Below are 144,179 nucleotides of genomic sequence, written 5' to 3' on the forward strand. Positions count from 1 at the left end.
TAAATAAGTATAGGATGTCGATGTAATTGTAATCTATATTTAAGACACGATATTTGTGTAGGTCGATTTTAGTGAAATCGAAATTTGTCAGAGATTCGTTGCAGGCACCGCCCAACCTCCCACAAGCAGTATGGTAGCACTTGGTTACTTGACCTCAGTGCCGCGTTTGACACGGTTTCACACTCGATTCTGCTGCGTCTGGGACAGGCTGGGGTCTCTGGTACAGCACTGGACTGGTTTCGGTCATTTTTAGCCGATCGTTCATTTAGGGTTGCAATCCCGCCCTTTGAGTCTAAATCCTATCCGCTCGAACAGGGAGTGCCTCAGGGGTCGGCACTGAGTCCCACATTGTTTAATCTGTATGTGCAGCCGCTGGCTGCCGTCGCCAAGCATTGGGACATGAATATGGTCTCTTATGCTGACGATACGCAGCTGGCGGTGACACTGAGTGGGAGGTCTGACCTTGAGGCCCCCAGGTTCCGGGACGGTCTCTTAGCAGTAGCGGGCTGGATGACAGCTAACTGTCTTCAGCTCAATGCTAAGAAGACAGAGGTCTTGATCGTGGGCAAACTGAGCAGCCTATGGGGCAAAGAGTGGTGTCCTCCAGAGTTAGGTGTTACTCCATCCTCGGTTTCGGAGGTTACAAACCTAGGTGTCTGGCTAGACTCTGCCCTTACTTCTGCAGTCACACAAAAAAAGTGGCAGCTACTTGTTTCGGAATTTTGCGAGGACTTAGGCCAATCCTGAAATTTTTCGATGCCCCTACCAGGCAGCTGATTATGCAGGCTACTATCTTATTACGGCTTGATAACGCCAGCTTGCTCCTGTTGGGGGCCAATCAGGCGGAAGTCGCTCGGTTGCAGCGTGTTCAAAACGCTGCTGCTAGAGCCTTGGTGGGTATACCGAGGTTCTGTTCCGCGAAAGAAACTATCCGGACACTACACTGGCTGCCCATGGCGCAACGGATTGATTTTAAGACCTTATGTTTATCTTTTAAGATCCTTAAATTGTCCTCCCCTCAGATCCTTGAGAACCTTCTTATTTTTTATGTCCCGTCTCGTTCCTTGAGGTCTTTGGGTCAAAACCTGGCTGTGGTCCCGTGGTTTAAGCTCTGCCGTGCCGGGGGACGCTCCTTCAGGGTTTTGGCTGCTAAGCTATGGAATTCACTTCCATCCCAAATTCGTGCATTAGATGACCTGTTTGATTTCAGGAGGGCTATTAAAACTCATCTGTTTCCTTCTGCACTTTATCATTCCTCTTTTTTGCTACCTGACTCTCTGATGTCTCTTGTGTTATGTATTTTGCCTGTCCAAAGCGCCGGGACGCCCCTTTGCTGGGGCAGCTGTGCGCTATAAAAGTGCCTATAACATAACATAACATAACATAACAAATCTCGTGTCCATTGAAGTCATGATATCAGGTCGAAACAGTCAATCTCATCCTTGGCCCTTACGATCTTTCTTGCGAACTTCGTCTGGTAGAACCACCGCATTCACAGGAGAATCAAATTTTGAAAAGAGTTCAAAAAAGTTCAGTCTGGAATAGGTCAAAAATAGTAGGTCTTTGAGAACCCCAATCACACACATACTCTCCCTCACCGACCTCAAGTCGCGATGCTGTTTCCTTCGCAGACGTAGTAAGAATGCCCGGGAGGGAAAAGACAAAGTTGCAAACCGCAGGTCGCTTCTCAAAATCCCCAGGAATGGGGAAACAGGCCGTTCCACTGCAGACGACAGCAGTATCGGTTGTAGCGATCGATTCGAAGTTCCCAGTTCGCAAGTATGTGGCCACGCACTGACCACGGGCGTCAATATGTCCTTCCGATCGGTGCCTCCATCCTCCGTCACAATGTACCTCATGGAAAACTCAGCTAGTGCCGGGCCATGCAATGATTCTGAGTCCGGTCCCACTCGTCCCGTCTCAACTGCACCAGCGATCATTTTGCAGACAATGGCGTCCACATGCGAGTGTAATGCGCCGATGGCGGCCAGTACAGTCTTCAGCGACGGCTCACACTCCATCTGTCCTGTCTCTGCACACTCAGTTTGCGGAGGGTCTCTCTGGGGAAACAAGCGAGAGCGGAGCGGACAGTTGCGGAGGGCGACTTAACGATGAAACTACAGCAATCTGTACTCCACTATTGCGAGCGAGGACCCAACCCACCGAATCCCGGGGGCGGCAAACCAGGACTCCGGGACGGGGACCCCCGCCCACAGCCTCCAACATGTCCAGTCACCACTCGTACGATGTTAACCAGACCAAATGACCGCCATCAGTATCGGACAGGATAACCTTTACTGCGGGGGACCGAACCCAAGTCGAGTCCCACGGCCGATGTTGTTCAACTGAAACCCAGCAGGGCCAGTACTGGAGGACCCGGCGCACAAGCTGGACTAGGCCGGGAATTAGACCACGATATAACTCCGTCAATCAGGCCGATAACATTCTCGAGATTGCACCTTCAAGCTCTGCAACTATTCATCCACATGGAGGTCGGGCGTAAAATCAGGATATGTGCCAGGATCATCCGGCTGAAAACGGAGGTCGGCGGAGCCCGGAGCTCACGCGGCCATCATGGTTGCAAGCGTAGCTCCTCCCCTCATTTTTCTCATTTTTAAATAGGGGATAGTGCATATGCCGTCCGGTCCTTCATCCTGACACCCTACCTCAACCCTTCAACCCTTAGCCAGAGGCGATACAACAGGGCACACAAATCCATCAGGAACATTGTGGAGCGAACATTTGGCCAGTGGAAAAGCAGGTTCCGCTGGCTCCACAAAACTGGAGGGGCACGCCAGTACACACCAGTGACCTGCTGCAAGATAATTGCAACCTGTGCAATGTTGCACACCTTGCCATGAAGAAGGGCACTGAGGTGGAATTATCAGATTATGAGGACCATGATGACGAACAAGCACTGCCTGAACCCAACACTGCATGAGTTCCAATACCAACAGATGGCAGACACAGACGGGAAGAGATCACACGCAATTACTTTTAAGTAAGTAAAGAGACACAGACAGGTGGAGTATGCACCCAACGTAGTTTAATTTTGTCACTACGCAGGTTCCAAAAGCACAATTGTGCAACTCAAACAGTATACATTCAAAGATGTTAGTCCTGGGTCACTTCCCCATTAACTGATTTCCTCATTTTCGTCCACGCCTACCAGTGCCAGATGTTTCTGGCTGGCTGTCTTCACTTGGCAGTTGGGCTGCTGCTTCACCCTGGTGCCTGCTGCTCCTCCGTGGCTCTACGACAAGGGGGCTTGCCATGCTGCTCCTACTTGTGCTCCCTTCACTCGCTGGCACATCCAGAGCAGCAGTTTGTGGTGCTTGTGCATTTATCAGCACCTCAACGGCACTGGTCAGACTAGCAATGACCCTAGTTACCTCATTGCTATTTTGCGTGAGTCCCTCCTGCATGTTAATGCACCTCCTGCATAGCAGAGAAGTGGCTGTGGCCAGGCGGTTGATTGCTTTATTTTGTTGCTGCGCGCGCTGCTTCTCCTTGCGCCTTGATGCAAATCCCCTATCTAGTTTGGTGCACAGAAACTGCACCGATTTTGACATCTCATGCATCCCTGCTGCAAGATCCTTGTTGCCATCAACTATTTCTCTAATGCCCTTCCCTATGTCTTCGATATTGTTGTTTAGGGTCCTCATTTGGCATTGGACAAACATGATGGCCTTTCCCTGCATCCTTTGGATCTTCACCATGCTCCCCTCCAGGCCACGGAACACACTGGGACCCTCCACACGTTCAGCTACACTGCTTTCTCTGAGCCTGTGGTGTCTGGAGACATTACGGGACACCTCTGCACTGGACTGCACTGCGGCAGTGCTACCTTCACCAGGCAAGGTGTGTGTGTCTTCCCCCTCCAGGTCACCTGCTGATGACTCAGTTTCCAATAGTGGGGAAACAACATGCCTCCTGCTCTGTTTTGCTGCAGGTGTTGTCACAGGTAGTGATGCTGGCATTTCTGGGGATGACAGTAACAGAGGGGATTGTGTACGTTCTGGGGACGCCTGCAACTCTGGAACAGTTTCTGTGTCTTGGGATGGTGGCTGTGTACTTGGTGCCTAAAGAAAGTGTAGGGGGCCCCCTCAGGTACAAATTGGGACCGGGGGAAATGACAAGAAAACGTGTTACAGTGTCCCCAAGTTAGAGAATGACAGTCAAAAAGGGTTCCTGCAAAATTGAGTACCCACTCAGCAAATTCATTTACTGGACACAACCACTAGAACTCACACTAGGTATTGCAAATGAGTGAGTTTACACAACATCAAACTATTATATCAATAATGGACATATTAGCATATAAAGATGATACTGATTTCATATGTGACAAGAAGCAATCCACATCAGAATCTCGTATTATAAAAAATAAACATAAGTTTATTACACATTTTTCATATATTTAAAAACAGATGTCTTATACACAGCAATACTACAAATACATAATAATTATACACAAAAAATATTCTTTTAAAAATGTTCGTAAGAACACAGGTCGACGCGGCGTTTCGGTTTAAAAAACCTTCATCAGGACAGTTTCTAAAAAGAAACACAGTATTACTACAATATAATGAGAAAAATGTGTACATTTATCAAAAACAATAATGCAGCTGTCACCTAGTTAGTCACACCATTTCGTTTCAACGGACTATAACGGTATTTTAGCTTCAAAGATTGCGAGAATTGTCATTTTATTAAACAATATTGTTGTGTAAAACAGTCCTTTTATACTAATGGTTGTACCATTGAATTTGCTTAAGTAATGTAACAAAATAGTGATATCACTGGGAGTCTCCGGTATAGGGGATCTAATTCATTTGTTGACGGGCGGGTATATAAATAAACCGGCCACTGGTATGAGGGTATCTTACCTTCAATTTATGTAATAAGTGTCTCAGTTATTCAGTAACCGACTTTTGTAGTGACAAAACGTAGATGTGTCCTGGTTTGGGTCCACATGTGCAGATAATGACGTCCCATATATTCGGGATACGATAAAGGGAACCTTTATCTATAGGGGTACAGATGAAGGCCAGAATTAAATTTGAGCCCCACTTTTGTTTGTACAAGAATTAAGAACTAAGAATAAGAGCAGTGGGTGACATAAGTACCTCGGATGTGAGTTTTGTTCAATTTTCACTGTATCGGAGGGGCCACCAGAAGATGTGTGCGCTATTAGTTATATATGCACTGCAAGTAAAAGTAACAAATTGTTTTATTATTTTTTCTCAGTTATTTTTTCTCATCTTTTAAGCTTTTTAATGGCTACCTAACATTCTCCCTATGGCGAATTCGACTTACCAATGACATTTCTTGTGTAATCGCTGCAGCCGCTTGATAAATAAGCTTCATGGGCTACTTTTGTGATAGTCGCGATTTCTATTGCATCTGTAAATTAATGAGACATACCTAAGTTTGTTGATGTTGTTTGTGCAGAAATAGTCATTTGGCATACATTATTTGCTACCTATTCTGTGCAAATATTCTCTTTGGATTTCAAAAAGGGATTCACAGAGAGATATTAATGGTAGACGCTCTGGGTTACGCTTCTTACTCTTAGTCTGTGTCCCAGCATCACGAAGAGTTTAAATCTCCCGGTGTTGCTCTATCGGACGTTAGCCTGACCCCGGATGTTGACTTAACATTATTTTATCATTCGATTTTATCACTAGTTGTTATTTAAGGGCTAACATACACAATGCCAGCGTCTTTCACTGGAACTATCAGAACCCCAAACGCTGTAGACGGAGGAGCAGGGAGGCCAGCTTCTTTTATCCGGGTAAGAAAAACTTAAATTGCTGGGGAGTTAAACTCAGGAAATTACTTTATAAAGATTAGGATGTCACCTCACAATGGTTAAATAAAAGACTCTACAATGGTTAATTAAGTCCCAAATCAATGCGTGCTACTTTAGCTCTAAAGCGATATAAACGCCATCGCACTGCACGAGTAATGGGAGCAGTGCTAGAATAGCAATGCGGAACCGATATAACTTCACGGGTTGGTCTAAGTTAAACATGGGACCTACGTTAACGAGTAAATTCCAAGCCAAAACGTAAAATGCTCGAACGATAAAATAATGTTAAGTCAACATCCGGGGTCAGGCTAACGTCCGATAGAGCAACACCGGGAGATTTAAATTTTTCGTGATGCTGGGACACAGACTAAGAGTAAGAAGCGTAACCCAGAGCGTCTACCATTAATATCTCTCTGTGAATCCCTTTTTGAAATCCAAAGAGAATATTTGCACAGAATAGGTAGCAAATAATGTATGCCAAATGACTATTTCTGCACAAACAACATCAACAAACTTAGGTATGTCTCATTAATTTACAGATGCAATAGAAATCGCGACTATCACAAAAGTAGCCCATGAAGCTTATTTATCAAGCGGCTGCAGCGATTACACAAGAAATGTCATTGGTAAGTCGAATTCGCCATAGGGAGAATGTTAGGTAGCCATTAAAAAGCTTAAAAGATGAGAAAAAATAACTGAGAAAAAAATAATAAAACAATTTGTTCCTTTTACTTGCAGTGCATATATATCTAATAGCGCACACATCTTCTGGTGGCCCCTCCGATACAGTGAAAATTGAACAAAACTCACATCCGAGGTACTTATGTCACCCACTGCTCTTATTCTTAGTTCTTAATTCTTGTACAAACAAAAGTGGGGCTCAAATTTAATTCTGGCCTTCATCTGTACCCCTATAGATAAAGGTTCCCTTTATCGTATCCCGAATATATGGGACGTCATTATCTGCACATGTGGACCCAAACCAGGACACATCTACGTTTTGTCACTACAAAAGTCGGTTACTGAATAACTGAGACACTTGTTACATAAATTGAAGGTAAGATACCCTCATACCAGTGGCCGGTTTATTTATATACCCGCCCGTCAACAAATGAATTAGATCCCCTATACCGGAGACTCCCAGTGATATCACTATTTTGTTACATTACTTAAGCAAATTCAATGGTACAACCATTAGTATAAAAGGACTGTTTTACACAACAACAATATTGTTTAATAAAATGACAATTCTCGCAATCTTTGAAGCTAAAATACCGTTATAGTCCGTTGAAACGAAATGGTGTGACTAACTAGGTGACAGCTGCATTATTGTTTTTGATAAATGTACACATTTTTCTCATTATATTGTAGTAATACTGTGTTTCTTTTTAGAAACTGTCCTGATGAAGGTTTTTTAAACCGAAACGCCGCGTCGACCTGTGTTCTTACGAACATTTTTAAAAGAATATTTTTTGTGTATAATTATTATGTATTTGTAGTATTGCTGTGTATAAGACATCTGTTTTTAAATATATGAAAAATGTGTAATAAACTTATGTTTATTTTTTATAATACGAGATTCTGATGTGGATTGCTTCTTGTCACATATGAAATCAGTATCATCTTTATATGCTAATATGTCCATTATTGATATAATAGTTTGATGTTGTGTAAAATCACTCATTTGCAATACCTAGTGTGAGTTCTAGTGGTTGTGTCCAGTAAATGAATTTGCTGAGTGGGTACTCAATTTTGCAGGAACCCTTTTTGACTGTGATTCTCTAACTTGGGGACACTGTAACACGTTTTCTTGTGTACTTGGTGCACCTGTGTCCTCTAATACATTCTGTGCACTTGGACCGGACTTCTGACTCCCATCCCTCTCTGGTGCCGTGCTTTCAGTCTCCTGGGAACGCCTGCGAGATGTCTCACCTGTGGACATATGAGCGTACATTAGCTAAGTGCTACTGCCTCACAGCCACTACAATTAAATAATTTTCACTTGAACACTTTACATGTTGCCTGCGCTTCTTTCTGTCTGGAATCATTTCCCTAACTTGCTTGTTGCTATGCTCTATGACATTGTCTTTCATTTCCTGCATACATGTCCAATAATGCATTGCTCCTGGGTAGTGCTAGCTGTACTGGACTGTGGTTCACTTAGCCACATAGGGCAAAGGGAAGGATGATGGTGGGGGGGATTGCTTTGCATGCGTCTTACCTTTTCTGCTGGCTGCTCTGGCTGAGCTGTCTACTTCTCCCAGTCCGCAGACGCTTGCAGGTTCTATGGTTGTGCTCACCATCTCCTCCAGGTCAGTTGGGGGGTTGCTGGGTTCTTCCCTCCACCAGTTTTGCTTGCCTGCTTGTGGTTTTCAGAGATTTTCTTTTTTGTCAGGCTCCTGGGGTCGTACCACCTCTTTTTAAGGTCCTCTATGTCTCTAGGAGTCACTCCAACTGCATTAACTTTCTCTTGAATGTGCAGCCAAATGTTCCTTTTTGCAGACTCAGCCACAGTGAGGGACTGCCTGCCAAAAAGTTTTCTGTACTCCTTAACCACCTCCTCAACAAGGACCTGTAGCTCCATGCTGCTGAATTTCAGTTTCCTCTTCCTCTCTGGCTGTTCTTTGTCTGTGCTGCTTGCCATTTTTCACATTTAAAACTGCACAAAACTCTTTCTGCTGCTCAGGGTCTCAGCTTAGCTCCCACTGCCTCTCCAGAAGCTTCTAATTAGTTGCAGCTGCCTGTGTAGCCACTTCCTGGTAGGGAGGGGGAGGGTGGTGGCACCTGATTGGCTGCCTGAATCAGTTTCACTTTTCTTTGGTTTCGGATTCGGCATTTACCGAATCGGTATTTCCCATTCATTCCAATGGGCCAAAAGGCCCATTGGATTGAATTGGAAATACCGAATCGGTATATTCCGATTCGGTAAATACCGATTTGGTAAATACCGAATTACCGATTCCGACTTTTACCGATTCGGTAAAAAATACCGATTTTTTACCTACATTGCATTTACAGACTCATAAATACGGATTCTGTAAAATTCTGTATTTAAGAATCAGTAAAATGCAATTACCTACATCTGGCCCATAGTTCTTATGAACACTACAGAATATGAACAGGACATACTCTCACAGCTGAATGACGAAATATGCTATGAAAAATTAGGTAACAACCAAATGTGGGCCACGATGAACAAAATCAACTACTCACTAAGGCAGTGGCATGATGCATGCCTCTTAGATGAACATGAATACATGTACCTCAAAATAAACTGCCCTAGATTTCCATGTATATATACACTTCCGAAAATACATAAGAATCTCCCTTTCCCACCGGAGAGACCAATAATATCTAACATAGAGGACCTACTGAAAGATTTTCGGAATATGTGGATATTTTTCTACAACCAATAGTGTCCAATTTACCATAACACATAGAGGATACAAAACACATCTTGAACCTATTGGCTGATATATTATGGGAACCTAACATGGCTTTGGTAACTTTAGACGTTATTTTACTATACACGAGCATTAAGCACGACCTGGAGATCCAGACTATAAAAAAGAATGTATGTTATTTACTAGATCTGCAAGCTTATTGGAACATACAGAAATGCTGGTGGAAATGACACGCCTGATCCTGACTAATAATGCGTTCCTATTTAAAAATGATTAGTACAAGCAAAGACAGGGAGTGGCCATGGGCTTGGAATTTTCCCCATCTTATGCTAATCTGTTCAAGGGCCGCGTAGAGGAGGAATGGATATGGAGACACAAAGGGTCACAATGGAACAAATTCATCCTTTACTGAGGCAGATTTATCGATGATTGCCTCATGATTTGGACTGGATCCACTGATAAATTACATGAATTCTGCCACCATTTAAACAGCAATAGGAGAAACCTTAAGTTCACGTATCAACACAGTACAGAAAGACTGGTATTTTTGGATGTAGAACTTTACATAGAGAAGGACAGGATACACAGTAAATTGTACTGCAAGCCAAGATCCTGTAATGCATTACTTCATGCTAGCAGCTGCCATCCAAAAGACCAGATCAATACCATTCCATATGGAGAGTTGGTACGTGCACGACGTAATTGCAGTCATGAGGTGGAGTTTAAGAACTGCGTAACTGATATGAAATCAAGATTCATTAATAGATGTTATAATAAGAACACACTAATGAAAGCTAAGCAAACAATATCCAAGATACAGAGAACCGATACATTGAAAGACAAAGGGAGAAAACAAGACAACACAAAGAAGATACACATGGTGACTGACTATTGCAATACCTCAAAAACACTAACACGAATCATAGGTAAACATTGGCACATCCTCCGGGCGGATAAAACTTGGTGAATGATTTATCTCAAATAAACCTGATTACACCTTTCCTAGGGGATTTTCTCTAAGAAATGTGTTGAGTGCCTGCTACCAGATTGTGTTACTTGCAAATTGGCTGCAGACAAAAAGAAGGGATTTGAAGGGATCAATAAACAGAGATTTGAGATTACATCAAACATCAACTGCAACCCAAATATGTGATATGTGCCATTTTATGAAAGTGTAATTTAAGATATGTAGGCAGTACAATAAGGGTTCTCTGGGATAGAATAAACAAACACATGAGACCTGTCATACAGAATGACATTAGATACCCCATAGCCGTACACATTGTAAATTGTGACAAACAAGGGGCACACAGATCTTTCTCCTTCTACGGTATGGAGCACATACCTAGAGACCATGGTGGAGGAAACAGGGAACTCACCCTAAGAAGAAAGGAAGCTATGTGGATATTACGCTTGAGATAAGTTCAAATGGGTCTTAACACAGATCATGAGCTTCAGTACTTTCTGGGCGAATAGGAGTGTCTAAGAAATAAATAAAACGTATGTCTGTTGCTAAAAGATTGTGATATTTAAAAAATGATGTTAAAAAATATGTGACTGAAAAATGTTAATTTTTGCTGGTATTTTGATACATGTCACTTCAACAATGTTATGTAATGAATGCGTGAGAATTGTACAGACCGATTTTCTGAACTTATACAGATGCTGGATACCTGCACATGTCTTGGCAAACATGCACCTTATTTTCAATTCACCTATAACATACAAACATATAATTGGAAAAAGAATATACTGAAATTAGCTTTGATATTGTAGGGGGCACTACGATATAGTGTCAAATAATTTGAAGAACAACTGAGTGGTTTAACATCCATTGAAATGCTTACTGTGCTTCAGTGACAGCACTTACTGGTGGCTATTCAAAGATGGCGACTATAGTTGTGGAAAAATAAATAGACATGGCCAGCGTTATGGAGACAATACAAATGTTCTCTTTTTCCGTTACCACTTTTGACTTTAAAATTATGGATTACATCATTGGTTAGACACGTATAGTCAGCAATAATAAACATAGTTTTCTGGTGTTAAAGAAAAAAGAAACTAATTTCAACACTGTTTCAAAATGGCAACCATGGAAATATAGATGTTATATGGTTAGTCCACTTTCTATTGCCATGTTCCTTCCCATAAAAAAGGATGAGTCACTGGAAGGAACAGTCAAAGCGTACTCGCTGGGATGACGCAAGGCTGCACGAGCAAACACTCGTGTAGGATATTTGAACTTTGCTTGCAGATTAGGGAGCTTAAAAGGTACATATAGGAATTAGCCCTGACAAACTCAATCTTATCAAAACTTTCAGAATGTGGTAAAAAGGATGACAACAATAATAAGGAAAAATACTGCTTTGATTGGGAGAGAAAACTAATGAAGACAAGGAACTATTTGGGGAAACCGGGATGTAATTACAACCAGTTAAAAGGTAGGGGCATGGCCCGCACAGACCGAACAATATAGTATGCTAGTAGGATTGACATAACAAATTATGGCCCGTTGACTGAAAAAACTTTTCGCTGGTCTTAATATATTTCAGATCACACTAACCATACCGACGAAACAGGTATACTATATGATTTTAGAGGGGTCACAAGTCAACAAATATTGGGTTGTATGAAAGGTTGATTGATATTACTTAGACAAAACACATAGGCAAGCAATTGATCTCATCAAAGGAGCATGTTTCCAAGACGAATGTAAAATACAAAAAATAAAAAGATAAATGAAAAATAATGTATGAAGCGTATAGAAATGGATTCAAAGATGTCAAACCAAATGTTTAAACTAAGCCATGTGTTCGATAAATATGACACAGATAAAAAACTATCGGCTATAAGACCAACCAAATAACAAGAATGTTCGCAATAATTTGGATTCAAATTCTTTCTGGGGAATATAACTTTCTTTGCTTTGTATTTCCACTACTGAATGACATAACCAATGTGCATGGGTTGCCACACACAAAAGTCACCTGAATGAAAAGGAAGATTGATATAGACACATATGTCACCTATACTTCAAATTGTTAGAAATAAACGATCATGTTCTACTAGCAAATACATATGCTTGTATCTTTTAGCCCTGAGGAAGACGCGGCCACTTGCCATGGGCGACGAAACACGTGTTGGCTAAAAAGAGGCAAAAAAAAACCTAAACAAGAACATATGAGAATAAGCCTAACAAATACAAAGAATTGTTGATATCTGTTATTTATGTAAAACATATTGACACTAGCGTGTGCTGGGGAAACCGATCTTTTGTACAAACTGGGTGATTTCGGTCATCCAACTGGGGAATGGGTGAGCACCACACATAAATAAGTTCATGACAACTTTCAAGTGTACTTCTGTAGAGCGCCACAGAACCTTCTGCAAACCTCACTAGCGCTAGCGTAGCTTCAATCCAGTGGCACAGTGAGCCTGGGACACATGCCTGGGCATAAATGTAAATGTCGGAATTTGTAAAGCGCACAGCTACCTCCACCGGAGGTGTCCCGGCGCTGTCCGTATACCGCTTAGGAACCCTTCCTGGCTTTCCTGGGAAATGTTCACTCCTGGGCACCCCCCAGGTGCAGCCAGGCATCCCAGCGCTTTTGGGGCAGTTGTGGAGACCAAGCAAGCTATTGCCCAGAGTTGCAGCGTGGGACCCATGATCAGAACAGGCACTGAGGCGAGAATATCCAGTCAGGGGAATTAATGAGCCAGAGACCCGCAGAGGCGGGAATCGAACCCTGGTCCCTGGCCAGAGCTCTGCATCAAGGTCTGCCTGCTCTAACCATTGAGCCACACTTCTCCACCCGGCGCACTTAAGGCGAGAAAGCTCTGGTAGCATTTCATTTACAAGCACTGGGCATATACCACTCTACAAGGGACTTATACATAAATTAAATATGCCAATTAGGTATATGCCGATCAAAACATGTTTATGGGGGTGAACACAAGCCCTTTTTCCCTGTTAGCAGGGGTAAAGTGCACAGAGTCCTAAGGCCAACAAAATGAATTTAATCAAAAATTGGAGGTAAGTAGGCAAAAAGTTTGGGGCAAGTCCACCCTAAGGCTGTCTGGTCTAACATGTATCACCCCAGCTGAAAGTAATGAGAACTACCTAACCTTCTGGGAGTTCTCATTACTAAGGCAGAAGTACCTGGATAGACCATCAGCATTAAAGTGGCCAGACCCAGGTCAGCATTCAACCGTAAAGTCCATTGCCTGTAGAGAGATGGACCACCTCAACAATTTTGGATTCTCACCCCTCATTTGCATCAGTCACCTGAAGGACGTGTGGTCAGTCTAAACCCTGAAGTGAGTCCCAAACAAGTATAGTGACTAGAAGATGCTTCTCACACCTTTTATGATTTATGTTATTTATTACATAGGGCTGGTGAAAGTCTTTAGGCCAGACATAAAAATTGTGTGCTGCAATATTAATTTATCTTGGATTTTCAATAAGCAACTGTTACTTTCAGATTTGAATAGCCTGTAAAACCAGCTGTCTTATTCACAAAAGTAAGTTTTGTTGTGAACTTACGTTTACAGCCAGATTTTTCTTGTCTACGCATGCCAAGAATTCACAAAGGAATTCCTGGGAGGCCTAAGCCCATTTACGGGAGCGAAGATCCTTGACACAAGTGTGGAGATCCATTAGGGGGCTGAAAATGGAAGTCTCAAGGTGTTGTTATGTGCCTGAGTTAGGCCCATGTAGCAACACAATACGTTTTCGCATATTGTCCTCTTTTATGAGCAATACCATTATTTGCTGCTACCTTTGCACATATTTGTGTGTGTGATAATGTTGGATTAGTTTCTCTGAAACTATCTGTGTTTACTCATCTGGCTTCGCACATTATCACAATGCCTCGAACACCGAGCACAAGGCCTTTACGTATGATGTACAAAAGTCACTTTATCCTCCTCCTTGGGGCAACAGGGCTATCTACAGATCCACCACAATGCTAATCTGTGAGTACATCCCAAGGATGCTTTTCATTATAAATAAAGAAGCATTTCCGGGGGTTAGCAGAGGAGACACTTCAGATGACACCAAGGGTGCCTGCATGCTAAGCCTTCGCAGAACAGCTGCCGGACATCTCCTTGAGGGGTGTCCAATTCATGAGCAAGATGGGGTCCTACATTCTTTCTTGCCAGGTAATGGGGTTGGACCATCCTGTGGGGTGATTCTTGACTCTACACCTACACACACTCCAGACATACACATGGTAGGGATTGCATAGTAGGAGTATGCCTGATTACTACCTTGTTTTATATGCACGCACATCTACACTATCTTCGCACCATGGTGGAACTGTATCTGCTATTTACTCTTTTCGTGCTGCTCGTAATCACTTTTATCTGCTTTGTCTACTGATTACTGCAGAACATGTATTCTATACAGCAATAACGTTGGTACTTTAATTATATTGAAAACGTCCCATTGTGTAATTTCTGTATATATTTCTAAGAACAAGAGTGCATGAGTGTCTGAGTGAAAAGGTTCTAGATCTGTTATCACAATCCCTGAGGGATCAGGGTTGTCATGTTTAGTGGTTGCCAGAAACCATTTTCTCCTTGTTTGGGTTAGGGAGGCTTATGGTGGCAGTGTGAGCTAGCTGGTCTCTAGGACAACATATCTTACTTAGTTTATGCTGTCCACAAACGCGCAGGTCCTACAGATTAGTGGAAACTACACAACAGTGTGACTTGCCCTGAATTCTAGGGAACATCCACAAACATGGAAATTTGTTGGTATTCCCAAACCACAATCTGATCTATTCCAATCCTTGAACAGGACAGGACTGGCATAGCTCTCTTTCCAGATTGAGCACCCCACATTTGGGTGGGAGTGTATTGGAAATGCTTACTCCACGGGCAAAAATATTTTCCCTGTGGATAAAAATAAATAAATAAAAGAAAAGTGCATTTGCAGGGGGAATCCATCCCCTTTGCACAGAACAACAGGGGCAATGGAAAAAAAGTTTTGAATCACATGATTCCCAAAGGAATATGCGTGAAAACCTGTGCTAGGTGCAGAATACCATTTTGATTGGAATAAAAATTGCTGAATTCCAGAAAAATGTACATCTGCACCTGCACGTAGAAGTAAAGCTGATGGTGAAGATTTCCTGCATCTTTTGTAAATATGGCCCCTATTTTCAAGATTACCTCACAAATGTATATTGTACAAAGAAGTGTATACTCTTTCCTGTGGCTTCTTGTATTTTTTGTTCTCTTTTAATAGTTATTTGTTTACTTACATAAACATCTGTTGTTGAAAAAGGTTTTCGCCGCATTGGCCTTTCCACCTGAAGATTCAATGAATGGTCTAGCCTGCCGAGAAACACAAAACACATTTCTGAATTCCATTTGACCCTCACTTTCTCATGCATAACTGTTTAATTGTTGTTGCGCGAAGCGGCAAGAAAACAATTATTTTCCTCTATCTTAACTGGAACTGAAAGCCACAAGCTAGATTGCCTATTAAAACAGAAAATTAGCACCTACTGGGTCATTTTCTCCATCAGACAGAAGTACACCCTAGGCTTTGCATACCTATTTAAAACTCAGCATTTTAAACTAGATTTTACGAAAATTGTATGTAACTACATATAATTAAAACTTCAATAGCTTTTTGATGACCTTAAAGATTTATACATTTTTAACATTGTTTATGTAAACCAATAGTGAAGTCAGACATTGCATTTCAAAGCTGGACACATCTTACCTTTATTTCTCAAGTAAGAATGTACATTGTTGATTTTATCTTTAAGACTGCTATGTAGAACAAAGACTGCACAGATTGATTTAATCACATTAAATCCAGTAGAAACAAAGCAAGCACGGCCCATCATCCCTGCCACAGAGGCCCTTCCTGTGTAACCCCACCTAGGACAGCGACCTTTGTATGGTCAGTAGTGCAAGTCAATAACTGTAAGCCATGAACTGCCCTGTACATGCTAACTGCCTTTTTTTTATCTTATTGTTGTTTTTTTTGTCCTGCTTGTCTTTATATGCAGGTTTGAAACCGATCCCTAAAAAGATTTCATAAATACATTACACGAGATGGGTGATGCACCGTTACATCGCAATCCCACGAGATGGTGCCACAGTAACTGAATTTAGGGATCCGAGAGTGAATGAAACCACGTCAGTTCCTTCTTGGTGTCAGTCTCATTTATGCATCAAGGCAAGTCATATAGTAAAACTCTACCTTGCAGATACCACTTGTGTATTGTTTTGCCACCTCATATTGCATTTTTTACCTAATAATGGGAAATAATAAGTGGTTGTGCCCATTTTACTCTCCCTTAAGCCGGTAGTGGTAAATCAAAATTGTTTTAGTTTAGCATGTAAGTGAATACTCTTTGAGAGTGCACTTAACCAGGGTACCTGTGTATTGTGAGTTTGTTTGTGTGTGTTTGTATGCTTTCATATGGGGAATGTTCTAGTGCTCCCCAGACCAAAGAGACACTGTTACCGTCCTAGAATTGTGGGCTAGAGATGACTGGATGGTGAATGTGTGTTAGGTGAGACGAGAAAAAAGTCTTGGTGTTACAACCATGGTGGGTGCTAGGACGGAGCTGTGTTCATTCAGCAGTCCTGACCATTTGTCCAATCAAATAACTGATGTGGATGCTCATAATTTGGAGTACTACCCAGGGCACCTCTCAGGCTTATCCCTGGAGAATCACCAGACTTCCTACGACACCAGCTGTGTCAGTAGAGTTGAACCCGCAGCAAAGCCCAAAGCTGTGGTTTTGAGGCAGACACTAATGCAATGTGGACCAGACAAATCATCAGGTTACTCTCTGACATTGTTGAGAAGAATGCGGATACGTTTATGAATAATGTAGTGCTCTGTTTGCTGTAACATCATCTGTTATTGATTACCTATCAGAAGAACATAAGCTAAAACACTGATCAGAGATGAAAGTACACATTTAGTAGTTTAGTGACATCAGAATTCTATTTAAGGAACATAGGCGAGGATTATCCCTTCTTTCTTCACTTTATGAGCTCCAGCAGTTAACATTAAAAACACCACATTTCCCAACAGGCACTAGGAACACGGTAGTTTAAAATTCAGAAAATCACAGTCCATAGCTATGCACTTAATCATGTTTCTTTCACCCTTCCAACGACGGTCCGTGCAGGTAAACGTGGCGGGGGGTGGGCGGGATCGGGGGAAGTCAACAGACGGCGGAATAGGGAAAAATAATTAAATAAATAAATGCTATTCCATCTGTCGCCATTCCCCCACCCCACCACGTTTACCTACTCGGACAGCTGCAGCGCTCTTCATCTTTCTTCGCTGCTCTCACAAAAGATAAGTAGGCGTCCCCTTCTGGGTCACTCTATTTCTGTATTGTTGATTGGTGAATGAGATTTTTTAATTGGATTTTTGTACTTTTGGCCGGTGCAAACAAGCGGCTTTCCTTCTCCCACGGGTGAGACTTTATTTGGCCAGCGGCTGATCATAGTGTGCTCTGCCGACCATGAGCAGTAGCCGGTAAGCTCTCGTTCTCAGTACCATAAAGCTTTGCATTGGATGTCGCTGTTCTGAAAGTGACAGCTGTGGACAGTTTTTCACCAGGTGGAGAGCAGGGCTTGTAGAGTGTCATTGGGCATTGTGGGTTTTATGCTCCAGGGGTGCTTTTGTGGTATTTACCCTCCATAAGTTATACAAGCCTGTATTGTGAAACCCCTGAAGACCAACATAGGATCCCTGTGTAGGAACCCAGCCCAGGCCAGCTACTTTTGGAAGACTGCTCTACTCTGTTTGCAGCGTCCCTTCTTGTTGTGTATCCTCCTGGTGTCATGATACTGGGCAGCTTGTTGAGCCATTTTGTGTCCTAGTGCTTAGGCTCCATGCAGAGAAGTCATCATGAAGCCTTTCAGGAGAAGGAAGAGTTCATCCCCTGGAATTAAATCCATTGGAGGTTGTGAATGCCTCTATTCATAAACCAGAGTCCAGTTCCCTGGAGTCTTTCAAGAAGATGTTATTGGCATGGGCAGAAGCCCTACCTGAACGAACTCATCCATAAGAGAGAATGATTGATCTCAACTGCTGGAGTCAATGAACCCTATAGGCCAGAGGGTTGGAGTCATGCGAATGCCAATGTCATACACAAAGATTCCCGATGTGGCAGAGGAGGCCAAGGACTCAGGAACTCTGATTTCCCAGAGGTCCTGTCTGGGTGGGCTCAGAGAGCTGTTATTTTCATGGGGAATGCCTATTCAGGGTCCGGCAAAGGAAGAGGACACTGTTTCCACTGCTTTTCCTACCAAGGGCCTCAGAGAGTACAGGATCTTGCAGGGATCAGTGGCAGAATCATGACCAATTACTGCTTTTCTGGGGAGCTAGCAGAACCCACAGAGGCAGAATCTCCAGCAGAGGAACCTTCAATCCTTCAAATGGATAGTCAGGTAAGTCTGATACCTTCTTTCCAGGGTAAAGATTTGCCATGTTTGTATAATAATGGCAGGAACTCACCAACGGCGCTTGGATTCTCCAGACGTTCTGTGATTTTCAGATAGGAGTTTACGATTTGCTGAATTAGATTACATTCTCTGACAAACACTATTAGACCTGGCATCTTTGGCGTGGTTTTCCCTGTCTTTTTGCCTTTGCCTCCTGTATTTTTGATGCTGTGCTGGATTTCGTTTTTGCTGGTTTAGATGCTTTGGGCACTTTGCCAATGCTGATCAGTGTCAAAGTGCAAGTGCTCCCTGTGTAAATTGTTATTGTGATTGGTTATCCATGATTGGCATATTTGTATCACCAAGAAGTCCCTAGTAAAGTGCACTAAGTGTTCCAGGGCTGGTGATACAAATGCTACAAGTGGGCCTGCAGTACTGATTGTGCCACCCACATGAGTAACCCTAAATGGTATCTCAGGCCTGCCACCGCAGTGTCTGTGTGAAGTCTGCGAACTACCATGTCAATCTGGTCAGTGTCCCCACTGACCAGGCCTAAACCCTTCCCTTTCTGTACACATTGGTCACCCCTATGGAAGGCCCAATGGACCCCGTTGGGCAGGGTGCAGTGTATGAGAGAGGTAGAGCATGTACTAGTGCAGGTGACATGCTCTGGTAGTGAATTACAGCCATTTTTGTTTTTCACTATTGTAAGGCTATCTTGCCCATAGGCTATCATGGGGAATGCGGGCTACAGTGGCTACCTGCATATCTTCCCATAGGAGCAAGATAGGACATAAAAGTCTGGTATCCCTGAACTCAGAATTTAAAAACACATCTTTTAGGAAAGGTGTTTTCTAAATCCTGAGTTTGAGAACAGCACTTTTAGAAAGTGGCTGTTCTCTTGTCTGACCTTTCTGTGTGCCTTGTCCTGTTTGTGAATTGACTGTCTGGTTTGTGAGTGAAAGGGTCTGGGTGGCTCCCAGAGGCTTAGTGGGCCATCCGTGGTCTGAATAGCTCCATCTGCATCTAGAGTGGTGGGAGGGGGTAGCACCTCGGCCTGAATAGGGCTGTGCCTGTCTTCCACAATGCTGGCTCCACCTCCTGCTGGGCGGCTGACGACCATGCCCCTCTCTCTGAAAGGAAAAGGGAGGCCAGGAAAACAAAGTGCTCAAGGAACACCCAGAACTGGTTCAGACCGGGCTCGTAGCCCTCCTGCACAAAGGGAACAAAGACTTTTAGGGGTATAAGTATAGGACCCCAGACTACAGGAAATTAGATCATCCTGGAATCAAGATGGAACCTTTGCCAAGGAGAAAGCTCGAAGACTGAAGCAGGAAGACTGTCCTGCTGTGTGCTTGTGGACTGACCGGCAGTTGCTTTGCTGCCAAGGAGAAGGGAAGGACTTTACTTTGCGCTGTGTCCCCTTGCCTGAAGGAATCTCCAAGGGCTTGAGAAGTGCTGGCTCCCTGTTAAGAAGTCCCAGGAACAAAAGGACTTCACCCCCAGCTTCCCTGAACTCTACTGAGGGAGTTCTGTCCTTCCCAGAGTGCTTGGGCCAGTTGCGGTGCCTCTGGAAGTTGTACTTGTGCTTGGGAAGGTGGAAATCAAGATACTAAATACTTTCTGCAAAGTTTCACGCATCGCTCGCTTGCGGAGCGCATCCCCGTCAGTGAGAGGAATTTCCCGATGCCGCGAAGATCGAGATCGTTGCAGCACCTGTTGCCGCTGCAAGAACCGACGTATCCTTCGCTTGCGGAATGCATCGCTCCGGTGCGGGAAAAGTACCATTACAGCGAACATTGACACAGAGCCTGTCGTCACTGTGTGAGATCGTCGCACTGCCTGCTTGCGGACCGCATCACGTTGCGGCAAGAGTAGTCGCAGAGCCATCGTATTGAGGGGCAGTGAGAGAAGAAGATCGATGCTGCGCCACGCAAAGCCGCCGCACCTGAGATCGTCGCCGTCCCAAAGATCATCGCATCGTACATTTTGCGAGCTGCTTCCACCGAAACCTGCACACTGGAATCCACGCAGGGTATTGCATCCCTCCCCATATAGACTGGAGTCACTGCAACACGCCCGCTACGTCCATTGGGGTTGTCGCATCGCCTCCCCAGGGTCTCAGGAGTGACGCATCGCTTGCTTTTCAACGCTGCAGCTTTCACTTGGAACGTTTGTCGCATCTAAAGGTACTGTTGGCTAAAACGTGACGAAACTGTGGATTATTTTAACGCAACCTTAAGAACTGTTTTGAAACCATATTCTTGAACTGTGTATGTTGGATTTTTCTCGTTTTGGTCTTGTGTAGTTAATATTAAATACCTTTATTTTTCTAAACTGTTGTGGAGGCAGTTTGTGGTATTTTCACTGTGTTACTGTGAGTGTTGGTACAAATACTTTACACATTGCCTTTGATAAACCTGACTCCTCATGCCAAGCTATTAAGGGGGTGAGCAGGGGTTATCTAAAGAGTGTATCCTTCTTACCCTGACTAGAAGCAAGGGTCCCTATTAGGATAGTGGTACCTACCTCTGTCAACTAGAGACCCCCAGTTCTAACAAACACTCAAGACGTAATAGATGAGGAAGTGTTTACCTTGGAAGACAAATGGGCCATGGAAGCTACAGTGCTCCATCGCAGAGACTTTTTGAGCAACATTGTTATTCTCCAGCGGAACCAAGCTGCAGGCAGAGGAGGACGGGGGCTCCAGGAGGCCCGATACCCCTTCTGAGCGGTCCAGCTGACCAGGATTTGCTTTTGTGTAGTAGAATGTAGCCGACCAACGATGCACCTTGGGTGGAGCAGCAAGCAGGTAGGTCCTGGTTTGCTGGCAGTTCTCAGGCCACTTTACTACGTGGGGGGTCAGGACTCATTCCAGGCAGATGTCAGGTGCAGGGATCAAGGTCTCTGGAACTTTTTATATCCCTGTAGCTCAAACAGATGGACAGCCAACTAGCCCATGAAGCAAGGCAGGCCACAAGCAGGTGAGTCATGCCTCAAGGAGTTGAGCTGTCCCTTGAAGGTACAAGGCAGGCAGCAGGGTATTCCTCTGGTAGCAGCAGGGACATCCTTCTGAGGTATAAAGCAGGTCTCAAGTAGCAGGGCAGCCCTCTGAAGTTTGAGGCAATCCTTCTTGGGGCCCTCTGCAAGTCCGGGAGTCTACTGTAGAGTTGGTCTTAAGGTCCAATATTTACACCTGATATCAGTCTTTGAAGTGGGAGAAACCTTTAGACTATCCCCCCATCAGGTTCTGGAAATTTCATTCCATCCCCTGACTAGGCTCCAAGTGGTCTAGGGTGACAAAAACATGATGTCAAGTAAAATTGTGCGTGTGCCAGAGGCAGCCCATTAAAATGTTTATTGGGAAACAAACAGCTCCACCCCACCCATCCTGGCAGGCAGTCCCCCTTTATCTCACTGTCTGGGAAGAATATACAAATGTCAACTCCCAAATATTAACAGTCATGTGACCCAGGACACAGTCTACAGGCACCAAATGTTAAGGACACGAAAATGTCAACTTTCTAAAAGTGGCATTTTCATAATTGTGACATTAAAGAAGGTTTTAAAGGACAATTCTTTTGAAACCAAGCATAACATTTCTACCTGTACCCAATCAAATGTTAGCATTATTAAACATTTATTAGATAACCCAATGTTATCCTATGGTCGAAGTAGACCTCACAGTAATGAAAAACAAATTTGGGTGTTTATCACTGCCTGGACTTGTAAAACTTAAAAGCACATGTCCTGCCTTTTAACGAAAATACAACCTGCCCTATGGGATGGTTAGGGCCTATCTTAGCGATGGCTTATATGCATTTAAAATGGAGGTTTAGCCCTGGTAAAAGTTTTTTTTCCCAGGTCAAATTATGCCAGGTCAAATTGGCAGTTTTAAACTGCACATAGGCTGCAATAGCAGGCCTGTGGCATGCTTAAAAGGGATACCTACATGGGTGGAACAATGAATGCTGCAGGCCCACTATTAGCATTTAATCTACATCCATTGGATACATGAAGTATCTCTTTACTAGGGACTTATAAGTAAATTGAAAGTGTCTCTTTAGCACTGCTTAGCACTGAGTCCTAAAGCCATCAAAAAGGAAATTCAGCAAATAGAAGGGAAGAAGGCAAAACATTTGGAGGAAGACCACACCAAAGCTGTCAGATCTAACTGACCCAGTGCAGGAAACTCCAAGACTTCCTCAGTTAAAGATCACAAATATCAAGAAGGAGCATAGACATAACTTCCAGAGGTCCACATTCTTGCTATGCCAGACTATTGGCGTAGTTCTTCCAAGTGATATTTCTAGAATCAATCCATCATTGTACATTACAGCAAATGAAAGCGTCACATTTGAGGAGAGGTCTGACATACTTGGAGAAGGCGATCTTAACACTCGAAGCCAGTGAGGGAATACAACGGTGGATTTAGCACACAAAGGCATAGAACAGCAGAGCTATCTTCAGACCAACTCAGGACATCGTACTAAAGTCAGAAACCAGTACCTCAGGATAGGGGATCAGAGGCAAAAATTTGTTACCAGAATCAAATGGTCATAAATTGAACTCACAATACGTGTTGCTGAAGATTGACAACATCTCAGTGGTTTTCTACATACACTACTTGGGGAGAAGCCATTTAATGATGCTCCCAGAGCTAGCCAAAGATTTCTGGCTTTCCTACCTGAAGAATCAAGTTAAAGAAATGGCAGCCTATCTCCCAGGGTGTCAGAATGCTAAAATATATTGGCACTCAAGACAGTTCCAGGAATGTAGTGCAAGGACGTTGCACCCAGAAGTGTTCAGGCATGCATTAATAAATTAGGACTATGTATGCAGATCTGATTTTCTCCCTACTGAAACATCAACTACTGATATATTACAACTGGGGACCGGATCGATCCAGAAGCAGCCACAACAGATACTTTCCTTCAACTGTGGTAAAGGGAGGACAACTATGCATTCCAGTCCTTTGCCGTGATAGCAAGTTTGGTGGCTCAGGTAAGGAGACTGAAAGCGGAAAATGTCCTAGCATGCCAATTTGGAGATTGCAAGTGTGGTTGCCAGTTCCAATAACATTTTCATGGGATTTACCAATCTGTCTCCCCCACCATCAGAACATTGTAATTGATCAACAAGGATCTTGTTACCACCTTGTGTTGAATGGACCGCTCCTACCAATGGCATGTAGAGCTATAGAGAACACTGGGAATCCCAGGACTTTTGACATAAGATGAAGATCTCATCAGGAATGCCTGAGACTACAGCAGTATCAAGATATATAAGTCGGCTTGTGAAAGATGAACCCATTGGTGTGTGCAACGGGGTCTCACTTCCATGGGGTCACCTTGAGCATGTTCTAAATTTTAACCAGCCTTGTCATCTTGAGGAAGATCTTACAGGTCAGTAAATGCTTTTAAGTCAGCCATTTAAGCGAGCCATGCCCCTGTGTGCTAAGTATCAATTGGTGAGCCCCTGATGGTGTGTAGATTTTGAGGGGTGTCAGTTAACAGCTCCCCCAGAGCCCCAGTATTTGGGCCCGTAGGAAATAAGCCTAGTTCAAGAGCTTTCCAAAGTTATATGTGTTGAATTAAATCAAGTCATATAAGGTCATGAGGGTAGAGTTCTGATGCCTTGGGGTGTCCCAACTATTGATTGCCACTCAGAAGGTTTTTGTGGCTATCTCATCTCCTACCATAGCGAGATGGGTAAGGTGGGTCAAGCAGGAAGCAGGGATTCATTTGTCAAGATTTGGGGCTCACTCACTCAGCGGAGCTATGGCCTGAAAAAACTTTACTTTGGGTGCCTGTCTGGAGAATATTATAAAGACAGTGGACTGGTCACCTGCCTCAACCTTTACACATTTGTACTGCACACCAGTGGGAGATATGGCTTCAATGGTGGAGAGCAAGCTTTTCACTAACTTAGTCCTCAAGTCTGACATAAAATATAATATTTCCTAGCTAACATGAAGGACATTTTTAATTCTTTTAAGGACACTTAAGTGGAAATGATCTCACCCGGCACAAATATGAAAGAACACATACACTTAGTAGATGATGCTACCCCTTGACGTCTCATTGAGTATGTTAGGTTGTATATTTAGACACTAAATAATATCTATGATTATGTCGAGGTTAAAAAATTATTGCATTTCTATAAAGGCAATTAGTGCTAGAGCTCAATGGTTTCTTTTTTTGCATAAGGTATGGAGTACAAACAGGAATAACTATGGAGTTGATGGAGGTGGCTAAGGATACATGAACAAGAGGTAAAACGGGCTGAAGAAAGAGGATTGCATACATAGCGATGAAATGTGATTGTTTGGTTTTAAACTACTGTATTACTTGTGAATCTTGGGAAATACAGTGTTTTTAATGTTGGCTGCTGGACTTGTAAAAACTAGTGAAAAAAGAATTTATGAACCTTTTCATTTTACACTGAAGTCTAAATTAGTGTTTCCAATTGATCAAATAGGCGTGTCTTCCCTGTTCCAGGAGGGAATGAATGTCAATAAGGCGATACGTAGAAGCAAGCACTTGCACCATTACTGCATGCTGGCATTCAACGCAGATCCTAGTTTTTAAATGTGTCAAACATTAGCCAAATCACTTATTTGCAACAGGCGACCTGGAATTAAGGACTTTAAATGAAGGTGACATAATTGACATTGACTAATGATTATTTTTGGCATCACTGCGGCAGTTGGAATCATTCCATGTCTCTAGGGTATAACTTACTTCCTGTGTTAAAATGCATCATACTATTGTTACAGGCACAAGACAATACGCATTTCACCGAGTGACACGTGGGAAGTACGTACATACTCTAATTACTTTTAATTGCTTAACCACATCTCAGTGATTAATTTGAGCCGGTGGTTGCTAGTGGGACCCGCTGGCAGTCTTTTTTGGGGACAGGCACTTATTTTTCCTCATCTGACATTGACCGAGAACAAGATAGGGAAAAAGAAACAATTGGGAAAAGGAGGAAGAGAAATACGGAAAAATCATCCCAAAAGTAGAAAGCATGGAACCTCAAGAGTGAAATAAAGGGGCACACACTGTCCGGGAGTGGATTAAAACGGCCTGAGGTGAATTGAAGACTATGCAGCTTTGGTTTTCAGCATGTCTACATTTATTGGCACTGGCTGTGGGCTTCTGAGCATAGCTTTGGGCGCTAGCACTTATTATTTCATAAATTAGGTACTGTCACATCCTGAGTCTGTTTTCCTGTATTTCAGGCACAGATCTCATGCTTGGTAAAAGATGCCCATAGTCTCCCATTTAATAAACAGCACTAGCTAATTACTGTGCTCCTTGTAAGCTAACCCTTGCAACGATCTGTCATAACCTATACTTAAAGCCCCTTAAAATGGCATATATTTAGAAAGGTTTCTTGTCAGGATTATGTTACTTTTGTAACACAGACCTGATGCAAAATCCTGTTTGGGATTTACAAACCAATGCAAAGACGATTTGCGTTGGTTTGTAGTACAACACAACTGTGTTACTTAGCGCCACAGGGCATTCCATTGGTGAGGTATGGGCTTTCCGATGAGTCCACCCATGGATTTTGACACAAACCCATATATACAGAGACTCGTAGACATTTACGCCAAAATCATGCGCCTGGAGTAAGGGTGCCAGCATTGGCACATGACTGTACAAAGTGCGCCAGCGCATGGAAAGACCAGAACTTGACGATTTCTTCAAATTATGGCACAATTCTTTCTTTAGTTCGTGCAGCTCAATGCAGCATCTTTGCTTGCTATACCTCATTGAGTGAACTCTTAGTAAATCCGGGCCATGATATGTATTCGCACCTATGTCACTCTTTTGCTGTCTGTTTCTCGAGTGTGTTTGCTTATCTCAACCCTAAATTCATCCATACGTGGTGATCCCCTTTGAAACTACATACCTTTAAGAAATGAATAACTTTCTTAATGTTGTATGGCTACATCTCTCAGAGGGGAAATTCTGTCAGAGAGGCCAGACCAATTTTCGTTGCAATTTATACTTTTTGAAACTTTCTGAACCTCACACTTCAAGATGCAAAGATTTGACCAGTTATTTTCCAAGCCCAAAGTTGAGAGGTTAAGCAATCATTTGCAAGTGCGATTAGAGTTATAGAAAAGCATGTATGTTTACCCTTTAGAAGATTTCCTACAGGAAGCCATTTTTGGTGATCCGCTCTTTTTACAGCCAGTAGATGTATTTGTTCTCCGATCAGACCAAGACATGGCCTTTGTTATTCTGTACATCCTATCTGACATCTCACCTCCTAAAAACATAAACAGTTGTTTCACGCACACAAATCTAAAAATACATTAAACAAATAAATGTTTACATTTCTAAAGTAGTAGACGTATTCAAAAACAAAATTAAGGAAACCCTAATCAGAACACAAGACACCTTTTCATTGATCTTCATGTGAATTTGAGTTTGAATATCTGCTGCATTTTGGACAAGGAGTACATTTACTAGAGAAAACAAGCATATACAAAGCCAAGCAGTCCTGCTTTGACTGTGCTTGTTTGCTTCTCGTACTGGTGAGTCCAGTGCTTGTATGATTTTTGGCACAGCTAGCAGCAGTTGAGCATCTTCAAATAATATTTTGTATACTTCCAAGATACCCATCACATTGCACCTAGATGCTACGTGACCGCCATCTAGGAATTACACAAAATAATATTCCGAGATGGATGCCTGCATTATTAGCTGTGCTAACGCTTGCGCTGCAATTCAACAAACAATTGCAAATCCAATACTGGCAACGGCAGGTCTGGAGTACCGGGTTAGCACCAGAGGTGAAGGGAGAGAAGGGCAGGGAAAGGGGACAGAGAGCTACCAGGCAGTAGCAATGCTCAGTGTCAGCAATATATGCTGGGAGATAGGTAGATGGGTCAGTAGATGGGGTCAGAGAGAGCAATGTGAAAGCAATATGCAGACGGTAGATATTGAGGTTGACTGGCGTACTGAGGTTGAGGAGAAAGAAGAATGAGGAGGACATGCATTCCCATCTAGTGGTAAAGCTTAAATGGAACAGTAGCATGAAACAACAAAAATAGTTCCCTAAAGTCAGCAACAGAATAGAACCAAACTCCGTCAGGGACAGGAAACGGTATTAGTAGATAGGAAAACCATTAAATCAAGAGCAGAAATTTGAAATTAAAAAAAAAAGCCATCCAATCATAATAAAAGTGCAGACCCAATTTACATTCTAGCCATATGATAAGGCATTGTTTACAAATCTGTCTGCGACCGACAGCTAAAGCTTTTCGTAAGGAGAGCACAAAACCTAGGAGCCGATTCACAGAACTAATCTGAGATAAAATCCTAAACTTACTACTTTTGGTATTCACAGAAAGCATTTAGTAGTAGTAAAGTTAGGACTCCTAACTTTACTACTACTAAATGCCTTTTGTGAATATCGAAAGTCGTACTTTGTGGCCCCTGAACCAATGTTTGTGAGTTCCCATGTACTAAATAGTAGTATAAATATTCTATAAATTGTAGAAGAATAATAAATAATGTTCAAACCCTGCTGTGTGCAGTATTTTCAATTAAACTGTTTATTCCTGGTAAAAACACAGTCTGTCTGCCAATATTAATGCACACATCTCCTTTCCTTCATGTGTTAAAAAAAAAGGCACCACCATTCAATCCATTTTTAAACCATGCCAAAGTAACAGATTGCAGCTGAGACCGAGATTCCCTGTGAAGTTTTCACATGTGTGGAAATATATTTAATACTCTTCCATATCATCTTTCTTTCCCCACCCAATCTATATATACTAGTACCCCTTGTTTGTTGCCGCATTCTACTGCTTTTTCATTTCTGATGATTTGTTGCAATTGTTGTTTTATTCCTTAGAGCCATATTCTGCCAGCACCCACTGTCCTTTATATCAGTCTCTTCCCTGATCATATCATACCTGGTCCGCAGATATGCAGGTATTCTCACTTGAGATCACCACACAAGAATTGCACCGCTTGTTCGGGTGCCCTAATGTGTAGGTCCGCCCTTCATTGTTTTTCTTTTATTTGACCCACTGTATTCTCCTTCACTCACTTTTTCTGACCTTTCTTCCTCCCCTCTGTTTCAGAATTTAGATGCCAACAAAAATAAAAAGTCAACTGATTACTACTGTAAATACTGATAGATTTACAGAAGCAAAGAGTCATGTATGTGTTTGTGGATACTCAAACACGGAACGCCCTTGGCTTAGCAACAAAGTAATTGACATTTAAATGACAATTTCAAACATAATAGATCAAATCTAGTCTCTGAAGAAACAATTAGAGCTTCAACAAGATAAAATGAATATGTACGAAGGAGGAAGATTTGAAAAATCGATGTTGATAATCAGACATAGTTCAGATTAATACTGGAAGAGAATGAGAGGAACACAAGCAGGGATGGCTCCTTGGACAGCATACCTAAAAAATACAATCATTAGGAGATTTCCTGTCCTCTCCGGGGATGAATCCAAAAGTACTGATTGTATTGATATTTTATAAGTATACGTTGATGAGAGGTTTGAGACAATAGGAATGTGATAACTGAACTGAAGATGTTGTTTTCAGACTAGGAACTGAAGGGAATACACAGCACTTCAGCACGCATGATTCAAAATCTTAAGAAATTGGATATTTTAGGTTATAACCGCGAGATTACTGGGTGTAAGTAAGAAGCATTTGTATAGAAATGTAAATAATGAATAACTGAAGGGCATGGAATGAGATGAGTCGAAGTTTCTAAACCAAAACATCTCCTTTGCAATCCCTATCCCCTTTTCCTTTTTTTTCTCTCCCTTTACTATATATTCAGAGACAACGAGATACTGTGAAAGGATGCATGGACATTAAGAAAAGAACTTTTCAGGCTGCAGGCTACTGTAGTCCCAAGAAGGACTCCGTGTCCTGGAAGGAAAGCATCTTTAGAATTCCAAAAGGCTGTACAATGTAAGATCTGTATGTTTAGGTTTCACCTACTCCAATAGAAGAAATGAAACATGGAGAGGCTGGTTTCGGTGAAGGGGAGTGCGAAACGTAAATGGCTTTGAAATGACAAATAAATGAAAGGAGAAGGACAAAGGGCGAAATAAAGCCTAACTGGAAAGGGAAAGGAGGAATGACAAGGAAAGTAAAACAGCTAAATATCCTTTTGGCATAAACAAAGGCTGTTTGGGGATCGCAAAATGTGATTTGTCCCCAGGAGAAATCGCAATATGTGACACCCACATAGAAAATTGCAAATAGAGATTTCTTATTTGTGATTTCCTATGCACATGTAAAAAAATTGCCCAAATGTGAATTGGGCATTTAGGAAATGCTATTACCATCGACTTAAAGTCGATTGTAATCATGTGCAATTTAATAAAAGCACTCTAAAAAGCATTTTTAAAGTGCAATAAAGCGCACACATGCCCCTAGGGCATCTGTTCACTTTACATGTGCTCCACTTTTTTCGGGGTGCTGCAAAGGGGCCCTTAGGCTGAATGTCATACTTGCTTTAACATTTTCTAATTTTGGATTTCCTATTTGGAAATCGCAAATTAGGAAATACATAACCATTCATACCTGTGGGCCTTCAGGAACAAATGATTTGGTATTACCTAAATAGCAATTTCCAAATAGTGATACCTACTCTGTAGGAATCGCTATTAGGGAATCTTTATTTTTGTACATGCCATTTGCATTTCCTTAATAGCGATTTCTAAGGAGTCGCTATTTAGTAGATGCAAAATAAGTATTTTGTACATCTGGCCCAATATGAATACAGTCCTCTGCCGTTGTTTGTCTTACTTCGCATAATGGCATGAGGGTGTGAGTGCAACTGACTTTGAATTGGCAACTGAACTATTTAATATATCGGGGGATAAAATCTAACCTATTGTTTATTTTAAGTTATAGTTCAATAACAACAAGAGTGAGTAGAGAGGGCAAAACAGCATGAGGAATACCACTTACTTAAAAGAACCCTCACTCACCAACCTAGTTGGTGACATGCTTCATCATCGGGTTCCCACCACAGAGGCCGAGTGCCTCCCTGGTGTGCTATGAAGCCTGAAATACAGGCTTGTAGGCAGTTGTCCGAACCCGTCAGATAATAGACATGCATGGGTCTATCATTCTGTGTGTAATGCGTGGACATTGGTGTCTCCTTTCAAGCCTGAGAGATCCCTCCCAGGGTGCTAACTTGTATGATAAACCAGGTTGGATCCCTTGTGATGTATTCCTATAGGTTCTGTATCGATCCCCCTATTCCTGACCCTATTCTGGTTAACAAGTTAACTAGCAGCCATCCCATGAGGCAGAAAACCCCCATGATGCAGGAACCGTTATCTGATAAAGCCACACTACGGCACAGGAACGTGTTATCTGATTAGGTCATAACGCTTGCCATCTAATTAGACAAGCGATATTCCTCCAGCCCCTGATAAGGCATACGGAGTTCTCAAAACAAATCAAACCTATGACAGACCTGGGAAAAACCCTGCGGCCATTGTTTTGATTTCACCGAGAACTTCAGCAAAAGAATGTGCTAACGACCAGGTCGTATGACATCCTTATTGACGTATCTATGTCCATCCTTACGTCAATCTCGGCACCTTAAAGGTATAAATATTACCGATATTGCCCTATGCAAACACACGCGGTGGTGACGAGATCGGAGCAGCCAGACTTGCCGAAGCCCAGAGCAGAGCAGACCCCGCTGGCGCAGCCCCGCCTTCCTGACGCGCTGAGAACGAGACGCTGCCTTTCTCCTGCCGAGAAATCCAGCTCCGGCGCTTCCGGGTAGCCCTCGCAGGCAGCCTGGGATATCGAGACCAGAGACGAGAGATACCATCCCTCATTCATCCTAGATTCCAGGTACAGAACTGAATAACCCCTTGCAGAGAATTCTTTAGTCAGTCACTTGGCAAAACAAACTTAACTTAAACCGTAACTTTCTATTCCCGCCCACGTATTAGGCTTAGGTCAGGTACCCGGGGTAGGCGTAGTTAGAAACACCAGTTGAGTACGATTAGTCAAATGTAAATGTGTATGTATTCATTTTATTCATTTTATTCATTTTATTCATTTTATTCATTTTATTCATTTTAAACCTTCATATGGCTTAGAAACCATATCAATGTTTTTACAGTATTATTTTATACTTCTGCTTTTATTGTATGCACTTTACTTAACCATAAGTATTGCAATAATATCGATCCATTTCTCTTGTATGAGAAAAGAGACTGATCAATAAATAACATCTTTTATTGAACACGCCCGTCTCTTCCTTTTCTCTACAATCTGGTGAGACTAAGAATGCACGTACTGACTGAGTAAAATAAGTCGTCTTTTGTTTTCACACGACTCTAGAGATACACTCTTGATTAGGGGAGAGCAAAGTTGTCATGTTCTATGGTTGTCAGAAACTAAATCCCTTCTTGTCTATCCAGGGAGGTTCAACTCCTCCTTGCCTATTCGAGAAAGTTTCTAGTGAACTCTGAGCTAGCTGGCAAACCCAAAACTTTAAGTCTAATATCGACAGTAGTAGACCTAGTTAACGTCTGGTCTAGGCCTATACTATTGAAGGTATTATTCCAATGCACAGAGCCTATTGGGATAATAGGAACTACACTACATGGCGCCCAACGTGTTTGGAAGGGCGATAAAACTAACGTAAGACATTTAGAGTAACTCAGTCGTGCTTTTTCACTCAGACCCCTTTTTTCCCATAATACTCCAAAGACGTCTGGAGTGGGTAAAAGGTAATATCCGCCAGACCTCGCAGGAGGAAACTCCTATGTATGGTTCTTGGTTTAGTCAACGTTGAAGGATACACTGTTCCAAAATATTGTGCATCTAATCTTTGTTTCCATAAGAAACCTGATCTGCAAACAAACTAAATAACCTTCCTGTCGGTAAAATGGTAGACAGTGATGAAGAAAGAGAGACAGTTAGGATAGCAACTGAACTCGCAGCAGCTGATAATGCACTGCAAGACACAGACCCGGATATAATACTCATCCCGGTCATTAAGAGGAAATCTATAACTTTAAAACTTATAGAAAATGGACTGACACCTAGAGGTGGCACAGTCATATTCGTAATTGAGGCACACGAATATCGGCAGACAGAGGTATACTATTCATGGATACATTTTCCAGCAGCAAATGCTGTAACAAAGTACTTCCACTATTACAAAACAGAGGAACCTCCTAATGAGTACACTCCTTTCGAGGAGGTGGAAGTACCACTTAAATTTCAAGAGCACCTGCTCTTATTTAATGGCGCCCTAAAACATAATAATCACATCACCAGGCTCGGTCCCTTAGGTAGACCAGGAGCAACGTGGCCGGTCCTAGCCGGATACACACCACATCCAGACATCGAAAGAATGCCTGCACCAGAGCTTTTAATACAGCTAAAACAATTAATAAAAGTACATAGACAATTAGTCCAATATGTGATGCGGACTTCAACAATTCAACCAGCAATTAAAATTCCACAGCTGACCCCTCATCAGGGGAACACAAATAAAATTACACCACAGAACATACAATCCTGCCTAGGTAAAGTACCAGCTAAACAGGAACAAATACCATTCTGGTTAGCACAAAAAATCACCCAAATAGAGGCGGTGTTTCCAGACACCACCCCGTTAGAAAAACACAGGATTCTGACTATCTGTCTTCCAATGGGAATCGCACCACACGTGGAGGACTGTGACACTTGGGGTACAGTCTTTGCTTCCATCTACACAAAAACGCACGGTGTTCCATCCATTTCGGTAATACCAGATGTGCTAAAACAAATTCAAGACGAATACGGTCCAGAACCCGCTTTAACTCTTGGTATGAAATTACTAAAAGACTTCAAGCAGGTCTCGGCTATATTATTAGCCAACATAAAGGGAGAAGCAGCAAACGTGGCGATCCGCCAGAGGTTAAAGGAGACAGATATAGCAGACCAACCAGCTGAAATTGCCAGAATTATAGAAAAATCCTATGAGGAACTAGGTAGAGATAGTTTAGGTGGAATACCAGTAAAACCACAACTGATTGAAAGTCCCGAAAAACTATTTTTTAATAATAATTCAACATCACAAAAAAAGAGCTGGGATGGAAACAAACAATCCAATCCTAAAGAAAAGAAATTCCAGTCCAGAGGAAGGTCTCCTCGGCGGAGAGAAAAATCTCCGAACCAGAGACACAGGTCACCCCAAAGTGACCCCTCTGGGAAAAGATATAACCTTAGAAATAGGGATAATATAAAGAAGCCTGATAGATATCAAGACATTGATACACGTCCCTCTCAATCTTTTCAGACTTCCTCGCAGAAATCGGAAAGAAGAGGACGATCAGAACAAAGAGAAGAGCACGCCAAGTCCAAAGACAAGGAATCTGCTCATCTAAAAAAGAAACTACAATTTCCAAAAAAGAAGGTAGCCAGTATCAAGGTAGTTAACAATGCCGAGAATACTGAGGACACAACTGAAAAACGGAGAATGGGCTCAGACAATGCTAGACAGCGCAGCAGAAGTGAGCATAGCTCGCAAAGTCCTTATGAATCTTCTGGAGACAGTGGACACGAATGAATATCTTCAAGTGGAAACTGCAGACACCAGAGTTAGCAAACCTCACAAAATATATGAAATAACTTTACGTATAGAAGGGGATAAGACTAGAAAAATAAGGGGACTATTTTGGGATAATCTCTCCAAGGGCTATGACATCCTTCTAGCTGAAAAAGACTGGCCACCAGAGTTTGTCAGGGAGTGCCCTCATGGCGAAGAAATAATTATGCCTGCCTTCTCAAATCATATCCCAATTCATAAAAAATATACACTTGCCAGAAAGTGGGCAGTAGCTCTAGCTCCTGCTTTATATAAAAATCATGTAGGATGGGATGAGGACTCTCCTCCTCACAAAATCCAGTTAAAATCACAACCTACTGCACAAAGACAGTACCCAATTAAGCAAGAAGCTAAAAAACAGGTAAAAGAAATCCTAGATCAACTAGAATACCAGGGGTGATTGAAACTTGCACCTCACAAATGAACAACCCTTTGTTTCCGGTCTCCAAACCAGACAATTCATATCGTCTAGTTTTGGATTACCGACACCTTAACTCATGTTGCAAAACTTTTGCAGTGCAAAACTCGCATAGTGCTGCACTAATGAATAACATAGTGCGAAAAAAATACAAAACAACATTAGACATCTCTAATGGATTCTTTTGTCAAAACATAGCACCAGAGAGCAGATATTTGTCTGCATTCTCAATAAATGGCACTCAAAAACAATTCTGTCGGTTAGCCCAGGGGTACAAGAATAGCCCAGGGGTATTCTCAGCGAGAGTAACAGAATTACTACAAACATATGATGACGAAGCATTATCTTATGTCGACGACATATACTTAACAGATGATGACTTGGATACTCACTTGAAGAGAGTGAACACCATAATACTTGGGTTCGCAGCAGAGGGTTACAAATTCAACTTTAAAAAATCCAGAATTGCCCATCTAACAGTCCTGTTCTTAGGATACGAATTATCAAGTGAAGGCAAAAGCCTGGCTGACAATTTCCTAGAGAAATGTGCCGTACTCCAAGCACCTAGAACACTAAAAAACCTACAGTCAATTCTAGGCTTCCTAAATTTCGGAAGAACATACATTGCAAATTACGCAGAAAGGGTCAAACCCCTTAATGATCTAATAAAACCAGATTTTAAAAGAACCAATTGGACTCAAATACACACAGAAACTTTGAGATCCTTACAAACAGACATATTAATTAAAACAAAATTAGAAACACGTGATAACACACGCAATCTTGTGATTCGAGTCATCCCAGGAAGATGCGGATTCACATACCTGACCTCTAATGAGGGAGAAAAGGTACCGATTGCATTCAATTCACACTTGTACACTAAGGCTGAAATGAAATTTAGCCCAACGGAAAAAATTCTTACTGCAACACAGACAGCTATAGCAAAAGAACGAGCCCTGGCACAAGGTAAACGAATAATAATCGTGACACCAATACCAGCCCTAGAGGCTGTAACAAAAGCAAGCATTCCAAATGCTAAAGCGCTCCATCCGAGATGGATACAATGGGCTAATTCTCTTGCTGCAACAGACGTGGCATACGAATTTGATCCTAACTTAAAAACACAAGAATTTCTCCAATATGAATTTGAATGTCCTCCGCCGACCGAAATTCTGCCTCTAGAACATTACGGCTGTATAATATATACAGACGGATCAGCACAACCCGCAGTAGGGAGTAAACAAGCTTACAGTGCTGCGTGCGCGATTGTTAAAGGTCGCTGGCACGAAGGAAAATTCAAACCAGCTATCACTAAGACACAATCTCTAGGAGATTGTACAGCTCAGCGAGCTGAACTACTGGCGTTTAAGATGGCGCTTGAAAATACCGATCGAGAATTCCCCACACTCATAGTGTGCGATTCGTATTACTGCGTTCAGTCTTACAATGAATACTTGCAGATCTGGCTTCAGAATGGCTTTAAGGATGCAAAAGGAGGCACAATCAAGCATAAGATGCTCTGGGAACAAGTAGTTCTATTACAAAAAGAACTACCAAAGACTCACGTGATACATACGCTGAGTCATCAACGTGATGGCGTTCACGTTGCAGGGAATTCATTGGCTGATGAGGCCGCGAAGGCAGCTGTGCAAACGGCTTCCGTAGCTGCCATCACACGGTCAAAAACAAAAATAGACAGCGAAATATTACAGGCTGTCAGCGCTACAGAAAAGGATTCGATAGAAACACTCCCGAAAGGCTTTCCAGTAAAATACTCATACATAACTGATGCAAACAATGTTCCTTTTGCTCAAATCCCTGGAGTGGGGGATAGGGCAATTCCAAACATGGAACATAGGTTAGGACTGATAATAGCGGCACACGAAGGGCTTGCTTCTATACATGCTGGCGTCTCAGCCACTGCAGGTAATCCAGAACACGGCAGCAAGGATTGTCCTCAACGTCCCCCCCAGGACTCCCTCCCTCCCACTGCTGACCAAACTCCATTGGCTACCAGTGAGGAAGCGAGTGCACTTCAAGACCTTATGCACAATCCACAAAAGTGTGATAGGCAAAGGCCCTAAATATCTGACCAACATCTTCCTGCCTTACGCCCCTGGGCGAACCCTGCGCTCTGGTAGCCAGCAGCTTCTGCAGGTGCCTAGAATAAAAAGGGCCAGACAAGGAGGGCGAGCCCTGGCCTATCTTGGACCAAAGCTTTGGAACTCCCTACCCCTTGAGATGAGATCATTGACCAACCATCTGACCTTTCGTAAGGTCCTAAAAACACACTTATTTCCCCAGTAACTGATCCCCCTTTCTCATTACGCACCATACAACTCTTCACTATCATTCAAGGCTATTCTCACTGGCAAAGCGCGGAGATACCCCTCCGGGGGTCTAGTCTTGCGCTATAGAAGAATATAAAATAAATAAATAAATAAATAAAACAGAGATACTGGTGGCCACAAATGAGAAGACAAACAAGGAACTATGTTTTAGAATGTGAAATATGTCAAAGAATGAAAGTATCAACGGTGAGACGTCCAGCGCAGACGCCCCTTCTAATCTCGGATAAACCATTAGCCTGTGTTTACCTAGACCACTGTGGTCCCTTACAAAGGGATGGTAACTATAAATACATCTTGGTTGCAGTGGACTCATGCACGAGATTCATATGGATGTGGACCCATCGAACGGCTGACGCCAGAACTGTTATAAAAGATTTGCGAGTCTTTATCGGCACATACGCAATTGGCATGCTGCATTCGGACCATGGTCCTGCTTTTAGCTCTAGAGCTTATAAGGAGGCCATGGTCAGCATGGGCGTTACATTGCGGTACTCTTGTCCATTTCACCCTGAGGGGAACGGAATTGTTGAAAGAAAAAACCGTGACATAAAGCAATCTATAACGGCAAAGGTATTAGGTTCGGGAGCTGGGTGGGTCAAACATCTAATAAGTGTCCAACGTAGTCTAAATAACTTGCCAAGAAATTCTCTGAAGGGATTCAGTCCGTACGAATTATTGTTTGGAACTAGGATGTTAGTCTTAGACCTCGACAGTCAGACTTCAGTGGTGAAGGAAAAAAGCTTTGATATCAAAGATCGTTTGGCTGTTTTGCAGGACTTAAACGAAACAAGAAAAGACCTGAGCAACATAAAGTTGAAACAGCAGCCAACAACCACTGAAGAACCACCACCTGTCCCAGCAAGACCTGTCTGGATTCCAAAAGTCGGGGATCTAGTCAGAGAAAAGATCGCGGTAAAGAAGGAATTTGGGCCTTCTTACAGAAAAGCAGTTCCTGTCTTGTCTGTCAACGGGACAAGATCAGTTGTACTACCGCCGCTTGCTGGTAAAAAGGAGAACCGAGTTGTATCAATCGACCTGGTAAAACCACAACATGTGGCCGATAACAAATAGTAGGCCAAGTGGACTCCCGAAAAGTAGTAGAACACCAAGATTTGCTACAAACACAGAGGTTCAATCTAAGAGGCTAATCACATTCGAAACGCCTACAGAACTACAACAAGGACTATGCAACAATGCAATGGAACTTAGACCTCTGAAAACCCAAATAAAAACATTTAGCAGAGACACACCAATCTATAATGAAGTAACAAACGACTATGCAAGAAACAGCAATCCTGAAGCAATTGGAACTATTGACAGAACTGCATCCGGCTACTTCATAAACTTCGATGATTCCTCTGAAGGCTTCACTGAATCAAAAACACAGCCATCAACAAAAACCTTTAAAGATAAAGTTAAAGTACTTTTGAAACAACTGAAAGAAACATATCTAATTTCTCCATGGATTGAATTTTGGGTGGGTTTTGGTGCATTTATCCTCATACTTTGGCCATCATGGTACTAACTTTGGGGCGCTTCATTGAGGGAAAATATGCTAAAATGGACACAGCAAGTCAGAAAATCAACTTGATCCTCAAACCACACACATCTTCACACGTCGAGAAAAGAGAACTTTCTTCAGTCAACTTCACAGCCAATCCTATACCGGGTGGGGTAGCATGGGACAAAACTGACTACGAAATTTATGGTCCGGTTGAAATCCTGAAATATCCACACCAAATTAAGATCTCGTTGAGTGACTTTGTAAAACCAAGCTCATTTGCTGATGATTGGGACTTTGAAAGTATAAATAATATGATGTCTGACTTAGTAATGTCTGCTAAATTTACCAAACATGATTATTTGCAGGGTTCGACAAATTATGATAGTATGTACTGTTATAACCACTATGGTAACCATTTTCTACATAGATCTGCACAACCTAGAAATGTTTTAAATTATAATCAATGGGAACATTGTGCAACCCCTCCAAAAGGAAGCTCAAGAACCGTTTATGACAAATATTCATACTTTTCAGGTTTTAACACAAGTAATGCCGAAACATTTTATTTCAAATTGTCAAATAAGACAGGGACAAAGACCATGATAACAAACACGAAATTGATATATTCAGACTCATTCTTTGAACAAATGAATACTTTTGGTTTTGATTATTGGGACAAAAATGTTGAAGTAAAAAGTGTTTGGGGTACAAAAGAATGGCAAGTACAGGGTATAGAATCTTTGTTTAGAGCCTGCATGATCCCAGAACAAATTATATTTTTAAATGACACTGTTCAACAAACTACCTGTCTTGGCTTAGCCAAAATCAAAGACTTAAATAAACCGTCTATTCCAAAACCAACAATGAACAGCAATAGCTCTACAGATGAAGAGATAGACGTAAATTATGTATTAAACCAAAACAGAACACATCCTGATTGGAAACAGTGGTTGATCTGGCCCACAGATACTAATAACTGTCAAAACAGATTCCTGAACAAAACACAGGGGTTCAAAATGACCAGGCCAGACCCTAGATATTCCCAAAGACAACACCCAGGAATAATAACCACCTACAGTGTGGGCAAATTATGCCTTCAGTGGCTACAGACTTCCACACTGGCAGAAATTAAGCAACACCTAACTTTACTTACTGATGGTGCTGACTTGCGTGATTTCATTATGGGACCGCGCAAACAGCGTCAGAAACGTTTCATAGCAGCCTCTGTATATGCAGCATACAACGAGGCCTGGAAGGTGACTCAAATTGAGACAGCAGAAAGAATACAGGAAATTGACCGTATTAATTTGGAAAAATCACTTTCTGTAGTGGACAATGGGTTAATGACTCTGTCCTCCAGAATTTTTTCTCTGGACAGCATTGTGTCTTCAGCAATCGACATAATATCGCAAGACTTGCTGTTGTTACAACACGGTCAGTCTCAATTGCGTTCTATTGTACAGCTTGGCTGGACGTTACAAAATCTGCGTTCAGGCTATGTGCCTTGGCGTTTTATCAACACAACGTCACTATTCAATATCTTTAACCTTACTGATAAACAAATCAGTATGGCACAAAAGGGTGCTGATTATACAATCCTGAGCATTGAGAAACTCGAGAGATTACCAGTGACAATGTCAGAACGACCTGTCAGTGAATGGATAATACATGGGATAATTAATATTCCAATATCAACCTTCAGGTTTCAATACTGCCAAAAATATATACAGGCTGGCATGTACGAAAAATTGGGAAAGGGGTACATTAAAACAACATGGAACCTGCCCTATTCACATGCATGTGTCAGTAATAAAGGACAGAAAGTGTTTCTTAGTGGCAATAATTGTGCAATGTCACTGAGCGGTACACTTCTGTGTAATGGAATTAGTTTGCATGGAGCCTGTGAAGGGAACTCAAATAACCTTTCATGTCACCAGCTAGGCGCACCTGCAACAGAGATAGAACCATTCTTTCAGAGACTCTATAATGGGAGTTACATTCTAATTGCAGATCGCAGATGCTGGAGTCTTATGACCGGGACTCCTTATCTCGTAATTACGACTGCGAAGGTCAAGTGCTGTGGACGCTTATTGTTCCCCAGCTCCCTTCCAGACAGGGAGGCAAGGGCATGGCCCAACTTGAAAATTACTTCTATTCGAATAGATACTTTAAGCAGAATGAAAACAGTGCTTCTTCAGACGCCGACCAGACTCACGTCATCAAAAGAAACGTATGATCTCCTAGTCGCAAGGACGACTGCAGAGATTCACTCCTTATTATCAACTAATTCCCCCATACATTTCGCAGAAATCCTGAATGAAATCTTAAATATTTCTGATACCAGTGGAGTCTCAAAAGTATTTAAGACAGTATTTTCGATGGCATTAACACCATTCAAAGCCATACTGGGTATTTTTCCAGATTTCGTCCATTCGATTTTTGGCGGACTTCCCCTCATTTTGGGACTAATTGCAGGAATCCTATTCCTGGTCCTTATATTTCGTTATGGCAAACCATGTCACAGACAAAACACCTGCGACAAGGGAAGAAACAATCCTAGCCATTGGATACCGGGACCGGATATCAAAAATCCTGGGACTATCCCGGCTTAGAGACCTGAACATGACTTGGTTTCTTTCATTTCGACCAATGTGGCATCGATGTGTTTTACCTGTATTAAGGTGCTTGCTATGCGGAGAAGAATGCGTGTTAGACACCTGTCTGACTCTACAATCAGATGCGCCAATGGATGCAGAAACATTGTTGAGTCCAATAAAGGCTCATGCTTTGTGCTGCCCTCAACGGCTACCAATCCTGATGACGGCATTCGTGGAAGCTTCACCACTACGATTAAGGGGTAGTGAAGTTCAAGATGAAAGCAGCATTGATCAGGTACGACCTTCTGTCAGCAATACTAATCGAAACGTCAATGGAGACAATCATGCGCACGAATGCATGGTTACATCTTTTTCCGAGTTAGTGGAACTCTCCCAGGAAGCTATTGACAGCTTTTTCAACAGTCTAAATGATATGATGTTCTCACCAGAGCAGAAATAGAGACTTTTGAGCAAGCTCGCACACGGCGTTCCCTGAATTTGGCCTTCAACTAGAATAGCAAAATACCATGAACAATTTTCCCTCCAGTTCACGGACAGCAATTTTTTTTCAGCAGCCCCAAAATATTTTTACGAAATTTTCGGGACACTTATTTTCTGCTTAAAGTAAGAACTATTCTTAGAGAACTAAAATTTCTATTTTTAGATACTTTATAGACATTAGCTGCCCGCTGGTATGTTCATAATTATTTTATTCTGTGATGGAATGGTCTCGAAACTTTTTTCTGTATTAAGAGCCATTTCATGTGTAAATTCTCATATACAAATTAGTGATAATGTATAGATATGCGTGATTACTTTAGCATTATTCTACAGCTTGAGTGCATATATTACATGTGACTGTTTTTTCCGTATATTTGATAATTTCAAAATGCATTTATGTATTTTGGGGTGGTAAGGTATACACGATACTCTACAGTATGTTTTACTATGCATAGATTCGTAAATATGTCCATAGTTAGCGTGGAGGTTCTGTATCGATCCCCCTATTCCTGACCCTATTCTGGTTAACAAGTTAACTAGCAGCCATCCCATGAGGCAGAAAACCCCCATGATGCAGGAACCGTTATCTGATAAAGCCACACTACGGCACAGGAACGTGTTATCTGATTAGGTCATAACGCTTGCCATCTAATTAGACAAGCGATATTCCTCCAGCCCCTGATAAGGCATACGGAGTTCTCAAAACAAATCAAACCTATGACAGACCTGGGAAAAACCCTGCGGCCATTGTTTTGATTTCACCGAGAACTTCAGCAAAAGAATGTGCTAACGACCAGATCGTATGACATCCTTATTGACGTATCTATGTCCATCCTTACGTCAATCTCGGCACCTTAAAGGTATAAATATTACCGATATTGCCCTATGCAAACACACGTGGTGGTGACGAGATCGGAGCAGTCAGACTTGCCGAAGCCCAGAGCAGAGCAGACCCCGCTGGTGCAGCCCCGCCTTCCTGACGCGCTGAGAACGAGACGCTGCCTTTCTCCTGCCGAGAAATCCAGCTCCGGCGCTTCCGGGTAGCCCTCGCAGGCAGCCTGGGATATCGAGACCAGAGACGAGAGATACCATCCCTCATTCATCCTAGATTCCAGGTACAGAACTGAATAACCCCTTGCAGAGAATTCTTTAGTCAGTCACTTGGCAAAACAAACTTAACTTAAACCGTAACTTTCTATTCCCGCCCACGTATTAGGCTTAGGTCAGGTACCCGGGGTAGGCGTAGGTAGAAACACCAGTTGAGTACGATTAGTCAAATGTAAATGTGTATGTATTCATTTTATTCATTTTAAACCTTCATATGGCTTAGAAACCATATCAATGTTTTTACAGTATTATTTTATACTTCTGCTTTTATTGTATGCACTTTACTTAACCATAAGTATTGCAATAATATCGATCCATTTCTCTTGTATGAGAAAAGATACTGATCAATAAATAACATCTTTTATTGAACACGCCCGTCTCTTCCTTTTCTCTACAATCTGGTGAGACTAAGAATGCACGTACTGACTGAGTAAAATAAGTCGTCTTTTGTTTTCACACGACTCTAGAGATACACTCTTGATTAGGGGAGAGCAAAGTTGTCATGTTCTATGGTTGTCAGAAACTAAATCCCTTCTTGTCTATCCAGGGAGGTTCAACTCCTCCTTGCCTATTCGAGAAAGTTTCTAGTGAACTCTGAGCTAGCTGGCAAACCCAAAACTTTAAGTCTAATATCGACAGTAGTAGACCTAGTTAACGCCTGGTCTAGGCCTATACTATTGAAGGTATTATTCCAATGCGCAGAACCTATTGGGATAATAGGAACTACACTACACCCTGGTGTAATAGGAATAACCAACTGGGCTCACAAGGTCCAATCATGGACAGGCATATAGGCCAAAGAAAAGCAAGCACAGGTACAGAGTTGGATAGGATGATGTCAGCGTTTCATCACTGAACCCCAGGGGATATTGTACGTTATCCCCGTCTTGTGTGTGGAGAGACGGTTAATCCAGTGCTGTTCTTTCTCAAGTAGCACTTGTGTAGTGAGTTTTAGCATTTCTACTCTTCCACAGGTTAGGATGCGCCTTAGAGAGTGTACACCGCCATGGAGGCTTGGATCTGATAAATGCTTAGCAAACCGCACATCACAAGCAGAAACATGTCGACCACCAATCACACTTAGACCAATTCGGATGTGCCTGGTCAATCTAGCCAGACAGCCAGAGTCCATCTTATTTGTTTTTAATGACATCATGGTTTCCACCATTATAATTACTTTGGGATTAAACCAGGCATCTTTTAAACCTGCACTATCTTCACTGTTGCACTGACGCTATCTCACCAATACCCACTCCGCTGTAATTCAGGTGTCGAAGCACACCAGGGAGGCACTGATAATGAACAGGCTCTGGTTGTTGCCTCAGGTGAAAGATGTTAGATGACTGTTAGTTCTTATTTGGTAGATAGGACTTTGAACTGGGCAAAGGTGAGAAGCTATTGAGTTCAGCGGGGCAAAGATGGGTCTGTATGTGAGGCTGAACTGTTTTGTTGTGTTGTAGAAGACAGATTTATGTATCAACCGTAAAGACTCAAAAGCAATACACTCTCTAACTAGGAGCGAGTGCAAGAAGATCAAAGCTTGTGAGACACGATCTGTTGCCTTAAAACCCATGGCCAGGTGTGACGCATACTTTTGTATCATCTGCACTTTCTGGAATAGGTATTCTGGAAGAATTATTTAGTGTGCATTACAATAATCCTACCTTGCAGACATAAATGCATTAAGAATTTGCCCTCTATATGGAAAGACAAAGAGGCCTAACATCCCATTTGACGTTCTTGATCAAAATAAACAGGAATTTACCACAGACTTAAGCTGTGATAGATTGCCATCCATTTTCACTTCCAGGTTATTACACAATAGACTGGTGCCAGATTAGGATCAATGAACTAGGCCACAAAGGTAAATTCCAGAATTTAAAGGACCAAGAAACTCAGTTTTATTTCCACCGAATTGCAGATGATGCTCCTGCATCTATTTATTGACCTGGGCCACACAATTGGAGAGTTGAAGGGTTGTGGCTTTAGGATCCTTCGAGATTTTTAATATCATTTGTGTTTTATCTGCATATATATACAGATTCAGACCATGGGAGTGAATCAACTTAGCCAATGGCGCCATAAAAGGTTAAATAAAAGAGGAAACAAAATTGATCCCTGACGAACTCCACTGCTTACAGGCTGGGTTGAAGCTGGAAACTCTCCTCTGTTTACCACTAAAGACCTCCCCATCACAAAAACATGGATCATTTCCATGTCAAGCCTTCGATGCCAATGATCTTTAAATAGTCCTTTAGGGTCTTATGGTTTATGGCAGCGAAGGCTGCTGAAAGGTCTAGCAACACTTAGGCTGCAAGTATGTTCTCATCTTGTCTAGGCCAACTTACCTGCTGATCCTATTCACGGTTCTATACACAGGTCAAATGCTGCCCTAACAAGTTGAAACACAAATTTCCATGTACAATTATTCAAAGCTGTTGAGAACCTTCATTGGGAACATAGGTCTCTTGATGTTTAATAGGGATCAGAGGCAGGAGAACAGCAGGCTAATTGGTGATGACCAGCCTAAGCAAGTGGTGCAACTTTAAATGGTTTGGATAGGCCATCCATCAAATAAGGATTCAGTTCTTCGCCTTGATCAAAAGACAGCATCTGCTAAGGCTGGATGATCAGTTCCTGATCTTTTTAGGATAGCAGTGGCTTCACCGATGGCATTCCTCTCAGACATGTCACAATGTGTAGGCACCAAGGAAATGGAAAGCTGCTCCTTTGGGAGATCACAGACATGGAAGTGGCCCAGTTTTAAAATGATGGATAGGTTTTTCATCTTGCAGTGCTGCAGACATAGCAAACTATTGTGCAGCAAGCCAAAAAAGGGTGGGAAGAGGGTTACCTGGGATTCCACTCTGGTGGAAGTGATGCAACTTCAGTGGGACTTGATAAAGATGTTTCTCAGGAGTTGGGTGGCCAGAAGGCTTTCTGTTTCAGGAAAACCACAAAACTAGCTATTTATCCTCATTTATACTTTGTTCAAAGGACACAGTGGACTGGTGGACTCAAGTACTGTATCTATGTGTTCAGTACATTGAAATACACAATTATGAGGGGTGAATGGATGGAAAAAAACAGTTTTGTTACATCATCAATACTTAGAAATCTTTAGATAGGTAGATGAATATATTAGGAATGCCTCCCTTTCAAACTAAAAAACATGTTTTGTCAAGTCCTTCATCTCAGCTTGAAAGAAAACCATTATAATATGCCTCGGTGCAATTACATAGAAGGGGAAATGGGTGATACAGGGTGCCTTTCAGTTTGCAGTCATATTGGTGAGTACACACAACAGTTTTATAGTTCCTCATGGCTGAATGAATTATCACTCATGTTGCTTCAAATGAGCACTTGGTGATGCAAGGAGGAACCATGTGGTTCCCTATTCATGGAAGAGAATGTATTGAACTATTTAAAATGAGTCTCACTGTCTTGTAGGCATGGGAGAACTTGTAAAACAGCAAATGCATCATATCATGCTGGCTTTTGCATCACAACTAATAGTACAATTCTATCACATAAATGGCAAAAAGGAATTTAAAGTAATGATTTTGCTCCACACCCATCTCACCCAACCCCCAAACCTCCTCCTAAACAGATCACTGACATAATATCGACACTACTAACATCGAGCCCAAAAATTATCAACACACCAATATCGACCACAAAAATATTGACAACGTATACTTATTTAAAAAAAGTAGAAAATATTGAAATACAAATATCGCCAGTAAAGACACTGATACATCTAATCTCGAAAAAAAAAATATTAAACACTAATTTCATTAAATAAACATACAAAATAACAAAAATATTGACCACATTAATATCTTAAACACACAAATATTGATGCCTTAAAAATAATAAAAATAACACAACACATTACATTAAAATATAAACAATAGTACAAACACACACATTATAATTAAATTACTAAAAATAATATCATTATTAAAATAAAACACTACTACAAAATATTTAACATAACTCACACCATCAAATAAATATTTTTTGCAAACAAATTACCTAATAAATATTTATTTTATACATTTACTACATTATAATTTACAAATTAAAAACTAGCATAATAATAAGTATACAAATAATATAAAAAACATTTAATTACCAATAAATTGCGTTTGCCAAAGAAGGATTAACTGCCAAAACAATTTAAACCCATTCTTAACAACCAATGAAAAACAACTACAAACCAAATAAACCAATAAAAATGAAAGAACAATTAACCCCTTGTGTGCTGGTGACGGAACCACTCCGTCACCAGCCACGGACCCGCTGTGCTGGTGACGGAGTGGTTCCGTCACGGCATGCCGCCCTGCCCACGCTGACGTTATTCCGCGCCTGCGTGGCGCGTTTCTATTGAGCGGGCGGGGCCGTGACGGAACCACTCCGTCACAAGCACAGCGTGCCCGTGGCTCATGACGGAGTGGTTCCGTCATGAGTATGGCAGCGCCACACGGCCCCCCTCACCCCCACCTTGACCGCGGCAGTAATTCTGCCAAGGTGTTAAATAAACACTATATAAACAAATTTAAAATCAACATAAATTTGTTTTGCCCCAGCAAAGGCCAGAAGAAGCAAAATCTCTGACAGATTGTTTCTACAACATCACCCTGCCACATACAAAACTTCTAATTGAACTTTGCAAAGTAAGTAAAATATAACACTTATTTAATAATGTAACAAAATAAAACTAAACTAACTTAAACAAACTAAACAAATGACCTAGGGGCCCATTCCGATTCTGTAAACCAATCGTACGACCGAATCGAATCCGTAGCCCTTTCCGTACGACTCGTACAATTCCGTCTGAATCTCGTAGTACGATTCCTTTGAAAAATATACGACCGAATCGTTGCGAACCGTACGAAAAGGGAAAATCTGTACAACACGGACCCTCACAGTGAACCATACGAATCGTAAACATGCTGTACGACCCGACAAGTACGATCCGGACCGGGGAATGAGACTGCGATTCGTACGGAAAACCTCGCGTATGAGCAATTCGTACGGAGAGCCACACAATCACATACGCACCGTACCCCTGCAATCATGGGGTGTATGTACTGTACCCCTGCAATCATGGGGTGTACGCACCATACCCCTACGCACCGTACCCCTGCAAACAAGGGGTGTATGCACCGTAGCCCTGCAATCATGGGGTATACGCACCATACCCCTGCAATCATGGGGTGTACGCTCTGTACCTGGGGGGTCCGTTTCGTACACGGTTCGAGTCGAAATCTGCTTTTCAGGATGATTTGAGCTCCTGTAGATAAAGAGTCATACGTAGTGTTGACGGGACAAATCGTACTTGCTGGGTCGGAAAATGCTGCTTCGATCTCTACGGACGTCGCGTACTGCGTGTTCCGAATGCGATTCGTACGGATTTTTACGTCGAATGCTCTTTCGTACGATTTGTACGGAGATCTGCTTTGGGTCCGAATCGTACTTCATTGTACGTACGGGGACATTTAAGGGTATGATTCGTACGGGAAATATGCTCCGTACGGCTATTTGTAAGGGATTTTACCGAATCGGAATCGACCTCCTAATGTTATTATAAATCGGATGTTCTCTACAGAATATCCAACTATATTCAACTAACTACAAACAACATCCAAGAAGCTCCTCCAAAAAAAGTATAAATTAAAAAGATTCTAATACAACAACTAAAACTCCCAACCCAAATACCCCACTAACTACCCACTCCCCAAAATACAAAAAATATGGTTAAACAAACAAATTAAAAATATACTTTTCTTTAACAATACTTGTACCTGTCTTTACGCAGTTGTGCATGGATATTACTAGCGGGGGCGAGTCTCCTACTTCATGGAGTATTATTAATATTGTCGTATTTCCTAAGAAGGGGAAGCCAATTGAATGACAAAGGCTCTTATCGGTCAATATCCTTCACTAATGCTGATGCCCAAAAAATTTCCACGATCTTGGCTTCACGCCTCACTTCTGTTATCCACAAGTTAGTCTCGGAGCAGCAGCATGGCTTTGTCCCTGGCAGAGATACAACGGCTCACAGTAATACTGCAGAATCTGTCTTTGATGTCTTTGGCAAACTTCACAAACTGATAGGGATGGTCATGCTGGACGCAGAAATGTGTTTGACAGGGTTGCCTGGGAAGCTCTCTGGCTGACTATGGTAACATTTGGTCTTGGCCCTTGGTTTATCTCTTCTGTGCAGAAGCTTTATAAGAAGCCGGTAGCAGCAATTAAACTGAACGGCATTACATCTACGCTTTTTACAGTTCAACAGGGACAAGACAGGGCTGCCCATTGTCCCCCTTGCTGTTCCCCCAGTGTGTCTCAATGGCATGGAACTTAAGGTTACTGCGTATGCAGACGATATTGCAGTTTTTCTACTAAACCTAGTGGATGTGACAGGCTGAGTTGTTTGGCTCTTTTTCCGGCTACAAGCGGAACAAAGCCAAGACCCACACAATTTTAAACTTTCAATCTGAAAACCTGCCTCATGCATTAGGGGCTACACAAACAGCTACCTATATTGTTGTCTGTCTAAGCAGTGAGGTCGATGACATAGTATATTTGAATTTATTTGAATTACGAGCCACTACTCAAGACAATCCTGGCTAAATTGCGTAGTAGTCATTGGCCTTCTCTCAATATTTCGTTCAATCCTTTTCCGGGTTCCTCTGTCTTTCTTTAAGCGAGTAGAAAGTGCTATAGGCAGTTTTATTTGGGGGTAAAGACACGCCAGGAGGGCTCGCCTGCTTATGAAACTATGTTATACACAAAGGGGTTTTACGCTTCCAGACTTCAAGTTCTACTACTGTGCTGCTTCTCTCAGACGGATTTGGGGTGTACTGCATGGGTCGGAGGCTGTTCCGGGATCGTTGTCCTATCAGTTAGCTTGCGGACCATCGGCCGGGTTCATGCTTTACAAAACCTCTGATCCGAACTACTTCAAGCGAGTTAAGTTCAAGGTAGTTAGAGATATTACTAGGGATTTGCAGGACATCTGTAAGCAATACTCCCTGCCCCAGTTTCACCATTATACGTTGCTTTGGGACAATCCTTTGCTGCTTGATATATTTCAAGACACTATTGGGAAGGTGTGGCAATGTAGCAGCATCGATCAGCTCGGACATTGTATGATGAACGTGGGTTCTGCTCTTTTATCTCATTAAAAGCCGAGTTTGGACTATTAACGAGTACTTTTTTCAAGTACTTACAAATTAGGGACTTTTTTGTTCAATGTCAAAACCTAAGAGTCATGCCGAACTCATTGGTAATACTGTCGGGAATATATATGAGCTCCGGCTGAGGCACAATTGGCGTTGCTTATCAGAAATTTTTTGCAGCAGCTAATGATGATAGTATGCAGATAGCTACCAAACTAAGGGGCTGATTATGGTGGCGGAAGGACCGCCATCACAGGGTCGGCGGTGGTGGTCCTTCCGCCATTGAATGGATATTTCCCACCGCCAGGTTAGGATGGCGGTGGGAACATGAATGCGTCCGCAGCAGATGCAAAGACAGGAGGACAGTCCAGGGAGCCCAAAATGGTGGCGGTGCCTAGCAGGCACCATCCACCTGGTTAGGATGCTAGCATTAACCGGCCCTTCCATGGTGGGAATGCTGCCATTGAAAGGCATATGGTCTTCTGCCATGGGTACGGGCCCCGGGGGTGGGTGGCTGCATTTGGGTGGTACCTATGGTACCCCCCCTACATTGTGATGCTCAATGTGTGGTGCCTGCCATGTTGTTCATCGCAATGCAAAACATGGTATTTTGACTTTGCATACGGTGCTGCAGCCGTTAACCTACCAGGATGCGCCCACCAGTATGGCGGGTGCTTCCTAATTCAGTGGGTGGGACCGGCGCACCTATGGCAGACTGTCCCAGCTCCGCAGGGATTGTGGGCGTACGTAAGTCCGCCCACAATCCTAATAGACCCCTAAGTCGGAATCTTAGGGTTGAAATAACAGTTGAGGAAATACAGGAGTGAATGGGGTACTGGATAGGGTGGTAACTTCTGTCAATTTGAAATTACAATAGCATCCAACAATATATATGTTGTATTGCACACCAGCAATTATTTCTAAGTGGGCAGTATCTCGAACATCCGCTAAGTCATTCTGTCCGAAATGTCAACTCTTTGCAGCTGACCTGAGGCATATGTTTATTGACTGCCCTGGGCTCAACAGATTCTGAACAGAGGTTTCCAATATTCTTACCTCATTCCTTGGTCAAAACTTTCAGCTCAACGAAAAGGAAACATTTTTAGGGATCAAGTGTGATGCCGCTAGGTACAAGAGTCTGCTACTATCATTTTAGTATGTGCCCGATTATGTATTGCTAGAGTCTGGATAAACAAGGTCGGTCCAAGCATTAGCAAGGTTTGGGTTCTGCTTTGACAGGTATATGAGATAGAATTTGCTTTGGCCAAGTCCAGAGGCCTTGTTCCTGGCTTAAATCCAATAGGATCTGGTCTAGTCTTCAATGCGACTAATGAGGTATTGCCATTCTATTACAAATGCTATTTTATAATGGTCTGTCATATATTTGTTATATAACTGTTAGTTCTTCTATTCCAATTCCTAATATAAATTTTTTGAGATTGGAAAATTGTCGTTATTTTCTCTTTTGGAATCATGTGATGTTTACATTTCCAACGTTAATGAATAACCTGTGTTCAAGCTACGTCTTACCTACATTCCTTTTCTTCCGGCTTCTCCTTTGTTGATTGTACTATACTGTGTTATATTTGTATCTCAATAAAAAATAAACAACAGAAGAAAAAACCAAGCACTGCATCCAAAGACCAACAGAAAACATTTTCTTCAAAAAATGTAAGTTTAGTTACATTTTTTACTTTTTGTAATACAATAAAAACATGTATGTAATATTTAATATGTTCTAAAAACATTTCTCATAACAGTTCACATATGAAAATGACTGAAGGTGCATAATACATAACATCGCAAATAGGAAGACGTTTACTATGCTATATGGGATATGTCTACACCCAAGAAAAACAAACAGGCAACAAGATTAATTGCAAATGCACCAAATACTATTCCAATGCATGATATGGGAGTGAAGCAACCAAGGAAACTACTGTAATTAATGTCAAAGAGCATAACCAGCCCCCTAATATAGCAGATATAGAAGTAAGAGATGTTTTAGAAACTCTTAAAGAAGCTAGTACTAGCTCTCATGAACCTACAACAGAAATACTAAAAGACATCCTACCCCGAGTTTCTCAACATATAACTGGACAATTACCCTTCATCTCAACTTTAAAAAGGTTAATTGCTAGAACTAAGAATTCTACCACTGACACCCCACCTGCCCCAAAACATTGAGTGAAGTTCAAATACCACCTGAACTAACTCTAACTCATAATGGAGAATGATGAATGGTACATTTAAAATATGTCCAAACCATTTTTTGAGTTATACAAAATCCATGGACAGTATCACAATAGCAACATGCCCTTAATTTATGCACTATTACCAAACAACTACCTATGTAGAACTGCTAACAAAAATAAAGTAAGAAACTAAGAACTATTACCCACAAAACATTATCATAGACTTTGAACAGTCAAGGATACAAGCCATGCTGACAATATACCCTCAGACAGCAATACAAGCTTGCTTGCTGCACTTTAATCAAAGGAAATGGAGACACCTTAAAAAATCTACCCTAAGGGGTCGATTCCGATGCCGTTAAAAATGCCTTCCCAATGCTATTCATTGGCTTACCTTCCGTCCGACTCGTATCCGGAGCTTTTTTCTACAAACGAGCAAGTACAATGCATATTACAGGCAAATTTCCGAATGAATCTTCTGCTCCGATTCATGCTCTATGTCACGTCTGAACAGGCTCAGGAAAGACTGAATTTGAATTATACGAAGGCCATTCAAGATGCGTATTTTCTAACTGTAGTACAGGGCGCAGCTTCCAGCACCTCAAAGCATTCTGATGAGGCGTATTTTAGCTCCGAATCACACCATAACACGTGCAACGGGGTCGAGACGGAGTCTGTTGTGTCGTGTATGTGCTTGGCTGTGTAGAATCGTACGTGTACGTGTCTGGTGTGTTGTTTTAATGCTGGACTATGTGGCATCGTTTGCATCCGACTCTGTCATGTCGTGTCGATGCTTGGCTACATGGAGTCGGTCGCGTACAAGTCTATCACATCAGGCTCTTTTCCCACCATAAGTGATTTTTCTGGCCTAGTCGGTTGTAAATTTCACACATCACTCAGCTATTCAGAAGGCATGTGTACGATTCGGTCAGAAAAATTGACTGGTCCGTGATGGGTAGAAATTTTCCGGCCGAAATCGGAATCGACCCCTAAGTGTAGAATATGCAGCTAACAGCAACTTTGCATATGAAATAAACTAATTGCGCTAGCCTGCATCCCAATACCAGAAGTTGCTGAACACTAACATTTATTAACCCGTTGGGTGCTGGTGACAGAACCACTCCATCACCAGCCTTGGACGGGCTGTGCTAATGACTGAGTGGTTCCGTCACGGCACGGTCGCCACGCCTGCGCGGCAGCAATTTCGCGCCTGCGCTGAGCGTCCCATTAAGCGGGCGGGGCCCTGACGGAACCACTCCGTCACAAGCACAGCACGCCTGAGGCTCGTGACGGAGTGGTTCCGTCACGAGATTGGCGGCGCCGCGCGGCCACCCTTCCCCCTAGGGCTGCAGCGGAATTACCGCCGCAGCCAAGGGGTTAATTGAAAGCCCCTACTACCAAACCAATCAACATAAACTAAGTCTCCTACTAGACTGTTTCGATGATACCTGGGTGGGAAGACTACAACGATCTTAACATAGAAGACAACCAAAATTCCACATTCCATGGTGGACGTACACAACAGTACCCTAAACAAGGAAGCAAAAGCTAACAACGCTGCAGGAGGATGCATAATGCCTTCCAAGCCGCAATGGGAAGAACCCAACCAACACTACATAAATTACTAGAATAGATCCAAAGATAACAAAGCTACCAACAACTAAGACTAGAGAAATATGTAACACAACTATGTCCAAAATGAACTAAACAAACCAAAACAATGTATGAGCATTTACAATTCAAAGTAAGGTTCTACCCAAGGACTAGAATATTTAGAAATCATTGCAAAATCCATACTCTAAAAAAATTCCACACCTACATAAAAAGCACCAATTTTAAAAGTAAATTCCAACAAAACCTTTCAAAAAATGCAGATATAAAATATAAATATGTCAAATAATATATTCTTATAAATAATATGACATAATAAAAATATTATAGATCTTAAAAAATATCCATAACAAATGTATAAATAAATAACATTTCCTACCCACTATAAATAATTTAAAAATACTTACGGTTTCGTAGCTGAAGAATAGCATCCACAAAGCAAATAAAAAATCCAAACTTGTAGAAAATACAAAATATAAATAAAAATAACCCAAAACCAAATGGAAAAATACAACTGTCCAAAACAAACTCCTCCAACAAAATATCCATATTGTAGAACCATAAAAAACCTGAACAATAGATTAATAAAAAGAAATGCTCCATGAAATCCCGAAATATAAAGTAAATGTAAAATAATGATTAGTTTACTCGAAACAAATACACATTTCCTTAAAAAATTAAATAAAAGAAACCCTTCTTCCAACAGAAAGTCTGGAACGACCAGTACCTGTAAAGAAAATGACATAACTCCCTCCCGATAAAAACATACAGTACTAATACTATAAAACAAACAAAAACATACTTACAATCCCTCAACACATACTACTCTACATATAATTAACAATCTAAAACATACTAAAACACTAGGGGGCCGATTCGGATCTGGGTCGGGAGGGCACCGAACGTGATGCGGCCAGAAAAACTATGAGCCGTATGCGTGTTTTCCGCCCGACTCATACAGCTGTACGAGCGAGCAAGTACGATGCAAGCTACGTGGAATTCGCCAACCGAGTTGTTTCCGGGTCTGAACTACGTTCATCTTGGCTGTAAGCTAACCGTGGTGTGCAATGGATGTGTAGTATGACCGAGCCAGTTCGATGCACGTATCAGACAGCCTGGGCAAGCCGGAGTGTCCGGCTCGCAAAACGTTCTGGAAGTTGCCTTTTGGGGTCTGCGTTGGACCCCCTGTCACCCGCAGCCCTATGACTCGGACACAAGTGGAGACCCAAGGGTCTCCCCAACACAGGCATGTACGATGCAGATGGCACAGACGCGTACCCACTGTAGAGGGGGCCCTTGTACGAGATATACCCATTCAGTCACTGGGAGCCCATGTACGTGTCGTACGACTGGCTCCCATTGACTTCTATGGGAGTCCCACTGAACAGAGTCGGCAGCATAGGGCCACATCCTACTCGCTCGGTCATACTGCAGGAGTCTGGCTCGGTCAGAAAACACTCCGGATCCGGATCGGTCGGAGAGCTTTACGACCCGGATCGGAATCGGTCCCACAACGTACGACGCACTAACCGCATTTCACATAAAATAATCTACCACACAACAACAACCAAAAGCACAACGTACAAACACTGAATAGTACCCAACTACCTTCCTCTACACCTAAATTATCTAAAAAAGTAATTAAAATAAACTCATCGTAACCGATGCAACGCAGCTTCCAACCGCGACCTTCTCCCTTCAAAAACAACCACAAAACAACACTGATAGACTAAAAAATACGTTACTGAAAAAAAAATTGGGGACGTAATTGAATTAAATAAGACTATTCCCCATTAAACTCAATTTAAAATGAAAATCTTCAATAAACAAATGTATAAAAAAGAAATATCAATATCAAAAAATGTAAAAAATGTTTTTGATCTTTGAAATTGTACAATATATATTAACAAATATTACAACACACACCATTTTTTGCCATACATGAAAAAAAATGAATATGTTTTTGTTAAGAAATAATTATGATTTACTGTTCATACAAATATGGAAAAATTGTTTAAAAAATAATGTATTTTTACACAATGCTTTCCTTTCTTTTTGATGTTTATTTTTCTTATACAATAAATAATGTTATATAAACTATAATATTATTTCATACCAAAGCTATGAAAAATTCAAAGAGCAAATACAGCACAAACATGTTTAGAAAATATATATTGAATATTAATATATATTGTATATAATTATTTAATATATATGTTTTTAAAATAATAAAAATGTAATTACTGTTACAAAATAAATATTAAATGAATATATGTTTGCAAAGCTCCCAATTAATTCTTCTTATATTTAAAAAATGTATATATTTAACAACTTTTGCATTAGATAAAATAAAAAATGTTGTCTATGTTGAAATATTTACAGAATATGTTACCTTAAAAAAATGAAAAGATATATTATTATTTTACTGTTTAAAAATGCATCCAAAATATTGTACATAAAATAACGTGCACTAAATTTATTTTCTTCATTCGTTGAATAAAAATAAATTGAAAAGTAAAATATACAGCTTTTTATTTATTTACTTTCTATTTTGATTTTCATATAATATACTTTCAATAAAATCATTTACTAAAATCGAATACCTGCTGTAAATTATTATGTTAATAAACATATAAAATGTACTATTACCACTAAAACCTACAATAACTCACGGAAGGTGCTCAACACTAAGGGGCCGGGCCGGCAGTGCCGGGGCGGCAGTGGCGGTTCTTTCACAGTCACACAGCGATATTCCCACCTCCGGATTAGGATGGCGGTGGGAATCCCAATCAGTCCCCGGTGGACGGAAAGTCTGTCCGCCACCGGTCCGCCAGAAGCAATCAGTCAGATTGCAAGGCGAACGGACAAGGGGCCATAACATGGCGGCGGTGATTAGCAGACACCGTCCGCTAGATTACAATGCTGGCGTCAGCCAGCCTTTCGATTGATTGATTGATTGATTAATTGATTTTAGCTTTTATATAGCGCGTACTGTCACCCTACGGGCATCCTGGCGCTTCAGACTGAGAACTATCTATAACCAGAGTGTAGACGGATCGCAACAGAGGGAGGGGAACGAGAACTAAATCATGGGATAAAGCCAGGTTTTTAAGTTCCTACGGAATTCTAGCAGAGAGCTGGCTAGTCTGAGGCTCTGAGGGAGCTCGTTCCATAAGCGAGCACCAACCCTGCTGAAAGCCCTTCCTCCAAGCCTGGCCCGTTTAAACCGGGGGATCGTCAGCAGGCCAGCGCTGGAAGAGCGAAGCTTCCTTGTGGGATGATACCACATGAACCTTTCCTGTAGGGGAATAGGGCCAAGCATGTTCACAGCTCGAAAAACCATACACAGAGCTTTAAAATGGACCCTTTCCCTGATGGGCAGCCAATGAAGCTCTCTCAAAGCCATGGTAGAAGAGGAGCTCCGTATCCTATCAAGGGCCAGTTTAGCTGCTGCAGACTGGATTCTTTGCAATCCCTGAAAGATGTACCCGGGGGCTCCCGAATAAAGGGCATTGCAGTAATCCAGCCTGCTACCCACAATGCTACTTACCACCAGAGGACGTTTCTACTTCGGTAATAGGGGGAGTATTTTGCGTAGCATGCGGATGAGAATAAAGCAGACGCCAGCGGTCTTATTTGCCTGTGACTCCATTTGGAGGTCGTCATCAAACAGCACCCCAGATTACGAACTTTCCTAACCGGGATTAGTGAGTCCTCCTCTGGTAGGAGTCTGAAGTCACAAGGCAATTGTCTAGATATCCTGCCTGCAGAGCAAAACATCACCTCCGTCTTTCCGCTGTTGAATTGCAGAGAATTCCTTCTGAGCCAATCCGTCGTCTGCCGCATGCATTGCTGGAACGAGTCCATCGATACTGCATGGTCCCCTTCCAAGGAGAAGGGCAGTTGCGTATCGTCAGCATAGTTGACTAAGCCGACTCCAAAGGACTTTATGATGGAAAACAGGGGCTGCAAGTAGACATTGAATAAAATAGGGCTAATTGCAGAACCCTAGTAACATTCCCGCTGTCTGCCTGCATACGTAGGTTATCCATCATTGTAGTCAAAGCGGACTCAGTCCCATGCCCTGGACGGAAGCCAAACTGGTCTTTATCAAGTAAAAAGTTCTCCTCCAGAAAACAGGACAGGGTCCTACTGACTGCTTTCTCCAGAATCTTCACCGGGTAGGCAAGAAGAGAAATGGGCATGAAGTTAGCCAGTATTGATGGGTCCAAGGAGGTCTTTTTAATCAGGGGGGGAACCCCACCGCCAATTTCCAACATTCCAAAAACTTACCTTCTTCCAGAGACTGGTTGCAAATCTGCCTCAGCCATGGAAAGGTGTTACCCCCGAGAGATTTCCACAATTTATGGGGAAAAGGATCTAGGAGAGAACCAGAGGAGACATTGTCTCCCAGGCTATCAAAAGCCATTTCTGTTAATGTCTGGAAGTTGTCCAGGTAGGCCGGCAGTTGTGGATCACACTCAATCCTATGTTCAGGGTTGAGTTGTATGACATTATCGTCATCATGCAAGGTCTTCACAATGCTTGCAATCTTGTCCTGAAAGTGTAGGTTAATTCCATCACATAATTTTTGGGATGCTACAATTTTATTTTCTATACATATGGGGGAAGAGAGGTCTTTAATAATTTTAAATAGTGCTTTGGTCCAGTTGGACGCTTGAATGATTGAACTGGCATAAAAATCTGCTTTGGCCCTGAGGATTTGCTCTTTATATTGCAATTGTATCCGTCTAAGATCTTTTTTATCTTCCTCATCGTATCGTTTCCTCCACTTCCTTTCCGCATTCTTACCAAGTGCACGGAGCTGTTTCAACTCCTCACGGTACCAAGGAGCCGAGATTTTGCTTTTGATTTTTATATCTTTTATAGGGATAACTTCATCCAAGGTGTCATCTATATGTTTAGTAAACACTTTGTAGTTTTCTTCAACAGTCAGTGTGGGTGCAAAGTGGGTAACGCCCAGTTCCAATAAGGAAGATCCAGTCCTCTCCAACTTCGCCCATTCCCTGCCTCTCCTGTAAGCCCTTTGCTGACCAGTCCTGTCTCCCGAGTGTGGCAACCTGATAATAAACTGGATAAGATAATGGTCAGACCAGGTCTGGGGAGTTATGTTTAGAATCCTAGTCGTGGACTGGTTGGAGAATAACAAGTCAAGGGTATGACCCCCTCCATGTGTTGGGTCACCACCAGATTTAAATTAGCACAAGTATGCTTAAGATCCCGCAAATGGCTATTGACATTCTCTTCTTCCCAGAGATTGAAATCTCCTAAGATTATCATATTGGAGTGTGCCAATGTGAGATTAATAATAGTGTCAAGCAGGTTTTGATAGTTTGTGGTCCCCCCTGGAGGTCTATAGCACACCAGTCCTGCTGGAGGAGTGTAGGGAGAACCCCAGCATTTCCATCCCCTCTACCTCCTCCACCTGCAAAGCTCTAAAATCCAGTTCCTCCTTAAAAATCATCCCCACTCCACCTCCTCTACCCGTATTTCTAGGTTTGTGGAGGATTTTGTAACCATTGGGGCAGGCATTTCCTAGATCTACAGCAGACTCGGGTCCAAGTTAGTCCAAGTCTCCGATAGAAACAGAGCATCGAGCCCCAAGTGCTCTATCAGGCCCGAGATCTCAAAAGAGTGTTTAATAAGAGACCGCTGTTAATCAGTCCCCCAATAAAGGTCTTTCCTGCCTTTCTAACCTGGATCGGGGCAGGGATCGCATTCCCTTCTACCCTGTCTAGTCTCAGCAGTTGTTCTCTGTCATAGATTATGCACCCTTGACTGCTGGCCAAACGGGCAGCATAACGCGGACGGGTGCAGACGGGCTTGCCTCTGGCGCGCCTCCGGCATGCAATCGGCGCACCCGCTGCGCGCGCGCGCGCTTGCCTCCTCCTGCTTAAATGAGGTAGCCTAGCTACGCGTCTGTGCGTCCTACACTATGTCTTGCAGATCAGTTCTAAGGTCTGGGCCGCGCGCAGCTTCCCCCCGCCTAAATGAGGTAGCCTGGAGGAGCTACCAAACAACTAGACGACTCTCAAGATGGCGCCTTAGGATGGAGCCAAAGCCCAACCCTCCCTCAACCAATATGGCGCAGGAGCCACACGGAAGATCTAACCACACCAAAGAGGCGGGTAAGGATGTTTTCACGTTTTTTATAATGCTGGTATGTGGAGCATTAAGGCAATCACAATCAAGTAATATAGCTTTTAAAAACAGTGAGGGAAAAATATGCAATTATTTCGGCGATTAAAAAAGAAGCTACTCTGTGCTATACTCTACGCGTCTGTGCGTCCTACAATACGTCTTGCAGATCAGTTCTAAGGTCAGTTGAACCGCCATGGAAAGTCTGGCAGAGGCTGGATTTGGGGGTCTGTTGCGGGCCCCTTCTGTGTTAGGGGGTTTGCACTGCATTACCATGCACTAAGTGGCAGGCACCACGTGGTGTCTGCCACATAGTGCAGGGAAATGCAGTGCATGCCATATTAACATTGCGTACAGTGCTGCAGTCAGCAGCATAGTCTGCAATGTTAAGTTCCCTGTTGCAGTGGTAGGAGCGCCGCATGTCTTGCGAGCGGTCCCCAAACACCGCAACGATAGCGGGCAGACTCAGGTCCACCCGCCATCGTAACGAGCCCCAGACCATGTCAAATTGAATATTCCCACACCAAACTACATTAACACGGGGAATATGCTGGACATTGAACATATATAGTTTACTGTTCACACTTGAAACTGCATTAACTCAGGGAAGGTGCTGCACACTACACAGATACAATTTACTATTCCCACTCCAAACTACATTAATTCATGGAAGGTGCTGGACACTAAACATATATGATTTACCATTCCCACTCCAAACTACATTAACTCAGGGAAGGTGCTAGACACTAAACACATACAATTTACTATTTCCACTCCAAACTACAGTAACGCAGGGAAAGTGCTGGACACTAAACACATATAATTTACGATTCCCACTCCAAACTACATTAAATCAGTGAAGGTGCTGGACACTAAACATATATAATTTACCATTCCCACTCCAAACTACATGAACGCAGGTAAGGTGCTAGACACTGAACATATATAATTTACTATTCCTACTCCAAAATACATTTACTCAGGGAAGGTGCTGGACACTAGGGTCCTGAATATGATGCGGGCTGGAGCGGCTCCAACCGTCGGTCGGAGCTCTCCAGCCCGCATTGTAATAGGCTGGTCGGATTTCTTTCCAACTGAGCCATTTCGATGGGCTCGATCTGAATGGAATCCAAATAGACTTTCTGAATGGTTTGCAATGGGCTGGAGAGCCTGTCCGCTTTTCAGAAAACCTGCAGTAACCCCTTGACCGGCTCTTTCCTGCTGAGGGATTACAATGTCAGCTTCCCTCTGCCTTTATGTGCCTGCCTTTTAAACACAGTAAAGCATAGGAAAGGTGCTGAACAATAAACATGTATAATTTACTATTCCCACTCCAAACTTCATTAACTCAGGGAAGGTGCTGAACACTGAACATATATAATTTACTATTCCCAATCCAAACTACATTACCTCAGGAAAGGTGCTGAACACTAAACATAAAACATTTACTATTCCCACTCCAAACTACATAACAACACAATAAAAAAATAAAAAAACATTAACAAAATGTACACATTTTATCAACATCAAATATAATACAAATAAACAAATATTGTCATTTTTTCTAAAATGCAAAGAAAATTCTAATTCAAACATATATAACAAACATCTAACCATAATTTTAAAAAATCTCCCAAACATTAAACCCTAGAAACCCAACATCCCACTCCCAAAAAATATTTCTCTATAATTGTGTTTGTTATAACATTTTAATATTTCAAATGTATTTTTAACTCCCCACCCTTATCCCTTATAAGTCCAACATCTCACCACCAAAAGTAATTTAAAAAAAGACTATAAAATGTTTTTTTGTCCTCATATTACCAGTTCTCATGTTGAGACTCTTCCTATCTCTCTATGCTGATTGTGATGACCATCAGAGAGAGGAAAGAGTAATACATTATGGAAAATGACGTTTCTAATATCTGTTTCCCATTTCTCTATACCGCCCTTGAAAGTAAACACTGGAAACTTCAGAACCTCCGGCAAGTTGGCTTAATCATTGGACCCGCTTATGTTTTAATTTCAGCACCCTCCACATTAAGCTCATCTCTCCATAGTTTCCTCACATCAGCCTCAGTCGTATCTTCTGCGTCTGTAAAGTCCCAATACCAGTAGGAGATTTCCTTATCCCAATGCTCAATACTAGAAATCTGGTATGCCTTAAGGTCTTCCTCCTTCTGCACCCAATCCTGTGCTACACACCAGGAACCCAATTGATAGTATTTAAACCTTGTGAGCTTTCCCTTGTTCAGACCACTAAGCATCTCCCAACTCACTAGATTCCTCTCTTTCATAAGGTCTGCCCAATAATAAATACCCGCATCTTTTAGCGGTTGACTCAATTGATCTTTCAAACATACTGGGGTCCCCGGTAATTCCCAAATTGGTGCCCTTTCGAATAGTACGGAATTTTCAATTTTTTCCGAACATACAACCAAGTTTTAAGGCTGTGCTTAATACCTTTAATCTGACCTTTTAAAAAAAACTTTGGATCACCATACTTAAATAAAAAGTGTTGTTCACCTTGACCCACCTCTCCAAGCATTGCTCTGAACAATACCCCCAAGGCGGACCTGTCTGGCTTATTTGCTAGAATACGAAAAGTTTTGAAATGGAAGCGTAACAGTAGACAAGCAGGTCTGGTAACGCCAACCCTCCCACTCCCAATTTCTTCCGCAGTTTCTTCCACCCTATCCTTCCACCCTTAGATGCCCAAATGAAACTACTGATTTTCCCCTGTAATTTGGCCATCTCCTCTTTATTTAAAATACAGAGGGATTGAATTAAACTGAAACATAATTTTGGGCAGTATAATCATTTTTTATGAGGTTTACCTTGCCATAAATGTTTAACGGAAGGTTTGCCCATCTCGACAGTGTAGAAGATACCTCCCGGCTTACTTTCTTCCAATTTCCGCTTGGAATATCTTCCAGTTTCTGTATAATAATTACCCCCAGGTACCTCATTGTTGTTTTTACACCCTGAATATCTGCATCCTGGTTCCACTGCATAATCTCGGTTTTATCTATGTTAATTTTATAGCCCGAAATTAAACAAAAACCATCTGCTTTCCTCATCAAATTAGGTATTGCCTCTTTTGGGTCGATTGTATATAAAAGCAAATCATCAGCATACAGACCTAATTTCACATTAAACCCATTGAACAAAAAAAGGGAAATCGTAGTATCTGCTCTAATGGAAATAGCTAGCGGCTCTATGTTAGAATCAAACAAAAGAGGAGACAATGGACATCCCTGCCTTGTACCGCTTGTTATGCTGAACCAATTAGATAATTCACCATTAGTCAAAACCTTGGCTCTGGGACTCTGATATAAATTTTTCACTGCCCGCACCAAATTCTCTGGGAAATTAAACCCTTTAAGAACTGTCCTCATATATCTCCACTTGACTTGATTGAATACTTTAGCAGCATCTACTGCTGCTACTGTCACATGTATTTTTTGAATTGCAGCACAATCAATAGCTTCTATCAGGTGGAACGTCAGCTCAATTAATTGCCTACCTGGAATGAAGCCCCTTTTATCAGGATGCACTATCTCTTTTATCACCTTTGCCATTCGCGCGGTTAAAATACCCGAATAAATCTTATAGTCAACGTTTAAGAGAGATATCGGTCTATAGGAATAGATCTTCTGAGGGTCTTTATTGGGTTTGAGAATTAAAGTAATCTTAGCTTCAGACTATGAGCTGGGGATGTTTTCACTCAAAATAAAACGTCTATTGCACAATGACACAAATATAGGTACTACTATGTCTAAAAGAGGTATAAAAACCTCCATCGGTAGACCATCTGGCCCTGCAGCTTTCCCCCTGGCCATTTTTCTACATTGTTTCCTCACCTCCTCCTCTCTTATCTCTTTTCCAAGAGTTATTTTCTGGTTTTTGTGTAGCTATGGAATATTTTCCTGCATTAACCAACCAGTAATACTCTGTGGGTCTGAAAATACAGTTTCTTTGTACAAATCACTCATAAACCCTCTGGTTTCCCTCAATATAGCTACATTTGCATAGAGCTCCTCCCCTGATTCCCTACTTGTTTAAACTCTTTGTAAAATTTCTTGCTCTATCAACCTTACTTTTCCAGGCCAATAAAGAACCACATTTCTCACCATAGGCGAAGAGTCGAAGTTTTCTTACTTTCCATTTCTCAAATAATCTTTGATTCAACTGGGCCTGGAATTTAGCCTGTAAATCCTCTAACTCCTTTTACAAAGTAGGGATATTATCTGTGCCTTCTAGGGAGACTCTCTGCAGAGCTTTCTCTTTCATCTTAATCTCCCTGATTCTACTCCCTTCCTCCTATTTTACCATCTTTTTCCCCCCAACTATAGACCTAAGAAGTCCTCTTAAATACACTTTAAAGGCATCCCAGACCACTTGCTCACTTGTAGATCCTATATTCACCCAAAAATATTCTTCTGTTTTCTCTTTCAGATCTCTTATGGCGTCTTCTTCAAATAGAATCATTTTATCTAACGTCCATCTCATTTGCCCCTCTCTTTGATGAATGTTTAAAGACATTACCACTGCCGCATGATCAGATAGAATTGCGGGGGAATGCGATACAGTTTCTCTATCCGTAAAGAGAGATCCTGGTCTACGAGAAAGTAATCAATGCGGGAATGATGTCTATATTTTTTGCTGTGATACGTAAATTCTCTTATCTCTCCATTCTTACAGCGCCAAATATCTAACAGATTAAATTCTTTTATCATATTTTTCAGTTTGGCAAAGGCTTTGGGGGGACAGCATATTTTGCCCTTGATGTTCTATCTAGATCTTTATTTAAGACCAAATTAAAGCCCCTCCCCCTAAAATTATGGGAGCTTCTGTTTCTAATAAACACGCTTCAAGCTTCACTAGGGGCCCTTGATTATCCTCATTAGGTCCATAACACAGTACACATACAAGAGGCTTATCATATACCAACGTGGTGGCTAATATCCATCTCCCTGTATCACCTGTTTCATATTTTATCACCCTAATTCCTGAGTTATTTCTAATAATAATAGCCACCCCTCTTGTACTCCCCCTTTGATCTGAACACATCACTTCCTGTACCCAACTGAACCTAGAGAAGCAGTTTCTACATTCCTGCTTCTCTAAATGTGTCTCTTGTAAAAAATTCCACTACCCTACACGTCGTATTACCCCCTGAAGGCCATTAACATTTCAAGTTGTAAAACTTATTTTTTTGGGCATGTACCTAAGGTCCTACTGACTTTCTCCCCCTTCACCTTATCATGCTCCTTCCTCTTCTGTTGCAATGTTCTGAGGACATTTTTCTTTTTTTTCTTTTTTACCCTTATGCTCCCCACCTCCTGTGTCCCCCATCCCCCCAAAGGAAATCCCCATTTTACTCCCTGGGTGTTTTAACCCTCCCATTCGTCACCCCTATTTCCCGGGAAGGAGAAAAAAAAAGGGGGATAGTCAACTGATACGTGCTAATATGTGCTAAGAACCTTTCCCTATGTCATGGTGCACTATATACAGTAAATATATATACAAACAGGTGCTCGGAGCTCACACTCAGAACTCACACCTCCATCCGAGCAAAGAAAACGTCAACCTCTTCTAGATTTCGGAAATTGTGGATATTGTTGCGCCACCCTACCTTTCACTTTGCAGGAAATTTCATCTGCACCTGGGCTCCCGTAATATTAAACTTATGTTTCATTTTTGCAAATTTTCCCCACACTCATCCACTATAAAGCCAACCTCCCACTCCCAAAAATATTGTAATTTCTTTTACATTTTAATTAAAAATTTTAATAATTCAAAATACTCCCCACACTTATCAGTTATAATCCCAACATCCCACTCCTGAGAAATAAATTGAAAAGATGTTTTCCAAAATGTTTCTTTAAAAAAAAAATGTTTAAACACTCCCCACTCTTATCCCCTATAAACCCAACAACCCACTACTAAAAAATAAAAAACTTAAAAAAAATTTTTTTTTACACAATTTAAAACACTCCTCACCCTTATCCCTCATAAACCAAACATCCCGCTCCTAAATTGTTTTATTAAAAAACATATACAAATTATCAGAAAATAAATATAAAAAATGAATTACTATACAAAATAAACTATATTCCATGAAAAAACAGCATTTTAAACAATGACATTTTCAACATCTATACTTTTAACATTGATATTTAATACAACACCTGAAATCAATATACTTGACCTCGATATTACATACCACAATATTTTTAAATGACGATATTAAAAACACGATATTTTAATCTCAATATTCTGTCTAAATACCCTCTTATACACCTGCAAAGGAACAGGAAGTAGATTTACTAGTGCCTCCAACTTCAGAGTATTCTTTTAGGTGTGCTGTGATATGTTGCATTTACAATGTAGCCTTTACCACACAGTACCTTCTCTACACAATCTTTACAATGCAAGTTATTTTCAGATACCTTGCAATGTGGCACTCTAATATGCAATCAAGTTATTTTTTTAAATGATATAAACACTCATATTAGTGTATATCTCTATGTCAATATCTATCTCGGTTTTATTTTTTTAAAACAAAGGTTGCAGGAATGTTATAGTTAGGTTCAGATTTCACTTATACAAAACCATTGAAACTCAGCAGTTATAGTCATCTGAGCTACCTATAACTTAGAACCTCTAAATGCACTGCTTATGACTTCACATATTAAATCACTCATGGCATTGTCAGTGACGTCATTGATGACATCCCTGATGACATCTCAAAGGACGTCACTGATATCATCAAGTGAGTGTAAGTGTTTCTAAGCGTTTATGGGGGATATGTATAAAAATAGCTATTTGGGATTCTCTAAATGCGGTTTCCAGCGAATCGCATTATAAAAATCGCAAAATGCGATATAAAAAAAAATTGCTAAGTATTAGCTATTCCTTAACAATGTGCAAAATGCGTTTGTAAACTCTATATTAGCGACTCCTTATTTGCAAATTCACAAATAAGGAATCGCAAATTTAGAGAATCGGCAATTCAGGTGCAGCTTGATGACATCATACCCAGGAAGTGTGACTGCACATGCTGCTCCTAATTGCCTGAGGCTGTTTGAGAGGCTGGAAGGAGAAGCAAACCACTTTGGACTGCAACACCACCCAAACCAAAGGGATCCCCAAGATAAGGAGGAGGCTGGGAGGAAAAAGAAGCATAAGTTCAGTGAGAGGTAGCAGGTGGTCCTAATAGAAGAAATGGTACAAAGCCATGAGTTACTTTTTGGTAAAAATTCCCTTCATGTGCCAGAATCTCAAAAAAGAAAAATATGGCTGGACATCCAGGCAAAGGTCAATGCCATTGGTGTTACCTAGCGCACCGTTGCTGACCTACGCAGGCGCTGGTACGATATGCTCTCCATCTCAAAGGACAAGGTTGCAACCAGTCTTGCGGAGGCAAAGAAGACTGGTGGGGGAACATCCACTGAGACTGAATCCGCGCCCCTGGAGGAGTTGGTGGAGTCCACCCTAGAGCCTTGGAGTATCAGTGGTGTGGTTGAAATCGACAGCTCCAACACTTCAAACACCAGACAGGGTAAGATGCATGCCAAATCTGCCCTAAAGCATTACTAACTCACTCACACACTCAGTAATGCACCATCTACAAAGCAACAATGCAACTCCATTCCACTTCTTACAGTACTCCCTGAAATGCACCATGGGAGACTTAGTCACATACATAAGACAGTGGAGCAATGAGACACAGCAATGTAGAATCAGTAGAAGTGAATTAGTAAAAGAAAAAAACAACAGACAGTACTTAGCTAAGCTTAATTCAGAAAACTTTATTTAGTGAAGAATGTGAAACAGAACACACAATTAAAATGTGCCTTTTCATTTACAGTTCAACCTGAAACACAGGATAACAATTCAGGAGCTGAGGAGGCAGCATGCACAGAGGACCAGGCAGGGCAAGAGGACATAGAGCAGTTGGCCCTGCCACCACCTGTCCCACAGAGACACCGCAAGATTTTGCCTCCACGTCCACTGTTAGAGAGCAAACCAGAGTCCATAGGGTATGAGGGGCAGCCAGACCAGGAACAGCATGTACAACAGGCCCAGGATCAGCCCCCTGTGCACTGTAGGGAAGTAATATGCAGGAGACGCAGGCCAAGGACAACCACCAGTGCAGATGCTGCAGAGGATCCCACAGTGTTTTCCGGCCTGGAGGACACCATGGTCAAGGTATAGCGCCTGCAATCAAAATGAGTGAGGTCAATGCACAGCCAGCTCGTGTTTGTGAACCACAACCTGACTGATATGAAGGAGGGCATCTGAGAGATGAATAATAAAATCAATGAGAGACATAGGATCTGTGCGGACAGCATCAGAGAAATGATGAGTGCAATAAAATAACTATGTGCCACCATGAAAAGAGGCCCGGCATCCAGACATAGGGGTACACAAAATCTCTACACCTGTCTGGACACGTATAGCAAGGTGGGCAACCGCCTGTCTAATGCCACTTATGTGCTTTCACGACGGTCAGTTAGCATACAGGTTGAAATGGCACACTGCAGCCAGGATGTGGCCAAAGGGTTGGTGCAGGTGACAAATGCAGTAGACCAGCTGCAGACAGCTACCATGGGTGGCACAGGTCTCCTGGGCTCAGGGGATAGTGAGGAGCTCTCAAGCAGATGCAGCATCACCTCACCAATTCACGAACACAGACGGCGCAGTGTGAGGCAGGGAACACCATCGGATGCCTCAAGGGAGAGCAGTCAGCACCCTGAGCGTGCAACAACAGGACTTGCATGCAAAAAATAAACTGTCACTACAGCAGAGTGGCAATGGCTGAAGTAACCCATGGCATGTGGTCTTTTGTTTAGACTCCATCCATGCACTGTGGACATGACATGCGCAAGACATTGTGCCACGGTGTGTTTTGGGGCTATGTGACAAATTTTTATCTTGCAACTAAAGGATAAGTAAAACACAGTCATGTACAAATCAACATTTGCATTGTGTCATCATTACCCACCTACAAATAGTTTGTGTTATCTCATCACGTCTCTGTCGGCCCACAGCTGCCCCTACACCATCTGATGGTCTGCAACGTTGACCTGGGCCCTCATCTGAATCTGAATCTGTATCAGTGAGTTCAACTGGTATTCCTTTTCTAGTTGCAATGTTGTGGAGCATGGCATAAATAGCCACAATCTTGCAGCAGGTCTCTGGGCTGTATTGTAGTGCTCCTCTGCTTTTATGCAGGCAGCAGAACCTGCTCTTCAGTATCCCAAATGTCCATTCAATTACACAGCGCATTGATTTGTGTGCATGTTTGTATCTTTGCTCCCTTTGATTTGCTGGATTGAGGTACGGTATGAGGATGAAATCTCGTCCAGCATATGCACAGTCATCTACAGAATGAAAGACAGTCAGTTAATCACTGTCCTCTCATTTCTGGCCTTAGCTGTATGTTAGAGTGTTAGACATGCATTTACATAGCAGGTAGCCCTCTCCAAATTCGCCACCAGTGAGACGTGTGTATATCTCCACTATGTCTAAATATAAAGCGTGTACTGACAGGGTATTTAGCAACTATATCCATTATGATATGTTTAGCATTGCAGATGACCTGTATATTGATAACATTATATGATTTGTGATTCCTGAATACATACTCATTGTTTGAAGGGGGTGAGAGGCCTACATGAGCCCAATCTATGGAGCCAATGACATGGGGAAATTGGGCAATCTAATAGAAGTCCTGTTTTGTGTGCTATAATGCCTGTTGTGTGTTGGGGAATTGAATGTGAAGATGTAGCCTCTGTACCATTGCATCCAAGAATGCATGGAAGAAGCATGACAGGCAACTCTGGGAGACTTCTCCTGGTGCTGCTATCACTCCTGGAAACTCCCTGATGCCAGTAAGTGCAGTGAACACAGGACCTGCTAATGTGGTGGGATGGTTTGGGTCCTGCGTGTTGGGTGTTCAAGCATGGGTTTCAGCTCAGCAATCAAGTCCATAATGGTAGCAGGGTCCAGCCTATACTTCTCATGGATCTCTTCATCTGTCTGCTGGAACAGAGTGATGCACACTCTGAATATCCATTCCTGTCGCCTCCTTCTCTGTGTTGCAGCTTGACTTTGCATCCTCCTGGCTATCACATTCAGCGCTGCCTTTGTAGAAGATAATGCTGCATTGTGGGCCTGTTTAAATTGGTTGCACCTGGTTACCACCTGCTTTGAGTTGGTGGCAAACTGCATGTACAAAATTGCGATTTTTGTGAATTCGCAATTTGCGAATTTTTCATACATATGTTTGTGAATTCACAATTTGAGATTACACATTTTGCGATTATCGCAAATAGCATGTCAGTATTTGCGATTTCACAAAATTATTCGCAGATTCTCCTACTCGCAAAATAGGTATACACTATTTTTGCGAATACCTATTTTGCAGTGTGATTTTCAGTTATACATTGGAGATGGCTATCTTGCAATCGCAAACACTGTTTTTTGTGACTTGCTGTGTTTGTGACCTCAAAATAGCTTCATACATATGCCCCATGAGTGTTAAACATATACAAACCTACTACAAAGGTTACATTAGTATAGTAGGTGTACTACTAATGAGTGATACTATTTCTAACATGTGTGGTCTGAGTGACTGTGCGACTGTTTGTATCAATGTGTGACTGGGTGTCTGAGTGGCTGTATGGGTGAGCAAGTGAGTTTTCTTAGTAGCTCTATGGGAGTGGGTGTATGGGTGTGTGAGTGATTGTATGGGTGTGTGAGTGGGTGTGTTAGTGGTTGTATAGGTATGTCAGTAGGTGTGTGAGTGGTTGTATGTGTATATATGTAGGAGTGTGAGTAGCTGTGTGGGTGAGTGAGTGGTTGTAAGGGTGTGTGAGTAGCTGTATGGGTATGTGAGTGGGTGTGTCAGTGACTGTATGGGTGAGTGAGTGGCTGTGTGGGTGGGTCAATAGGTGTGTGAGTGACCTTATGGGTGAGTGAGTCAGAGTTTGAATGACTGTATGACTGAGTGGCTGAGTGTATACGTGGATGTATGGGTAAGTGAGTGGCAGCTTGAGGGGGATGTTAGGTTAGGGGAGTTGATGTGTGAGTGTCTGTATTAGAGAGGGAGTGCATGAATGAATGGCTGTATGGGTGAGTGAGCAGATGTGGTAGTACTTGTATGGATGTGTGAATGGGTATGTAAGTGGTTGTGTGAGTGTGTGTGTAGGTGTTTGTATGGCTGAGTGAGTGGCTGTGTTGAAAGGCTGTATGGGTGAGTGAGTTGGTGTGTGAGTGGCTGTATAGGTGAATATGGGCGTGTGTGAAAGTAGCTGCATGGGTGAGTGCATGGCTCTGTGTGTGGCAATATGGGTGAGTGACTGGTTGTATTAGTGGCTGTATGGGGGGAATGTGAACACATTGGTGACAGAGTAACACATACCCAAATAACATTATTTTGATGTCCTTTGTCATGTCCAGATGATAAATCAATAATAAACAAAAATAGATTACTTAAAGGGACTTTCACAGATAAAATGATCCGTCACATATATATTGGAGCATTTCCTCGTGAAAACTCAAAATAATGCACCAAAAATTACTCATTAGGAAATTTTAGAAATGCATCAAGGTTTAATCTTTTTCATATTGCAATGTGTATTTTTATATTTTTTAATATATATATGAATCACTGTATTTAAAAACGTTTGTAATATGTTTTTAATACAAAATGTAACCATTTAATCTTATGTTTCTAGTTATTGTGGCTCACGAGCTCACTATTCCTTGTTTGTAATACTAACTTACAAATGTGACGTTTGGAACATCCACTGTACCATAAGTGCATTTTATGCTATGTCACCTGTAATAGGATGATCATACCTGGCACAATTAAAAAACTTTGTCTGCTTTGTACAACTGTCCCTTATAACATCAAACAAATTCATATATAATTTTTTTTAGGAAGGCATGTGTCTGCTCAAAACATTCCTTTCGTAGTGATCAGAAATATATTGGCATAATTTTCCACAATTAATATACAAAACGCATCATCATAAACCTTGTACAAACCTTACACCTTCAAGAACTCTTCTTGTGCGTTGGACATGTGTCAACCTTTATGTTTATGCCACAATTTGTTGCTGTAATCAAAAATTGTTATTTAAAATGAAAAATTCAAAAAAGAAGTTACTTGCTTGCTGCTGCTCTCTTGCTCTTAATTGCGCATCAAGCTGGGGCTAGGCCACTGCAAGTATGCGGATCATTGGAGAGTCAGTGTGTGGCACATGCTTGGCATGTTGGAAGGACTGGCAGAACTAGACTTCTGCTGACTTCTTGGTTCAGCTTCGTAAGTCCTCCCATCGCTTCCTGTAGTGAAAGCTGCACCACTTGTAGACCTCCAAGGTCCGCACCTTCTTCTGTTGGGAGTTGAACACCTGTGTGGATGAAAATATGCAAAAAAAGTGTGACTTTTCCTTTTTTTGTATGGATGTAATACAATTTGAGAAAACAATCACACATTCTAGCCTATGTTTAATTTTTTATTAAAAGGAAGCCAGAATTACATTTCTATTTTAAACATGTACCTGTTCCTCTGGTGAGCCGTACAGCTGGATGTACAAGGATAGGGCCTTAGTAGTGAGCATCTCCAGCACCTCTGGCGAGAATTTTGGGGCTCTGTCTCCTGCTTTTCCTGGCATTGGGGCTCCCAGAGGCCAGAAACTGCAACAAATGTTGAGGAGGTGTTCTTGGTTGCACTGCTAGGAGGTAAGTGAGCTTTTTTTGAACGTCAAACACATCTACATGATGTGCAAGATCATCAACGGAGATGGACACATTCATTGGCTTTCACACGTTGCTTCCACACACGTTAGCCAATTGCTGTGTCTGTTGTGGAGATTCACACCCACTATCTGGTCAACTTCCGCCACCTAATGTCTAATTGGAAATGTCCTGATGGAGAGGTCAGGCGTCCACAATTGTAGATTGTGAAATAGTGTGTTTGTGAATTTTAATCGCGTCACCACCACTCAAAATGGTGGCTGATCTGTTTACATGTACAAAATGCTAACGTTATTAGATTGTTTTGACAGAAAAGTAATGTGTAGTGTGTTACTGCGGTTAAATGCAATAGTTGCATGGTATTGTTTACACTTCCATTGACAGAATTTTTGACGAATAAATAATACAAATGTGTGAATGATACATTTAAAATGTATTATTTACACATTTCTTATGTTAAAACAATATTCTTGGGAGAACAAATTAAAATGTGGGTTTTATTTAATATGTTTTAATATGTTTTCAAAAATACACAACAATGTGTTTTCTTTTCACTGCAGAGATTTGAACTCAGGGAGAGTGAGAAGACGACAGCCTCAAGTTATGAGCCCATTCCCAGACCTTGCACCCTGTAAGAACGGAATATAATAAACAATTCAGAATAAATATTCTTGATTTATGTCATCAGGTAGAGCCTGATCTTCTATCTCACAATAAGAATCCCACAGCAGTAACACCAATAGTGAAATTAATTGCAGAACTCCATTTGGTGTCCACAGTTTCATTCCAATACACTGTTAAAGTATATGGTGGAATGTCACAACCAGCTTTCAGTGGCCTGCTACAAGAAATTCTTTCTTCAACGTTAAGACACATAAATAGCTTTATAGAGTTTCCACGAAATGAGGATTTTGCCAATGTGAAGGGAGATTTTTATGCTTTGGGTTGCCTACCAAATGTGGTTGGAGCAATTGATAATACACATATTGCCTTGGTGTCATCACATGACGACAGAGAACAAGCCTACCACATTTGGAAAAACTTACATTAAATCAATGTGCAAGTTGTGGGCTTACCAGATTTGTACATCACACGTGCATGATTCTGTGCATTTACCAAGATCAACACACACCTTTGTACTACTGAACAGCACCATACCAATGCAAATGTAAGAACTTGGACCTGAGAAGGCCTAACTTGTTGGTAAGTACTATCTGTCAATATATTTTTTTCTTAATTTCAAGTTTAATGATTAAAAATATTATGTCATTTTTGGCTCTTTTTTTCATTTCATATAGGCGAGTCAGCTTATCCTAACCGACCATAGTTGTTAGTACTGCTGAGGAATCTAACACCACCAGAGGAAGTCACTTCAGTGAAGTCCATGGAAGAACACGGAGGCCAGTGGAGAGAGATTTTGGGCTCCTAAAGGCCAGTTTCGAAGTCTGGATAAGACTGGTGGAGCCCTCCTCTATTCAACCGAAAAGGTGTGCAAAATCAAAACGGCATGCTGCATGTTACACAACATAGCCCTGCAACGGAACATCCCGTAAATTGCAGAGGAAGAATACCATGATTTTTCACAGGGTAAGGATGTTGAAATGCCAAATGAAAATGATAGTGGTGAAGAGGAAGGAATAGACTTACATCAAGATGTTATTGACAACATCTTTACATGTGTGTAAGTATGTATTCAAATATTGTTAAATTACATTTACATCCAACTTTTAATCTAATGATAATAAAAGTCAGTGCTAGATATTTCTGTAAAAGGGCAAATTAAGGTAAATCCAGGGCAAAGATGTTTGTTTATTTACGTTGTTTATCTTTGATTGTTTTTGGAAATGTTTCCTCAAAACTTGACATTTGTAATGTGTGTATTGTGTATTGTCATACATTTTTTTTTGTTTTAATCTGTTTTAGATCCCTTCACCATGTCATCTTCATTTGGTCATTTTAATGTTCCGACATTTGCAGTTATATGCTGCTGTTGCAAAGTACAAAGGGAATGTGGGTTCATCCTGTGAAAAACACAGACTTGCTCAGTGATTGAATTGTATTTGTTAAGATTGCATTATACTTGTTTTCTGCTGCTTATTGCCGCCATGGCAATATTTGCTGCTTAATTTGCTTTAACCACAAGTGGTAGGCCACCCAAAGCACACAAATCTCCCTTCACATAGGCAAAATCCCCTTTTTATGTTAACTGTATGTTGCCGTTGATGTGTCTCATCATAGATGGAAGAACATCTTTTAGCACATCAATTAGTTGGTTGTGATATTCACCAGACACTGCAACAATGCATTGGAATGGTCCAGTGGTCACAAAAGGGAGTACTCAAATTCTTTTCACTATTGGTGTTACTGATGTAAGTTTTCTATTGTGAGGCAGAAGATCTAGTTCCCCCTGATGACGTACATCAATAAGAGTTTTCCTATTTATTCAGATTTTATTTTATTTTCTCCTGTTCTTGCATGGGGACATGCAGCTAGATTCATGAAAGGAATTCCGGCTCGCAAAGGGCCAGATTCTGAGAATCTGGCCCTTTGCGAGCGCAATTTTTGCATTTGGGATTCATCATCCCAAATGCAAAAATGGCTAATTGCGAAATCGCATATTTGCGAGGAATTGCAATTAAGGAATCTCTATTTGAGATTCTTTAATTGCAATTCATTAACCATTTTTCATTTGCGAATTCGCTATTTCTGGTCGCTATTTACCACGAAGTCTGACTTCGTGGTAAATAGCGAAAACTTAGAAAAATGCACTTTAGTGCATTTTTCTAAGTGATATGTTACACACACACATGTCCTTTGGACATGTGTGTGCGCAACATCAGGCTACATTTACATTTCAGGAGTGCCACAGGGTGTCCTTTGGACACCCCTGGCACCCTTGAAATCGCATCCTTATTTGCGATGGGCCCATAGGAATGAATGGGGAGTCATTCCTTATTTGCTAATCGCAAATAAGGAAGCCGTGGGATTCGCAAAATAAATTGCGATTTGTACATGATCCCCGTTTTGCGAGTCTGTAATAGCGATTCCTTATGAATCGCTATTACAGACTCGCAAAACGGGAGTTTGATGAATCTAGCTGAATGTGTGGACCTGTACATTAAAATATTGCTTAAAGTATTTGGAATATGCATGGGTCATAATATATTAGGAAAATATGAGAAACATTTCTTTATTTCAATTAAGTCATATATTCGTTTTTGATTTTTGTTTTTTGTTCTTTTTCGTCATCTTTAAAGAAATGTGAAAAACATTTCCAACATGGAATTTTTTTATGAATACAAATCTTTTTTTATTTTAACTTTTTAAAATGTATGATGGAACTAGAAAAAGTGAACAAATTGAGAAAAGAAATACAACACCAGTCAACAAAACAAAATAAACTAAAACAGTATGTAAACAAAAAACATAATAAGTAAATCATGATAAATTAAACTAATATTGAAAAATCAAAATTGTTTGAAATCCAATGTACATAATAAAACGGGCATCAGAAAAGGTAAATGTGTCCAGAAAATAGTACACATAGTGAATGGTAGACACACACTGGAGGAAAGTGTGTTCTGCATCTCTTGCTGGTGTTGGTGGAGGTCTTGCCATCCTTTCCTTGTGATCCGGATGAAAAGGGGATTATTGAATCCACATTTGCAGGGATTGAGGTAGGTGCAGGTGTTTCCTGTTGTGGCAGAGCCTCCCTTTCTGTGGATGAGGCAGATGTAATTGGCCCAGATGTTGTTGGACCACAGAAAGGGGAAGATGTTGCTGGAAAAGTCCTGCACCTATGCGTAGAACAATCAATCAGAACCCCCGTCATTAGGCCCAAATTTAAGTTTAGATTTTCTATCTGAACATTGAGCTCTCTCTGCAACTACTTCACCTCTCTGGGCTCCGTAAGGACCTGGTCCATCAGCTGGGGTGGGAGGTGTTGGTGTGGGTTGAGTGAGACTCACTGTAGCTATCTGTCCAAGCAGACCAGATGGACCAGCCTGCTCCTCATCATCCGGACTTACAGGGAGCAGATGTGGCTTAATGGCTAGAGCGTCCAACTTTGAAGCTGGGGAACCAGGTTTGACCCTGCTGAGAGGCCGAAACATTCTGAAATTCTGGGCAAATAACCTAATCTCCCCGTGCCTAAAAATTAATGTGCCAGTGATGCAACTGGTGCTCAAGTAAAGCGCTATGATACCTTCTTTTTCAGTTTTGCACTATAGAAAACTGCAATAAATTAATAAATAAAAAACTTGTAGGAGTGGATTTCTCACTGAAAGCTTGTTCCTGGTCTTGAGTGGAGGTCCCGTCAGTTGCAGTGGTAGATGATTATCCATGTACCTTTGGGGTTGGACCTATTATGAATTAAAATAAAAAATATTTAGTAATCTGGATGATACATTAAATACACTTGTAGGAAACAATGAAGCAACCTAAAAGGAAACAATGATTTAATATGATGAATATACATTTCAGTAGTTTAAATTACAGGTACACCTACTTCTATAAAGCAGGAAAAATGATGTCTTAAAATGGAATAAATATAGGAAGTATACATAAGAATTAGCAAACATTCAACACAGCACAGTAGAAGGGAGCAATGCAAAATAACCAATTTTAAGACCTAGCAAGGTAAAAATCTGAGAATTAAACAACTAGCTTTAGTCATCATATTAACATTGCAAAGTACATTTCTTATCAAAACAACTTATATTCAGCAAACAACATAACACACATTACATTGTTTGAGTCAACATACTTGGATGTGTGAAACAAATAACATCAATTCAATAAAACTTTAAGAAAGTGGCAAAAAAAACAAATTAAACAAAAAATTACATTTTAAAACATAGCATAAAATAGAGATTGATACATACATAACAGTTTAACATATGTGAAAATAAAAGATGGAATGACCAAAAGAAAATTGCAATATTATTTTCACAAAACACAAGGCATCATGAGACTTATAGTAATATCAATTACACATTAACAACACTTGCAAAATTGTAAGTCGAACATGTCTAGTAAAATATATGCAAGGAAAATGAACAGTCATTTACAATAAAATACACATATATGAAATATGGTATTAGGGTATACAACACTTACACGCACCATAACAACATTTGAATTTAAATGGAGATTGAAACCTGTGACCTTAAGAACAAAATACATTTAGACAAATGAGGCAAAAAAATTAAAACATGAAGAAAAACACACACATTTGCAACACATATTAACAATTAGTAAAATTAGAGAAGCAACAATGTCACAAATTTCCTAAAAAAATTGAGAAAAAAATATTTATATCTGGTTTTATATGTCTAAAAATGGTGCAAAACACCTTAGCAACAGCTAAGTTAAAAGCAAAAATTACATTTAGTGACACTTTCAAAAGTATAAGTTACCAGTCTCCACTCCTCTAGGAATTCCTGTCACGTCTTCAGGATGTAAAATCTGCAAGACCTTCTCCTCCCATGGAAAAAAGTTGTAAGACGGAGCTAGGAGAACCACTACCAGTCCTCTGGGCCTCCAGTCCTCTGGAGGCCTGGGAACGCACTCTCACACGTAGATCATTCCACTTCTTCCTTATGTCCTCCTGTGAGAACAGGTTGTTTGCTACAGCATTAACTTTGTCAACTATTCTGTCCCACATTTGCCTTTTCTGAGCTAAAGTTGTATTTTGTACTTGGGCTCCAAACAATTGTGGCTCTACTCTAATAATTTCATCCACCAAGACCAACAATGATCCCTCAGCAAAACGTGGATTTCTCCTCCCTGCCATTATTAAATAATAAACTTTAATACATTTAATAACGCACAAGAGAAAAAAAGAGAAAAGGAACAAGAAAAAAAGAAAGCAAAACAACACCTGCCTTCACGGAAAAAAGTGCTCCAGAACAATGGGCCTGATTAGGATGTTGGATGGACAGCCACCTATAAGCCGTCAGTGGTGGTCCGGCTGACAGCAAGGATAGAGGTTCCAACCACCACATTACGATGTGGTCAGTCAGAGCTCAGCAGGCAGAGAGACCGACCAACGCCTCCGACAGGCTCAATGAGCCTGTAGTGGCATCATTCTGACCATAATCCCTACAATGGGGGTAGTGCCTGTGAATATAGTGTGTATGCAGGTAAAAATAATTACCCAAAACACATCAGGTGTGTGCTGCTAGCATTCACTCAAAAGCCACAATAATAGTACAATGTTGAACGCATCCTGCAACTGAACCACTCTTTTGGCAATCCACTGCTATGCTAAAGCCAGCACAACTGTGAAATCTAAATATGTTCGGCACAATACCACAACCCTGGCGGTGAAGGCGTAAATTTAGCCAGCAGAGAAGTTTGCTGCGTCAACTGCGGTGAGCCGTTTAGGTGATGGAAAACGCTCTGTCAACATCGACGGCAGATCAGCCAGCCCAGATCAAAATATGGTGGGCGGGAATTCGTCAGCTCAACGGAGTACTTGTAAACTCCACCACAGAGGGAAGGCGGGAGTGCAATCAGGATCTAAATCAGCTCCTAAGTCCCCAAATCCTGTAATGGCTGCCTGCAACCTTTTTCTTATGTTCCTGGCAGCCAATCATAGCGCTCGATGCTGCAGGGGCAAGGTGGTCCAAAGGAAAAAACTCTCCCTGGGCAAATTAGAATGCTCTATTTTTAAATTGCTGCTCAGGTGAGACTCTTGAGAGAATCTCTCAGACCCAACTGTCCAGATATACAAATATTTTTTAACATTAATTTCTCTAAAACGAATGAACTGGTTTATACCAAATCCCAAGACACACAATCTGCGGACCAAGATTTTCCTGCCAAATTTGGTATAGTTCCATTTATGCAGTAGTGTTTTGGGACTCCCCTTTTTTCCTGGCCCTCATTTGACGAATCACCCTGATACTTTCCATGCACAAACTAGGCAAAACGAGCACTTTAAAAACAAAAAGTTTAGTGGAAAAGTTATTAGCCATACAAAAAAAAACATTTGCTATAGAAACGCTGACCTAACTATAACCAGCCAGTAACAACCGTCACTAGGTAATATACCTCTCTGTACCCGTGCCGCTGTGTCATAAGTCGCGGGGCTGATGGTGTGATGACTACAAAGGATATATATATTCACTGAAAAAAACATAGGTTTCAGGGACTTTATAATTAGAAATTAGCATTTAAAAAAAACCTTAGAAATTCACTGAAAAAACCATAGGTTTCAGGGACGTTATAGTTAGACATTCCACTCATATAAAACCAGAGAAATTCGGCCGTTATAGTTAGTAGAGCTAACTATACCTCGCGACCCCACAATGCACTGCTGATGACGTCACATATTACTTCACTCATGACATGGTCAGTGACATCACTGATGATATTACGTATGACATCTCAGATGACATCACTGATGACATCATCCAGTGACTGTGTGTTTCTATAAAGTTTAAATATGTTTTATATACATGCCAAGGTGTATTGAAGAATGAGTGGGTGTATAAATGTCTGGTTGGAAAATTTAATAGGTGTCTGACTGACTGTATAAGTGAGTGATTAATTGTGTTTTACTGAATGCATGGGTTAGTGACTAAACTGTGTGAATGTCTGTATCAGTCTGTCTGTTGTTGTGTAAACTACTGCATGGGTTGGTGAGTAGCTACATGAGTGTCTATATGGGTTATTTATTTGTTGTATGAGTATCTATATAGGTGCCTCAGTGTTTATGTGGGTGGGTGGGGGTGTGTGACTTTCTGCATACATGTGTGAGTAGAATGTTCACTGGGTGTAAGGGTTCAATAGTGCATGTGGAAATAGCTGTATGGCTGGGTGAGTGTGTGTATGGGTGTGTTGGTGAGTAAATGAATGTCTCAGTGGTATATGTGTAACTACATATGTGACAGGCAGTATATGTGAGTGTTGGAGTATATTAATGACTATATGTGAGAGTGAGTGATTGTGAGAGTGGCTGTATAAATGAGTGTGTGCTTGTGTCAGTGATTGTATAAGAGAGTAAGTATATGTTAGTATCTGTATGAATAGGTTAGGTAATGAATGCATAACTGTATAGGTGAGTAAATGGCAGTGTTATTGATTCTTTGCATGAGTGGCTAGATGTGTCAATAACTCTATGGATGAGTGGCAGTGTGTGAGTGCATGTATAGGTGTATGAGTGCATATGATAGTGCTGTATTGATGAGTGACTGCATGTATGATTGACTGTATGGGTGAATGAATGGATGTGTGTGTATACCTAGGAATTAGGCAGTAGGTATGTAGTAACTGGTATTAGTTTGTCTATGGTTTCAATAATGGTAGTCTGTATTTTAGAATGGGTGTATCAAAGTTTATATTAGGGTGTGAGGAGGTGCATAACATTATCACATGGATGATCTCATCACTGATGTCCTTTGAGATGTCATCAGTGATGTCACTGACCATGTCATGAGTGATGTAATATGTGACATCCTCAGCAGTGCAGTGCGGGGATGCAAGTTATAGTTAGCTCTACTAACTATAACGGCCGAATTTCTCTAGTTTTGTATGAGTGAAATGTCAAACTAACTGTAAAGTCCTTGAAACCTATGTTTTTTTCAGTGAATTCCTAAGGTTGTTTAAATGCTAATTTCTAACTATAATGTCCCTGAAACCTATGGTTTTTTTTCAGTGAATTTCTAAAGTTTTTTAAATGCTCATTTCTAACTATAACGTCCCCGAAACCTATGTTTTTTTGTGAATTTCTAATTATAATGTTCATTAAACCTATGTTTTTTTCAGTAATTTTAAAATATGATCCCATTCTCAACATGGTGAAAACTGCAGATATCGCCAGTTTTCCAGCAATAGCTTCTGCAAAACTAATCACCACAAATGAGAGTAACCACTAACGCTAATGATAAGCAGAGTAGGTGTTCCCATGCAAAAATAACACGAAAACACCACTTCCGGATATTTCCAACGACCAGCCAAATCTGTGATGCAATCCAAAAACAGGTGAAAAGCCATGTTAGCAGTAAGAATGCCATTTACTGGGGTAAAGCTGGACGACTACCTACAGTATGAAAGGGAGCCGAACCCAGAGCCACATCTGAAGACCAACACATGTCATAGAGCTACTGATCATGCAGCTCCAACACTAAAAAAGGCCACAAAATTCACCGCCACCAACCCCAGGACCTACCCCTGGACTCCCCCCCTACTACCACAGAGGCAGCGCAGAACAGGACAACAGACCTTCCCAAAACGGCATGACCCCTCACCCACACAATAGTTGAATGTTGGAAGATGTGGCAACCAAGTATGTGTAAAGGACACAAGTCACCCATCAATAACAATGCACACAATGCCAAGTTTAGTGGTGATGTGCTGGACAGACCTCACTATGCAGAGCACAGACCTCTCCATGTGTACATATAGTCCAGCGTAGGAGTGTGAATAAATAGGCCGGGCTCCGGGTGTGGTTCACTTCTGGGAAGGCCAACGTGTCTGCCAGAGCGGCGGCCCTAACACTGCCACGAGGTCGCCGCCGTGACCGCTGGCCTCCTCGACATAAATCCCCTGCGAACCCAGCAGCCCAGCACCACAGAGTTATGTCTGTACAGACTACTGCCTTCTTTTTTCTTTTTTTAAATTTTCTTTTTAAAATTTTTTTTTTTATTGAGAGTTCATAGTCAAAGAATAAACATTACATGACACATTAGCATCAGAATTAATACAGTACGAAGTAAAGTGCGTGTGCATAAATACAAAAACATTTGCATGGCACATTACTAATAAAGTTAATACAAAAAATGTGAATCAGGATGCAGACCCATCTTACACTAACTTCATTTAAATACAAAAACATGTTTGGATTTCAGCAATTTAAGACTTACTCATAAAGTGCAATGTGTATAGTACTGTCATAGTAGCGATCTGGCAGATTAATATTAGAAGAAGTTGTTAAAAATAGGTATTGAAAAAGAATCAAACTAGGATTCAAACACACTCCAGTGTTTATCGTACTTCTTAAGGGCCCCTGATCTCAATGCGTATTTTCTTTCCCTACCCTGAATCCGTGATAATTTTATCTTCTATGCCTGTAGGGTTGGTGCTTACTCTGATTTCCAGGACTACAAAATAAGAGATTTAGCTATGAGAGAGGCTATAAATAGGGACTCATCGTGTGGAGTGTGGCTCGGGGAACAACCTAGGACTGAAGTTAACTCATCAAAAGAAATAGTGGCTTTGATCGTGGTGGAAGATATTTTTCTATTTCCCTCCAGAATATCTGTATTTTAGGGCACTCCCAGACAATATGCTTCCAGGTGCCTTTTTCTTCACAGCGGAAGCACTTATCGGCAACTTGGGGATAAATACTGTGGAGGAATGAGGGAATTCTATAAATTAACCATTTATTATAAAATTGCATACGTTTAAAATTAGCACCGCGGAAGATGGTTTTATTAATTGTATTAATCTTATCCCATGTCAGCTTGCTAATTTCAATGTCTTCCCTCTTTTTCCACCTTTCTATAATCTTATTGGAAGAGTCGATTACGTTGTCTTCTTTTAGGGCCAGATGTAGGAAAAGCGTATTTACCGATTCATAAATACCAAATTTTACCGATTCGGTATTTATGAATCAGTAAATATGAAGGTAGGAGATTTAGGAAGATTCGGTAATTGAATTACCGAATCTGTAAAAATCGGTATTTACCGAATCGGTAAATACCGATTCGGTATTGCCCATTGATTCCTATGGGTCTTGAAGCCCATCGGAATGAATGGGCAATACCGAATCGGTATTTACCGATTCGGTAAATACCGATTTTTGCAATGTTGCAGGGGGTGTCACTTTGAAACCCTCTAGCACCCCGAATACAGGCATGTGTGCCATGTGGCACACAGACATGCCCTAAGGGCATGTCTGTCTGTCACATGGCATAGGTGTGCATGCACACATGTGCATGCACACCTGGATTCGGTATTTTACCACCCAATTGGATTGGGTGGTAAAATACCAAATCTGTAAGGCCTGTGGGACTCAGAAGAGTCCCACCTACATCTTGCAGTTACCGAATCGGTAATAATACCGATTCGGTATTTTAATGATTCGGTAAATTTACTGATTTGGTAAATTTACCGAATCGGTAAAAAAGGGCCCCTACATGCCAATTCTTAAATACCGGTCGGTAACAGCCGAAATCGGCCGTTACCGACTGGTATTTTGGCTCCTACATCTGGACCTTAATATTTTAATCCAAGTACTGATCTTCTTTTGTGTTGGATTATTTAATGCTATGGACAGATCTTTTAAAAAAAATAGGTTACCTTTATCTAACTCTCTAAGATCCGCATGGAGCATAAAAAAGGACAATTTCAGTATTGTAGAGGCGTGGTGGATCTGTCTAGAGATTTCCTCCGAGGATTTCCATCTGTTCCCTATGAGGAAGTCCTCAATTTTCTCAAGGCCATTCTCCTTCCAAAGTCTCACTAAATTATTATCCAAACGGCCCCCCTCTCCGAAGCTAAAATTGATTAAATCCGTTGTACTACTTATTTTAAACATGCCATAAAATTTCAAGAGCTGTGTTTTCTGTTTAAAAAGCCACTGTAAGGCTTATAACGAACCTTCTTTGTGTCCTTCGTAATTCTAACATTATCAGTAATTTAAAATTCCAACAACATCTTCTTAATAAATAAATTGTCTGCCTCATGATCGTCTAGAAAAAAAAACCTGAAGGTATGATGTGCAAAAGAAGCAAAATAATATTCTCTGACATTTGGGAGGGACAGCCCTCCTTGTGCAAATGGGAGATACAAAGTGCTAAGTGCAAGCCTAGAATTTTTTTTTGCCCAAAGTAAAGAGGAAATCAAAGCATCCACTTTTTAAAAAAAGGAAACCTGGATTGCACAGGGGGCCGCACTAAAAAGGAAGTTAAAAAGAGGTAAAATAGACATACGTATTAAAGCTGCCCGTCCTATTATGGACAATGTTAATAGATTCCAGCGATCTAAATGAGATCCAACCTTTTTTAACAGAGGTATATAATTTAACGAATACAGGTCTTCCAGCTTATCTGAGATAAATATTCCCAGATATCTATTTGGGCGTGTGTTGTATATCTGCCTAAATTCCGGCAATAAAGTGTCTACAGTGCAGTTGGCTAAGATTATTTCCATCTTGTTAACATTTATCTTATAGCCCCCTAACTTTTGAAAGTCAGAATTTAAAAAATCTTTTTTTTACTTGACTTGAGGGTTTTGAATCTAAAAAAAGGGCGATATCATCGGCATATAATTTTATGTTTGTCATTCTAGCTACTGGGACTGTGTCAGTCATTGTATCCCTGATTGCGATCAACAATTGTTCGATAAATAAAGCAAATAAAATTGGCGACAGAGGACATCCTTGGCGGTTGCCTCTGCTAACCTGACATGTCCCAATGTTAATATTATTGATGATAATCTGTGCCCTAGAATTCGTATAAAGTTGTTTTAAAAGGGAGATAAAATCAATCGGAAAATCGAAACTGTGCAAAATAGCAAAAAGACAGTCCAATGATACCAGGTCGAAAGCTTTCGCAGCATCTAAAAGCCAGATTTGAGCTTTCACCTTATTAATGTTAAAATAATCCAGTGCCTCCAATAAAAATGTTGTTCTCGTATGGAGATGCCTACCTGCTATAAAACCACACTGATCAGGGCCTATAAGAGACCCTACTATGTTATTCAACCGGTTCGCTAAAAGTTTCGTAAAAATGATATAATCTGTGTTTAAAAGACTTATGGGCCTGTAGGAGTTTGTATTTTCCTTATCCTTTCCTTTTTTCAAAATGCTAACCACCACTGCTGAATGGAAAGAATCCGGGGGAGGTCCTCCTTGTAATAAATAATTAAATAGAAGTAGAAGTTCTTTACGGAGAGTACCTTCAAATTTTTTTAAAAATTCGACCGAAAGACCGTCGTCACCATTGGCCTTACCATTGGGAAGAGAACCAATAACCTCATCTAATTCTAACTTTGTAAAGTCCTCGATCAACAATTTCTTATCCCCATGGTCTAATTTGGGTATTTCGAGTGACTCTAAAAATTCACCAATGGTTTCGGATGTAGCCCCTTCAGTAGCTTGATAGTCTTAAAATGGGTTTTAGTGACGGGGTCAGTTAGTTGCTCTATCCTATTTTGGGCCTACTTTTCTTTGGCTTGCCAGGCCAGGAGTTTCCCTGTGTATTCGCTTTCCTCGTATATCTTTTGGGCATAAAGGTTACTGTTAGTGTCGCCTAAGTCGTAATAGAAATCCTTCATCTTGCACTTTGCTTCAGATAGCCTTTGTCCTGAGAGTGCAGATCTTACCCTACAGTGTTCTTGGGTTGCCTACGTGAGATTTTTTTGTAATTTAATTTTCTCATCCCTTCTTACCATCTGCTTAGGTATTTCTTTGGACGTAATTATTCCACGCAGAGTGGCCTTAAATGCATCCCAGGTCGTATTTAGTGAAGCTGTGCCTCTATTCTGTGCAAAGAACTGCTCGATCTCTTTCTCAATCTCTGCACACCATTGTAAATCCAAGAGGTTCAGTTTATTAAAATACCATCTTCTTGGTGGCTCTGATTCTTGTCTCCCCAATTTTACCTCCATATAAAGTGCTGCATGGTCTGAAAACGCGTTCGGTAGATGAGCATATTTATGTGGCTCTAATCCATAGGATGTTAAAAAGAAATCTAACCTAGATGCAGAATTGTATTTTGCTGAATAGCATGAATATTCACGTTTGAGAGTATTTCAGAATCGCCAGTGATCGGTGACGTTGAGGTCTAGTTTGCAGCTTTGTATGGCAATAGCGACTTGGGGTTTATTCTGGCGCTGATCTTTTTTGGAGGAATCAACTAAAGGGTTTTGTAAAAAATTAAAATCTATCCCCCATATTATTTGGCCGGGAAGGCCTGTTATAGCTGTTTTTAACTGTAGGATTGGGAGAGGGTCGTCTATGATTGGTGCATAGATTGTGGCAAAGATTATGTTTGCATGATTTAGTTTACCATGTGCAAGTGCCCATTTACCACTGGGGTCCGTAAGTGCCCCTTCAAGGGAAAAGCCTACATGTCTTCCTATTAGTATACATACTCCTCTCTGCACCTACCCAGCTACTGAAGAGATTTTGTGACCAACCCAGCCCTTACGGATTTTGTCTTATTCAACCTGGTTTCTATAATGGGTTTCTTGTAAATAAATAACATCTGGGCTAAGGTTTTTTAGCCAGCACTCAATGGCATTTTTTTTGCGGACGTTATTCAAACCATTTACATTAAAGGAGACAAACTTTAAGATAATATTTGTTCTTCAATGATTGAGATGTTTAGAAGAAGAATAAATAAATAAATATGTGGTATACTCGGGAAAGTTTTGAACCTCACCTTGTGCAAATGAGCAAATGAGCAGAACAATACTACGATAGCAGCAGACAAACAAAAAATATCAGCATATAAAGTGCAAAATACAAGGATGTGATTTAAAAAACACAACACCCTTGTGTGCAAAGTACATGTTTAAGATGAAAGTACAAAGCATACAAGGAATATACAAACTTGTGCAAATACGCAAACATTGCTTTGATGACAATAACCAATTTAGGAGGGCAGCAAGTTAAAGTGCCAAGTGCTAAGTATAAGACTATAGTTCAATTGACTCAGTGCCCTTATGTCCCAGAAGCACAATTAAGATGAAAAATTGCAGCAGACAAGATTTGAAGCACCCTTTTGTGCAAAATACACAGATCTCATAGTCCAAGTATAAAAACCAGGTATTGAACTTCAATATTTAAATATTTAAAGTGCAAATGCGTACCGGTTATACAAGCCCTAAAAAAAATTTCGAGGGTCGACCCTTGGGCAAAATAAGCAATTAAAGTGCAGTTAACCAAGAACACAAACCCTTTTGCCCTTTCTCCTTTGAGGCATGCTACCATCGTTTGAGCAAAGTTACAATCGAAACTAGTGAGAGCAAGATATCTCAAAATATTAACCTCTCGTGCTGAGAACAGAAAATAAATTAGCATATAGCAAACTCCTACTGCAAGGCTGTACTTAAGGTTTTCCATGCCATGGCTGTGTCAGTAATAGAACAATCAATTTCTTAGTGTGTGAACTCTTTTTCCCCCCTGCAACATCCCCCTTCACCCCCTCCCCACCCCCACCACCCCCTAAATCAGACGGTGACCCCCCCGTGTCCCACTTCCGTCCTTCTCTGTTTCTTTTTCTTCTTTTTGGATGCCATTTTTTTGCATCATTGTGGGATTCCTGTCCCCCCCGTAAGCCGCCCTTCCTTGCTCGATCAGAAATTATTTAGGGACTGAATTATGGGGCAAGTCCTTCAAGAAATGACTGGGCTTCTTGAAAATCTATGAAGATAAAAAATCTCCCTTTTGCTAGGACCTTCAGTTTAGACTGTTGTACAATCATGGCTTGAGCCCCCTTAGCCTTGAAAGAATCAATCATCTTTACGAAGTCCCTGCGCAAATGGGCAGATGCTGCTGACATGTCTGAGAAAACCCAAAAGTTGTTCACTCCATCTACATTTAATGTTTTCTTTGAAAAAGCAGTATTAAGGATTCTCTCCTTTACCCTGTAGTCCGAAAAATTGAGCAGTATTGTGCGGGGGTATTTCTGATTATTGGGTTTATGTGCAGGGACTCTGTGTGCTTTAGTTATCGTTAAGTCACCTTGCAAATCGGGTATGGCTTTCTGTGATGTAGTACTTTATTCGATAAAAACATTTATCATAGTAAAACCAATTTCAAGTACAAACAACCCTTACAAATTCATACAAAGCGGTATGTAGATCATAAATACAATAAAAAGACATATATACATTTAAAAATGAACAAACCAGAAGGGCCATTGAAAATGGCAGCAGCAGGGTCGGACACAGTTAACCTAAATTATCTTTTGATACCCTCGTTCAAAATCATCTTTATCTGGTTGGATCGTATCTGCCAGGCTCTTCCCAAGAATTCTGCAACCCCACACACAAGAGCCAGTGATGTTACATCTGATGTAAGAATGCGTAGGGCTTTAAGATGCTGTCTGAAGCCCAATTCCCTGCAAATCGGCCTAATCCACCGTCTTCTTGCACCCCTATAGGCTCTACAAGCGAATAAGAAATGGGCTTAGGACTCTTTGGGGCATGGGCAGCATGGACATGAAGTACGGTCAGATGGGGAAGATCTCCACTTCTCAGTGAATGAGTTTAATGGTAAGATTCCATACCTAAATTTTAGGAAGAGAGATTTGTCACTAGGTGATTGGATAAAGTCCAATAATGGTTCGAACTTTCTGGCAGGCTTAATATTCAAAAATTGGTCGGTCAGAGGTCCCCACCTTTGCCCCTCTAATTCCTCCTTCTGTACCCAGTCACAGTACATTTTCTTAACAACAATTTTTGGTGGGGAAGATTGCGTCCACCAGAGCTCACCTAATCCTAACTGTGTGACCAACTCCTTCAACTTGGTCAGCCATCGGATCTTAGCACAGCCGCCCAAGTTGATGAGTTCGTCAAACACTGCAGCATAGTTGGCCAGATCTGGTGATCTTCTCACACGCACCTAGAACAATAATGGGCGCAGGCGGACTATATCTTCGATTGAGCGTCTGCCTAAATCAAGAAAAAGTGGCTTTAGAGGGGTTGAGACTGGAAGAGAGACTAGATCTCGAAAAAATGTATTCTCTGCCCTAACCAGTTCTGGGATGTTCTCGAACCCCCAAAGTTCGGAGCCATAAATTGCTGAGGCTAATGCCTTCCCTTCATAAACTGCCAAGGCCGGAGCTATGGGTCTACTAATCGAGCCTCGCTGGTCTCTTTCTTCAAAAGGGACTCTGACCACGTCCTTATCTTCCAGGCCCTCGGAGATACCCACTAGACGTAGATTGGACCTCCGGTTGTAATTTTCCAAATCCTGCATTTTTTCCGCCAGTTGAGATTTCTCTTTGTTTGATGCCTGGAGATCTTTCTGCGTTGTTGTTAGGGTATCTTCTAGTCTTGAGATACGAGATTCAGCCTCCAAGACCCTCATGGGGAGATTTCCGAAACACTCCTCTATTTTCGTGAGCCTATTGTACAGCTGTGATATTTCGTGAGCTTGTGAGATTTTGAAATCCCTCAGTTCTCGGAGAATGGTGGCAAGCATGGCCTCGACGGAATTCTCTTTTGGAATGTTAGAGGGTATGATTAGTTCGTCTTCTTGCATCTTGTGTGGACATGTACCTTGCCCTAGGACCACCAAGGCTGAAGAAGACGGTAAAAGATCGTTGTTCAAAGGAGGTACTCTTATTATAGGATTGGTCGTTTTTTCAGTTGCAGTTGCAGCAGGGCTGTGATGGAGATGGGACTGCACATTAGAACCTGGAAGGGTCTGAGGAGAGGTCTGCGATAAATTTGGGCTTGGGGCTAGAGAAGCCTGATTTTGGATGGATTGTGAAATGGTTGTAGGGTGGGGCAGGCTGACACTTGGCGCTCCTTCCGAGCCTGGCCCCGGACCCGCCAGGAGTGATGGTGGATTCAATATATTCCTTTTTTCATTAAGGGCCACTTTCTCCGCAGTGCCGTCTGTGCGCCTTTGACTTCTTTCTTCCCGGGTGGGTGTACTTGTAAACTGACCTTGCTGGAGCGCCGGTTTAGAGAAGAGAGGGTACGTCTTTGGACTTAATTGACTGTAGACCATCTTGGCTGGAGATTTCGTGATGGCCGTATACTCCATCTTATCCGCCTTTTCTGATTTATACGCTTTGTCTCCCCCATTTTGCTTGCCCTTTTCCTCAACCACCAAGAGACTCAATTCGGCTGAAAGCTCTGATAGCGTTTCTTCATCTTCATCCCTATCCTCTTCCTCAAGATCCTCTTCCTCAAGTTCCTCAGCCTGCTTGTTTAAAATGCTATATTTATTTTGTGTATATTTCTCTGCTGCTTCCTGGGCCTTGAGTTTCAAAGCACTCCTTTGTTGCTCCTTTCTTCTACTTTTTTTCTCCCCGCCCTTTGCTGTGGGTGGTGATTTTAACAAATCCCTTGCTGAGTCTATTTTACCCTGCTTCCCACTGACTCTGGCCGCCATAGTTGCAAAACAAGGGTTATAGAGCTGCTATGTGCGTGATGCTCCCGTCTATATAGCCAGTTAATAACTTCTCCTGACTTCTCCTGACGTGCCTCTGGTGCTTGTGTCACCCAAATGTTAAACAGGAGACATAAATGGCTAGGGAGGGATAAATGGTGGAAGTAATCTCTTGCTTCTCGCGTCAGAGAGCTCAGCCCAATTCGGCTCACCTCGATTCAATTCAGCCCGGCCTCTCAGCCTCTCAGCCTCTCAATCCGATAGTCAGCCCTGCCTGGCTTCGCCACACCTCACTGTCTACCAGGGTATAGTCCTGGAGCCCCTGGAGCACCTGGTACGGTGATGCAGTGATGACCACAAGAAACTAGACGCAGAGGCGCTTAGCCACTTAGTCAGTTTTACTCCTCAAACAAAGAAGAAGCACCAGTGCGTGTGTGCTGAGCAGCAAAGCATTCTGGTATCAGTAGTTCCTTCTGGCGTGCAAATACAAAACGGCTCGCCTCAAGCTGACCTTAGTTTTAGCTATAGTCTCAGCTTCAGCTTCAGCCTTCTTTTTAAATGTTTTCCCCCTTTTGACTCCGTGGGTGTAACTCTAATTACGCTTGGACTCTAGCTCCAACTCCAGCTCCGGTGATTTTCTCCCCGCTTACTGGCTTTGGTCAGTCCATCAATCCGTAATTTGTAGACCCTTTCAGACACCTACCAAACGGCCCAGCATTTCCTCTAGCCTTTTCCCCCTCCCTACAGCCTCCCCCGTGTTCAGCGGTGCTTAGTCGCGCCAGAGGGGCAGAGGAGCAGCGAGCAGTGAGGGAGCGGGAGCGGGCACGTCTAGCACCATCCACAGATGGAGAGGGGCGGAGCGCGGAGAAACAGGAAGCACTCTGACGTGTGGGCTCACGTCAGTCCAACCATCGCTGCCGAGACTACTGCCTTCGATGTACACCGCGGACAGCAGGGTTCACAATTCAGATCGAGTTCCGATTGCAGATGATGCAGTCTAGTAGGCAACAGACATTGCTACCAGTGTGGCCTGCCCGGACCACGCATCATCACAGGGTTCGCACACGCTGAGTGCTTCAGGTACCACTAACTCAGTGCACCACAAGTCATCACCACGTAGCCTTATTAAGGCAGAATTCATTAGACAAAAGACCTTGCTACCAGTGCGGCCCGCCCGGACATTGCATCATCGCAGGCTGCGCACACGCTGAATGCTTCTGGTGCCACCAACTGTGCAGCTCAACTCAACGCCACGTGGGCCCTTGCTGACCGCTGCCTCCGGCCTACACTGCGGTCATCAGGGCTCACAATTAAAATTGAGTCTTGAATAATTAATTGCAGAGTCCAGTAGGCCATTAACTATAATGTCCCTAAAACCTATATAATATCCTTTTAGTATCCTTGCTTCAAGAATTGGTTTTATATCAGTTTTAGCTTTAGTACAATGACCAAATTCATCTTGCAAGTCCAAGGAAACACTGGATGGCATTCTACACTGCGGACAGCAGAGCTCACAGTTCTAAATCAGTTTTGATTTATTATTTGCAGAATGAACTGTATTCTATGTCCTTGGATTTTGTCAAGAGGAAGTGACAAAAAGCATTCCTCAATGTCTGTGCTGACTACTGCCTTCGATCTACACTGCGAACAGCAGGGCTCACAATTCAGATTGAGTCTCGATTGCAGATGACGCAGTCCAGTAGGCAACAGACATTGCTCTCAGTGTGGCCTGCCCGGATCACGCATCATTGCAGGTTGCACACATGCTGAGTGCTTCAGGTGCCACTAACTGTGCAGCTCAAATGAACGCCACATGACTGTTGGCCCTTGCTGACCGCTGCCACTGGCCTACACTGTGGTCAGCAGGGCTGACAATTCAGATAAGGTCGCGATTGCAGATGACGCAGTCCAGTCGGCAACAGACATTGCTACCAGTGCAGACCCCCGGACCACGCATCATCACTGGCTGTGCACACGCTGAGTGCTGCAGGTGCCACTAACACTGTTAAGCCCAAGTCAACGCCACATGGCTGCGGGCCCTTCCTGACCACGGCCTCCGGCCTACACTGCGTCGACAGGGCTCACAATTCAAGATTAGCACTGATGCAAATTGTGTAAGAGACTATAATTGGTTAAGAAGACCAAATTCTCCCAATCTGTGCGGCTCAAGTCAACGCCACGTGGCTGTGAGCCTTTGCTGACCGCTGCCTCCGGCCTACACTGTGGTCAGCAGGGCTCACAATTCAAATTCAGTCTTGGTTCATTCATTTCAGAGTCCAGTAGGCAACAAACTATAACATCCCTGAAACCTACATATTTCGGCAATGTATTCCATACATATTTCATCTTTTGTTCCATACGCCAACACAGCCAGCATAACTCACAATTTGAATTAAGTCTTGATTTATTAATTGCAGAGAGAATTGTACTCTATGTCCTCGGATTTTGTCAAGAGGAAGTGACCAAGCATTCCTTGATGTCTGTGCTGACTACTGCCTTCGATCTACAATGCGGACAGCAGGGCTCACAATTCAGATCGAGTTGAGATTTCAGGTAGGCAACAGACATTGCTCTCAGTATGGCCTGCCCGGATCACGCATCATTGCAGGCTGCACACATGCTGAGTGCTTCAGGTGCCACGAACTGTGCAGCTCAAATGAACTCCACATGACTGTTGGTCCTTGCTGACCGCTGCCACTGGCCTACACTGTGGTCAGCAGGGCTGACAATTCAGATAGGGTCGCGATTGCAGATGACGCAGTCCAGTAGGCAACAGACATTGCTACCGGTGCAGCCCCCCGGTCCACGCATCATCACTGGCTGTGCACACGCTGAGTGCTTCAGGTGCCACTAACACTGTGCAGCTCAAGTCAACACCACATGGCTGCGGGCCCTTCCTGACCACGGCCTCCGGCCTACACTGCGTCGGCAGGGCTCACAATTCAAGATTAGCACTGATGTAAATTGTGTAAGACTATAATTGGTTAAGAAGGCCATATTCTCCCAATCTGTGCAGCTCAAGTCAACGCCACGTGGCTGTGGGCCTTTGCTGACCGCTGCCTCCAGCCTACACTGTGGTCAGCAGGGCTCACAATTCAAATTCAGTCTTGATTCATTCATTTCAGAGTCCAGTAAGCAACTAACTATAACATCCCTGAAACCTACATATTTTGGCAATGTATTCCATACATATTTCATCTTTTGTTCCATACGCCAACACAGCCAGCAGAGCTCACAATTTGAATTCAGTCTTGATGTATTAATTGCAGAGAGAATTGTACTCTATGTCCTCGGATTTTGTCAAGAAGAAGTGACAAAAGCATTCCTTGATGTCTGTGCTGACTACTGCCTTCGATCTACACTGCGGACAGCAGGGCTCACAATTCAGATCGAGTTAAGATTGCAAGTAGGCAACAGACGTTACTCTCACTGTGGCCTGCCCGGATCACGCATCATTGCAGGCTGCACACATGCAGAGTGCTTCAGGTGCCACTAACTGTGCAGCTCAAATGAATGCCACATGATTGTTGGCCCTGACTGACCGCTGCCACTGGCCTACACTGTGGTCACCCGGTACTGACAATTCATATAGGGTCGCGATTGCAGATGACGCAGTCCAGTAGGCAACAGACATTGCTACCAGTGCAGCCCCCCGGACCACGCATCATCACTGACTGTGCACACACTGAGTGCTTCAGGTGCCACTAACACTGTGCAGCTCAAGTCAACGCCACATGGCTGCGAGCCCTTCCTGACCACGGCCTCCGGCCTACACTGAGTTGGCAGGGCTCACAATTCAAGATTAGCACTGATGCAAATTGTGTAAGAGACTATAATTGGTTAAGAAGACCAAATTCTCCCAATCTGTGCGGCTCAAGTCAACGCCACGTGGCTGTGAGCCTTTGCTGACCGCTGCCTCCGGCCTACACTGTGGTCAGCAGGGCTCACAATTCAAATTCAGTCTTGGTTCATTCATTTCAGAGTCCAGTAGGCAACAAACTATAACGTCCCTGAAACCTACATATTTCGGCAATGTATTCCATACATATTTCATCTTTTGTTCCATACGCCAACAAGGCCAGCAGAGCTCACAATTTAATTCAGTCTTGATTTATTAATTGCAGAGAGAATTGTACTCTATGTCCTCGGATTTTGTCAAGAGGAAGTGACAAAAGCATTCCTTGATGTCTGTGCTGACTACTGCCTTCGATCTACACTGCAGACAGCAGGGCTCACAATTCAGATTGAGTTGTGATTGCAGGTAAGCAACAGACATTGCTTTCAGTGTTGCCTGCCCGGATCACGCATCATTGCAGGCTGCACACATGCTGAGTGCTTCAGGTGCCACTAAATGTGCAGCTCAAATGAACGCCACATGACTGTTGTCCCTTGCTGACCGCTGCCACTAGCCTACACTGTGGTCAGCAGGGCTGACAATTCAGATAGGATCGCGATTGCAGATGACGCAGTCCAGTAGGCAACAGACATTGCTACCAGTGCAGCCCCCCGGACCACGCATCATCACTGGCTGTGCACACGCTGAGTGCTTCAGGTGCCACTAACACTGTGCAGCTCAAGTCAATGCCACATGGCTGTGGGCCCTTCCTGACCACGGCCTCCGGCCTACACTGCGTCGGCAGGGCTCACAATTCAAGATTAGCACTGATGAAAATTGTGTAAGAGACTATAATTGGTTAAGGAGACCAAATTCTCCCAATCTGTGCGGCTCAAGTCAACGCCACGTGGCTGTGGGTCTTCGCTGACCACTGCCTCCGGCCTACACTGTGGTCAGCAGGGATCACAATTCAAATTCAGTCTTGATTAATTTATTTCAGAGTCCAGTAGGCAACTAACTATAATGTCCCTGAAACCTACATATTTCGGAAATGTATTCCATACATATTTAATCTTTTGTTCCATACGCCAACACGGCCAGCAGAGCTCACAATTTGAATTCAGTCTTGATTTATTAATTGCAAAGAGAATTGTACTCTATGTCCTCGGATTTTGTCAAGAGGAAGTGACAAAAGCATTCCTTGATGTCTGTGCTGACTACTGCCTTCGATCTACACTGCGGACAGCAGGGCTCACAATTCAGATCGAGTTGAGATTGCGGGTGACGCAGCATGTGAAGTACACAGAGTTGGTGGCAGCCGAGGCACTTTGCCCGACACGGGCCTCCTGCCACATGGCGATGACTTGAGTTCCACTGAGCTAGTGCCACCAGACCTGAGCAGCCTGCGATGATGCTTGGCCTCGATACACCATCCTGGCAATCAAGACCTGATTTGAATTGTGAACTCGTGAACGCCAAAGGCAGCTGGTTGTACAGACATGACTCCTCAGTGCGGTGCAGCAGGATGCTCAGGGGGCCTGAGCCCCGGAATCCAGCGACAGCTGAGGTGGTTGCTTTGGCACGTGGTGGGATCTCTTGGACACACGACAGTGGCGAGGTGAGCAGAGAGACTTGTTTGCGCAGCGGCGGGCAGTCACCTCTGGGCGGTGGGAGTGGATGGTGTGCAGCAGCCTGAGTATGCAGGGGTGGGCAGACACCTCTGGGTGGTAAGAGTGGATGGGGTGCAGCAGCCTGGGTGTGCAGGGGCAGGCAGACACCTCTGGGCGGCAGGAGTGGATGGGGTGCAGCAGCCAAGGTGCACACAGGCGGGACGGCGATGACGGCGTGTGCAGTTGTATGTACTCCCCCATTACTGATTATATACTATGTTTCAGATGAGTGAGCTTGAGGGCTGCAGTGTGTCCCGGCACGTAGCTGGAGACACACTGGTGGCGGAAAGGTGAGCTGTGAGGGTTTTGTCCACAGTGTCGGCTCTCACTCCCCTTCTCTTCCTTTCTGTCTCTCACACTCTTTCTCTCTTTCTCTCTCTCTTCCTCTCTCTCTCACTCTTTCTCTCTCTCTTCCTCTCTCTCACACTGTTTCTCTCTTTCTCTCTCTCTTCCTCTCTCCCTCACTCTTTCTCTCTCACTCTTTCTTTCTGACTCTCTTCCTCTCTCTCACTCTTTCTCTCTTTCTCTCTCTCTCCTTGATGGGCGCATGACGCACAATCTTATCTTGCTTTTTGTCTTGCAGGCTGTGATTTACAGATTGTCGACCCCCCCTGACACGGGCATTCCCTCCATGCGGCGATGACTCGAGTTCCACTGAGTTAGTGCCACCAGAACTGAGTAGGTGTGCAGGCTGCAATGATGCATGGCCTCGATACACCATCCTGGCAATCAAGACCCGATTTGAATTGTGAGCTCGGCTGGACCGCGTTTATGCCAAAGGCAGCTGGCTGTACAGACAAGACGTTAGTCAGAAAGAAATTCCCTTTGGGTAAGGTAACAATAGTACATAAATACTTTCAAACAACCATTAGAGCCACCCATATAACACACAGAAGCAATGTAGACAGATGAAATCAACCATATATGTGAAAACACTCTAAAAATATTTGAATTATAAAAACAATTTATTGGGGATACATTACATAAAAACAGAATCAGAAAATGGGAAACACACAAAGACGGTTCAATAATCAATAATCAATAAAAACCACATTCAAATAAAAAGGAGTATACAGGGAAAAAGGATAGAACTCAATAAAAAAGAGAGCAGTTTTGAATTCCTCCTTAGTTTATATTCCCAGATTCACTCCTTAGGCGTCGACGCGTTTCGGCGGAGTATTCATTTTAATCCACCTTCATCAGGACAGTAATAGAGTTTCCCAAATAAATTCTGAAATTAAATAAAACCAGTCTTAAGCTTACTTGCTAGAGACGGAAGATCCACTTAACATATAAAACTAATAACACTATTACAACCATAATGTTTCCAGCTCATTATGCTAACACATGTATACATTGCTTCCAGTCAAACAACACATAGTATATCCATCATACTCATATAGATATACAAAATTCATAATCTGACACTATTACTACAGCATTATTCATAATAATCACATCATTTAGGGACATTGGAATACATCATTCCGGACTTTAAAAAGAGTTCAGGAACATGTGTTTTTCCATGAGTATTGGTATACTACATTGATCAATGCTTACTATACTAGAGGTGGCGCGGAAATGGCGCAATGATACATCACCTACCTCAGACATTAGATAAGTCTAACAGATATTGTAAGGGGTATTCGGCCTCCTTATCGTCAGGATATTCGTCCAGCGAATTCGTCTTTCTTTTATATATTTTAAAGACACACCTATTTAGAAAAAATGAATATATAGAGATGGTTGGCCCTCTGCGTGCCATAGCTCAAGATTTACAAGGAACTTCGCTCATGTGTACCCATTTATCAAAAAACAACTACTTAATGCTCTCAACAATTTACCTATGCCCATTGTTTTGTGCGTTTTACAAAAATAATATCTCAGCTTATGTCTAACATAGATACTATATTTGGGCAGAGAGGGAGGTAAATGTATATGAAAAAAGCAGAGGGGTGACCTTCATTATAAGCTTGCTGGGTAATGATACCCCAGTGCTAGTGCAGACATACTTCCGTTTCTTTAGGCAAATAATTGAATTTTGTTATTATCAACTACTTACTATTTGAAAATTGGAGGTATAGGGCGTAAGTACGTCTATCTCACTCATCAAGTTCTCCAGCTGACTGGCTGGTAGCTGAGGGAATACACAGTAGCAAACCATTACTGACTGGCTGCTATAAAGTATAAAGTAAAAAGTATTTGCTATTTTTGGATTCTAGAAACATACTTACAAATAATTAAAAAGCTAGTGCATAAGCACGCAGTAATGAGGTATTCGATTCCCGCTTTCGTCTTGTTAATAAGGCTTTTACACACTTTGTTACAACGTGTGTTCGGAAAATTGTTGGAATTTTCAAGTTTCCACCCAAAATCCCAAAGGGAAAGTATTCCTTTTAGCCAGTTTCTCAGTCTTCGGAGAAACTGCTCAGATCTGAATGACTACTATAAACATGCTGAAGTCCTTAAATCTAAGCTGAAAGATAGGGGATACCCAAAGAAACTCCTTTCAAACTCTATGAAAAGGGCACGTTTCTTTGATCGGGATGCCCTGATTCACAATACCCCCAAGGAAAAGAAGCCCCTGAACAAGGTTGTATTTGTCAGTAAATTCTCAAATATGAGCAACCAAATAAAAAATGTGGTAAACAGACATTGGCATATTCTGAACCATGAAGAAGATGTGTTATTAGAAAGGCCACTTTTTGCATTCAAAAAGAATAGCAATTTGCGTGATCTATTGGTTCACACCTACAGGGATGAACTAGTTGAAAAACAGAGAACTATTGATGGCACAAAGGTGACCGGTACAACAAAATGTGGAAATTGCAATATGTGTAATCAATGTATTGTGGGACCTGAGATTATCTGTAATCTGAGAAAAATAACATGCAAGACCCACAATAATTGTAGGAGTAAAAATGTCATCTATTTACTGCTATGCCCATGTGGCCTACCCTATGTGGGAGAAACAGGGAGAGAAGTACGAACAAGACTTCAGGAACATAGATCAGCCGTGAGAATGGAAAAAATCACTGCTCCAATCGTGGCCCATTTCCTAGAAAAGGGCCATAAGGATTCTGAATTTGGCTGGTACATACTAGAAAAAATCAAAATTGGTAAGAGAGGTGGAAATATGGTCGCAAGGAGAAAGGAAAGGGAGCAATGGTACATCTCTTATCTGGACACTGTTAAGAAGGGCCTTAATTCAAGAGAAGAGTGGGAACGGATTATTGGAGCTATATAGGACAATTACTGATTTTTAAATGCTCCGACTTGCTCATTACATCTATATTCGGATGTATCAGGTATAACATAGAGAACGGTGCTCCTTTCTACAGAAATAGATCACTCTGTAAATACCACTGTAATGCCCGCAATATTCAGGGTTTATGTTTAAAATAATGACCTGCATATATGACATTTTCATTAGCGACTATTTACAATAATTATAAACTTTGAGTAAAACGAACATAAGAATTTTTCTTTTTAATTTAGTTCAAGGAAACTCTCGGCTAAATGGTAATATAATATCAACCGCTGTATTATTCTTTGTAGAATTTCATAACAATTTAAAACAATAACAACAATGCATTATACACGAGCGTTACTAGCACGGGTAGTCTGTTTTCCCGTTTTACTGTTTCCGCATTCGTCATCAACAATCACCCATGCAAATGCTGGGTATTTAAAGTCTCGTCCCTTCCCCGAACGTTGCTAGCCGGGAAGACGAACACAAGCACGCAGGACGTCCGGGATCACAGGACCCAAGGTAAACAGGCTGAATGGTGGTTTTAGACAATAGTGCGTTAGCGTTATACGCATACGCTTGTAACGAGTATATTTGCTCTTTCCTCGTTACGACGTGCAGGGCGTACAGAGAGGTTTCCTTCGCATAGCGGGTATATTTGGATGACATTCCCTGAACCCATGCTGACGCCAATCGTGTAGAAACCTGATGTAAAAGACTAAAAAAGGTAACTGCACTGTTGGGGGCTTTAGATTATATTGCATTAATGGTTTTATTAACACGCTGGTAACGAGTACACCTGCCCTTTTCTTGTCATAATATGCAGGGCCTACAGAGAGGTTTTCTCCGTACAGCGGGTATCTTTGGATCCTATTTTCCGAACACACGTTGTAACAAAGTGTGTAAAAGCCTTATTAACAAGACGAAAGCGGGAATCGAATACCTCATTACTGCGTGCTTATGCACTAGCTTTTTAATTATTTGTAAGTATGTTTCTAGAATCCAAAAATAGCAAATACTTTTTACTTTATACTTTATAGCAGCCAGTCAGTAATGGTTTGCTACTGTGTATTCCCTCAGCTACCAGCCAGTCAGCTGGAGAACTTGATGAGTGAGATAGACGTACTTACGCCCTATACCTCCAATTTTCAAATAGTAAGTAGTTGATAATAACAAAATTCAATTATTTGCCTAAAGAAACGGAAGTATGTCTGCACTAGCACTGGGGTATCATTACCCAGCAAGCTTATAATGAAGGTCACCCCTCTGCTTTTTTCATATACATTTACCTCCCTCTCTGCCCAAATATAGTATCTATGTTAGACATAAGCTGAGATATTATTTTTGTAAAACGCACAAACCAATGGGCATAGGTAAATTGTTGAGAGCATTAAGTAGTTGTTTTTTGATAAATGGGTACACATGAGCGAAGTTCCTTGTAAATCTTGAGCTATGGCACGCAGAGGGCCAACCATCTCTATATATTCATTTTTTCTAAATAGGTGTGTCTTTAAAATATATAAAAGAAAGACGAATTCGCTGGACGAATATCCTGACGATAAGGAGGCCGAATACCCCTTACAATATCTGTTAGACTTATCTAATGTCTGAGGTAGGTGATGTATCATTGCGCCATTTCCGCGCCACCTCTAGTATAGTAAGCATTGATCAATGTAGTATACCAATACTCATGGAAAAACACATGTTCCTGAACTCTTTTTAAAGTCCGGAATGATGTATTCCAATGTCCCTAAATGATGTGATTATTATGAATAATGCTGTAGTAATAGTGTCAGATTATGAATTTTGTATATCTATATGAGTATGATGGATATACTATGTGTTGTTTGACTGGAAGCAATGTATACATGTGTTAGCATAATGAGCTGGAAACATTATGGTTGTAATAGTGTTATTAGTTTTATATGTTAAGTGGATCTTCCGTCTCTAGCAAGTAAGCTTAAGACTGGTTTTATTTAATTTCAGAATTTATTTGGGAAACTCTATTACTGTCCTGATGAAGGTGGATTAAAATGAATACTCCGCCGAAACGCGTCGACGCCTAAGGAGTGAATCTGGGAATATAAACTAAGGAGGAATTCAAAACTGCTCTCTTTTTTATTGAGTTCTATCCTTTTTCCCTGTATACTCCTTTTTATTTGAATGTGGTTTTTATTGATTATTGATTATTGAACCGTCTTTGTGTGTTTCCCATTTTCTGATTCTGTTTTTATGTAATGTATCCCCAATAAATTGTTTTTATAATTCAAATATTTTTAGAGTGTTTTCACATATATGGTTGATTTCATCTGTCTACATTGCTTCTGTGTGTTATATGGGTGGCTCTAATGGTTGTTTGAAAGTATTTATGTACTATTGTTACCTTACCCAAAGGGAATTTCTTTCTGACTAACGTCAATTGTGGAACCCCATCCCTTTGGTTTCGGGGTCCCTCTCTCTTTTATTAGAGATTCTGTGAACGGTCCTTTGGACTGGAGAGTTGTACTTTGCCTTTGAGCATAATATCTATATCCTCAGAGACGTTTAGCCCTGATGGATAAAATCAAAACATTCGGTTTCAGTGAAGACCAACTCCACCGCATTATAAGTACCAAAAGTGGGAATAGGATCACAGTAGCCTCAGGGAAAGGAGAAAACTGGGGGAAGCTTGTGAATCTGAAGAAAAAATTAATTCGAACGGAAGCCCATGCTGACTTCCTAGTAGAATATTTAACATCTGGGATTATCCCCATTGGATTACAGGTTCGTAACGAACCGGGAGTATTCACAGAGAACAGGAAGTTCCTTGAAACTTGGGCACTAATCTCAAATAGGTGTAGTAGGGACTGGATGCTCTTAATCATCGAAACGGCGCAGGGCCTACTCATCCTAGAAAAGGAAGAAATTGACAAACTTGAAGATGAACTTAAAAACTGCCCAGCCCTAGAAGAGGCCAAGAAAAAGCTGGCCGACATCAACAGAGATGTTGAGGGTTACAGTACCTACCTGATAAACAAAAAAACTAACAAATTGAAAAAAGACATTGAGATGTATGCTGAAGATAAAACGTACCCTTTTCTAAAGGAGAATTATTTTCAGAACAAATACAATGGGAGTTGGGAACGACCCCCTAATAGGCAGATATATTCAAGAGGGGGTAACAAACAAGTGACCTTCTCTAATTCATCATGTTCCGGATCTGAAGAAGAAGAAATGAGTGAGGCTGGTAGAAATAGCTATGATCAAGGTTTTTTTTTAGAACCACGCCCAAGGAGGGGGCAAGCTTACAATGGGAACCGAGGCCAGGGCCATTTCAGCCGGGGGAGGCAACAATATCAGACCCAGGGTCAACACAATTACAACCAAGGCCCCCCTCAACAAACTTATATCCAGGGTCCTCCCCAGCAGAACTACAACCAAGCACCTCCTCAGCAGGAATATCTGAGCACCAGGAACAAGAAGTACTGGAAACAACCAAATTACCAGTAGTCAATCTATCAAGCAAAACTTTGAGTGATGTAGAAATAGGGATCCTTAGTAAAGGTTTTAGTTTTGTCCCATCCACCAACTTAGACAAATTTCAGTTTGAAAAGGACTTACGTTCATTTTTTAGAAAGATCAGATTAAAAAGATTTTTTGAAGACAGGGAATATAGAGAGAAAATAAATATCTCCGGCCTAAAGCCCAAGTCTAAATTCACCCCTACTCTGAGTATGGTGAACAAAAATATCGAAGCCTTTGAAATGGCAGTTGAAAGTGGCATCCATAAACTGTTTAATAAAGAGAAGAGATGTTACAACCATAACATCTCAGCTAGTGAAAGAAGGGCCATCCATCAGTTCAGAGACGATAGTTCCTTGACCATCAAACCAGCAGACAAAGGCGGCGGGGTGGTGGTCTTTGACACGGAGGACTATGAGCAGCGTATGCTTGGACTCCTTGGTGTTGGTGAACACTACGCCCGTACCACCGAAGCCAGTCTGAAAGGAATAGCAAATGAGTGCCTTGCTCTGCTTACAAATGCCAAAGAATCTGGATTCATTTGTGACGAGGAATTTTGTTTCCTCAACAATCTGGAGCCTAGAACACCTGCCATTTATGGCCTGCCCAAACTGCACAAGAATAAATCTAATCCCCCCATGCGCCCAATAGTGAGCAGTATCGACTCTCTATTGGAACCAGTTAGTAAGTATGTCGACCACTTTCTAAAACCGATTGTGTGTAAACTAAAATCATATGTGCGAGACTCAGCGCATATTATATCAATGATCGAGGGAATGCCCTTCTGTGGAGAGACTCAGTGTCTAGTTACTCTAGACATTGAGTCGCTTTATACGAATATCCCTCAGGAGGCTACCACAGAAGTGATCGATGAGATTCTATCAGGACAAGATTTTGGCGGGGCCAATAAAGACTTCATAGTTGACTGTGTGAGACTTATTCTTACTAACAACGTTTTCCTCTTCAAAAATGATTATTACAAACAACTGAAAGGGACCAGCATGGGGGCTACCTGTGCCCCTAGTCTGGCCTGCCTATATGTGGGCAGGTTTGAGGACACACACATCCACAACGAATTGGCCCCTTTCTTCGAAAATGTAGCGGGCTGGTACCGCTACATAGACGATATTTTTTTCATTTGGGACGGGCCAATTGAACTTCTGGAGGAATTTCTCCTGTGGATTAACTTAGGAGATCCCAATTTAAAATTCACCTCAAATTACAGTACCACCAGGGTTGAATTCCTCGACATATGCATAAAAAACTGTGGTGGAATCTTGGCAGTAGAACTATATACAAAGCCAATGGCGAAAAATACATTGTTGGAATTTTCAAGTTTCCACCCAAAATCCCAAAGGGAAAGTATTCCTTTTAGCCAGTTTCTCCGTCTTCGGAGAAACTGCTCAGATCTGAATGACTACTATAAACATGCTGAAGTCCTTAAATCTAAGCTGAAAGATAGGGGATACCCAAAGAAACTCCTTTCAACCTCTATGAAAAGGGCACGTTTCTTTGATCGGGATGCCCTGATTCACAATACCCCCAAGGAAAAGAAGCCCCTGAACAAGGTTGTATTTGTCAGTAAATTCTCAAATATGAGCAACCAAATAAAAAATGTGGTAAACAGACATTGGCATATTCTGAACCATGAAGAAGATGTGTTATTAGAAAGGCCACTTTTTGCATTCAAAAAGAATAGCAATTTGCGTGATCTATTGGTTCACACCTACAGGGATGAACTAGTTGAAAAACAGAGAACTATTGATGGCACAAAGGTGACCGGTACAACAAAATGTGGAAATTGCAATATGTGTAATCAATGTATTGTGGGACCTGAGATTATCTGTAATCTGAGAAAAATAACATGCAAGACCCACAATAATTGTAGGAGTAAAAATGTCATCTATTTACTGCTATGCCCATGTGGCCTACCCTATGTGGGAGAAACAGGAAGAGAAGTACGAACAAGACTTCAGGAACATAGATCAGCCGTGAGAATGGAAAAAATCACTGCTCCAATCGTGGCCCATTTCCTAGAAAAGGGCCATAAGGATTCTGAATTTGGCTGGTACATACTAGAAAAAATCAAAATTGGTAAGAGAGGTGGAAATATGGTCGCAAGGAGAAAGGAAAGGGAGCAATGGTACATCTCTTATCTGGACACTGTTAAGAAGGGCCTTAATTCAAGAGAAGAGTGGGAACGGATTATTGGAGCTATATAGGACAATTACTGATTTTTAAATGCTCCGACTTGCTCATTACATCTATATTCGGATGTATCAGGTATAACATAGAGAACGGTGCTCCTTTCTACAGAAATAGATCACTCTGTAAATACCACTGTAATGCCCGCAATATTCAGGGTTTATGTTTAAAATAATGACCTGCATATATGACATTTTCATTAGCGACTATTTACAATAATTATAAACTTTGAGTAAAACGAACATAAGAATTTTTCTTTTTAATTTAGTTCAAGGAAACTCTCGGCTAAATGGTAATATAATATCAACCGCTGTATTATTCTTTGTAGAATTTCATAACAATTTAAAACAATAACAACAATGCATTATACATGAGCGTTACTAGCACGGGTAGTCTGTTTTCCCGTTTTACTGTTTCCGCATTCGTCATCAACAATCACCCATGCAAATGCTGGGTATTTAAAGTCTCGTCCCTTCCCCGAACGTTGCTAGCCGGGAAGACGAACACAAGCACGCAGGACGTCCGGGATCACAGGACCCAAGGTAAACAAGCTGAATGGTGGTTTTAGACAATAGTGCGTTAGCGTTATACGCATACGCTTGTAACGAGTATATTTGCTCTTTCCTCGTTACGACGTGCAGGGCGTACAGAGAGGTTTCCTTCGCATAGCGGGTATATTTGGATGACATTCCCTGAACCCATGCTGACGCCAATCGTGTCGAAACCTGATGTAAAAGACTAAAAAAGGTAACTGCACTGTTGGGGGCTTTAGATTATATTGCATTAATGGTTTTATTAACACGCTGGTAACGAGTACACCTGCCCTTTTCTTGTCATAATATGCAGGGCCTACAGAGAGGTTTTCTCCGTACAGCGGGTATCTTTGGATCCTATTTTCCGAACACACGTTGTAACAAAGTGTGTAAAAGCCTTATTAACAAGACGAAAGCGGGAATCGAATACCTCATTACTGCGTGCTTATGCACTAGCTTTTTAATTATTTGTAAGTATGTTTCTAGAATCCAAAAATAGCAAATACTTTTTACTTTATACTTTATAGCAGCCAGTCAGTAATGGTTTGCTACTGTGTATTCCCTCAGCTACCAGCCAGTCAGCTGGAGAACTTGATGAGTGAGATAGACGTACTTACGCCCTATACCTCCAATTTTCAAATAGTAAGTAGTTGATAATAACAAAATTCAATTGTTTGCCTAAAGAAACGGAAGTATGTCTGCACTAGCACTGGGGTATCATTACCCAGCAAGCTTATAATGAAGGTCACCCCTCTGCTTTTTTCATATACATTTACCTCCCTCTCTGCCCAAATATAGTATCTATGTTAGACATAAGCTGAGATATTATTTTTGTAAAACGCACAAACCAATGGGCATAGGTAAATTGTTGAGAGCATTAAGTAGTTGTTTTTTGATAAATGGGTACACATGAGCGAAGTTCCTTGTAAATCTTGAGCTATGGCACGCAGAGGGCCAACCATCTCTATATATTCATTTTTTCTAAATAGGTGTGTCTTTAAAATATATAAAAGAAAGACGAATTCGCTGGACGAATATCCTGACGATAAGGAGGCCGAATACCCCTTACAATATCTGTTAGACTTATCTAATGTCTGAGGTAGGTGATGTATCATTGCGCCATTTCCGCGCCACCTCTAGTATAGTAAGCATTGATCAATGTAGTATACCAATACTCATGGAAAAACACATGTTCCTGAACTCTTTTTAAAGTCCGGAATGATGTATTCCAATGTCCCTAAATGATGTGATTATTATGAATAATGCTGTAGTAATAGTGTCAGATTATGAATTTTGTATATCTATATGAGTATGATGGATATACTATGTGTTGTTTGACTGGAAGCAATGTATACATGTGTTAGCATAATGAGCTGGAAACATTATGGTTGTAATAGTGTTATTAGTTTTATATGTTAAGTGGATCTTCCGTCTCTAGCAAGTAAGCTTAAGACTGGTTTTATTTAATTTCAGAATTTGTTTGGGAAACTCTATTACTGTCCTGATGAAGGTGGATTAAAATGAATACTCCGCCGAAACGCGTCGACGCCTAAGGAGTGAATCTGGGAATATAAACTAAGGAGGAATTCAAAACTGCTCTCTTTTTTATTGAGTTCTATCCTTTTTCCCTGTATACTCCTTTTTATTTGAATGTGGTTTTTATTGATTATTGATTATTGAACCGTCTTTGTGTGTTTCCCATTTTCTGATTCTGTTTTTATGTAATGTATCCCCAATAAATTGTTTTTATAATTCAAATATTTTTAGAGTGTTTTCACATATATGGTTGATTTCATCTGTCTACATTGCTTCTGTGTGTTATATGGGTGGCTCTAATGGTTGTTTGAAAGTATTTATGTACTATTGTTACCTTACCCAAAGGGAATTTCTTTCTGACTAACGTCAATTGTGGAACCCCATCCCTTTGGTTTCGGGGTCCCTCTCTCTTTTATTAGAGTGTACAGACAAGACTCCTCGGTGCGGTGCAACAGGATGTGCCGCGGAATCCTGTGATGGCTGAGGAGGTTGCTTTGGCATGTGGTGGGCCCTCTTGGACACACGCCGGTGGTGGACAGGGAGCAGAGAGGCTTGTTTGTGCAGCGGCAGGCAGTCACCTCTGGGTGGTGGGAGTGGATGGTGTGCAGCAGCCTGGTTGCGCAGAGTGGGCAAACACCTCTGGGCAGTGGGAGTGGATGAGGTGCAGCAGCTTGGGTGCACAGGGCTGGGCAGACACCTCTGGGCAGCGGGAGTGGGTCGGGTGCAGCAGCCTTGGGTGCGCAGGGGCGGGACAGCGCTTTAGGCGTGTGCAGTTGTATGTACTCTACCATTACTGATTCTATACTATGTTTCAGATGAGTGAGCTTGAGGACTGCAGTATATCCCGGCACGTGGTTGGAGACACACCGGTGGTGGAAAGGTGAGCTGTGAAGGTTTTGTCCACAGTGTCTGTTCTCACTCACCCTCTCCATCTCTTCCTTTTTCTCTCTCACACTCTTTCTCTCTCTCTCTTCCTCTCTCTCCCTCTTTCTCTCTCTCTTCCTCTCTCTCACTCTCTCTTTTTCTGTCTTCCTCTCTCTCAATCTTTCTTTCTTTCTCTCTCTCTCTTCCTCTTTCTCCCTCTCTCTCTCTCCTTTGGTGGGCGCATGACTAACAATCTTATCTTGCTTTTTGTCTTGCAGGCTGTGATTCACAGAGTGTCGAGTGATGACACGCCATGGCTGTACCTACTTTTATTTTGTTGTTTTGTTTAAATAAAATGTTTTATATGTAAATCCATAGATGACTGTGATTCTCATTTGTCCAACCTCACATGCATCTTTTTTGTTATAATTGTGCGACATCCGCCAATTTGTTACGTTCCAGATTTCGGAAGGTTGCTATCACATTTGTTTGTCGGAGGGGTCATGTGGGGATGGCAGGTAAGGGGCTGCTGGCAGGGGGTGTCGAGGCACTGTTGGGTGTGTCGGGGCACTGTTGGGTGTCCGAGCTGCATGATCGTTGGCTCCATTGCATCTGTTGTCATTCAGGCGTGGCTGTGGGCTGGGCTCCCTTTCATGTTTCAGGTTGTAGTCCGACTTTACACCAGGTCAGAGCAGGTGCAAACTTCCTGGTGCTAACGCACTTTATCTCCTTGCTGGTGGTTGAGAAAGTTACGAAGTTGTGTGTTTGTTGCTTTTTGCACGGGAACGCCTACTCTGCATCTCATTAGCGATATTTGCCGGGGTCATCCATGATGATGCTTTTTAAGGCTGCTATCGCTAGTAAGCTGGTGATATGGGTTGTTTGCACCAGCTTGTGACCGGTATGTTAAATGTATTACCATTTTGGCTGCGATAAAGTGCCATTGTCTTTGAGAATATGCCCCTCTGTGTTTTAAAGACCTGAGAAGTACTCAAGTGCCGTGCTGGGAGCCGCACACCCAGGGCGTTCACGTTAGAGGGCCCACTGAGAGCCGCGCACCCTACGTATTCACACTAGGGGGCCACCCTGAGAGCCGCGCATCCTTTAAGTTCGCACTAGGGGCCGCTCGAGGGTCGCAACTCCAAACTTTTTGGAAAAATAAAAAATAAAAAGCGTTCACTTTCATTCATTTACATTCGCCTCGGGGACCCCATCTCCTGAGGCATGCCCACATCTACATATATATTTTCAAATGAGAGGAGAGCCGCGTAGCCCCACTCCCAGGCTACTTCTGGCCCCAGGGACCCCATCTCCTGGGGCCTGGTCTATCTGTTGGGGACCACGGGGGGAGGCCCAATGCCCCCACAGTCCTGCAGGAGCCAGCATTCTTTTTGGGCAACAGGAGCTGCTAACATGCAGCTTCTCTTGCCTAAAAGCAATTCTCTTTTCCTTTATTGAAGCGAGAGGAGAGTTTTTCCTCCTCTCGCTTCAACCAACCAAACCAGTGTTTGCTATCACAGGGTGGAAGCCATGCTCCCGCCCTGTCATAGCAAACAGCAATGTCCCACGGGTGGATACCCCGGGACATTGCAGGACCCTACCCTGTGCGGCGACGGTCTCCAGGGCCATCAAGCGCTGAAGGAGGGGGGCCGTGCTGCCCCCTAACTTTATTTTCAAAGCCCTGGGGGGATGGTGGTCCTCGGGGCTGCTGGAGGGCAGTGTGCCCTCCGGCACCTAATTTACATAGCCCCGAGGAGGTGGAGGTATAATTATACAATTGCCTCTGGGACCTGGCCCACCTGGGGGCTCATTTAAATGAAGTAGGGTAGCCCTGTTTAATTTTTGTAAAACATTTTTGTGCAGATTCACGCACCCACTGCGCATTCGTACGTTTAAAAAAATAATATTTTGGGGGGTCTCTGGGGGACCGCCTGAGCAGGCCTAGGGGGTCAGAGTGTTTCTACCCTGCCCCCTTTTCTCAATTGTTCACTTTCTTTTACTGATTCTTGTGACTCGGTTCTACCACAGAAAGAGCCAATGCCATTCCTAGAGAAGAACTCCTGATGGGGAAACTCGTACCAGAAACCATCAGCACAGGTAGCATTCTCACTGAAACAACTAGCACAGTCAGCACCAGTTATAACCCATAACACAGAGGAAAGAGCAATCATTAAGTCTGACCCCACATTGGGCTCCCTAGTTGCGAACCATCCTGACATCACCTACAGGAAGGCCTTTTCTATGTGTGATGCATTAGTGAGGAACAGTCCAGAGATTAAAACCACTCAGAACTGGCTGGCAGATAGAAAGGGTTTGTGAAATGCAACAGTTGCAGAGCCTGCAAGTTTGGCAAGAATATTACGCAGATAGACTCCGCATTCAGAAATGCACCACTCATCATCAAGTACCATCTGACATGCAGAACTGAGCTTGCTGTTTACATCCTGGAATGTAAATGCGGATTATGTCACATCTGGAGTACCAAGTTACAGGTGCATTTGCGCATCCTGCAGCACCTTAGAGCCATCGTCAATAGTGACCCGGTGTATCCGGTAGCCAGACATTTTAAGGAGGTGCACAATAACAACTTAGACCACCTCCAATACTCAGTAATAGACTGCATAACCACATTGAGAGACGGGGGGGGGGCAACAGGGAGAAACTTCTGCGTCAGTTGGAAAGTAAATATATCCTGCAGTTTAACACCAAGATGCCCCCAGACCTCAACACTAGCGAGAATCTGCATAATTTCCTGTGATACTGACCCATTATCGGTGCCCTTTTTGATTCCATACGTACATCTGTGTTGAATACTGCCATGTTTTCACTGTATATACATTGAGCACCCTGAACACTTCGAAATTCGAATAGGAGAATGAGCTTACATCAATTTGTGTTTTCCATCGCAGCATTTGTGCATCCTATTTTTCAGCCATTGTAGTGTTTATTACCTGTTTAGCATAGCGTCTGTTTTCCATTTGGCCTTTTCAGTTCACAGCACATGCTTTAGTCTAGAAGGGATTTTTTTCACAACTATAGCCCCAGCAGTGTTAGGCGTAATGGGACCACATTGGGCTAAGTAACAGTAATTCTAATTATTTGCATTCCACATTTGCCATTAATTTTTCTTACTTATCACCCGATTAAAGAGGCAACATCACAACACAAACACTTTCACTATTTATGCGCACTAAGCATGCCTGCCTCTTCATGTATGTATATGTCACAGTACATATCTCTCATACTCACTTTTTTTACTTTTCATACTCCAGTGGTGAGTAGCCATGCATTTAAGCAGCAATAATATTAAGTTAGGCTATCTAGTGGTGCCTTGTAGCTCGGATGACATTATGGACTCCGCTTTTTATAACGCAGCACTCCAAGAAACAGAATTCGTGCACCTTCATTTTTAGCGTGTACTGTCGTAATGCACCAGTCACGTACAGGTCAGTGCACTCCCCAAACCCACTGGTTGGATAAATACACCCTGGTACAAATCGGCACTCACGGCCTTAAGAGTATGGGAATACATTGTCTCCAGTAGAGGGGTAGCGGGAGATCTGACTGAGGATATTCCATGGAGTTACTCACTTATTCAGTGCACACAAGCTGCGCCCAATAGATTTTCAAATTGATGGCAGAACACATACGCTGCTATCTTTCATCTCATGCTGCAGATTAACGCACTTAACATAGTCTGTTCATTATGTCAACACATGAGGCTAATGTCATTTCTACCTTTGGCAGTAAAGTAGCACTACAGTAAAAGTTACCACATGTAGTAAAATGCCCACTCACTTTAAACAACATTGAAAAAATACTGCCACTGTCACCTGTATATGATACACTATTTCTTAACAGCGCGCTATGTGAACAAGGCCGCATTTATGGTGGCCAAAACGCGTCATTTGGACTTATGATGTTTGAATAAACTACACTTACCTGCATCCTTGCTTACGGAGTCTGTATCCTGGTGTTGCGCCGCTTTGGATGGTTGCGCTTTGGGATTTCGTTGTGGATATTACCTACTGGCGGTCGCCAGTAGGTATATATAGTTAGGATTTTTTCTCTATGGGATTTTTGAAAATTCTATGTCTAATAACTTTGGCGTTTGTGGACGGAATTGGCTGAAATTTTCAGGAAAATGGCACATTTTGTTTCTGAGCAGCCCTTGAAAATTTGGGGGGGGTTCGTCAAGGGAGGGCCGAGAAAAAAGGGGGGGTCCCTAAACGTGTTTTTAACATTGAGTTTTCCATAGGGCGGTTGGCCTCACTTTTAGCCCGAACGGCTGAATGGATTTGCACGAAACTTGGCAAAATTGTAGGGACTGGTAGCCCGATGTGCCTTTTGTAGGTCTCAATATATGTGCTCCAGTGGATTTTGAGAAATTAACGTTTAAAAAAAGATATATATCTGTAACAGCGGACCGGGCAGCGCTCCAGTACGCGTACTTTTCGCGCAACGGAGCTTTGTGAAGCGAAGCTGATTGGTTCTCCGGCGTCTGTAAACATTCCAAACAGTCCGTAGCGGCCGCCATCTTGTCTCTCGGTAGGATCGAGAGACAAGCGGAGGCCAAACCGAAGGGGCAAATGACCATAAGGGGGCATAGTAGATCCTCCCTGACCGTTTAGGTTTGATGTGGAGGTTTTAAAAGGGCCCCGCGGGGCAAAAAAAATAAAAAATAATAATAATCGAACAGCTGAATGGATTTGCACGAAACTTGGCAAAATTGTAGGGACTGGTAGCCCGATGTGCCTTTGCTAGATCTCAATATATGTGCTCCAGTGGATTTTGAGAAATTAACGTTCAAAAAAGATATATATCTGTAACAGCGCACCGCTTCGCGTACTTTTCGCGTTACGGAGCTTTGCGAAGCGAAGCTGATTGGCTCTCCGGTGTCTGTAAACATTCCAAACAGTCCGTAGCGGCCGCCATCTTGTCTCTCGGTAGGATCGAGAGACAAGAGGAGGCCAAAGCGAAGGGGCAAATGACCATAAGGGGGCATAGTAGATCCTCGCTGACCCCCTAGGTTTGATGTGGAGGTTTTAAAAGGGCCCCGCGGGGCAAAAAAAAAAATAATAATAATAATCGAACGGCTGAATGGATTTGCACGAAACTTGGTAAAATATTAGGGACTGGTAGCCCGATGTGCCTTTGCTAGGTCTCAATATATGTGCTTCAGTGCATTTTGAGAAATTAACGTTCAAAAACAAGATATATATCTGTAACAGCGCTCCGCTTCGCGGAGATAAAATTATATCTGTATTACCTAGCTGTTGCTAACACCAGTTAGCGACGGCTAGTAGGAGATAGCGACCATCTTGGGCCCCACTTTGCATGTGAGTGATATTTATCACTAATGACATGCAAAGTGGGCATGCCAAGATGTTAGCGACTGGAAACAGTCGCTAACATCGCTATCTCCTATTATCAACTTTTGGAAATATTCGAGATAAGCGCGAATATCTCCAAAAGCTAGCACCTGCCCTGAGCAATTCTTAGCCATGTTATCCAATGGGAGGTGGATAACATGGCTAAGAGCATTAGCTCGGTAATGCATGAATATCGCTGAGTTTTCAGCGATATTAATGCATTGCGGTCGTTTTTTATCGTATTTGCGATAAACCTTGATAATAGCAAGGTTTATCTGCGATAATTTCTGACGGTAAAAAAATCGTTGCTAAGCATCGTTAGGGATGAATATCGCTTAACTTTGGTAATATGCCCCAACGTCTGTTAACGTTCGATTCGAAGGAAATCAGGAAGTGTTGAAAAACATTGTCTGCGCCATCTTGTCTTTTTTCAAATGCCACACTTTTGTCGTGCACGGCAGCCATTTTAGATGCCTTGACCAGACCCACTCTCTGCACGCTGTCGATCCTTAGCATGGCTCCCCACCCTCGCAAGCATCTCCCCCAGGCAGTGGTCACCCCCGCTCTCTGTCTTATGCATGGGTAATAAACCTCCCCCCATCTGCGCTGCTCTTCCCTGAGAATCACACCCTGTGCCCGCCCGACACCTCCCTTTCGCCCTATTCACTACCGCACCCTCTGACACTCCTTTTCCTCTGTGTCCGATTGTCCAGGCTGGTCCTAGGGTATCAGCTAGCCCTGCAGATGTAGTTTATGGCCACAGCTGTAAAGAATCACCCCTCTTCAAAGGAGTTATAGTAGATCAAGGCCCACACTCGATGAGATCCGTCACAGCAGAAGCGTTGCTATTATCTGAAAACCATCCTGTATTGTGATTGGGGAGGGGACCGAGCCTGAAGCGGAAGATTCCAGGGATGACTCTTTGTACATCAAAGTTTTTACAATTATGTGTTACATTAAAAATATATAGCACTCCGACAAAGTAGTAAGATTATAAAACTTTAATAATTTATAAATATATACAAGAAAACAAAAATAGTAATAACATATAAACATTTTTAGGGAAAAACAACGAAGTAGCGGTCGGCTGTGCGAATAGTCCCAACGCAGCACAACGTCCAGATTTCCGGCGTGGGGCGTCGCGGGGGGTGGGTCATCCGTAGCAAACTGTTGTGCGAATAGTTCCAAGGCAGCAGAACGCGTTGAAATCTAGATGACACGAAAGTGATGTCTAGTAAGTTGCCACCCAGCAAATAACGGCGTGGGGCGTCGCGGGGGGTGGGTCATCAGTAGCAAACTGTTGTGCGAATAGTTCCAAGGCAGCAGAACGATGGCACCAAGGTGATGTCCAGTAAGTTGCCGCACTGGTTTTGGTATCCTACAATGCTGCTCCGAATAACGGCGTGGGGCGCCCCGGGGGAGGCGGCGTGAACGGGCCTCTCCAGGTGGAGTGTCATCTGTTGTAGTGGGGCGCCCCTTTACCGTTTCAGTTGCCATTCCGTCCGTTTTTGGTCCACTGTGTCAAAAGCCGCAATTCAGCTGAGTTGCGCCCACTCTTGCGGTGCAGCGATAGGCGGCTGTCACAGGACTCTCAAAATGGCGGCAGGCTGTTTCCTTTTTGGGCCTGGTCCACTGAAATGGCCCTGGGACACCTTGGAAATCGGACGCTTGTCTGCTAGGTCTTGGACCCCATTCTCGAAAGCGTCCCCTCCGCCTTGAGAATTCATCAAAAGTTTTGGGAGCCCCGACTCCCGCAGGCTTCCGGTGGGGAGCGGCTGCCATGATTGCTCGCGGAATGACCACGACGGAGCCACGAGATGGTGGTGCTCTCATGCTGACGCCAGCTTCAGTCTGAAACATCCAGAAACAAGGTGGGGCTTTCATCGTTTGGGAAAAAAAAAAAGTTTTCATCCAATGAAAAGTGTTGTTTTTAGGTCATATGATCAAGCTTTCCATCATTAGGAAACCAAAAGTAAAATGAACCAATGAAAAGTTTTATAAACAAGTCACATGACCTGTTATGCGGCATAGGGTATAAAATGCGGAGAAAATACGTTGGCACGTGAGGCGGCGTCAGTAGCGGACCGATGTGCGAATAGGCCGAAGGCAATAGAACGCGCCAAGATCCGGATGGCACCGAGGTGGTGTCCAGTAAGTTGCAGCACTGGTGTGGCCATCCTACAATGCTGAAAGTCGGCGTGGGGTGCCCCGTTGGCCTGTGAGTTTGCGTCAGTAGCGGACCGATGTGCGAATAGGCCGAAGGCAGCACAACGCGCCAAGATCCGGATGGCACCGAGGTGGTGTCTAGTAAGTTGCCGCACTGGTGTGGCCATCCAACAATGCTGAAAGTCGGCGTGGGGCACCCCGTTGGCCTGTGAGTTTGCGTCAGTAGCGGACCGATGTGCGAATAGGCCGAAGGCAGCACAACGCGCCAAGATCCGGATGGCACCGAGGTGGTGTCTAGTAAGTTGCCGCACTGGTGTGGCCATCCTACAATGCTGAAAGTCGGCGTGGGGCGCCCCGTTGGCCTGTGAGATGGCGTCAGTAGCGGACCGATGTGTGAATGGGGCCGAAGGCAGCGCAACAATATTTTCGGAATAGAAGACACCACTAGGCGCTGAGATGCCAAGATCCGGATGGCACGGAGGTGGTGTGTAGCAAGTTGCCGCACTGGTGTGGCCGTCCTACAATGCTGAAAGTCGGCGTGGGGCGCCCCGTTGGCCTGTGAGTTTGCGTCAGTAGCGGACCGATGTGCGAATGGGGCCAAAGGCAGCGCAACAATAGTTTCTGACTGACACCACAAGGCGCTGAGATGCCAAGATCCGGATGGCACCGAGGTGGTGTCATAGTTGAGAGTTCTGAGCAGCGGTTGTAACACTGTCTGAAGCTTATTTGCAGCTGCTGCAGCTTCACTACGCGTCAAGATCCGGATGGCACCGAGGTGGTGTCTAGTAAGGTGCACTGGTGTGGCCATCCTACAATGCTGAAAGTCGGTGTGGGGCGCCCCGTTGGCCTGTGAGTTTGCGTCAGTAGCGGACCGATGTGCGAATAGGCCGAAGGCAGCACAACGCGCCAAGATCCGGATGGCACCGAGGTGGTGTCTAGTAAGTTGTCGCACTTCTGTGGCCATCCTACAATGTTAAAAGTCGGCGTGGGGCGCCCCGTTGGCCTGTGAGATGGCGTCAGTAGCGGACCGATGTGCGAATGGGGCCAAAGGCAGCGCAACAATATTTTCTGATTTGAAGACACCACAAGGCGCTGAGATGCCAAGATCCGGATGGCACCGAGGTGGTGTCTAGCAAGTTGTGGCACTGGTGTGGCCATCGTACAATGGTAAAAGTCGGCGTGGGGCGCCCTGTTGGCCTGTGAGATGGTGTCAGTAGCGGACTGATGTGCGAATGGGGCCAAAGGCAGCGCAACAATATTTTCTGACTGACACCACAAGGCGCTGAGATGCCAAGATCCGGATGGCACCAAGGTGATGTCTAAGTTGCGGACTGATGTGCGAATGGGGCCAAAGGCAGCGTAACAATATTTTCTGTATGGAAGATACCACTAGGCGTTGAGATGCCAAGATTCGGATGGCACCGAGGTGATGTCTAGCAAGTTGCTGTACTGGTGTGGTCATCCTACAATGCTGAAACTCGGCGTGGGTCGCCCCATTAGCCTGTGAGATGGCGTCAGTAGCGGACCGATGTGCGAATAGGCTGAAGGCAGCACAACGCGCCAAGATCCGGATGTCACCGTGGTGGTTTCATAGTTGAGAGGCACTTCATCTGCAGTGGGGCGCCGAGATCCGGATGGCACCGAGGTGATGTCTAGCAAGTTGCTGTACTGGTGTGGTCATCCTACAATGCTGAAAGTCGGCGTGGGGCGCCCCCTTGGCCTGTGAGTTTGCGTCAGTAGCGGACCGATGTGCGAATGGGGCCAAAGGCAGCGCAACAATAGTTTCTGACTGACACCACAAGGCGCTGAGATGCCAAGATCCGGATGGCACCGAGGTGGTGTCATAGTTGAGAGTTCTGAGCAGCGGTTGTAACACTGTCTGAAGCTTATTTGCAGCTGCTGCAGCTTCACTACGCATCAAGATCCGGATGGCACCGAGGTGGTGTCTAGTAAGGTGCACTGGTGTGGCCATCCTACAATGCTGAAAGTCGGCGTGGGGCGCCCCGTTGGCCTGTGAGTTTGCGTCAGTAGCGGACCGATGTGCGAATAGGCCGAAGGCAGCACAACGCGCCAAGATCCGGATGGCACCGAGGTGGTGTCTAGTAAGTTGTCGCACTTCTGTGGCCATCCTACAATGTTGAAAGTCGGCGTGGGGCGCCCCGTTGGCCTGTGAGATGGCGTCAGTAGCGGGCCGATATGCGAATGGGGCCAAAGGCAGCGCAACAATATTTTCTGATTTGAAGACACCACAAGGCGCTGAGATGCCAAGATCCGGATGGCACCGAGGTGGTGTCTAGCAAGTTGTGGCACTGGTGTGGCCATCGTACAATGGTAAAAGTCGGCGTGGGGCGCCCTGTTGGCCTGTGAGATGGTGTCAGTAGCGGACTGATGTGCGAATAGGGCCAAAGGCAGCGCAACAATATTTTCTGACTGACACCACAAGGCGCTGAGATGCCAAGATCCGGATGGCACCGAGGTGATGTCTAAGTTGCGGACTGATGTGCGAATGGGGCCAAAGGCAGCGTAACAATATTTTCTGTATGGAAGATACCACTAGGCGTTGAGATGCCAAGATTCAGATGGCACCGAGGTGATGTCTATCAAGTTGCTGTACTGGTGTGGTCATCCTACAATGCTGAAACTCGGCGTGGGTCGCCCCATTAGCCTGTGAGATGGCGTCAGTAGCGGACCGATGTGCGAATAGGCCGAAGGCAGCACAACGCGCCCAGATCCGGATGTCACCGTGGTGGTTTCATAGTTGAGAGGCACTTCATCTGCAGTGGGGCGCCGAGATCCGGATGGCACCGAGGTGATGTCTAGCAAGTTGCTGTACTGGTGTGGTCATCCTACAATGCTGAAAGTCGGCGTGGGGCGCCCCATTAGCCTGTGAGATGGCGTCAGTAGCGGACTGATGTGCGAATGGGGCCAAAGGCAGCGCAACAATATTTTCTGAAGAGAAGACACCAAAAGGCGCTGACATTCCAAGATCCGGATGGCACCGAGGTGGTGTCTAGCAAGCTATGCAGTTGAGTTGTGTGCGCACTTGCGGCGAATAGGTCGAAGGCAGCATAACAATGTTTTCTGAATAGAAGACACCACAAGGCGTTGAGATTCGGTTACCACCGAGGTGATGTCTAGCAAGTTGCCGCACTGGTGTAGCCATCCTACAATACTGCTCCGAATAACGGCGTGGGGTGCCCGAAGGGGGGGGGGGGGAGCCGGCGTGAATGGGCCTTCCTAGGTGGAGGCTCGTCTGCTGTAGTGGGGCGCCCCTTTACCGTTTCAGTTGCCATTCAGCTGAGTTTCGGCTGCTCTTGATGCTACAGCGACAGGCGGCTGCAAGAGGACTCTCAAAATGGCGGCCTGTTCTTTGGATTTGGGCCTGGTCCACTAAAATGGCCCTGGGACACCTTAGAACTCGGACGCTCGATTTTTTTTTCCTTTCCTGTACATGCAAAAAAAGGTAAATGCCCGGTACGTTACACGCTTCATCTGCCACGATGAACTCTCCAGAGGAACCGAAAAAAAATATAGTTGTGGTAACTATACCATGCATCGTCATATGGAGAGGTGGCACCAATTAATTATAGTGCTGCATAAAAGAGAGATTTGGAGGAGAACCCCTGACCTGCTAGTACATTCATCAAAGAAGTGGCACTGAGAGCTTCAGAGGCAAGGGAAACGGTCCCAAATATTTAGAAGAACTTTGGAAAGATTAAAATGACATGTTTAGATTGTGGCAAATTAATTTCATGTGGACAGATGAGTGTTACTCTAATAAATACAGCATATGAACATCATCATAGTCGATGGTTGGTAGAGACATTTTGACTATATCCTGGACCTGCCCGTCCTCGCCCAAAATGGCGCCGGAATAAATGGGACTCGTAACTCCTTGTTGTGTACTGGTTGCAGAACCTTGAAATCACGAGATACGTATGCAGTTTTGAAGCACATGGCGGGCGGGGACGAGAATTGATTGAATATTTCGACATCCCTATTGATATTAAGTTCTGATGTGTTATTGATTACTGTACTGTTGAAAGTTCGAATTAACGTCACCCATGGTACTTGCCCGCAAATGTATATCTAGATAATTTTATTGTAACTGGCCCTGTCGTATTTTAATTATAAAATGTACGTCCACCGATTCCGTAACTGTTAGACACCTTAGTTCTTGCAACCTAATGGCCCGCCCGTTACGTTCCTCTACAGTGTAAATGTCTATTCATCATATACGATTACAGTTTGCTCCGTGGCAGGCCCACGTGGTTATAGGCTCGTATTTGTATAATGAAATTTTCACAATAAAGGTTTTTAAAAGAAAACATGGTAGTAGTATATACATTGGTAAAGTTTTTAATAATAGTCACTGTTTTAGAATAATTAAAAGGCAAGTGAAATAAAGCAGACCAATTACATGAAGGGTAAAAGGTATAATACGAAGGAACGCAGTAAAGATAAATGGTCAAGGGCTGTTGTGTTTTCTATTCCTGCAACATAAAGTGATCGATAAGAATCTCATATTCAGGCGTATCGGCGACTAAGACAGCAGGTCGACCCTCTTTTGCTCAACGGCTCCGTCATGGGACGAAGAAACGCTCTTTTTCTCGAAAAAAGAATATATTTTACTTGCAGGACAGTTGTAAAATTTCCGGGAGCGTACATTAGCCTGGAACATTATAACATATATTTAAGAAAAAATAATGTTCGGAAGTAATGAAAAGCGTAATTTTTAGGTCATATGACCAAGCCTTTCATCATTACAATAAGAAAAGTAAAATGAACCAATGAAAAGTTTTATTAACAAGTCACATGACTTGTTATGCTTACGTTACGCGCTGCGCGCCCCGGATGACTTCCGGATGCGCTAACGCGGCGCGTCATATGACGCATTACGTGACAACGCAGGTCCAGAATATAGTCAAAATGTCTCCACCAACCAGCGGTCGGAACACAACCCCTTTCAGCAGGCTAAATAGTTCTGTTAAATGACAACAGAAGGGACAGGCAACAAGAACCATCAGTCAAAGAGGGGAGGGCTAGTTCTTCTCTACCGGGTTACATTGGGGCGCTACCGGAACTGATCGAATTGGTAGTCTACAGTGTTTCTGGATGTTTCAGACTGAAGCTGGGGTTAGCATGAGAGCAGCACCATTTCGTAGCTCCGTCGTGGCCATTCCGCAACCAATCATGGCAGCCGCTCTTTATCGTTATTTTGGGCGGGGTGGGTGGCGGAGCCGAGCTGTTTTGCAGCCATCATTGTGTGGAGTTCAGTTCATCTCACTAGTTTTGTATTTGTCATGAGGGGTTGTTCCTAATGTTTCTATTTTAGCGAGGTCAAAAAGAGATCCCATTAGTGGCCTACTGATTTTGCTCGATTCCTTTTCTTTTTTTTTACACGATTTTTCGTTATCTGCAAAGACTAAACAGAGTATTGCGACTCTGTGTTTGTTTGTAAATAGAGAATGAACCAAAGAGAACTAATTCTAAAACAGTAAATACTTGGATAACAATCAATCAAATGGAGAGAGAAGCAGGCACGACGGATTACAACGGGGGCAAAGGCCTGCGTTAACTACCTTTCACTATCTGCAAAGAGAGAGTACTCCTAATAGAAATGAGGGGGGGGGGGCACCATTCAAAGCAGATCAGTGTGCATAAACACGAAAATGTTTTCACTTACCACGTACTTGACATTCGACAGCTTATGATATTTGCTATTAAAAAACCATTGAAATTCACTGAAAAAACCATAGGTTATAGACCATATAAGTTAGGAATTAGCATTTACAAAACCTTGAAAATTCACTGAAAAAACCATAGGTTATAGACCATATATAGTTAGGAATTAGCATTTAAAAAACCTTATTTTACTCACACAAAACCATTGAAATTCCATATATAGTTAGTTGCACTAACTATATATCGCGCACCTGCAATCCACTGCTGATGATGTCACATATTACATCATTCATGACATGGTCAGTGACATCACTGATGACATCACTGATGACATCTCAAATGACATCACTGATGACATCTCATTTGACATCAATGACCACATCACTGATGATATCATTCATGTGACAATACAATGCATCTCCTCACATTTTAATATAACCTCTGTTTCACCCAGTGTTAAATACAGAGTATAATTTTTGAAACCATTGACACACCAATACTAGTTACTACATATGTACTCACTGATTCCTACGTCTACACACACATTCACTCATTCACCCATACAATCATTCATACATACAATCACTCATCTTTACAACACTATCATATGCACTCATACACCTATACAGACACTCACACTCTGCCACTCATCCATGGAGTTACTCACACACCTAGTCAGTCCTGTAAAGAATCAATCACACTTCCATTTTCTTGTCTATACAGTTAAACATAGAGCACCTTATATTTTCAAACATATACTAACACATACTTACCTTGTTATACAATCATTGATATAAGTACACATTGATCTGCACAGAGTCACACACCTCCCAGCCAGCCACACACACACTCAGTCTCCCATACAAATACTTGGACAATCAATCAATAACCCATATAGTTACTCATATAGCTACTGATCAACACATGCAGCAGTTTACAGAACAACAGACATAATGATGCACAAATTAAGACAGTTTAGTCACTAACCCATGCACTCAGTGAGACACATTTAATCACTCACTCATACAGTCAGTCATGCACCTACTAAATCCTTCGTCCAGACACTTATACATCCACTCATTCTTCAATATGTAAGACATATTTAAACTTTACAGAAACATAAAATCACTGGATGTTGTTATCAGTGATGTCATTTGAGATGTCATCAGTGATGTCATCAGTGATGTCACTGACCATGTCATGAATGATGTAATATGTGACATCATCAGCAGTGGATTGCAGGTGCGCGATATATAGTTAGTGCAACTAACTATATATGGAATTTCAATGGTTTTGTGTGAGTAAAATAAGGTTTTTTAAATGCTAATTCCTAACTATATATGGTCTATAACCTATGGTTTTTTCAGTGAATATATATATATATATATATATATATATATATATATATATATATATATATATATATATATATATATATATATATATATATATATATATATATATATATATATATATATATATATTACCTACTGTCAGTCGCCAGAAGGTAGTTATAGTTAGGATGCAGTTTTCCGTAAGAGGACTGTTTTTTGATTTGACAATAACTTTGGTGCCGTTTGACGAATCTTCGTGAAATTCTCAAAACTATTGGGGCAGTCACTTCAGCTGCTGTCATAAACATTTCAGGGTGATCCGTCAAGCAGGGGCAGTAAAAAAGGGGGGTCCCAAAATGTTTTTCCCCCATGTTAATTTCCATAGGAAACTTTAGACATGGCTACAGCCTGAACGGCTAAACGGAATTGCACCAAATTTGTCAGAAAGGTAATCTTGGTCGAGAAAGCACTCTTTTTCATAAAAGGTATAAATCCATGCAGTAGTTGCTGAGAAATTTAAAGATTTCTCAGATATACAAATGAAGCCGTGGTGGATTCGCGACACTCCCGATCTCGTGCTTATCAAACCAGGAAGCTTTGACAGTCATCTTGTTACTCGGCTGAAGCGAACCAACAGAAAAAGCATTACATAAGCATTAAAAGTGTAAAAAAAAGATAATAGGGTAGGGTAGAAACACCCTGACCCCCTAGGTCTCTTGGGCCAGGGCCAAAAAAGCATTTAAAAAAAATCTATTTGACTGTAGTTGTGTTGGATCTGCGACTCCCGCTGATTAAAAAAAAAAAAAAGAAGCACGGTCTCCTGCGCTTCATTAAATAAAAGCCCCCAGGTGGGCCAGGTCCCGTGGGCAGTTTATTAGTTAAAGTGGGGGTGCCTATGCAGCACCCTTCTCCCTGGGGACCACCACCTCCCCAGTGCAAACATAATGAAAGAGCTGCAGGGGGCCCACACGTCCCCTGTAGCCCTGGGGACTGCCACCTATATGGGGCTCATTGTTAAAAAAAGGTGCGTGGAGACTGTGTGGCCTCCCACGCAGCCCCGGGGATTGCAACATTCCTGTGGCTAATGAAATGAGCGGGCCTCGAGGACCCCACCTTCCCTCCGAGGCCATCACCACCTTGTGGCTTTAACATGTTATTGTGGGGTGGCCTCACAGACCCCACGGCCCCAGGGATCACCACCTCCCGGGGGCTTTAACATTTTAATGTGGGCAGGCCTCAGAGACCCCATCAGCCCTGGGGACCAGAACCTCCCCGGGGCAAAACTCTATATTTAAGAAATGGGAGAGGGGCCCCATGGCCCTCCTTCCGGGTGTACTGGCCCCCCAGGGACCGCCACCTCCCCAGGCAGTCTGCTTTTTCAAGAAAGGAGTGGGGCTGCACACCGCTCCTCCAGGAGCCTTGGGGGGTGGCGGTCCCCAGGGCTGGCTCCAGCAATGTCCCTGGGTGCCCAACCCATGGCATTGCAGTTTGCTATGGCGAGGCGATAGCACCGCTCCCACCACGGCACAGCAAACAAGTGCTCCGCCTTCAGAAAGCAAGAGCATTTTGCTGAAAGTGGAACACCTTGCTTTCTACACCCTTGAGCATCACATCAGCAGCTCCCTGTGTGTAAAAAGAAATTCAGGTTCCCGAAGGAAGCAGGGAGATCCTAGGACCCCGGGGGCCTCCAGGCTCCCCCCACGGTCCCCATCGAGGTAGCCTGGCCCCCATTAGGAAATTGCAAATCAGCAGTAGCAAGTGCTCTAGGGAATCATATAATCACAAACATGCATAAGTCACCAGAGATAAAAAAAAATGCCTTTCCATTTAATGGCAACAGTCACAATTATTCCAGACTGCAGTCTATGGTCCCTCTTTGTCTAGCATTTATGCAAGTACCAAATCAATAAATTGCTGCATAAATGGGAGAGAATGTTGCCTAGCAGCTAGGGCGGTCGACCTCGGATCTGGGGAATCTGGTTCAAAGCTCGGCCGGGACGGTCAACATTCTGTGATTCTGGGCAAATCACTTAATCTCCCCATGCCTAAAAAAATATGAATGTCTTTGTCTGTAAAGTAACTGGTTCTCATGTAAAGCGCTCTGATACCTTTGGGTCTAGTTTGCGCTATATAAAACTCTACAAAAAAAAATACATTATTTGAGAATATGTTAATGTATAATACATTTTGAGTGCAAGGCAAATCACTGCCTCAGATTTATTCGCCATGTATTTATTCTTCTAATAATACACATACTACCCAAGGTTAGTCTCTGTTTCCTATGTTTCGCTGCACCATTCAAGTAGCTCCTAATTCTTAAAGTTGGGTAGTAGCATCCTGTTGGTTCAAGTCACTGTGGTATTATCAGCAAGGTATAGTTTATAGTCAACCTCTTTGCCACTTGAGATATTTACTACTAAATTATTTCAATATAAAGACTTTTTTCTTCCGTTTGAACATTTTACCAGGGTCTATGATATGTATAGCTGTTTCCCTCAAAATATTTATTTCCCTTTCCGTATGTGCTTTTTATGCTTCCTCTGTCTCACGGCACGTTACAGATGTGGGCAATGTAGATAATGTTGGTGTTGTTTCTGTTTCCTCATCACTTGTATACAGTTAAGTTTCACTACTGCTATGCATGTAGGTAGTTACATCCCTACTAACAAGCATGATGTTTATCTTAAGTTGTTGACATTCTTTTGCTACAGGATGTGCAGTATTTTGATGAGAGTCCACTGGCTTACTTTCCTACACCCATTCTACTGGCATGTAGACTGGTGGTGCGCTAGGTCATGATGCACTCTTAGTGAATTTAAGTAGACATTGAGTTACGAAATAGATGGATGATTATTCCCTCTATGTTTCCATTTAACTTTAGATAGCTTGAAAGCCCAGTGGAATTCTGACACATAACTCATCCCACTAATCAGATAGTGAGGATTCTAATGATTGGTCAATTAAGATAGTTTTGGTCAAGCACAGACTTCACAAACATTTATTGTTTTCTGTCTGTTCTTCCTGCAGGTTAGTCAGATGGCTAAAGGGTATGATTAGGACCCTGGCAGTCAATGAACTGCCATTGCTTTCAGGCAGTCAGACCGCCTGCATAACTGGTGGTACAACTACTGGATTACGAACAGGACGGGGGACTGCCTCAGGACTGTCACCTCCGGCACCATTCCAGTTAGTGCGGTGGAAGAAGCAGAGGCCGACAATGGAGGCGGTCCCTGCTCCTTCATCTCCGACCACATTAGGACCTGCCTTTCCACCGAACTTTTCATGGCAGGGCTATCACCATGAAAAGTTCGGCAAAAAGGGAGTGAAAGGGCAAAATCCAAATAGGCACTTAAGGTCTGTGGCCGGGCTCATGTTGTGCCCCCTATGCCAGCACGGTCAGTGTGTGCACTGTTTGCCATGCACGATATGGTGCATAGAAACAGTGCACCCGACTTGCAGTAGGCGCAGCAGTGTGGCCGGCATTGGCTTCAGGCTCTCTCCTAGAGCCAAAGCACCCTGCTGCCTTGGCTGCAATATGGACACACCGTCAGCCCCGCAATGATCTCGTAATGCGGCGGCTGGGATGCTGCCATCTTGGCGGCATGTTCCTGATCGATGTTGCAGTGGGCTAGCAGTGTGACCGCCAGGGTCGTAATCAAGCCCTATGTCCTGATAAGACCCTCCCATTCATATATGGTTGAAACAGCAATACATTCTGTGTTGGGTTGTTATTATAAATTATCTAAAAGGGATGGTAAAATGATTCATGCAAACTTGCCATGATTCTAATCAATTATTGGAATCAACCATTGGGAATTGTACACTGTCTTTGGTGATGTATTTTGTACATATTTTTACTATTTATTGGAGCACTGAGTCCTCTGCACTATGATCTCTCACTTCAGTTTTTGTGAATTCTGACTGTAGTCAATGTATTTCAAATGGAAACTAATGGCCTGATTACAATCTTGGTGTATGATACTTCCTCACAAATGTGATCGACATCCCACCATAGGATATAATGGAATTTGTAATATGGCGGAAGGGATATCTGTCACATTTGTGATGGAATATCCCATCTGCCAAGCTTGTAATCAGAGCCTGTATGTGTCCCATGCGCTGTTGTTTTTTAAGTTAATTTCTGGATTGGATAATAAGTTTAAATAATTCCGGGTTCTCTCCCAGAAACATACGGGGTTCCCACGACAATGACAATTGTTTTACCAATACATACATACCCTGGTCTACGTGTGCTGATTTAATTTCTTACACACACGTATTACAATAAGCCTCATTATGAGTTTGCCGGTCTCAAGACTGCTGACCTCATAATTGCGATCCAACCTCTATGACCTCGGTGGGCCGACCACTGTATTATGAATGCAGTTGTCGTAATGCAACCAGCCTGCTACAACACTTCCCACACCAGCAGGATCCTGGATTCCTGTTCAGAGTCCATATTAGGGCTTGCCCATCTGCAAACCTTTTCATGGCAGTGAAACTGCGATGATAAAGCTGGCAGAAAGGCAAGGAGGGGCCCCAAACAGGGCCCCTGGGCGTTGTTGCCCATTTAGTAATGTGACTGGGGGAACATGTTGTGCCCCCCTACGCCTGCATTGTCGTGATTGCACTGTGTGGCCTTCACAACATGGTGCATGCCAGCAGTGCACACTGCTGGGCTGCTGCATTGACTTCAGGCTCACCCAGTAAGCTTAAGCAGGCAGAAAGCGCAAGACTGCGGACGGCACACCGCCGGCCGGTGGTCAAATCAGAATACAGTGGTCCTAAGACAGCTAGCGCAGTGGTTTTCCATCATACGCGGCTTTGGGGATCCAGCAGTCAGTCACTAAAGTCGTAATAAGGCCCTTAAACATGATTAATAACCAGGCAACAAAAGCAGCTTAAAAAGATCTCCAAGTCCAAATTATGAATATGCGCTGATTACCTGATGATAAAGTTGTTCTCCTGAGCGATGTTAGGGACTTTGGGAGAAATAATGATTCATTGATTTCCAGGACTGTGTGAGGGACTTTTAAAGATAACAAGAACCTAAAAAAAATTGACAAAAAAAGAAGCTATAATTTTCAGAATTAAATAAATGACTCTGCTTGTCACTGTGTAACACTCGTCATTTCACGAGTATTTTTTTTCTTATGAATGGAAGCTGCTTACAACATATCAACAGATGGCAGCCTCCTTTCTTAAGTTCCACGATTATTGTGCTCAGTTGCTATTACAGATGCTGCTGTGTACACACCCACAAACAAAATGGCACATACACATGAACATATACACACACATATACATTCACAAACACACACACATGCACACACACACACTGACACACTCATACACACACAAACAAAATTAACCATACTTTGTTGGACACCTTTTGTGACCCGGTCAGTTAGTCAGTAAGTTGAACAGTTGAATTTTGGTGATGTATTGAAGAATAATAAAGAGAATTGTTTTGAAACTTCATACCATGGATTCCATGTTATTTTGGAATTGGAGAAGAGAACATTGATACTGACACCATTGAACTATGTGTACTTCATGAAAGGAAGAGCAGAATAATGAAACTGAACACAAGCACCATTTTCCATTGTGTATTCTAAATACAGAAAATGTGTGAAGGCAACACCCAAACTCTAACTTTACCAGTAATCAGAAATAAGTGAATTCAGTTGGAAGTGATTGAACAGCAACAGTCTCCTCTATGTACCAGGACAACATCCCTTTCTTCAATAAAATCATTGAAGAGAGATAGCCACTTTAGGGCTAATTGGACGCTCAAAACTATCACCATCCAGAGATATCACCTTAAAAGATCACTTTTGTGATGTTTAGTCATCCTACACTAATCAATGTATTTTCCTATCAGCCAACTGTAACCAGAAACCTAAGTGAAATTTAAATAAAATATTTACACCAAATGACATTCAGTCTTTCAGTCAATGTCTTTGCTCCCCAGCCTTTCATGAAATATTTGCTTGTCTCTTCAACAGCATTAGAAACTTACCTGGATCACTACAAGTAAAGCACAATTTGAAAAGGAGTTGCCTCAGTCTTTCACTCCCACTGAGAGTGAGTTACCAGAAATAATTATTGGGATTACTGCTCTTGGGATCTGTTAATTCATCAACCTGTTCCTGACATCATCACCAGCAATCCATATAGAAACGACTGCCTCTCAATCAGGATTCATGTCATTGTTCTTTTGGATAATCTGGCCCAATCCTTCGACATGCAATACCCACCAATTGGACTTTGAGTAAAATACACTTAGATGACTACCACTACTTCTCTGTTGAGGTCCAAGCCTAAGGAAAATTAGCACTATGGATGGGTAGAAGGGATATTTTAAGTTAGTGGTTCCAAGTGCAACTAGAGCAAAACCTGAGTTGTCTAGAATGCCACTCGGAACCCCAATGTAAAAAAACATTCTTATTGCTGACATCTACCCATTTATAATTTTATGTAATTTATGGATATCATACATCAGGTGCACCATTCATGGAAAGAAGTATGTTCAAACTGATTTTTGTTCTGAGCACTTTTACCAAACAAAAAATTACTTTGAGAGGTGAGGTGGATTTGCGTGAGGCTGCATTAAAAACAGCAATGGGTTGGAGCCAACTGAGAATCATGAAGGAAGCCTCCCTAATGAATGCCTGTGGATTGTTCCAGCAGCTATGTTGCAGCTCCTGATGGGACAGTTATCCACCATGATCATGCAACCTTTGACTTTGATTGTGGGATGACCCAAGTGGTGAAGTAGAGAGCTAGGGGAAGAACTAACATCACTAAGATAGGCTGTTCCTTTCACTATTCACTGGGAAACAAGAAGAAGTCACACAACTGGCTTTGATGGCCATCAGGCCACAGAAAGCCTGTGCAAGTAGTACTGGTGAAGTAAGGAGGAATGGACCCCACATCATGATATGATGAACCTTAATTGCAGGCAGACCATAATTGCTGTAACAGCATGCCTAGCTGGGACCATGAAGAGAGCTCAATGCACACAAGCATGGAGAGCCACTGAGACTGCCATTTGGAAGCCCTTGAGGCAAAATCTGCAGATAAGCAAAGCATGATATACTGGGTTTCCTCCTCACAAGACTGAGCAGGAATTAAAGTGCTTTACGTGCTAAGATGATCCAAACAGGAAAGAAAGGTATGGATGGCCAATAGCAGCCAGCTGTATATGAGCATGAGAAATATGTAGGATATTGTGATACCACTGGTGTAAGAAATTGTGTTGTTGGTTGACTGGGGTGTAAATCCTGGTCAAGTAGCAAACACAATCATTGTCAGGGTGAGGAACAAGCCAGCCCTAAATGAACCTGTGCTCAGCCTCCTGGCAGCTTGGCCCAGAGCAGCCAGGCTTAACTTCTAGACAATGTGTAAAGTATTTGTGGAACACTTCACATAGCAATAGAGTGAAAACACGACACAAAAAGGATCTCAAACCAGATTATAAAAACTGGTATTTTTAGTACAGAAAACAAGTCAAAAATGGCAAAAGTCGTATAAATAGAACCGTAGATATGACATTTTAAAGATTTCAGTGAAAATAGTGCAAAAAAGCACACAACTGTAGATATCTGGTCATGCCAGACTGGGACAAAGCCACAAGTTCAGGCTGATAGAGTGCGGGATGGCTACAGAGACCCAGTTAACTGAACATTTTAAATCCTGGTGTGCAGAGCATTAGGAGGACCCGCTTCAGAGGTTTGTTGTGCAGCCGAATCGATGCACTGGTTATGAAATGTAATAAGGCTGCTATGCGATGTCCCACATCATCATTGAGGATCCCATCAATGAGGGCTTGCAGCGGTTCTGATGGGGTGATGGGTTGTGATGTGATGTGGGTCTTTGCCACTGTACCGTTCTATGCAGTAACGGCAATGCGTCGGTTCTACTCTGGGTTGTGCCGAGCAGCCTTGGAGATGCATCAGTTCTGCTTAATCTACAGAGACTGGCAGCGGGCCTTAAGTCCACTTTCAAGGGTACAGGACTGGGTGGGCACCACTTGACAGGGTAGAATCTCAGAGGCTGAGTTCAGGTGCTGAGCTAGAGGATGTTGGAGCCTTCTGTCCCTGAAGCTCAAATCAGGAGGCCAGCCAACTAGCGCTTATAGTCACTCTGATGGTGCTAGGTTCAACAGATGCAGGTCCAGTCCTTCATACCCAGGCAAAAGGCTAGAAAGTCAGCACAGCAGGGCAGCAGTTTTTCAGAGCAGTATTCCAGCAGAGTGGCAGTCCTTTCGGCAGCATTGCAGTGCTTCTTTTTGGCAGAGTATCCACAGGTCCAGAAATGTAATGAAAACTTAGTGTCTGAGGTCCAGTATTTATACCCAGTATGCCTTTGAATCAGGGAGGACCTTTTAAAGGCATGACTTTGAAGTGCACAGTTGCCCTGCCTTCCTTTCCGTGGCTCCAAACTAACTACAGGGGGTTTGGTAGCCCTTGTGTGGAGGCAAGACACACTCAATCCAAGTCTAAATGAGGTAGCGCTGGGCTCCTGCCTCCCATTCTGCCAGTGATGGCCCATCAAGGCACACCTACCCTACCTATTGAGTGTGGCTATCTGGGAAAAATACACAAAGCGGAACTGGCAACTACCCCAGTCATGTGACTGGTTGTAGGCACCAAGTGGCTAAGGCAGGAAAATGTTAACTTTACAATTTTTCATTACAATTCCAAAGATACATTACAATATATGCAACAGGTCTCACTCATATAGTTTGCTTTGCATCAGAAAAATTACTCTATCATCATCTAAAAAGGTCTTTTAGGCCTTGATCTATAGAGTTGTGGAGGTATTGTCTCCCCTGCCCTAGCCACAGCTTATCTGTCATAGTAGGAGTTGTCCACTAGCAGAGATGTTATACTCAAAAAGTAGCATGGTGGGAATTCTCACAATACCAGCTAGTCCAGGATTTTTTTCTCCATAGGCAATCCCCCCCAAAAGGAGTTTATTTATTTATATATATTTAATAGTTACCTGCACCCATTTGGTCATTAAAGGTAATAAGGTAACTCCACTGTTCTCCTATGGGAGATTTGGCCTTGCAATAGTGAAAAACAAATGTAAGAACCTTTTACTATCAGTAATATGTAAAGCTAAAAAGTACATTTTCAGGTTCTTAAATGGACTACACCCTACCATTTGATCTGTCCACAGCCTACCATAAAGGTGATTGATATGTACTAAAAAGGAAGGCCCTGTCAACATTATTTTCCTGGGTCGAAATGGCAGTTTAACTGCACAAACAGACTGCAATGGCAGGCCTGAGGCATATTTAAAGTGCTAGTTAATTAGGTTGGCGCAACCAGTGTTGCAGGTCCACCAGTAGCAGTAAATTTATGAATCCAACAGGAGAGCATTCCTAATTCAGAAAGATCCAGCTTCATAAGAATCTTACAAGATATTAGGGAAGATACAACTTGGGAAAAGTAGTCAATAGAAAGAATTTTCGAAGAGCATGAATCCCGAAACGTCATCCTCCACATGATTTAGTTAGGACTGAGGAGTTGGACGCGAAAGTAGGATCAAGAAAGATAGCTTTCTTAGATCCAAAGGAGACAGATGTGTTCTAAAAGAGACATTAAGTTAATGTGTGAATATTAATTTATCTTGAGGTACTTTCCACTGCAGTCTTGAAGAAGTTGTAGGTTGTTAAAATATTCTGCCTCCTGTAAGCCCTTCTATTTCATGTGAGTAACGGTACTACAGATATATGGGGAGAGGATGTGGCCTAATGGCTATAGCGGTTGACCTCGAAGCTGGGGAACTGGGTTCCAGTCTGGGCAGGGACACTCAACCTCCTGTGAATCTGGGCCGATCACTTAATCTTCCCGTGCCTAACACAAATCTAATGTGTCCATCTATAACACAACTGGTGCTAAAGTAAAGTGCTCTGATACCTTCGGGTCTAGTGCGCTATATAAAACTCCCCCAACCCCCCAAAAAAGATATATGAGGGTTATTTATGGGGAAGAAGAATACATAAATATTCAAACTGTCTATTTTGGTAAAACATATTCACAAAAAGATGTCCCTTTATTACAATTCAAATCTAAGCGATCTGTTTTAAAAATCTGCTTTGTACAAATAGCATCACAACTGTGCATATGTCATCTTAAATAACTAAATAACTTAGAGTAAGTCACAGAATTTCTTGATTCACAATATATTCCACAACAATATTCAACAAATTCTGTATCATGATGTGGTCTGCTTTGTGACAAATGTCTCTTGGTACTGATTGTAGCTAGTCATAGGACACTTTGTTCATCATCATTTCTCTCAATTCTGTTCACAGTTCATTTTCTTTTCGTGAATTTATTATATTGAAAACATTTATCATAATGTACCACTGTCACTGCTTCTGAATACACGTCATAAAACGTGTCAATAATTTGATTGTACTTTTGATTAAAAAGTTGTAATTCAAGATATGCCCATGTTTATTTCTATATTCCTTGAAATATATGTCAGAACTAACCAGAGTTGTGTATTAAGGTGCCCGTTATTTAAAAATCTGTCTTAAAAAAGACATTTTAATTATGACCCAAAACCGCAACCTCAAGCTCAAACCTAGTCAGGGTTGTCTATTCCAAAAGATGAGGTAAGGCCCCCCAGACTATTAGTGCCATTTAGTGATGTGCTAAATTGCAGCAAACTGCGTGAGAAAATTCCCTTTTTTCAGAGGTTCCCAGAAGGAATATATTTATTTTGACTGTAGTGTTGAAACCCTTGTATCTTGCTTGATCCTATTCCTAACCTTACCCATTAATGTATACTCATTCTGCTTGTAGGAGATCCCACTGAATGGGTTTAGTCCAAGATTGTCTTGCTTTTCTGTAGCTGCATTTAACACCAGTTAAAGATCCTGGCCTATATTCTTGAAAATACACAGACAAATAGTGGTCTATATAACCTAGGGTTGAATAGAATCGCAACATAACCTCTGCCAGAACACAAGTCTTACAATGTTACAAGTATACCTAATCACTTTAATAGAGCAACATATCTTTAGCCTACCATCATCCTCAGGGTTAGAGGGGATGCAGGACTACTGGCTATGTGTTCAGAGGCTCACTCCATACTAAAGTTCTCTTTTAATAAACAGAGCTGGAAACTTCAGCAAGAGCATCCACTGAGTTGATATAACTTTCTATGGACACTGGCTCTGATCCTCTTATGCCTGAGGGAAACTTGATCCAAAATTGTATCTGTGAGAGAACCAGCTCGGAGAAAGGCATCATGTTGATTCCATGGCCACATGTCTTGCTTGATTATCTAAATGTAAATGTATTGTATTTATATAGCGCACTTCTACCCGGAGGCCTCGTAGCGCTGTATTCATACCGCTGGGGAACCCATCCTGGCTTTCCTGTGAAATGTCCACTCCTGGGCACCCCCAAGGTGAAGCCAGGCATCCAAGCGCTGCTGGGGCCGTTGTGGAGATTAAGCAAGCTATTGCCCAGAGTACCAGAGTGGGACCCATGATTAGACTAGGCACCGAGGCGAGAATAATCAGGTCTGGGGAAATTGAGTCCAAGAGCCGCCAAGGCGGGAATTGAACCCTGGTCCCAGGCCAGACCTCTGCATCAGGGTCTGCCGCTCTAACCATTGAGCCACGCTTCTCCACACTGAGCCATGCTAGACAAGCTGTTTCCCACCTAAAAACCCTTTCTTCAATTCAAGACCATTTCACAAAAAATTCCCATTAACCTGATTCAGGGACATGAAGCCCACTTTGAACTTCCACTGCAGGCCTCTGGGGGCCACTGCCATTCAGTCTGCCCCTGAATCCTGTTCTTTCCCCCAAAAATATCCATTGCAATACTTAGGATATTTCTGAACTTTTTTGTCTTTTCCTAGATGTTAATTGGCCTCTGTTATTAACTGTATTATTGTGATGGTATCTCTAACCACAATCAATTATTTAGTCTATTTATAGCAAAGTCAATATAACTTTCTTTGCATCCAACTTTGCATAAAAAAATATTTATTGAGCGGTTGTCTTTATACATTGTCATTATTGGTTCCTACATATATCCAAGGGCAATTTCCAGCTTTATGTTTTTGAGCTTGGCCATGCTAATATGAAGAAATCCATGGATTACATTAGCAAGCATTTTGCCCAACCTTTTTCAATAGTTGGGCAAGGGTATACAAGTGTATCAGTATCTAGCTTTTTTTTCATCTAACACCTGCCGCTTACTTCCTCACAGGAACCATAATCGATTAATGTTGCTTTTATCTAATTTTTAATATTAAAAAAACCGACTTACTTGTTATGAAATTCTTCAATTTTTGGACTTTTAAAATCTTTCACATCCAAGAAATTATAAGCATCATAGCGCATTTGAAGAGCCTAGGGCACGAAAAAACACCAACATCAGTATGTAACTGAAAAGATCTCTCTGGAGACAATGGCATGAAAATAAACTTCAAGTGGTCCAATAAACACTTTACTTTGAAAAACCTCAGCCTACATTAATAACTTTACTTGAACTCTTCACTGCACAAGTCTTAATCCTTACAATTAGCTGTTTAGACTTAGAGATGGAATCTTACCCAGTGGCTCAGAACATGCGAGGCACTATTCTTTTTCTTGTCAATATTATCTGTGAGCTATATAATTGAGATACGCAATTGCCCCTTAGGAAGGTTACAATTCTGTTTTGCAGGTTAGTTCTTTCAAAGATTCCCAAATTATTCCAGTTCTCAGGATTTAGAGGGAGAAAGGGATCTCTATTTTGATTCCATGATTTGCATACAATTCTCTGTGAGCATTTCGAAACATTCAATATAAGTTGATTTTAAATATTTTACAGGATCATATCACTAGGCTGTATTTCTTGTGAGTCAACTATCTCAAAATTGCATGTTTTTCTTTTCACTGTATCATCATAAGAAGAAGGCATGCAAATTACCAAGACAGAATTTACATGATATGTGGGACCTGTTAATAGTATATTTCACAAAATGCTAATAATTCAAGACACATCCTCATTGTTCCACTCATTTATCAATACAACTTGTGATTTTGGCAATCACAGCATCTTTGTGAAAACCTTTTAAATAAAATGCTATCATTGAGCTATCCCAGAGCAGAATTGAACTAACATTCAACAACGTTCTTTCTCCGTTGATTTAATGAAAAGCATTTATTTTGTGTTAACTTTAAACTGTGGCACGTTTTATAGTTAACTGTATTCATTGACATACATTACAATATATGCAACAGGTCTCACTCATACAGTTTGCTTTGCATCAGAACAATTACTCTATCATAATCTAAAAAGGTATTTTAGGCCTTGATCTATAGAGTGGTGGAGGTATAGTCTCCCCTGCCCTAGCCACAGCTTATCTGTCATAGTAGAAGTTGTCCACTAGCAGAGATTGTATACTCAAAGTGTAGCATGGTGGGAATTCTCACAACACCAGCTAGTCCAGGATTTTTTTTCTCCAAAGGCAATCCCCAAAAAAGGAGTTTATTTATTTATATATATTTTTTAGGACCAATCATTGTCCCTGATAATATGGGAGTTTTCTCTGGGCAATAAATACATAGGAGACATGGTGTCAATGGGCATGTCATTAAAAGGGTTAGCCTTTCCAATGTTGTGTCAGCTGTCAGATATCGGTGGTTGCCCTGCAGTGAGTGTTTTCCCAATGGATGAGTCAGCAGCCACTCTCCCTTGAGAAAATAGCTATCGCCTTTACTCAAAAGCAGTCAGTGGATAGTAGAGGTTTGAGGGTAGCAGATCAACGATTTTGCACTTGATGGATGCCAGCTTACCAGCTTGGGCCCGCCACATCCCAAAGCATTCCAAGCCAACCATCATCCCTAATACCCCCGGTACAGCAGTAGCTTCATTTTGTACACTACTGTGAGTGTAGTTTGCTGCATCAGCATGGCTTTTCTCTTTCTATTTGCTGCTCAGCAATATCCTGTCCAAGGATATCCCAAAGCAGGAAGTGTGATTCATTTATCAATGCATGCATAGTCATAGTGAATAGGGCAAACTTTGTGTACTTCTCTTATCCAAATTGTTTCCCACTTTTGAACACTATATAAGCATAGCATAAAATGGTGCATAACCCAACCTCGATGTTCCATTCACAATTTGCATGTTCCATTCATGAATAGACCTCATAATGTTATGATTCAAAGATCTGAGAACAAAATACATGGTGGCGTACAACATACTAAATGTTACATGAAAATGTAATATTTTTTCATGTAAACATACGTTGTACAATATTTCAAATCGAGAGACTCACTAGGAAGCAATCACACAACCAAACACATAAATAGTTGGTTTTAAGCCTTTTCCCTTTCAGCAGCACTTTGTTCCAGGGGCACACTCCCAAGATGGAGTCATATTTATAAGAGAAAGAGGAACTTCACATAGGCAGATTTTGTGATCAAGGAAGTGATAGATGTGCCTTCACATTACCACATTGCAACCAATAAGTAGGCCATATGGCAAGAGGTCAATGGCATGCTGTATTCCATAGGGGACGTAAGTAGAAATAGCAGGACTAGTTGAGATATGTGAAAGAGAAGTACATCATTATACTGGTGACGGTGTCTATACCTGGAAACAGATCTGGATCTGGTCTCAGACAATTACACCTCACAGATCAATGAGCAATCATCATAATGCAATCCCACATTCTGAAAGTTTTTCTGATCTGGAGACCGTGGTCATAAGGCAAGGGAAGGATCTACATATAATGCAAATATTCACCCAGGTATGTTTCTTTCACAGTATCAAAGTATCATGACATACTCACATGTCTAACTTCTACTTACACTTTATTCTTAAAACACTAAGGGGCAGATGTATCAAGATTCCGTTTTGCGAATCTGTATTTGCGAAAATTTGCGATTCGCAGTTGCAGATTCGCAAAACGGAATGTGTGGAATTTTTCGCTAAATTTTAGCGATTTCTTAAAAGTCGCTAAATAATCGCAGAATCATGGTTTGCAATACCTTAATTGCGAAATTCGCAATTTAAGAAATTGCAAAATCGGGAATCTGCTAAGCAGGTGCAGTTTGATGACATCACAACCAGGAAGAGGGAGTGATCACCTGCACCTGCTTGCCTGAGCCACACCTAGTGGCAGGAGAGTGTTTGGAGGCTGCACTGAACTGCTAGCTCTGTAATGGAGCCTCAGAGGCCACAGGGGGGCATGGATGCTGAAAAAAGGAAAAGGAAGCATACGTTTTCAGAAAAGGAGCAGGAGGTTTTAATCGAGGAAATAGTTTGCAGCCATAAACAGCTGTTTGGGAAGAAAGCATTGAAGGATTCAGAGTCAAGGAAGAGGAAGATCTGACTTGAGATTCAACAAAAGGTGAATGCTGTTGGAGTCACCACACGTACCATAGAGGAATTAAGAAAAATATGTTATGATATGCGCCAGAGATCAAAAGAGGGGGTGGCAGCCAGGTTAAAGGAGGCCCAGAAGACTGGTGGTGGTACTTCAAGTGCAAAACAACCAACACCACATGAGGAATTCGTGGAGGCCACTCTCCTGCATGAGAGTGTTAGTGGAGTGGCTGATATTGAGAGCTCCGACCCTGCTTCCAGTTCTCAAGGTAAGATGCATGTCAAAAAGATAAAATCAGGTAGGTAATGCATGCACACAGTGTAGATTGAGGGACATTAAGTAAAAACGTTGGATTCCAGGTACACTCCTTAACATGCACATACAAATGCATCATGGGAGTTGTAGGCTTATGAAGGGTACTCTGTATTTGTGAGCAATGATACAAATGCACACATTGTGGTTGTGATTGTAGGCAAAATGAGAGTGTCAGGATAGATAGAACTTCAAAGTTGAAAACTTTATTTGTTCCAAGATGCATAACAAGAAAACAAACTCAGATGTCCCACTTTACATCCACAGCACAATCAAGGGCACCAGGGGACATTGCTGAGGGAGAGGACTCCCAAATCCATTTTGATTCTGGCAATTAAGGGGATAGCAGTGAGGAAAGTGTGACCACACCAATTGTGCGCAGGAAGCGTAGACATGTGCCCCCTCTGCCTCCTTTGGAGGATGACATGGACACTCATGGGGATGCAAGAGACAGTAGTCAAGACACTGTGGAACTTTGTGAGAGCCTAGAACAACAGCAACCGCAGCAAAGAACATGCACATATGGAGCACAAAGGTCCTTGTCCAGGAGTAGTAGTGTTAATTTGGAGACACCCACTGTATTTTCTGGACTGGAACAGGACATGCTTGCGGTGCAGAGCCTGCAACACAAGGCACTGCAGTCAGTCAATAGGCAGCTGTCCAATTTGAACAGAAATCAGCGAAACATGGGTGAGGGCATGCTGGCGATGGCAGGTGTAATCGAAAAATTGTGCACTACACTTGAGCACACTATAACAGCAAGAAACAGGGCTGCACAACGTGCACATATACGTATGCACAGCTACACAAAGGCTGTAAACCGCCTCTGCGCATTAACATCCAACTTCACAAGGCGCAGCATCTCCATGCAGATGCAGATGACTCACTGCAGCCAAGATATTGCTAGAGTCCTAGAGCAAGACACAAATGCTGTAGAACTATTGCAGACAGCCAACTCTGATGCCAGCACCCTAATCGCCTCGGGAGAAAGTGAGGAGACCTCTAGCAGGAGCAGTAACACTCCTACATTGCCAGTCACCCAACGCAGAAGTGGCAGACATGGTGCAGCTAGTAGCCATGGATTGGAGAGCACCCAATCTGAACACCGCCCTGCACCTAGCCGCCACCATAGGAAGTGAAGGACTCCAGTACACTACAGTTTAAAATGGTGAAGCAACAAAACTTTCTTTTTGAAATTACTTTACTTAACAGCGCCATGACTGTGTTGTAACATGTTATGGGTTCTAAGTGCAATAAGATGTGCAAAGTGTGAATAAACACAGCACCTGTGACACACATTTTTTGTCAGACTACATTCATTTTGTGTGACCTCAGACTGTCTCTGGTGTCCAGCCGCTGCTCCTACTCCTGCTGCTGCCCTGCCAGGTGGAGGTGTGCAATCATCATCTGATGTGTTTGAGTCGCTCACTTCAATTTCAGTGCCTTTCCTCATTGCCATATTGTGTAGCATTGCGCAGCTTGTTACTATTTTACAACATGTTTCAGGCCTGTACTGCAATGCCCCTCCACTTTTATGTATGCACCTGAAACGGCTTTTCAAAATGCCAAATGTGCATTCTATGACGCTGCGCGTAGACCGGTGTGCCCTGTTGTATCTTCTCTCACTTGCATTTGATGGATTTAAATATGGCGTTAAGATGAAGTCTCGCACTGCGTAGGCACTGTCACCTGCATGGATGGAAAGTAAGAGTAAGTCTGTGTTCCACTGACGAATTAGTAATGTATGGAAGGATGGATGTGTGATATGTATTTACCTAGCAGGTATCCCTCTCCAAACTGTCCAGCACTCAGACATCCATGTATTCCACTATGTCGGAAAATGAAAAAGTCATGTGTGCTGCCTGGGTATTTTGCCACAATGTCATTGATTATGTATTTGGTGTTGCACACAATCTGGATGTTCAGGGAATGGTAGCTTTCCCGATTTCTGAAGACATATTCTGTAGCTGCTGGTGGGGTGATGGCAATATGGGTCCCAACAATGCAGCCAATCACATAGGGGAAACGTGCAATTTGATCGAAATCAAGTTTTGTTTCTTGTAATGCCTGTTGGGTGCTTGGAAAGTAAATGTGATGTCGTAGCCTGTTCAGCATTGCATCCAAAAAAGCATGAAAAAAACGTGAAAGAGCACTCTGTGACACCCCACCAACCTTTCCTATGACTCCTTGAAAAGACCGTGAGGCAAGAAGGTGCAGTGAGCACAATACCTGTACATGGGTAGGAATTGATTGTGTCCTGCCTGTTGGGTGCTCCAAAAAGGGTTTCAGCTCATCTATGAGGTCCAAGATGGTGTGTGGGTGCAGCCTGTACTTATCATAGATGTCCTCTTCAGTCTTCCGGAACAGCGTGATGCGTAGTCTGAATATTCGCTCCTGTCTCTGTCTCCTCTGTGCAAGGGCACGGATACCCAGCCTCCTGGCTATCAGGTATAGTCCTGCCATTTTGGAAGTTTCTGTTGCATTATGGGTTGCTTTTTATACCTTCAACCTGGTTACCACCTGCATTCACTTGGTGGTAATTGCGATTTCTTAAATTGCGATTTTCACAAATTCGCAATTAGCGATTTTTTCATACACGTCATTGCGATTTATTATTTTGCGACTTCTAGTTTGCGAATTTCGCTAACTTGAAACATCGCAAAATTAGAAATCGCACATTAATCTGCAAAATTTATGTTCTCGCAATGTAAGAAATCGCAATTTTTGCGATTCCTTATATAGCGATGCGATTTCTTTCATACATACCTTTTTCCTATTTTTTAGTCGCAAACGCTGTTTTTTTGCGATTCGCAGCGTTTGCAACTAAAAAATTGGTTGATACATCTGCCCCTAACTGTTTGCACCCATTTGAAAATGCATAGGTAGTCTCATCATAACCCTAATAGGCCATGTCCATTAGCTATCAACATTATTTGCAGGTCCTTTGGGACCACAGCTAAACTTCACTCTAATAATAAGAATCAGGGGTATCCTAAAGATATAACATGGACTGATCATATGGGTCATCTTTTGGTTATTTTCGTGACACAGCCAGGTAGGCTGTGTCTAATGGCATTCCCACACTGCTTTCTGAATGCATTCTTTCCCATGTTGAATTCTTGCAAAGCCACTCCACGTGTGTTTGAACCCACAAAATCCAGGTACACATCTCAGCTGACTTACATACACATTTGACTCTATTCACCCGGCCTGGACCTCAGATGCTCCAATTGCCTGCCTGTGCCCAAGTTGCAATTCTAGTGGTCCAGCATGGCCTACAATTGACTCCCCAACACGAGTCTGTCCATCACATTCTGAGACTCTCCACCCTGTATGGCTTTCCACCTGTTCATCCATAACTCATACTTGGCACACAGAAATCATCCATGTATGTAGGCTGAGTGGAAAATGGAGAAAGAAATCCCCTTGGAAGAAATCTCAGAAAATTCAAAACCAGTAAGATAAGACCTGCACACCAAGGTGTGGGTTGCAAAAAGAACAATTGATGGGCAGAATGCAGAACAATGTCATACATTCACCCCAGTACAGAGATCTGGGCCTAAATCCATCGTTTTTTTGCTCACCATGCCATTCCAGTTTGGACCCAGCCATATGCAAATCAGTCCTGACCTTGAGCCCAATGGGAACAGTCCAGCCCGAACTGTCAGGCCAGGTCCTCCCTTGACTGGAAACAAGCATCCTAGGACCGGTTTTGGGCTTTCAGCCCTCATCACCCAGGAGATCTGGGCCTAAATCCCTCGTTTTTTTGCTCACCATGCAATTCCAGTTTGGACTCAGCCATATGCAAATCAGTCCTGACCCTGCACCCAATGGGAACAGTCCAGCCCGAACTGCCAGACCAGGTCCTCCCTTGACTGGAAACAAGCATCCTAGGACCGGTTTCGGGCTTTCAGCCCTCATCACCCAGGATAGCTTGACTCCAGTGGAATGGGGAGCCCAGGACTCACGTCTGAGCATACCCGTCCCTCTCGGGGGGACAAATGCAAAAAGAACAATTGATGGACAAAATGCAGACCAATGTCATTGTTAGACCTGACATCATTGGCGTGAGTCTCCCTTCCATTGTTGACGGATTTCCTCCTATGTTTTGATATGTTTTTGCTGGATTTATGTTTTGTGGTACAAAAGGGGGTGGTGATGGACGGAGCATCTGAACCAATCAAACACTCACACCCAGTCAACAGATCTGGGTTTAATCCATCACCGTTCTTTAGTCCACTCTGCCACCCCAGTTCAGACATGGCCATATGCCAATCAGTCTGACCCTGTGCCTCATGGGAACAGTCCAGCCCAAACTGCCAAGCCATGCCTTCCCTGGACCGGAAACAAACTTCCGAGGACCGGTTTCTGGCATTTCAGCCGTCTTCAGCCCAGCTTGCTTGAATCCAGTGGCAAAGTGAGCAAGGGACTCACGTCTGAACATACCGTGCCAAGTTATGGCGAACAAAGTGGTACAAAAGGGGGTGGTGATGGACAGAGCATCTGAATCACAATCAAACACTCACACCCAGTCAACAGATCTGGGTTTAATCCATCACCGTTCTTTAGCCCACTCTGCCACCCCAGTTCAGACATGGCCATATGCAAATCAGTCTGACCCTGTGCCTCATGGGAACCGTCCAGTCCGAACTGCCAAGCCATGCCTTCCCTGGACCAGAAAGAAGCTTCCGAGGACCGGTTTCTGGCATTTCAGCCGTCTTCAGCCCGGCTTGCTTGAATCCAGTGGCAAAGTGAGCAAGGGGCTCACGTCTCAGCATACCCTGCCAACTTATGGCGAACAAAGTGAGGAACAGGGTCAGACTGAATTGCATATGGCCACGTCTGAACTGTAGTGGCAGAGTGGGCTAAAGAACGGTGATGGATTAAACCCAGATCTGTTGACTGGGTGTGAGTGTTTGATTGGTTCAGATGCCCCGTCCATCACCACCCCCTTTTGTACCACGGATTTATGTTTTGGGCACTGTGCCACTGCTAATCAGTGCCACAGTGCAAGTGCTCCCTATGTTAAATTGATGTACTGATTGGTTATTCCACAAGTGGGTTATTTGATTTACTGTCAGCCGCTAGTACAGTGTACCATGTGTGCCCAGGGCTTGTAGATCAAATACTGCTGGTAGGCTTGCAGCACTGGTTGTGCCACCCACAGAAGCAGCTTGTAAAGTATGTCTCAGGCCTGCCATTGTAAGGCCTGTGTGTAGTCTAGCACTGCCAAGTCGACTTGGCCAAGTGCACCCACTTGCCAGTCCCTAAACCTTCCCTTTGCTTCATATTAGACACCCCTATGGTAGGCCCAAGGGCAGGGTGCATTGTAAGTATAAGGTAGGACATGCTCTGATGTGTGAAGCATGTTCTAATAGTGAATTACAGCCATTTTTGTTTTTCACTATCGAAGGCTACCTGTTCTCATAGGCCAGAATGGGCAGTTAAGATTGTTACATTCTTACAATCCTAACTGACTCAGGGAACATGGTAGAAATTTGAATTCAGTATGCCTGAACTCAGAATATTAAAATACATCTTTTAGTAAAGTTTATTTTAATATCCTGTGATTTCAAATACCACTTTTAGAAAGCAGGTATTTGCTTGCCTAACCATTTAAGCCCACCTCTGCTGAGTTGTGTATTCCTTTGTCTGGGTTTGGGTGTGACAGGGCTGGGGAAATTCCAGGAGACAGTCTGGGACAGCCCAGTGGTGAATAGGGAGATTTACATCCAGATGGGAGGGAGGAGTGCACCTGGGACCTGAATAGGAATGGGCCTTCCCAC

Source organism: Lissotriton helveticus, chromosome 1_1 (genome assembly GCF_964261635.1).
Source record: "Lissotriton helveticus chromosome 1_1, aLisHel1.1, whole genome shotgun sequence".
NCBI lineage: Eukaryota > Metazoa > Chordata > Amphibia > Caudata > Salamandridae > Lissotriton > Lissotriton helveticus.